This window comes from Carcharodon carcharias, chromosome 31 (genome assembly GCF_017639515.1).
Source record: "Carcharodon carcharias isolate sCarCar2 chromosome 31, sCarCar2.pri, whole genome shotgun sequence".
Taxonomy (NCBI): Eukaryota; Metazoa; Chordata; class Chondrichthyes; order Lamniformes; family Lamnidae; genus Carcharodon; species Carcharodon carcharias.
Genome location: NC_054497.1, coordinates 16,490,780 through 16,608,785, shown reverse-complemented (window position 1 = coordinate 16,608,785; position 118,006 = coordinate 16,490,780). Strand labels below are relative to the sequence as shown.

The following is a 118,006-nucleotide window of genomic DNA, read 5'->3' as shown; positions in this document are numbered from 1 at the left end:
ATTGTCTTCAGGGAAGCTACGTTCATAAACATAAACGTTGGTAAACCTCTTTCTAACATATACTGATGTGGGAAGAGAAAGTGGGTTGAACAAATCTGGCTCAAATTTCTGAAATTAAAGTATCTGCTGAAAACTGCAAGGATCCAATGATTAATGAGTAGGAGCAATGTCAATCCAGTTCCTGATGAGGATAGTCTCATATTATCAAACTGACCCCAATATAAAAACAAAAAACCTTAATCAAAGTAGCCCCAGGATAGGTGATATGCAAGTAAAACAGGGAACATTGGAGGAGTTCTTTTACACACCTTTTTGTAAATGATAATAGAATTGTGTAGATAGACACATGGCCACAGGTCATTAGCCTGCCCTCTTAGCAATGAGATATTAGCAAAAGAAACCAAGGGGAGATGAGGATTTTTTATTTTTATACAGCGAGTTGTCATTTGGAATTCACTGCTTGAAAGGGCAGAGGAAACAGATTCAATAGTAACTTTCAAAAGAGAACTGGATAAATACTTGGAAGGGGGAAACTTGCGGGCTGCAAGGAAAGAACAGGGAAGTGAGGCTAAAGGGATCTCTCTTTCAAAGAGCAGGCACAGGCATGATGGGCCAAATGGCTGCCTTCTGTGCTGTATCATTCTATGAGAAGAGGAAAGGGGATAATATGAATAATTTTAAAAGCAAAAACTTGGAGAAATGTTAACAGATATGTTAATCCTTTAATATAGATGTCACCAGAGCCAATGATTCGAAGCACACAGGGCCATCACCATCTAGCCTAACAGCACCTGCCAGCAAAATGAAAAAAAATTCTCAAAAGATTACAAAGTTATCTTCTTATATAATGTAAGGGGATAGGTGTCATATGACAGAAAATCTGTAGTTGTTAATGGCATTCACAATTTACAATAACCAAGTAAAAGTTTTTTCATATTCTTTCACAGGATGTGGGTGTCATTGGCAAAACCAGTATTTATTGCCCATCCTTAATTGCCACAACTGAGAGGCTTGCTAGGCCATTTCAGAGGGCAGTTAATAATCAACCACATTGCTGTGGATCTGGAGTCACATGTAGGACAGACCAGGTAAGGATGGAAGATTTCCTTCCCTAAAGGACATTGGTGAACCAGAGGGGTTTTCACAATAATTAATGATTGGCTCATGGTCAATATTACTGACACTAAGCTTTCAATTTCTGATTTATTGTTTGGATTTAAATTCTACCAGTTTCGGTGGGATTTGAACCCATGTCTCCAGAGCTTTAGCTCTACCATTACTCATATTACCAATATGCCACTGCCTCCCCTAAAAGAGTAAGATTATTCTCCATAGATTGGCTTTAATTTTTCAAAAATGAGAATAGAGTGACAGTTAACATAAAAAAACCCCAAAAAGAGTAAGCAAATAGTAAGGGCAGAGTGGTCCTATTAGGGACAAAGAGGATAATATATGCTTAGAGGCACAGGATAAGGCTAGAATACTTAATAAGTCCTTTGTACTGGTACACACTAAGGAGGAGGATGCTGACAAAATAAATCAGTAGAAGGAGACCAGAAAGGTAATGGATGAGGTGAAAATTGATAGGAAGGATGAACTGGAAAGGCTGGCTATACTCAGAGTAAATAAGTCACGTTGTCTTAATGGCTTAGATCCCAGGTTCCTAAAAGAAGTGGATGTGGAGATAATGGTAGGTCTCTTCATAATCTTTAAATGTTCCCTAGATACAGGGTAGGTGCTAGATGATTGGAGAATGGCAAGTGTGACGGCCCTATTCAAGAAGGGGTTTAAGGACATTCCTAGGCTGGTCAGTTTAACATCAGTGGTAAGAGAGGTTTTAGAAACAATAATCGGGAAAAAAATCAACAAGGACTTGGAGAGGTTTGAGTTAATTAAGTAGAGCCAGTATGGATTTGAAAAAGGCAGATTGTGCTTCACTAATCTAATTGAATTTTTTTGGTTGAGAAGGTTGAAGGGGAGGAAAGCAACGGACATTGTCTGTGTCCCCAGTCCATATGCTATTAGCTAATGAGAACAGCTTTTCTTTGTCTACTGTATCGAAGCATGTTGTGATCTTGCACACCTCAATCTCCTTTGTTTCAAGGAGAACAACCCAGCTTCTCCAACCCAATTTTTAGTTATAATCCTTCATGCCAGGAACATTTTGGTAAATCTCCCTTGCACCCTCTCAAGGATCCTCACATCTTTTCCTAAAGCGTAGAGATGAACCGGACACAATATTCTAATTGTGGCGTAATGAGAGCTAAAGGTCCGGCATAACTTACCTGCTTTTGTATTCAATATCTCAACTGATGAAGCCCAAGGTCCCATATGCTTTGCTAACTACTTTCTTAATGTGTCCTGCCATCTTCAAAGATCTATGCATGAGTGCGGAGGGACAGAAGGACCTGGAGGCTCTTTGGAACTGTGCTATTCCTCACCTCACTGCCCTAGCACTGACTCTTGGGGAACATACAAACATATGAAATAGGAACAGATCATACGAACATACAAACAAGGAGCAGGAGTAGGCCATTCGGCCCCTCTAGCCTGCTCAGATTTAATAAGATCACGGTTGATCTGACAGTAAGCTCAAATCTGCATCCCATCTACCCCTGATAACCTATCATCCCCTTGCTTACCAAGAACCTATCCACCTCTGCCTAAAAAAAATTCAACGATTCTGCTTTCACTGCCTTTTCAGGAAGAGAGTTCCAAAGACTCTCAAACCTCAGAAAAAATTTCACCTCATCTCCGTTTTAAATGGGCGACCCCTTATTTTTAAACAGTGACCCCTACTGCTAAATTCTCCCACTAGAGGAAACATGCTGTCCACATCCACCCTGTCAAGACCCCTCAGGATCTTATATGTTTCAATCAAGTCACCTTTTACTCTTCTAAACTCCAGCAGATACAAGCCTAACCTGTCCAACCTTTCCTCATAAGACAACCTGCCCATTCCAGGTATTAGTCTGGTAAACCTTCACTGTTTCCAACGCATTTACATCCTTCCTTAAATAAGGTGACTAATGCTGCACACAGTACTCCAGATGTGGTCTCACTAATGCTCTGTATAACTGTAGCATAACTTTCCTACTTTAGTATTCAATTCCCCTCACAATAAATAACATAGCTTTCCTTATTACTAGCTGTACCTGCATACTAGCCCTTTGTGATTCATGCACTAAGACACCGAGATCCCTTTGCATCTCAGGGCTCTGCAATCTCTTACCATTTAGATGATATGCTTCTCTTTTATTCTTCCTGTTAAAATGGACGATTTCACATTTTCCCCAAGAGAACCAGAGGCAATATGAGGAAACATTTTCTTCTGCACAGCAAGTTGATTTGATCTAGAATTCAGTGCCTGAAAGGGTGACAGAAACGATTCAATAGTAACATTCATTTTCTCAAAGGAGAAAAAAAAATAGGGCTTATTAGGAAGAACAGAGGAATTTAATTCATTGGATAGCTCTACCAAAGAGCTGGCATAGACATGAGGATCAAATGAATTCCTTCTGTGCAGTACCATTCTATGATTGTAGACAAGGTTTCTGCACAAGGCAGGTCCTCCACGACAGGAAATACTCATCTGAAACATGTGAAAGGCCTTTCATCAATTTGGTTTACATAACCATTGTCACATGCCTACTTGTGTATTATTCACTATTCGTAAGTCCAGGGCTGGAAAATAACAAGGAAATAGGCCATTCGGCACTCCCGAGCCTGCTCCACCATTCAATAAGATCATGGCTGATCAGTTTGTGTTTCGAGTTCCACATTCCCATCTACTCCCAATAACCTTTGATTCCTTTGCCTAACAAGAATCTATCCACCTCTGGCTTAAAAATATTCAGTGATCCACCTCCACCGCCTTCTGAGGCAGAGGGTTCCAAAGTCACACACCCCTCTGAAAAAATTTCTCATCTCTGTCCTAAAATGGCGACCCCTAATTTTAAAATAGTGCCCCCGAGTTTTGGACTCACCCTCAAAAGGAAATGTCCTTTCCAGTCCAGCATGTCAAGACCATTCAGGATCTTATATACTTCAATCAAGTCACATCTCACTCTTCTAAACTCCAACGGAAACAAGCCCGTCCTGTCCAACCTTTCCTCATAAGACAACCCACTCATTCCAGGTATCAATCTAGTAAATCTCCTCTGAACTGCCTCCAACACATTTACATCCTTCCTTAAATAAGGAGACCAAAACTGCACACAGTATTTGAGATGTGGTCTCACCAATGCCCTGTATAACTGAAGCATAACATCCTTGCTTTTATGTTCAATTCCTCTTGTCTACCATCTTCAGTCTGAAACATAATCATTCACCATTTCTGTCCTTAAGTCAATTTTTATCCAAGTTGACACCTTTCTATTCCATGAGCTTCAGTTTTGTTAACTCAGCCATTGTGATACTTCGTCAAGCACTTTCTTAAAATCCATATAGACAACACCCACACCTGGTTCTTTTGCATCGCTTTACTATCAAGTATCCTGGATTGGAAATCCTGAAGGTCACCATAAGCAACAAGGTCAGTTCCCAGAACCTGACTATAATGGTTCAGGCCCACAGTGTGATTCGGGAGCTCTGGATCATGTGCAGCATCCCCAGGCGCATGCTGTTGGATGTCTGTGTTTTCTGCAGAGGTTATCCATGGTACCTCTGTCACTTACATCTGGGTGATTGACAACCTTGTAGTCTTTGCCTACATTGGACAAACAAATTCAAGGCTTTGGGCAAGAAATTCAGAGGGGTTGTGAAGAAGAACTTTTTTTAACTACAGCAAGTGATAATGACCTGGAATTCTCTGCCTACGAGGATGGTGGGAGCCAGGATGATCAATGATTTGAAATGGAAACTGGATGAGAACTTGATAGAAATAAAGTTACAGGGCTTTGGGGCTGGAGCAGAAGCATAGAAAATGGGAGCAGGTGTAGGCCATTCAGCCCTTTGAACCTGCTCTGCCATTCATTATGGTCATGGCTGATCATCCAACTCAATAGCCTGTTCCTGCTTTCTCCCCATATCCTTTGATCCCTTTCACCCCAAGAGTTATATCTAAGTCCTTCTTGAAAACATACAATGTTTTGACCTCAACTAGTTTCTGTGGTAGCGAATTCCACAGGCTCACCATTCTGGGTGAAGAAAAATTTCTCCTCATCTCATCTCAGTCCTAAATGGTCTACCCCATATCCTCAGACTGTGACCCCTGGTTCTGGACTCCCCCAACATTGGGAACATCCTTTCTGCATCTACCCTGTCTAGTGCTTTTAGAATTTTATAGGTTTCAATGAGATCCCCCCTCATTCTTCCGAACTCCAGCGAATATAATCCTAACCAACTCAATCTCTCCTCATATGTCAGTCCCGCCATCTCAGGAATCAGTCTGGTAAACTTCGCTGCACTCCCTCTATAGCAAGAACATCCTTCCTCAGATAAGGAGACCAAAACTGCACACAATATTCCAGGTGTGGTCTCACCAAGGCCTGTATAATTGCAGCAAGACAACACTGCTCCAATCCGCTCCAATCCTCTTGCTCTGAAGGCCAACATACCATTTGCCTTCTTTACCGCCTGCTGCACCTGCATGCTTACCTTCAGTGACTGGTGTACGAGGATACCCAGGTCTCATTGCACGTTCCCCTCTCTCAATTTATAGCCATTCAGATAATAATCTGCCTTCCTGTTTTTGTTACCAAAGTAGATAACCTCACATTTATCCACATTATACTGCATCTGCCATGCATATGCCCACTCACTCAGCTTGTCTTGAAACATCTCTGCATCCTCCTCACAGCTCACCCTCCCACCCAGCTTTGCGTCATCTGCAAATTTGGAGATGTTACATTTAGTTCCCTCAACTAAATCATTAATATATATTGTGAACAGCTGGGGTCCCAGCACCGATCCCTGCAGTACCCCACTAGTCACTGCCTGCCATTCAGAAAAAGACCTATTTATTCCTACTCTGTTTCCTGTCTGCCAACCAGTTTTCTATCCATCTCAATACACTACCCCCAATCCCATGTGCTTTAATTTTACATGCTAATCTCTTATGTGGGACTTTGTCGAAAGCTTTCTGAAAGTCCAAATAAAGCACATACACTGGCTCCCCCTCATCAACTCTACTAGTTACATCCTCGAAAAATTCCAGTAGATTTGTCAAGCATGATTTCTCTTTCGTAAATCCATGCTAACTCTGTCCGATTCTGCCACTGTTTTCCAAGTGCTCAGCTACTAAATCTTTTATAATGGACTCTAGAATTTTCCCCACCACCAACGTCAGGTTGACTGGTCTATAATTCCCTGTTTTCTCTCTACCTCCCTTTTTAAATAGTGGGGTTACATTAGCTACCCTCCAATCTGTAGGAACTGTTCCAGAGTCTATAGAATCTTGGCAGACCACCAATGCATCCACTATTTCCAGGGCCACTTCCTTAAGCACTCTGGGATGTACATTATCAGACCCTGGGGATTTATCGGCCTTCAATCCCATTAATTTCCCCAACACCATTTCCTTACTAATACTGATTTCTTTCAGTTTCTCCCTTTCACTAAACCCTGTGTTCCCCAACATTTCTGGTACGTTATTTGTGTCCTCCTTTGTGAAGACAGAACCAAAGTAAGACTTTACAGCCTTCCGGACTGAATATTGAATTCAACAACTTTAGGTCGTGAGCTCCCTCCCCCATCCCCACCCCCTTTCTGTTTCCCCCTTCTCTTTTTTTTTCCCAATAAATTATAAAGATTTTCCTTTTCCCACCTATTTCCATTATTAAAAGAAAACCCACTAGAGCTATACCTTGAGTGCCCTACCATCCATTCTTAATTAGCACATTCGTTTAGATAATATCACCAACTTTAACTTTAACACCTATGTGTTCTATTGTACTATTGTCGTTGACATCTTTTGATGATCTGCTTCTATCACTGCTTGTTTGTCCCTACAACCACACCAACCCCCTCCACCTCTCTGTCTCTCTATCTCTCCGCCCCCAACACACACACCTTAAACCAGCTTATATTTCAGCTCTTTCCTGGACTCGAACTCAAGTTCTGTCGAAGGGTCATGAGGACTCGAAACGTCAACTCTTTTCTTCTCCGCCGATGCTGCCAGACCTGCTGAGTTTTTCCAGGTAATTCTGTTTTTGTTATGTATTTAGTTGGTCAGCCATTTCTTTGCTCCCCATTATAAATTCCCCTGTTTCTGACTGTGAGGGACCTACATTTGTCTTCACCAATCTTTTTCTCTTCACATACCTATAGAAACTTTTACAGTCAGTTTTATGTTCTCTGCAAGCTTACTCATACTCTATTTTCCCCTTCTTAATCAATCAAAATAGCACTGATTGGATTTCTCTACAGAGAACTGGCACAGATTTGATGGACTGAATGATCGTTTACCGTGCCATAATGACTCTATGACCAACTCTTCCATTGGTCAACTGAATGGTATTCAGTAATTTTTAGACTGTTTTATTGATGATAGAAATATCAAATTGTAACTTGACATATTTTTAGTTTGTTAGAGCAGTTAATTTAGTAATGCTCTCCACACAGGGCATGCATTGGAAATGGATCATTTTGTGCCATTGTAGCACTGAATTCCACCACTGCTTCAGCCAAAATAGATTCTGTTAGTTATACAGATATTCTTTGTTACATTATTAACTGTCATCTGGAGCTGCAGTTGGGGCGCTAATATAGCCTCAGTGCCTGACTTCATATGTCTGCTCATTATCCAGTGACCCCTGTAACAAATGGCCCTTGAACAGACAGCTGTTGAGAATAGTTTTGGGCTCGACTATTATGCCTCCCTGGTCAAATAACCTACCAACAGTTGATGTCACTTGGGTAAAAGGTGCTAGATGATGCCCAGTGCCTGTGGGCATGTATCCAGCAAGGCATCAGTGCCTTTAGGAGGGGAGGGGAGGGGAAAAAATTGGCAAGTTCCAAATCAGGATAATGTGTGGATTGGAAGGGAACTCGCAGGTGCTGGTGTTTCGATGTCTGCTGCCCCCCTCCTTCCAGGTGGTAGAGGTCAAGAGTTTGGAAGGTGTTGTTGAAGACTTGGCGAGTTGCTGCAGTCCATCTTGTAGATGGTACAGAGTGCAGCCATTATGCGCAGGTGATGGAGGGAGTGAATGTTTAAGTTGGTGGACGGGGTGCCAAGCAAGCGGCTGCTTTTTTTTTAGATGGTGTCGTGCTTCTTGAGTATTGTTAGAATTGTACTCATCCAGAAACTGGGAAGAATTTCATCACAATCCTGATGTGTGCCTTGTAGATGGTGAATTACTTGCTGCAGAATTCCCAGTCTCAGACCTGCTCTTTTAGCCATATTTATCTGGCTAGTCCAAATATGTCAATTGTGAACCCCCCAGGATGTTGACAGAGGGAGATTCATGATGGTAATTACATTGAGTATCAAGGGGAGATGGTTAGATTCTCTATTGTTGGAATGGTAATTGCTTGACACTTTTGTGGCACAAATATTACTTGCCACTTATCAGCCCAAGCCTGAATGTTGACCAGGTCTTACTGCATTGGCCATGGACTAGTACATTGCCGTCAGTAACGCTACCTCACAATTCCAATAGATGTATGGGATGATTTTGATCATAGAAATTTATGACTCAGAAGAAGGCCATTCAGCCTATCATTCTGTGTCAGCTGTAAAAGAGCCATCCATATTAATCTCACTTTTCAGATCTTAGTTTGTAGCCTGTAGGTTAAAGCACCTCTAGTGCGCATGCAAGTGATTTTTTAAAAACTTAATGAGGACTTCTGCCTCTACCACCCTTTAAGGCAGTGAGTTTCCTATCCATACCACTTACTGGATAAAAGTTGTTCTCCTCTTCTCCCCTCTAATTTTTCAAATTTAAATCTACATTATTATTGATCTCTCTGCAAAGAGAAATAGTTCCTTCCTTTCCACTCTATCTCAGCCCCTCATAATTTTATACATTTCAATTAAATCTCCCCTCAGCCTCCTTTATTCCAAAGAAAACAGTCCCAGCTTATACATTCTTTCCTCATAGCTAAAATATTCCATTTCTGACAAATCTCCCTTGTAGCTTCCCTTGTGCAATCACATCCTTCCTATAATCATAGAACTTTATAGGTCAGGAGGGCACCAATTGGCCCACTTTGTCTATGCTGGCTGAGAAACAGTCACCAGTCTAATCCCACTTTCCAGCTCTTGGTCCATAGCATTGTAGATTATAGTATTTCAAGTGCATATCCAAGTGGTGATCAGATCTGTTACAACATTATCAGTCACCCGACGTCACACCTATAGCCAAAGATGATAATCAGATCCTTTGCTATTTCCTCCCTGTCTTTTCTTAACAGCCCTTAATTTGCATCATTCCCCTCTTTTGTGAATACAGAACCAGTCCAACATCTTCTACATCCACATACAGGTTACCTTTCTGGTCTCTAATAGGCCCTACTCCTTTCTTAGTTAGCCTCTTGCACTTTTTGTATTTATAAAACATCTTTGGGTTTTCCCCGATTTAACTTACCAATATTTTTTCATACCCTCCCTTTGCTTTCCCAATTTCTCTTTTAATTTCTCCCCTGCACTTTCTATACTTCTCCAGGTTTTCTGAAGTTTTGAGCTCTCAGTATCTGACATAAGCTTCCCTTTTTTGCCTTATCCTACCCTATATGTTCTTTGATATCCAAGGTGCTCTAGATTTAGGAGTCCCATCACTTCTTCATGGCCACAGGGAAAAGACAGGGGAGTGGGACTAGCGGAGTCGCTCTGTGATCCAGCACAGACAGGACAGGCCAAATGGCTTCCTTCTGTGCTATAACCATTCTATGATTCTAAGTAGCTGTTTCCAGTCCACTCTTGCTGAATCATCTCTCATCTTAGTAAAACTGGCTTTTCCAAATTCATAACTTTTATTACTGGATTATCTTTATCACTAAATCTACCACCAAAATGTTCTCCTGCTGATATCCTTGCACCAAACCAGCTTCACTTCATAAACTAGGGGTAGAATTTTATGGTCCCATTGTGGTGGGGGCACAGCGGGTTCTAAAGTCCATTGACTTCAGTGGGACGAGCCGTAAAATTCCACCGAGTTTTGTTTGTACACGTTTATTGAAACTTTTTTCCTCTTGACAGGCAATGGATGCCTGGGAAATGTTACCAACCAAAAGGTAAAACTCAAAGATAAACAATTAATTGTATGATTATCAAACTTGCACATTGGAACTGATTAATTAGTTTTACATTTTGTCTTTACATTCAGCGAAATATTAATACAGGCCCAGGAATAGCATGAGTCTGATATTCATTTTATAATGTTCCAATGTAAAGAGAAATCCCAAAGGTTTTACAACTATGTTAATAATAGAAGGAAGGTCAAAGAAGAAATGTGTCCATTAAAAGAGGACTTGTTGAAAAATACTGCAAATGATCAGGCAATAGCAGCTATACTGAATGGATTGTTTTAATCAGTTTGCACAAAGAACAACCGAAGATAAATTCCAGTCACATAAGAGGGCCAAGAAATCCACACAGGAGTGAATGAAGTGTATTTTATGCAGATTCTGGTAGGACTAAATATCCACAAGGCTCCTCGAATAGATGGAATACTAGAACAATATTAAGGAGAATTTGGATGATATTTTATCACTTCTTCAGAAATAGAGGATTAAAGAGTGAGTTAATGTGGTAGAAATGTTTAAAAGAACAAGTAAAACATAAATTAAGTGACTATATGCTGGTTCATATAGCATACTTAATAGGAAAATTCTGAGCGTGATCTACAGAACATTGCATATGAATATATAAAGAGCTCAGCAACCACAGGGAACAGCCAAGTGCTAAGTAATTACTCACATCTATTGGAAATTTTAAAAAATTCATTCATGGGATGTGAGCGTCACTGGCTAGGCCAGCATTTATTGCCCATCCCTACTTGCTCTTGTTCAGGGGGCATTTAAGAGTCAACCACATTGCTGTGGGTCTGTAGGCCTGACCAGGTAAGGACGGCAGGTTCCCTTCCCCAAAGGACATTAGTGAACCAGATGGATTTTTACAACAAACAACAATGGTTTCATTGTCGGTTTCATGGTCAGCATTAGATTTTTAACTCCAGATTTTTATTGAATTCAAATTCTACCATCTGCCATGGTGGGATCCGAAACCAGCGAATCACTGGATTACAAATCCAGCGACAATACCACGACGCCATTACCTCCCCTGTTATAAGAGGATAACTGAGCTAGTTGATGAAGGTGATCCAGTCATGTGGATTTTCAAAAAAGGACTCAGTAAAGTTCCTTAAATGAGGTTAGCAAACAAAGTGAAGGCTCACAAAGAGTTGTTAAATGGTTTAAATGATTTGAGAATTGACTCACCATTAGAAAATAAATGGAAAATACTCTGCCTGGAGAAAGTAGCTTGTGATGTTTTCTGGATCTCTGATTTGTGAAATAATATAGAACAGAATGTTTGTAAAGTTGCTGATTACATGAAGTTCTGTGGGTGCGCAGTGAATGGGAAAGAAATGGGCTGAGGAATTTTGGCAGACTTTCTGTTGCTATGCTGCTGTAACTTTAACACAGCCTGCTCAAAGGGCTGAATGACCTACGACTGCTCATAAGTCCTATGTTCCTATACTTGGTTTACTAATGTCCCTTAGGGAAGGAAATCCACCATCCTTACCTGGTCTAGTCTGCATGAGACTCTAAACTCACAGCAATGTCCTCATGAGCCACTTGTTGTATGAAACCACTACAGAAAAGCTAAATAAGAATAAAACTGGATGGACCACCTGGAACTGACCTAGGCATTGGAAACATCAAAGGCACACCAACCCCAGTCGATCCCCTAAAGTCCTCCTCACTAACATCTGGGGACTTGTGTCAAAATTGGGGGAACTGTCCCACAGCCAGTGTTCCAGGCTCCTCCAACACCACCACTTGGTATGTGCCATTGGCAGGCCAGATCCAGCAGAAGTGGCAGCAAAGTGGTATATAGTCAGGAGGGAGTGGCACTGGGATCTTCAACACTGACTCCAGACCCCAGGAAATCTCATTGCATCAAGTCAACCATGGGTGAAGAAATCTCCTACTGATTACAACCTACCACCCTCCTTCAACAGATGAATCAGGACTTTTACATGTTGAACACTTGGATAAGCATTGACTGTAGCAAGGACAAAGAATTCACTCTGGGTGGGGGACTTCAATGTCAATCACCAAGAATGGGTCAGTAGCACTATTAGTAACCTAGCTGGCCAAGTCCTGAAGAACATATCTGCCAGGCTGGGCTTGTAGTAGATGGTGAAAGAACCAAGAGGGAAAATTCTGCTTGACCTCGTCCACACCAATCTACCTGTCATAGATGTGTCTTTCCATGACAATATTGGTAGGAGTGACCACCATACGGTCCTTGTGGAGGCAAAGTCTCACTTCACACCAAGGGCACTCTCCATGTTGTGTGGCAATACCACCATGCTAAACTGGAGAACAGAACTGGCAACTTAAAACTGGGAATCCATGAGACGCTGTGGGCCATCACTAGCAGCAGCAGAATTGGATTCGGCCACAATACGTAACCGCTTGACCTGGCGTATCCCTCACTCTACCACTACATCAAGCCAGGAGACCAATCCTGGTTCAATGAGGAGTGTATGAGAATGAGTGTATGCCAGGACAACACCAGGCAAAGCTGAAAATGAGATGCTAACCCAATGAAGCTACATTTTAGTAAGAACGGAAGCAGCATGCTCTAGACAGTACTAAGTAATCCCGGAAACAGAGGGCAACCAAAGGGCTCGTTTCAGAAACAGTGGACAACCAAAGTGCAAATAAGAGTGAGGAACTTAATGTAATTAATATCAGCAGAGAACAGGTATTGGAAAGATTTAAGGGACTAAAAGCCACCAAACCCCAGGACCTGATCCCACATCCAAGAATTTGAAAAGAGATAGCAGTGGTGATACTGGATGCACTGGTTATGGTTTTCCAAAATTCCCCAAATTCTAGAACAGTTCTAGCTGATTGGAAGTTAGAAAATGTAACAGCATTATTCAAAAAAGGAGAGGGAGAGAAAACAGGGAGCTACAGGGCAGTTGGTCTGACTTCACCAGGAAAGTGCTGGAATCTATTATTAAGGAAATCTTACCATGACTTTCTCAGTACATTGTTATGATCAGACAAAGACAGCAACACTCTCATCCCAGGAGTGATTTTCTTCCCCTAAACCAGGTCGCTGGCACAATCTGCTGTTGTAATTACATAATCAACAGAAAGTCGGGGGGGAAGTTTTAGGGCCATTATCTTCAGAGAGACTTGGACCAGCTTGTGAATGGGTTGAGTTATGTCATGTGGAGTTTAATGTGGATATAAATGTTGGGTAATGCCTATAGGAAGAGGCAACAGCAAACATCAACATAACTTGAAAGGGTTTCATTTCAAACGGGCCAGGGGAATTCCCATAGCATACAGGGCTACGCGCCAAGTGCTGGAAAATGGGATTAGAATAGATAGATGCTTGATGGCTGGCATGGATATGATGGGCCAAAGGGCCTATTTCTGCGCTGTATAACTCAATGACTTTAATTGTGAGATTGAGCTTGACTGGAATTCAACAGGTGCCTCCCAAGGAATAACAGAGATTCCCACTCCAGGTAGTTCTAATCAAAAGAAATTAGCAAAATTAACCATATCAAATTCAAATAATAAATGGAGGAAATCAAACAAGAATTTTACTTCACATCTGGTAGTCATGAAGTAATCAGCAAGGCATAGGCATCGCATATTGGTGTATGCATGTTAATTGCCCAACCTGTAAAACAGGTGCCACAAATGTAAAAGTAATTCTTTCAAATAAAGAAAGAGGGCATTTCTCAGTACCAAAAACACCAAATACTGGACTCACTAAGTCAATCAACGTCCATGGATAGAACAGACAAGTTAACAATTTGAGCGTAACCCTTGGTCAGATCTTAAAAAAAAAAGAAGAAACAGCGAAAATGAACCTTCCCCATCCAATTAAAGCCCTGAAGCCACTTTGGGGTTCCCGATCACTACATTGTACGTTGCAAATAAAGGCTTGTTTCCAAAAAAATAGAATTCCTCTTCCTTTACCTGTTAACATTACGCAAACTTCCCTCCCTCACTAACCGTTGGGCCCAGTAGATTTAACACAGATGGTACTTTGTGATGTAACAGGAGGGTGATTTAACACAGATGGTACTTTGTGATGTAACAGGAGGGTGATTTAACACAGATGGTACTTTGTGATGTAACAGGAGGGTGATTTAACACAGATGGTACTTTGTGATGTAACAGGAGGGTGATTTAACACAGATGGTACTTTGTGATGTAACAGGAGGGTGATTTAACACAGATGGTACTTTGTGATGTAACAGGAGGGTGATTTAACACAGATGGTACTTTGTGATGTAACAGGAGGGTGATTTAACACAGATGGTACTTTGTGATGTAACAGGAGGGTGATTTAACACAGATGGTACTTTGTGATGTAACAGGAGGGTGATTTAACACAGATGGTACTTTGTGATGTAACAGGAGGGTGATTTAACACAGATGGTACTTTGTGATGTAACAGGAGGGTGATTTAACACAGATGGTACTTTGTGATGTAACAGGAGGGTGATTTAACACAGATGGTACTTTGTGATGTAACAGGAGGGTGATTTAACACAGATGGTACTTTGTGATGTAACAGGAGGGTGATTTAACACAGATGGTACTTTGTGATGTAACAGGAGGGTGATTTAACACAGATGGTACTTTGTGATGTAACAGGAGGGTGATTTAACACAGATGGTACTTTGTGATGTAACAGGAGGGTGATTTAACACAGATGGTACTTTGTGATGTAACAGGAGGGTGATTTAACACAGATGGTACTTTGTGATGTAACAGGAGGGTGATTTAACACAGATGGTACTTTGTGATGTAACAGGAGGGTGATTTAACACAGATGGTACTTTGTGATGTAACAGGAGGGTGATTTAACACAGATGGTACTTTGTGATGTAACAGGAGGGTGATTTAACACAGATGGTACTTTGTGATGTAACAGGAGGGTGATTTAACACAGATGGTACTTTGTGATGTAACAGGAGGGTGATTTAACACAGATGGTACTTTGTGATGTAACAGGAGGGTGATTCTAAAACAAATCTTCTGTTCCATGCTGCATCCATCCAACAATTTGGAGCTTACAGCCCAGGAGCAAGGAGTGGGAGTGAAACCCTACGTGAGTTAACAGTTTCCTCCCTACTGTTGGTTGGAGATGTGAGACATTTTGGTAGAGCAGAACTCTCTCTTTATAATCTACCAACCGAGGATATTTACAGTATTATACCACTAATTCACAGAGCAGAAATTTGGAAATGAAGTTCCATAAGTGCATTGGACACAGTTATCAGTTGCACCCACCATAGACCAGCCTGTACCCAGCCGGTGATCCAAGAGGATTTCCCTCATACTCCAGGGCAGGAGCCTGTGGCAGGAAGGAATTCCAGCCATGAAGGATGCAATTCCTCTTCTGGTGGGTCAAGGCCTAATTTTTCTCAGAATTGGGGGAAGCACGAGGGTTGCCTTCTTCATCCTAGCGGGAGATTTTGCGGGAGAGTGCGCGCAGCCTGGGAGCCACCATCACAATCTGGATGCTCGTGGTCCTGAGGCAAACCTCATAAGACAGGCGCACTACCCCCCTCCCCACCCCGGGAAGATCAGTGCAATAAAAGTTAGAATAACAGCTGAGACGGGTTCCGGAAGGTTAAAACAAAAATCTTTGGTGAAACTGTGCCTGATAAATTTACCTCCGAGTTAACCACCCCCTCCCCTGTGGGGCCGGCTCGGCATCTCCAAGGGACGATGGACAATGCGCAATTCAAATACTAACTGACAGCGCGCGGGGGGCGGGGCTTGCAGAGGGCGTGGGCCATATGGGCGGGGTTTTCGGCTGTTCCCCCGCCCCCTTTCACGCTACTTCAAATGATAACGGTCGGCGCGGGTGATTGCGTGGGGGGGGGGGGGGGGGCGGCTGCTGGCGCGCGTTCGCAACCTGGCGGCAAACGGTCGCTGGTTGCGGACTTTCCGAGTTGTAGCCATGATCCCCAATAAAAGGTAAAACAGTGTGAACAACACTCATAAACATTGAATGTCACAATGATCGAAATACTAAATCAGGCCAGCGAACTACCCTCAGCATCCGTCCGGTTTATGCAAGACACTGAGGTAAAAGTTAACTATAGGAGAGGGGTGGGGAGAGAGAGGGGGGACTGGGGGTGAGAGAGGATGTTTTGGGGGTGGGGGGGAGAGGGGGAGAGTGGGGGTGGAGAGAGGGGGGAGAGGGGGAAAGTGGGGGTGGGGAGAGGGGGGAGAGGGGGTGGAGAGAGTGGGGGTGGAGAGAGGGGGGAGAGGGGGAGTGGGGGTGGGGAGAGGGGGGAGAGGAGGTGGAGAGAGTGGGGGTGGAGAGAGGGGGGAGAGGGGGTGGAGAGAGTGGGGGTGGAGAGAGGGGGGAGAGGGGGTGGAGAGAGTGGGGGTGGAGAGAGGGGGGAGAGGGGGTGGAGAGAGTGGGGGTGGAGAGAGGGGGGAGAGGGGGAGAGTGGGGGTGGAGAGAGGGGGGAGAGGGGGAAAGTGGGGGTGGGGAGAGGGGGGAGAGGGGGTGGAGAGAGTGGGGGTGGAGAGAGGGGGGAGAGGGGGAGTGGGGGTGGGGAGAGGGGGGAGAGGAGGTGGAGAGAGTGGGGGTGGAGAGAGGGGGGGAGAGGGGGTGGAGAGAGTGGGGGTGGAGAGAGGGGGGAGAGGGGGTGGAGAGAGTGGGGGTGGAGAGAGGGGGGAGAGGGGGAGAGTGGGGGTGGAGAGAGGGGGGAGAGGGGGAGTGGGGGTGGGGAGAGGGGGAGAGAGGGGGAAAGTGGGGGTGGGGAGAGGGGGGAGAGGGGGTGGAGAGAGGGGGTGGAGAGAGTGGGGGTGGAGAGAGGGGGGAGAGGGGGAGTGGGGGTGGGGAGAGGGGGGAGAGGAGGTGGAGAGAGTGGGGGTGGAGAGAGGGGGGAGAGGGGGTGGAGAGAGGGGGGAGAGTGGGGGTGGAGAGAGGGGGGTTTTGGGGTGGGGGTGGAGAGAGAGGTGGGTTTTGGGGGGTGGGGGAGAGAGAGGGGGTTTTGGGGGGGTGGGGGAGAGAGAGGGGGTTTTGGGGGGGTGGGGGAGAGAGAGAGGGGGTTTTGGGGGGGGAGAGAGGGGGTTTTGGGGGGGTGGGGGAGAGAGAGGGGGTTTTGGGGGGGTGGGGGAGAGAGAGGGGGTTTTGGGGGGGGGAGAGAGGGGGGTTTTGGGGTGGGGGAGAGGGGGGTTTGGGGGGAGAGAGGGTGGTTTTGGGGAGGTGGGGGGAGAGGGGGGTTTGGGGGGAGAGAGAGGAGGGGGGTTTGGGGGGGAGAGAGGGGGGGTTTGGGGGGAGAGAGAGAGGAGGGGGATTTGGGGAGAGAGATAGAGAGGAGAGGGGTTTGGGGGGGGAAGAGAGGAGAGGGGTTTGGGGGGGAAGAGAGGAGGGGGGTTTGGCGGGGGGAAGAGAGGGGGGGGTTTGGGGGGGGAAGAGAGGAGGGGGGGTTTGGGGGGGAAGAGAGGAGGGGGGGTTTGGGGGGGCGAAAGAGAGGAGGGGGGTTTGGAGGGTGGGGAAGAGAGGAGGGGGGTTTGGGAGGGGGCGGAAGAGAGGATGGGGGTTTTGGGGGAGGGAGGGGGGTTTGGGAGAGGGGGGTTTGGGAGAGGGGGAGGGGGGTTTGGGAGTGGGGGAGGGGGGTTTGGGAGTGGGGGGAGGGGGAGAGGGGGGTTTGGGAGTGGGGGGGAGGGGGAGAGGGGGCTTTGGGAGTGGAGGGGGAGAGGGGGTTTGGGAGTGGGGGAGAGGGGGGTTTGGGAGTGGGGGGAGGGGGAGAGGGGGTTTGGGAGTGAGGGGGGTTTGGGGAGGGGGAGGTTTGTTGGGAGGGGAGAGAGGGGGGTTTGTTGGGAGGGGAGAGATGGGGTGTGTGTTGGGGGGAGGGGGCGTGTGTTGGGAGGGGGGAGGGCGGGCGTGTGTTGGGAGGGGGTGGGGGGGTGTTGGGAGGGGGGTGTTGGGAGGGGGAGGTGAGGGGCGTGGGTGTGGCAGGGGGAAAGTGGTGGGTGTTGGGGAGGGGGAGGGAGGTGTGGGTAGTGTGGGGGGAGGGGGGGGTCTGGTGGGGATGCGGTGGGGGGAGGGGGGGTCTGGCGGGGGTGTGGTGGGGGGAGGGGGGATGTGGTGGGGGGAGGGGGGTCTGGCGGGGTGGGGGTGATGTGGGGAGGGTGGGTCTGGCGGGGCGGTGGTGTGGGGACAGTGGGTGTTGAAAGGGGGAGGGGTGTGGGAGCGATTGTGGGGGGGTTGTTGGGAGGGTGGTGTTGGGAGGGGAGGGGGGAGAGGGTGAGGGAGGGTTGGAGGGGAGAGGGTGAGGGAGGGTTGGGGGCGAGGGAGGAGGGGAGGGGGCGGGAGTGAGGGAGGGTTGGGGGGCAAGGGAGGAGGAGAGGTGAGGGGCGGGGGTGAGGGAGGGAGGGAATGAGGGGCAGGGGAGGTTTGGAGATATGGGGGTGGAGTAGTGTAGGTGTGGGGAGTCTGGTGTGAGTAGAGTGGGAAAGAAGAGGAGAGTTGTGGGGGATATAGGGACAAGCAAGGTGAAGGGGTGGGACGTTGGAGTAATGGTTGTTGTGCCCAGAACACTAGTTGAGGGGGATAGTTTATCATCAAATATTTACTGTTTTTCCACATCGATGAGCAACCTAATTGAGACTGGAAGATGATTATTTTAAGCTAAATACGGGGTCACTCATTTCAGACAGATGAAGAAAATATTTTTCTCTCAGTGGGTGAGTCTTTGGAACTCCCTCAAATGGCAGTGGACGCAGAATCTTTGAATATTTTTAAAGCACAACTAGATAGATTCTTGGTAAAGCAAGGGGGTGAAAGGCTATTTTCAATCAGATCAGCCATGATCTTATTGAATGGCAGAGCAGCCTACTCCTGCCCCTAATTTGTGTATTCGCATGACAACAGAGTATACTGAGAGATAGGTCTATGAAGCCTTGTGTCAAGTCTGGAACTATACATAGTTAGAATGTTTAAAAGCGGTAAATTCCATCCTGCTCTCATGCCCACATGTCCGTCCTTGGCCTGCTGCGTTGTTCCAGTGAAGCTCAACGCAAACTGGAGGATCAGCACCTCATCTTCCGACTAGGCACTTTTTACAGCCTTCTGGACTGAATATTGAGTTCAGCAATTTTAGATCATGAACTCTCTCCTCCATCCCCACCCCCTTTTTTTCCAATAATTTATATAGATTTTTCTTTTCCCATCTGTTTCCATTATTTTAAAATGTATTTCCATCCATTGTTTTATCTCTGCGTTTTAGCCTATTTCGATCCCTCTCCCGCCCCCCACCAACTAGGGCTATCTGTACCTTTATTATTGCATTCCTTAGATAATATCACCAGTTTCAACACCTTTTTGTCCTTTTGTCTATGACATCTTTTGGTTATCTCCACCTATCACTGGCCCTCTATCCAGCTCTACCTGTCCCACCTCCCCCTCCTTAAACCAGCTTATATTTCACCCCTTTTCTAATTTTCCTTAGTTCTGTTGAAGAGTCATTTGGACTCGAAACGTTAACTGTGTTCCTCTCTGCAGATGCTGTCAGACCTGCTGAGTTCTTCCAGGTATTTTTGTTTTTGTTTTGGATTTCCAGCATCCACAGTTTTTTGCTTTTATCTTAATGGATGGACAAACCTGAGCAAGGAAAACAACAAACAGCAACGTCATTGTCATGAATTACTGCTGAAAAGCCTGAACAAGGGGACATAAAGTTTGAATAAGTAGAGTCCTATATCTCATTGACCACAAGATTTCTTGCAACAACAACACAGGCTAAATGAAATTCAAAAGGCACAAAAAGCAGATGAAAAATGTGCTACAATTAGGGAATACTGCAAAAATTGGTCAGAATATTAAAAATAATCTCACCCTGAAGTAATACTTCAAGCAACAAAGACATCTGTTTTGTGGATGACCTGCTGATTTATGATGGGTCATACCGAGAATCTTCAGATTCATCCTCCTTCAGGGACATCCAGGCATTACAAAGTGTCATCTTTTTTTATTGTTTATTCTTTCATGGGATGTGGGTGTTGTTGGCAAGGCCAGCATTTGTTGCCCATTCCCAACTGCCCTTGAACCAAGTGGCTTTACACACCATTTCAGGGGCCATTAAGGATCAACCATGTTCCTGTGGGTCTGGAGTCACTTACATGTAGGTCAGACCAGGTAAGGACAGAAAATTTCCTTCCCTAAAGGACATCAGTGAACCAGATGGGTTTTTACACCAATCCATAATGGGTTCATTGTTACCATTACAGAAACTAGCTTTCAATTCCAGATTTATTAATTGAATTTAAATTCCACCAGCTGCTGTGGTTGTATTTGAACTCATGTCCCCAGAACGTTAGCCTGACTTTTTGGTTACTAGTGACATAACCACTACAACAGAGTGATATTCATTTTGTGGCCAGGGATCTCAAAACTATTAGAGGAAAGGATTTCAAGCTGCATCACCGATGTAATCCACCGCCAGGAGCAAAGGGAGCCACTGATGGTATCCTTATTTCCATCCAGACCATGGGGAATATCATAAAACAATCTTTGAGCTTAAGGGGAATACATTCCTCAGTTGTTGATTGTTACTCCAGTTGGATTGAGGTTAAATGCCTTCATGGTCCAACCTCAGAAGCAGTCATTAAACTACTGAGAAATTTTTGCAAGATATGGCATTCCAGATGATGGCCACAGTTTGCAAACAAATGTTTTAAGCAGTTCACAGAAGCCTATGGATTTGTCCACATGACTAGTTCACCCAGATACCCACAAGCTAATGGAGAGGCTGAAAAGAGAACTAAGAACAGTAAAGGCTTTGTTGAATAAAAGGTGATGATATCAACTTGGCACTGTTGAGCTACTGTTCCACACCACTCCAGAATGGTTTGCCTCCATCATAGCTTCTGATGGAAAGAGGATTACAGACTCAACTTCCTGTTCTTCCACACACACTTATGCCATGTCTCAAAACAGCAGATATAGGAAGAGTAAGGGAGAACGAGGATGAGTACGATGCAAATCAAACCAGAAACTACAATCAACGCTATTGAGCACATGATTTACCAGAACTTGAGCCAGGTGAATTGGTCTGGATTCATGACTAGAATTATGAAGGCCAAGTATTGGGAAAAACACTACATCTGCGATCTTGTCTTATAGAGACTGAAATGGAATAGTGAGAAGAAACAGAAGCGTACATGTATCTACAAGAAGACTACCATCAATGGAATAGACCAACTATCCAGACGATCAGGAAGACAACCTGAAGAGAGAGCCAGTAGTCTCTGAAGATTCACATACTAATGCTACAGAGTTCGAGAGAGAAGCTGGAGAACTTGGAACTTGTACATTTCTCCCAGAGAGCTGAGAACACGGTTGGGCAGATTGGTGAAACCATCACCACGCTTGCCTCTGAATCAGGAATAAAAGAAGAGACTGCACGGAGTGAGGTGGGGGGGCAGGGGTAGGGGGTGCAATGTAGCATGATGTAACTAATGTATTAGAGTCAGAGACTTAGGAGATGTAGTATAAAAGGTTAATGTTAAATATGTAAATAGTCTACATTGTCAGTGATGCAAGATCACATGAACGCTAAGAAAGAGCTATGTGAAGCCTTGTGCTAAGCCTGGTACTGGACACGGTTAGTTGAATATTCAATAAATTTACCAACAGTCTAGTCTCCAGCAGTCTATCAATCCTGACCAAGGACAACCGCATCTAAGACACATAATGATAACAGAAACTTCACTAGTTAGCCACAAATGGTTCATCCTTCTTGTAAGAGTCTTTCTCAATGTAATGTACATTTGTTGAGTATTATGAAATATCCCTTCAATGTTTGCTATTGCTTATCTAGTGTCTTACTTTTTAATTTGTTTTTCCAGTCTACTTTAACCATCTGTCTTCAAACCTATAATTTCCTTTATTTAAGTTTAAGACTTGTGTCAGACCTAAGTTTCTCACCAAACTGAATGTGAAATTCCTCATATTATGAACACTCTTCTCAGAAGAATCTTTACTAACAGATTATGGATTAATCTTGTCTCATTACACAGCCAAAATAAACATGTTATTGTTATACACATTAATTAATTGGTAATTAAGGTGTCTGCAGAATAAGCAAAAATAAATAAGTACGATCTGATAGCCATCATAGAGACAAGGCTGAAGGATTACATAGATTGGAACTTGAATATTGAAGGGTACTTGGCATTTAGGAAGGACAAGAAGCTAGGAAAAGGTGGAGGGTTAGCTCCGGAAATGAATGATGATATTAGCACAGGTGTTACAGACAGGAGAGGGTTTAATTTAGAACAGCCCTAATTTCTCCACTCACCAATTGTAAACAGAAAGACATTTTTGATTTCCCCCTTTATAAGTGGTGGCATATTTTCCCCAAATCCTCAGTTTGGAGTGGTCCAATCCTCTATTAATAACCCTACAGCAAACTCGAGATAAGATAAATATAAGAGGGGTAGTTTATTTTACACATACGCAACAGGGGAAGGGGCTTTGCAACCTCTGCCCTCTTTTGCATTCATATCATAAAAGAGGGATAAGGGAAAGAAAAGTGTTCAGGGCAAAAACCATGATAAAAATGAGAACTATGGTTTCATGTGAGTCCAGAATCAAAGTCCAATGAGAAATTCTTTTGCAGAGTTTGGCTGGCTGAAAACTGATGGATCAAGATATGCTTTTCTGGTGATGTTGATGTCCCAAGATGAAGTAGGCACACAGAGGTTGAATCAGTTCTGTAGGCGATAGTATAAAATCTACCCAACCAAGTCGGGTTAGATAAGGGCCAGTTGTCGGACCTGGCCAGAGTTTGCTTCTGTATGGCCTGCCATCAGATGTTAAACAACGAAGGTTATTGTGGAAAATAAAAGCTCATGGCATAGGGGATAACATATTGGCATGGATAGAAGATTGGCTAGCTAAAAGGAAACAGGCATAAATGGGTCTTTTTTGATTGGTAAGATGTAACGAGTGGTATGCCACAGGGATTAGTGCTGGGGCCTCAATCTTTTACAATTTATATAAATGACTTGGATAAAGGGATCAAAGATATGGTTGCTAAATTTGCTGATGACAAAGATAAGTAAGAAAATAAGTTTTGAAGAGGACATAAGGGGGCTTCAAATGGATATAGATAGGTTAAGTGAGTGGGCAAAGATCTGGCAAATGGAGTATAATGTGGGAAAATGTGAAATTGTCCATTTTGGCAGGAAGAATACAAGAGAAGAGAAGTGTATTATATAATGGTGAGAGATTGCAGAGTGCTGAGATACAGACAAATCTGCATGTCTTAGTGCATGAATCACAAAAGTTTAGTATGCAGATACAGCAAATAATTAGGAAAGTTAATAGAATGTTATCATTTATTGCGAGGGGAATTGGATACAAAAGTGGGGAGGTTCTGCTTCAGTTATACAGAGCACTAGTGAGACCACATCTGGAGTACTGTGTACAGTATTGGTCTCCTTATTTAAGGAAGGATGTAAATACATTGGAAGCAGTTCAGGGAAGGTTTATCAGACTAATAACTGGAATGGGAGGGTTGTCTTATGAGGAAAGGTTGAACAGGCTAGGCTTGTATCCACTGGAGTTTAGAGTAAGAGGCAACTTGATTGAACCTTGAAGATCATGAGGGGTCTTGACAGGGTGGATGTGGAAAGGATGCTTCCTCTTGTGGGAGAATCTATAACTAGGGGTCACTGTTTAAAAATAAGGGGTCACCCATTTAAGACAGATGAGGAGAAATTCTCTCAAAGGTAGTGAGTCTTTGGCGCTCTCCCTCAAAGGGCAGTGGAAGCAGTCTTTGAATATTTTGAGTAAGTATATTCTTAATAAGCAAGGGCATGAAAGGTCATTGGGGGTAGGTGGGAATGTGGAGTTGAGATTACAATCAGATCAGCCAGAATCTTATTGAATGGCAGAGCAGGTTCGAGGGTCCAAGTGGCCTACTCCTGCTCCTAATTCGTATGTTCATATGACAACACCTTCAGATTTGATCTCCAGGAAAAGGGTTTAAAAAAAAAACCTGCCAGTGTTTGTCAAAGCATGCCACTTATGAATGCGTCTGCTATGTGATCAGGTTTTTGAAGATTTTTTAAAAATGTTCCATGAAGTACATGAGTTAAACATGTGTTGATGTGGTCTTACTTCAGGTGACAAGAATTATGGGGGGGATGGTGGCAAAAATCAGGTGGAGCACCAAGTAAATATTCTTTCACCTCTGATAATTGGTTATTGGGGATGTACGTCCAAGAAAATGAATATATTTTTGACTAGAATCTTCCATGGGCATTAGTGACTGACTTATTTTACTTTTACTTAGGTATGCAGCAGCATCTCTTATGATGGCTTCTTTGCTGCATCGTGAAAATCAAGCAGGTGGCAGTTTCAGCAGCAGTAACAGGATGATGAGGTATGATGTAGAAAGAGCTGGTAATGTTTTTTTAAAACTCATTCGTGGGATGTGGGTGTCACGGGCCAGGCCATCATTTATTGCCCATCCCTAACTGTCCTTGAGAAGGTGTCTTCTTGAATTGCTGCAGTCCATGTGGTGTAGGTACACCCATGGTGCTGTTAGGGAGGGAGTTCCAGGATTTTGACCCAGCGACAGTGAAGAAATAGCGATATGGTGAGTTGCTTGGAGGGGAACTTACAGGTGGTTTTCTCCATGTGTCTGTCCTTCTAGGTGGTAGAGGTTGTGGGTTTGGAAGGTGCTATTGAAGGAAGGAGGACTGCAAGGGTGGCTTGGCAAAGTATTCTTTTGTCATTTCCAGTGCTGTGGTCAGTCTTAATTTTTAATTCTCAATTGACTTTACTGTAGTGATAAGATACAACTGTGTGACTTGCTCGGCCATTTCAGAGGGCAGTTAAGAGTCATTTTTGTGTATCTGGAGCCACATAGGGCAGACCAGGTAAAGACGGCAGATTTCCTTCCCAAAAGGACAACAGTGAATCGGTCGTTTTTTAAAAATGACAATTCACTAGTTTCATGATCATCATAACAGAGACAAGCTTTTTGTTTAGGATTTATTGATTAATTGAATTTAATTTCCTTCAGCTGCCATGGTGAGATTTGAACTTGTGTCTCTAGAACATTAGTTCATCACCACCCAAACTGATTTTCCATCTTGATCTTCAGAGCCAAGATCATTTTCACTACAATAGTGATCTCACCTTTTATTAATAATGCTACCCCACTTCTTCCCATTCTTGGCTATCCTTCTGCAATGGCAGGTATCCATCACCCCCACCTCACCTCCACCTCCACCTAACATTCAGTTCCCAGCCTTGTTCACCTTGTAATCTCATCTCTCCAATGGAGGCCATAGCCCATTTATTTCTTTTTGTTTCATCATGACCATAGTCATGTACAAGCACCTCATACTTGTGGGATAAAGTTAGGGGCTGAGGTTCCTCCATCACAACATGCTGGTTTCCCCATACCTGCCTGACTCAGTCACATCCTACTGTTCCTGACCTTTGACAAACTCTAAGGTTCTGCCTATCCTAAGGGGTGTGACTACCTCCTGGAACAAAGTATGTAGGTAACTCTCCCCACAACTCAGACTCCCGCTCAGCAACTCTGAGCCGAAGTTGTCCAAGCTGCAGCCGCTTACTGCAAATATGGTTGTCCAGGATTACAGTACATTCTACAGATTCCCACATGCTGCAGTCATTGCACATCACCAGCCCTAATAATTCTGTGCAACCTTATTAAAGTTAGTCAATTAGTTAATTACACAGACAGTGATAGAAAGTTGCACTCGCTTAGCTTGGAGGTGAGGAAGAAAACACACCAACTACTGGAGGCTGAAAAAAAAAGTAGAAAAGGAGCACCTCTTTGCCCCTCTGCACCAAATTCCCACCTGAACCAAATACCCAACTACACACTTTCTATACTAAGATAAAAGCAAAGTACTGTGGATGCTGGAAACCTGAAAGAAAAACAGAAAATGCTGGAAAAACTCAGGTCTGACAGCATTTGAGGGGAGAAGAACAAAGCTGACGTTTCACGTCCTTATGACCTTTCTTCAGAGCTAAAGAAAAGTAGAACTATGATGAAAGTTATATTGTTTAAGGTGGAGGGAGCAGCTGAAGCTGGATAAAAGGCTAGCAATAGGTGGGGGCAAAGGAGAGATTGACAAAGATGTAATGAACAAAAGGACAAAGGGAGTGTTAATGGTGGTGGTAAGGGCTAAAAAAGGTGCTGATAGTGGCATAGAGGTAAAAAGCAGAACGTGATAATAGCAGAACGGGGTAAGCACTCTGAAAAGAACAACATGAACAAGTAACAGATGGTCCTTGTGGGGGTGGGGTGGGGGAGGGGGCAGTGGTGGGGAAAAAGGGATCGCAAATGGGATGAAAAGGAGGGGGGGGAATAAAACAATGAGTAAATAGATCAAAATAAAAATAAGTGGATTTAAAAAAATGAACTTTGAAAAAAGGGATTAAAAAAGGGGGTGAAGATGGAGGAGAGAGTTCATGGGCTGAAGTTGTTGAACTATGTTAAATCCGGAAGGCTGTAAAGTGACTAATTGGAATATGAGGTGCTGTTCCTCCAATTTGCATTGGGCTTCACTGAAACATTACAGCAGGCCAAGGATGGACATGTGGGCATGAGAGCAGGATGGCGTGTTGGAATGGCTAACAACAGGAAGGTCTGGGTTGTGCTTGCGTACAGACCGAAGGTGTTCCTCAAAGCGGTCACCCAGTCTACGTTTGGTCTCTCCAATATAGAGGAGAGACCAAACTCCCCTCCCAATGCGGTCAACTCTGTTTTTCTCTCCACAGATGCTGTCAGTCCTGCTGAGTTTTCCCAGCATTTTCTGTTTTTCTTACAGTTTATACATCTCACTCCAACATAGTCTCCTCTATTCCATGCAGTCTGAAGAACTTGTCTGTAGAGCTTCTGATGAGTCACTAGCTGGCTTAGCTTCCTGCTACAGTAATTAACACCTATTGAAACAACTAATTTCAGCTGATTACCAGGTAGCTCCCTGTTTAAAGGCTATTTAACTCACTTGAAAGTTGAAAGTTCTATGTCAGAGCCTGACTCTTAATCTAAATTTAAACTTGAGGAAAAGTCTTACCAGAACTTATCAGCTGAACCAAATTCCCAACTACACACACTGTGTGCCTCAGTCCAGTGTAGTCTTCTTTCCATGCATCCCCTTACTCCAACAATACTGTTCCAATCTTGTTTAACAATCATATAGTTCTTTCCATTCTCCTGTTCTTCAACTCTATCATGCATTTCATCAAATTCCTCGTCTAGATGTTTGCTTACAGGCATATATACTCGAATGCTGGTAATGTCTGCTGGTTGCCCCTTTAGTTTCACTAGCATCTGTGTGTCTGGCTCGCATTTTACTTTACTCACACGGTTAGCAGCTTCCTTGTCTAGCACTACTGCTGCACTTCATTCATTTTCTTCTCCTGGGTCTGTCATTCCCATTTCGTTACTCATTAAGTCACATTCTCCCATCCAGCATAATGCACATAACCCGAGAATGTTTAATTTCTCCTTTTCCCATTTATTGCTTCAGGTTCTCTAGCTTTCCTTTCCTGTTCATTGTGCACATATTCCACCTTTCTATTCTTTTGATACTGACAAGCTTGTAAATATGAAGACTTTGCTAGATGGCAAACTGAGAGGTCTCATCCCCTACCTTGCTGAGCACGACAGCACCTGTCTTTTAACAGGAGCTCCCGTCTACTCTGTTAGTGTTTATTGGTGCCTTCCTGGGCCATTTTCTTGGCTGTTTTCAGTGATGGTTCACTATTCCCTTCCACTGTAATGCCAGTTTAGTGGCCGACAACTTGGCTATTGTGACAGGTAGTTCTGGGTTACAAAGATACCAGTAGCAGACCTCATACAGCTGACCTGACTGGCATGACTAGTTACAGTTAGCATGAATTTTGGAGAAAGTGAACATCAGCAAAACCAAAGTGATGCATATCTTAAAATCATGAAGAGCTATTAATATATTTGGAGAAGAAAAAGAATTAGAACAGATGCAAGAATTCAAGTATTTAAGAAGCATAATATCTGCAGGTGGAAGGTGGAATAAAGAAATAAAACAAGGATAGCAATGAGAAAGGCTATATTTACTAAGAAGAGATAGTTGCTAATCGGGAAGCTGAATAAACAACTCGAGGTGACTTGAAAGAGCTTGATTTGGACTGCTACAGAAAGAGGAGACCAGCTTGCTTAAATAGCTTTGAAATGTGGATTTGGAGGAGAATGGAAAGGATCAGCTGGACAGAAAAAGTAACAAATGAAACAGTGCTGAGGAGAGTGAACGAACAAATAAATGTGTTGAACATAATTAGAAAAAGGCAGAGAGACTGGACAGGACACATTTTTAAGAGGAAATGGATTAGTAAGAGGGAAGATTTCAAGGTAAAAGAGGAAGGAAGAGTAGTATCAATGCTGAAAGAAGGAAATTATTGGAAAATGAAAAGACTGGCACAGGACAGAATCATGGAAAAGACTGAACCAAGTACCTCCCTTTGGTAAGATCACACATGACGATCGTGATCGCTATCCTATTGCCTTGTTCTTTCTCTTTGGTATTCTAAACATCCTTTTATCTGAGCCCTCACCTCCACTATTTAATTTAAAGTCTTATCTACAAGCCCTAGTTATTCAGTTTGCCAGGAATCCCATCACCGTTAAAAGTGAAGCTCATTCCAACGAAACAGCTCCCAATTTACCCAGTACTGATACCATTGCCATATGAATTGAAGCCCATTTCTGTCACATCAATCTTGCATCCATACATTCAACTCTCTGATCTTATTTGCTTGTGGCTTAGGTAGTAATCCAGAGAATACCTTTCTGGTTCTGCTTTTTGATGTAGCCCCTAGCTGCTCATGCTCATCTTCAATAGAAACTCTATCTTAGGTACAAGCAATATAGGTAGGACTATGTGGATATGACAACTGGATTCCTCCTCCTCTTCCTCTCTCCTCCACCACCACCAACTCAGAGTTCTTCTCCAGCACCAGGAGATGCCCTTAATCCTGGTAGCATTGAGCAAGCAACACAGCCTTGGGGACTCAATCTTGGCTGCAAAGAACAGTATCTATCTCTGTAACTATACTGCCCCCTACCACTACTACTCGACTACCTTGAATGGTCCCCTGTACAATGGTGCTGTGGTAAGTTTTCTCAACACCTTTGCATCCCCTGTTCTCGTCCACGCAGGATATAAGACTTTGCACCTGTTGGGCAAATGCAAGGGCTAAGGCTTCTCCACTACTACCTTCTGAATCCCCATACCTGCCTCACTTGTAGTCATACCTTCTTTCTCTGATCATGGACCAAATCTGAAGTACTTAACCTAACAAGTGTGACTGCCTCCTGGAACAAAATGTACAGATAACTTTCTCCCTTCCTGATGCTTTGCAGAGTCCAAAGCTGGCATTCCAGCTCATCATCTCAGAGCTTCCTCACACTGCAGACAGCAGATGTTATAGTTGCAGGTCACATTGGTGCCTACCAGTTGCCCAATTCTACAGCTGCTACCTGTCGTACCATCCTTATTGTGTTTTATTTAACTAATTTGGGTTTTCAAGTTTTGAAATATCACTCAACTGTCTATTTACAGTTTTTAATCTAGGTAATAACCTTGTTTAATTTATTAAATCTAGTTATATACTTTAGGTCTTTACTCAAGATGGCCCACAGTCTAAACTTAGTCCACAGTCCAAACTTAACCCTGTTTGTTTATATTTATTATCAAGCTGTACCTCATGCCCCACCTCACCAGAATCCCCCACACTCCTAATTCCCTTGCACACTGGTGAAATCTGGTGAACCTGCTATGTGCTATCACTCATTATTAATTAATTTACTGTTTTACTTACCCTGATTGAAATTTTGGTTGAAATGACTGAACAAGTTGCTGCACTTAGTGAAGCTTCTGAAACTTTATCCCAGATTGCTTTACACAGTCTCCTTCTGAAATTACATCTACCAATGACCAGTTCTGATCCGTTTATCAGTAGGGCTAATTAATATCCAACATGTACTTTGTACGCTAGAACATAAGAAAATTCAAGGATGAAAGGAGGCTGGTTGGCCCTTTAAAGTATATTCTGCTGGCACTCTGACCTTCTGATTTTGATATCCAGTTGCATTCTCAGTGCCTCTACTGGTTCTAGCTCCACTAATCAGCCTGGAAAGGGGCCAGCTAGCTAGACTGTGGTGTTTAATAACACCGACAGCCAGTACAGGAACTGAACCCAAACTAAGGTCATTCATGGGGCCTGTGTCTTCTCCTTGACAAATGTGATATCATGGCACAGAGATGGGTGGATAACCATGATTAGCAGCCTTCAGACAACTAGGCCTACATGAAGGGAGAAAGACTCAACCTGGCAGATAATTCCACATAGATAAAAACAAAAAACTGCGGATGCTGGAAATCCAAAACAAAAACAGAATTACCTGGAAAAACTCAGCAGGTCTGGCAGCATCGGCAGAGAAGAAAAGAGTTGACCTTTCGAGTCCTCATGACCTTCGACAGAACTAGGTGAATCCCAGGAAGGGGTGAAATATAAGCTGGTTTAAGGTGGTGGTGGAGGGGGTGGGGGGTGGTAGTGGAGGGGGGTGGTGTGGTTGTAGGCAAAAGCAGTGATAGAAGCAGATCATCAAAAGATGTCACAGACAGCAGAACAAAAGAACACGTAGATGTCAAAGTTGGTGATATTATCTAAACGAATGTGCTAATTAAGAATGGATGGTAGGGTACTCAAGGTATAGCTCTAGTGGGGGTGGGGGGAGCATAAAAGATTCAAAAATATTTAAAAATAATGGAAATAGGTGGGAAAAATAAAAATCTATATAATTTATTGGAAAAAAAACAAAAGGAATGGGGAAGAAACGGAAAGGGAGTGGGGATGGAGGAGAGAGGTCAAGACCTAAAGTTGTTGAATTCAACATTCAGTCCGGAAGGCTGTAAAGTGCCTAGTCGGAAGATGAGGTGTTGTTCCTCCAGTTTGCGTTGGGCTTCACTGGAACAATGCAGCAAGCCAAGGACAGACATGTGGGCAAGAGAACAGGGTGGAGTGTTGAAATGGCAAGCGACAGGGAGGTTTGGGTCATTCTTGCGGACAGACCGCAGGTGTTCTGCAAAGCGGTCGCCCAGTTTACGTTTGGTCTCTCCAGTGTAGAGGAGACCGCATTGGGAGCAACGAATGCAGTAGACTAAGTTGGGGGAAATGCAAGTGAAATGTTGCTTCACTTGAAAGGAGTGTTTGGGTCCTTGGACGGTGAGGAGAGAGGAAGTGAAGGGGCAGGTATTACATCTTTTGCGTGGGCATGGGGTGGTGCCATAGGTGGGGGTTGGGGAATAGGGGGTGATGGAGGAGTGGACCAGGGTGTCCCGGAGGGCACGATCCCTACAGAATGCCGACAGTGGGGGTGAAGGGAAGTTTGGTAGTGGCATCATGCTGGAGTTGACGGAAATGGCGGAGGATGATCCTTTGAATGCGGAGGCTGGTGGGGTGATAAGTGAGGACAAGGGGGACCCTATCATGTTTCTGGGAGGGAGGAGAAGGCGTGAGGGCGGATGCACGGGAGATGGGCCGGACACGGTTGAGGGCCCTGTCAATGACCGTGGGTGGAAAACCTCGGTTAAGGAAGAAGGAGGACATGTCAGGGGAACTGTTTTTGAAGGTAGCATCATTGGAACAGATGCGACGGAGGTGAAGGAATTGAGAGAATGGGATGGAGTCCTTACAGGAAGTGGGGTGTGAGGAGCTGTAGTCAAGGTAGCTGTGGGAGTCGGTAGGCTTGCAATGGATATTGGTGGACAGTCTATCACCAGAGATTGAGACAGCGAGGTCAAGGAAGGGAAGGGAAGTGTCAGAGATGGACCACGTGAAAATGATGGAGGGGTGGAGATTGGAAGCAAAATTAATAAATTTTTCCAAGTCCCGACGAGAGCACGAAGCAGCACCGAAGTAATCATCGATATACCGGAGAAAGAGTTGTGGAAGGGGGCCGGAGTAAGACTGGAACAAGGAATGTTCCACATACTCCATAAAGAGACAGGCATAGCTGGGGCCCATGCAGGTACCCATAGCTACACCTTTTATTTGGAGGAAGTGAGAGGAGTTGAAGGAGAAATTGTTCAGTGTGAGAACAAGTTCAGCCAGACGGAGGAGAGTAGTGGTGGATAGGGATTGTTCTCTGTGTTTAATTGACTGCCACTGCTCTTCAAGAAATGCCTACCTCCTTGAAGAAGTTCTGTTCGTCTCTGCGACAAGATTTCCGTATCTCTCTTTTGCCTTGTTCACCTTCATTGCTTTCCATTTCTCTCCTGGTGCTTGGCAACGTGTTTACTATAACCCGCTTTCACAGCCATATCTCCTTTCTCAGTGACTGTCTCCGTCTCTGAATTACCCCATGTGGATTTCAACTGAAATTCCACCCCTCTTGTTTTGAACCCACCCGGGATTACAGGTATTTCCGGGACATAAAACGTTTCTCGGACTGCTGTTCCCGTCGCATCCTGAGATCCACACTCAGTGCCATGTGCCGCCATATGAAAACACTCGACCTCTCTCTCCAGCAGCACTGCCGTACCCTTTTTCAAAGCTGCGCGTGCCCCCAGTTTCATTTTATTCTTCGTCTCATCCGACGCCTCAACAAGAAACTTTTTCTCTTTCTCTCAAGTGCTAAGGAGCGCAAGCTCCAACAACTCACTGACACCAACACCCACCTAGGACCCTCCACCCCTGCCTGTCCCTCCGTCCCAACCCCATCTTCCAATCCCAGCCCCAGCCGTGTATTCACTATATCCCCTGACCTTCCTCTCTCCGATGCTGAACGTTCAGTGCTCAGCAAAGCACTTAGTTTCATACCCCTACGCCCTCACCTTAATGAATTTCGGGCTCGGCACGATGCTGAACTCTTCTTCCGTCGTCTTCCTCTCCGGGCTCACTTCTTTGGGCAGGAGTCCTCTCCCCATTCAACGGATCCTTTCACCCACCTCCAATATTCTCCCTCAACCTGGACCCCTCCCTCTGGATTCTTACCTTCTCTTGATCTTTTCATTGAGAACTGTCGGCGCGACATTAGTCATCTCAATTTCTCTGCTCCTCTCACCCATTCTAATCTCTCTCTCTCACTGAACTTACTGCACTCCATTCTCTCAGGTCCAACCCTGACATCGTCGTCAAACCCGCTGACAAGGGTGGTGCTGTTGTTGTCTGGCGCACTGACCTCTACCTCGCGGAGGCTGAGCGCCAACTCACAGGCACTTCCTCCTACCTCTCCCTGGACCATGACCCCACCACTGAACATCAAGCCATTGTTTCCAGGACTGTCACTGACCTCATCTCCTCTGGGGATCTTCCTCCCACAGCTTCCAACCTGATAGTCGCCCAACCTCGGACGGCCCGCTTCTACCTCCTACCCAAAATCCATAAACAGAACTGTCCCGGTAGACCGATCGTGTCAGCTTGTTCCTGCCCCACAGAACTCGTTTCTCGTTATCTTGACTCCCTTCTCTCTCCCCTTGTCCAGTCCCTCCCCACCTACATCCATGATTCCTCTGACATCTTACGTCACATCAACAATTTCCAGTTCCCTGGCCCCACCGCTTCCTCTTCACCATGGATGTCCAATCACTCTACACCTCCATCCCCCACCAGGATGGTCTGAGGGCCCTTAGCTTCTTTCTCCGGTACATCGATGATTACTTCGGTGCTGCTTCGTGCTCTTGTTGGGACTTGGAAAAATTTATTAATTTTGCTTCCAATCTCCACCCCTCCATCATTTTCACGTGGTCCATCTCTGACACTTCCCTTCCTTGACCTCGCTGTCTCAATCTCTGGTGATAGACAGTCCACCAATATCCATTACAAGCCTACCGACTCCCTTAGCTACCTTGAGTACAGCTCCTCACACCCCACTTCCTGTAAGGACTCCATCCCATTCTCTCAGTTCCTTTGCCTCCGTCGCATCTGTTCCGATGATGCTACCTTCAAAAACAGTTCCTCTGACATGTCCTCCTTCTTCCTTAACCGAGGTTTTCCACCCACGGTCGTTGACAGGGCCCTCAACCGTGTCCGGCCCATCTCCCGTGCATCCGCCCTCACGCCTTCTCCTCCCTCCCAGAAACATGATAGGGTCCCCCTTGTCCTCACTTATCACCCCACCAGCCTCCGCATTCAAAGGATCATCCTCCGCCATTTCTGCCAACTCCAGCATGATGCCACTACCAAACACATCTTCCCTTCACCCCCACTGTCGGCATTCCGTAGGGATCGTTCCCTCCGGAACACCCTGGTCCACTCCTCCATCACCCCCTATTCCCCAACCCCCACCTATGGCACCACCCCATGCCCACGCAAAAGATGTAACACCTGCCCCTTCACTTCCTCTCTTCTCACCATCCAAGGGCCCAAACACTCCTTTCAAGTGAAGCAACATTTCACTTGCATTTCCCCCAACTTAGTCTACTGCATTCGTTGCTCCCAATGCGGTGTCCTCTACATTGGAGAGACCAAACGTAAACTGGGCGACCGCTTTGCAGAACACCTGTGGTCTGTCCGCAAGAATGACCCAATCCTCCCTGTCGCTTGCCATTTCAACACTCCACCCTGCTCTCTTGCCCACATGTCTGTCCTTGGCTTGCTGCATTGTTCCAGTGAAGCCCAACGCAAGCTGGAGGAACAACACCTCATCTTCCGAGGCACTTTACAGCCTTCCGGACTGAATTTGAATTCAACAACTTTAGGTCTTGACCTCCCTCCTCCATCCCCACTCCCTTTCTGTTTCTTCCCCCTTCCTTTTGTTTTTTTCCAATAAATTATATAGATTTTTCTTTTTCCCACCTATTTCCATTATTTTTAAGTATTTTTGAATCTTTTATGCTCCCCCCACCCCCACTAGAGCTATACCTTGAGTACCTACCATCCATTCTTAATTAGCACATTCGTTTAGATAATATCACCAACTTTGACACCTACGTGTTCTTTTGTTCTGCTGTCTGTGACATCTTTTGATGATCTGCTTCTATCACTGCTTTTGCCTACAACCACACCACCCCCCTCCACTTCTCTCCCCCCACCCACCCAAGCCCCCACCCCCCACCCCCCTCCCCTCCACCACCACCTTAAACCAGCTTATATTTCACCCCTTCCTGGGATTCACCTAGTTCTGTCGAAGGGTCATGAGGACTCGAAAGGTCAACTCTTTTCTTCTCCGCCGATGCTGCCAGACCTGCTGAGTTTTTCCAGGTAATTCTGTTTTTGTTTTAGATAATTCCACATGTTTACTTCTATAATTAAATCCATCTTAATACCTTTTTTAAATTTCATTTTCAGTGAATTTATGCCGCCTGGCCCTCCTTCCCAACTTGGAGATCTTTCTAATACTGGCCCACCTTTAATTTTGTCTCTATTTTCCTTGACCATATTTGTTTTTTGTCTCCCATTTCCATTTCTTGTGCATGAACCTGAACTGAACAGGGTCAAAAAAAGGTGGTTTAGAAAATGAAATTGATCAAAGTTGAAGCTGGTCCATTTCAAGTTATGCTTCTCAAGGAATTCTTCTGTATGGTCTTGATTCCATGGTTGACAAAGTACTGTGTATTTTCTTGAATTAATAGATCATTGTCTGATCATGTTCAGATGATCTTGCTTGCCAGGTTTGGCCTGGTGTTTGTATGTTGTACAACTTTGGACTAAGCAGGTTGTGGAACATCGTGGCATCCAGAGACAAAATAATTGGGTGCAGCAATGACAGAATGAAACAATGATACAATTTTAACTTAGAAATTAAATTTCAATTCACAGATTATCTTTCATTTATGTAGGAAGAAATTCGGTGCAACTACTCCACCATTTATTGACTACCTAAAAGAGATACTGCGTAGATACCCTGATGGGGGCCAAATTCTGAAGGTAAATTCTCTACATGGAATATTACTGAGTAGAACAATATGTTGTCAACTCTTGGGGAATTTTCATCTTTCAGTTGGAATCATTCCCTTGAAATCATTTTTGTTAAATTTGCCTCCTAGTTTCAATTTCATTAATGTTATCAGGCATTGTAAATTAATTGAAAACTGGAGCAGTATTGAATAATGGAATCATAGAATGGTTACAACAAAGAAGGAGGCTATTTGGTTCATCATGTCTGTGTTGTCTCTCTATAAGAGCTACTCTACTAGTGCCATGCCCCTGCCTTTTTTCCGTAGCCCTGCAAGTTTTTTCTGTTTAGATAATTATCCAATTCTCTTTCGAAAACCACAGTTGAATCTGCCTGCATCGCAATCTCAAACATGCATTTCAGATCCTAACCACTCATTGCATCCATCTCGCCTCTGGTTTTTTTACCAGTCACCTTAAATCAATGTCCTCTGGTTCTTGACCCTTCCGCTAATCATACCTGCTACTAATGATAATGGTCTGCAGTGGTTCAAGAAGGCAGCTCACTAACACCTTCTCAAGGGCAATTAAGGATGGGCAACAAATACTGGCCTAGCCAGCAAAGCCCACATCCCTTGAATGAATAAAAAAAAAAGTTTCTCTGTATCTAACATTCCTTAGATTCTAGAACGGTCTCAGCGGATTGGAAGTTAGCAAATATAACACCGCTGCTCAAGAAAGGAGGAAGAGAAAAAGCAGGGACCAAGGTCAGTTAGACTGACATCAGTCATTGGGAAAATGCTGGAAACTATTTATTTTGAAGGAAGTCTTCATAATGCACTAAGAAAATCAGAGTATGGTCAGACAAAGTCAACACGGTTTTCTGAAAGGGAAATTGTGTTTGACAAATTTATTAGTTTTTTGATGATGTAATTAATAGAGTAGATAAAGAGGAATCAATAGATGTAGTGCACTTGGATTTCCAAAAAGCATTCAATCAGCAGCAATACCAAAAGGGCATAATGTATCAGTATTACTGTTGGGTCTGCTCAGGGAAAAGGCAACAATCCCTCAGATGCAGGACAAGTTGGTTCTTGAACATTTTTGTGCCCTTCTCTAAAAGAACTTGATCATATCTGATGAATGGAGTTGATGAATGGATGATGATGTGCACGCACGATGGAACTAATTTCCACCCTCCCCAACTTTCTGCATTTTCCCATTCCTTATTCCTTGTTTTGTAGCTTTACTGCCTCATTGATTATTTTAATATTCTGGAAGAGTTTTTAACATATATTTAATCAAGTTAGACTTTGTGATGGGGTATTTTTTTCTTTTCATTTATACAATATTTTTTTAATAACGAGCAATTTACCCAAAATGAATTTCCAAAGGACAATAAATTGAAGTTGAGTTGAATTGAAAAGGATAATATGAAAGAAAAGGTCTAAGTTATTAATATATTATATTTGGAAGCGCAGGGATCCTATCACCACCCCCTAGGGAACTACTATAAACCTTAATCTGGTCAGAAAAATATCCATTAACCACTAATCTCTGTTTCCTGTCACTCAGCCAATTCCATATCCACGTTGCTACTATCCCTTTTATTCCATGATCTCAAACTTTGCTCACAAATCTGTTGTGTGGCACTTTATCAACTGCCTTTTGGAAGTCCATGTATACCTATCAACAGCATTACCTCATCAACCCCCTCTGTTACCTCATCAAAAAACTCCAAGTTAGTTAAATGTGATTTGCTCTTAACAAATCTTTTCTGGCTTTCCTTGATTAATCCACATTTGTCCAAATGACTATTAATTTTATTTCTCGAAGCTTCTCCACCACCAAGGTTAAACTGACTGGCCTGTAGTTTCTGAGCTTATCCTTATACCCTTTTCTGAACAAAGCTATAATACTTGGAATTCTCCATCCTCTGGCACCACCCCTGAGCCTAAGAAAGACTGGAAAATTATGGCCAGTGCCTCTGCAATTCCCACACTCACTTCTCTCAGTATTTGTGGGTACATCTCACACAGCCTGGGGTCATATTAACTTTAAGCACAGACATCCTATTCAATACCACCACCTTATTAAACACTTCAAGTGTCTGAATTAAATTCTCTTTCACCATGACCTGCACAGCATCTTGTTCCTTGGTAAAGACAGATGAAAAGTAACCATTTAGTACCACAGCCATGACTGTCTCCATGCATAAATCTCCTTTTTTGGTCCCTAATCAGCCCTGCTCCACCTTTTCCCAACTTTTTACTATTCATATAGAAAACTTAGAAGACTTTTGGTTCCCTTTTATGTTGATTGCCAGTCTTTTCCCATACTCTTGTTTTGCTGCTCATTTTCTTTTTCACTTCCTCTCTGTACTTCCTATGTCTAGTCTGGTTCTTACTTGTATTAGCAACCTGATATCTGTCATACGCACCCTTTTTCTGCTTCATCTTACTCTCTGTCTCTTTCGCATTCTAGGAGCTCTGGCTTTGTTTGTCCTACCTTTCCCCTTCCTGGGAATGTACATCAACTGTACCTGACCTATCTCTTCTTTAAATGCAGTCATTCTTCAATTATAGATTTACCCTGCAAATTTTTGATTCCATTTTAGCTGGGCCAGATCTGTTCTCACCCCATTGAATTCAACCCTCCTTTAATTAGTTATTTTTATTCTGGATTGCTCCTTGTCTTTTTCATAGCTAACCTTATTATACCATGATCACTGTCCTCCATATGTTCCCCTATTAATACTTGATCTACTTGTTCCATTTCATTTCCCAGACCAAGATCCAGCATTGTCTCCTTCCTAATTGGAATGGAAATATAACAATTGTAGAAAATTCTCCTGAACACACTAGAAATTCTTCTCCCTCTCTTCCCTTTATCCCCAGTCCATATTATGCTATTTAAAGTCCTTCATTAAAAGTGCTCAATAATTAATGCACCTCTTTGTAATTTCCTTGCAAGTTTGTTCCTATATCACTTTTCCACTAGTTGGACACCTATAAAATACATCCAGTTTCTTACCTCTAACCAAAAAAATTTTGTTCTAGACTCCTCGAGCATATCCTTTCCTTCTAACACTATTATTCTCCTTAATCAATACTGCCACCCCTCCTCCTTTCGTTCCTTCCCTATCTTTCTTGAACATTATGTATGCAGGAATATTTAGTATCCATCCTTTCCCTTTTTAAGGTCTTCCTTATCACAAATTTCCATGTGTTCACATATATGCATTGTAGACCTAATGTAGACCTTATTGCATTTCCTCTTACCCTGACACCACTTAATGTCTCACTATTTCTTACTGTAGCGCTGTCTGTCTCTCCCAGTTCTTTGGGCATTGTTTTTCCTCTATGATGTTGCCTCCAAGTTACAATCCCCCTGCCAAAATAGTTTAAAACCTCTCAATACCACAAGCAAATCACTCCAAAAGCACATCAATCCTGGCTCAGTTCAGCTGTAACCTGTCCAGCCTATACAAGTCCCATCTCTGCCCATAAGCGGCCCAAGTGTCCGAGGAATCTAAAGCCCTCCCACTAGCCACGCAATCATCTGCTCTATCCTTCTATTTCTATACTCACTCATCTCAGCTCCAGGACATCACTGCAGGAGTTCCTCAGGATAGTGTCCTTGGCCCAACCATCTTCAGCTGCTCCATCAATGACCTTCCTTCCATCATAAGGTCAGAAGTGGGGATGTTCGCTGATGATTGCACAATGTTTAGCACCATTCGCGACTCCTCAGATACTGAAGCAGTCCATGTACAAATGCAGCAAGACCTGAACAATATCCAGGTTTGGGCTGACAAGTGGCAAGTAACATTCACGCCACACAAGTACCAGACAATGACCATCTCCAATAAGAGAGAATCCAATATCGCTCCTTGATGTTCAATGGCATTATTATCACTGAATCTCTCACTATCAACATCCTGGGGGGTTACCATTGACCAGAAACTGAATTGGACTAGCCATATAAATAAATATAATATACAAGAGCAGGTCAGAGACTAGGAATCGTGCAATGAATAACCCACCTCCTAACTCCCCAAAGCCTGTCCACCATTTACAAGGCACAAGTTGGGAGTGTGATGGAATACTCCCCACTTGCATGGATGAGTGCAGGTCCCACAGCATTCAAGAAGCTTGACACCTACCAGGACAAAACAGCCACTTGATTGGCACCACATCACAAACATTCACTCCCTCCACCATTGGTGCACAGTAACAGCTGTGTGTACCATCTACAAGATGCATTACAGGAATTCACCAAGGCTCCTTTGACAGCACCTTCCAACCCACGACCACTACCATCTAGAAGGACAAGGGCAACAGATAAATGGGAACACCACCACCTGGAAGTTCCCCTCCAAGTCACTCACCATTCTGACTTGGAAATATTTCGCTATTCCTTCACTGTCACTTGGTCAAAATCCTGGAACTCCCTTCCTAACAGCACTGTGGGTGTACCTACACCCTTGAACTGCAGCGGTTCAAGAAGGCATCTCACCACCACCATCTCAAGGGCAACTAGCGATGGGCAATAAATGGTGAGCCAGCCAGTGAAGCCCACATCCCATGAATGAATAAAAGAAAAACTCAGTGGTGAGTGGCACTGGGAGTAATGCAGAGATTACTACCTTCGAGGTCCTGCTTCCTAATCCCTTTCCCAGTTCCCTAAAATCTTGCTGCAAGACCTTATATCTTTTTCTGACTATGTCACTGGTATCCATATGGACCACGACTACAGGCTGTTTACCTCCCTATGCTCTGTAGTTGCTCAGTGACCTTAATCCAGGCACCAGGGAGGCAACATACCATTCTGGATTTACATCTGTGGCTGCAGAAACACCTTTCTGTTCCTCTATCACCTATCGCTATTGCTCATAGCTGAGGCAGCTGTGGGCCACAAAACTTTGCACAGGTAGTGGCACCGCTCCCCTCCCCAGCTGAAAGGCAAGGCTAAGCTCACCATAGGGCCCTGCAGCTTCAATCTGATTTTGGTTGTCTGTTAATTGGATCAGGTTGAGATTGGGATTAATGGGAGCTGTGGCCACTCTTGGAACTGCAGTCAGTTCCCCCTCAAGGATCATCGCTGGAGCTGGACATCTAGGGTCCAGTGGGGCCAGTGAGGCAGGCACCCCTGTCCCCCCACCCCGAGCAGGTGTGAAGCTGCAATCAACAGGCAGAAGGATAGTTAGAGTGAGCAGGGGTGTGGCGGGGGAGGATCCTCCATTATCCCCAACCTGCTGCCCATGGAGCAGGCAACCCGGTCGCTAGTAAAATACCATTAATTGGCCACTTAAAGGTTTCAGTTGATCCAAAGGCATGTCGGTCACCTGTAGCCTCTCTCACAGCTGGTAAAATGCTGGCAGAGGCAGGTGGGCAACAGACATGATGTCCTCCCCTCTATCCCACCCAATTTTATGCAAGCCCACTCTCTGGGGCATGGGAGGGGGGGCACGGGTGCATAAAATTCCAGCCATGGTCCCTTGGATTTTGCTCTGGCTGCACTCCTTAGAGGTACCATCACTCTCAGTGGTATTCAGAACTGAATACCAGTTGGAAAACAAAATGCACTCTGGGGACTCCTGCACTATATGCCTGGTCCTCCCTGACTGCCTGGCAGTCACCCAATTACTATCTGCCTGCATAACAAGCTGCATGATGACTACATCCAGAAACATGCTATCCACAAAACTCTGCACCTTGCTGATTAACAAGGTGTTGCCAACTGCTTCTGAAGCTCTAAAACACTGAGCTCGAGCTGCCCCAGATAATGACTCTTCCTGCACTTGTTGTCAAGGACACAAGAAGCACACTGGACTACTCACGCAGAATAGGATGTGCTCTCCATGGGGCTGAGATGCACTGCCATACATCGATTTATTGACTGACTTAACTATTGACTGACTTAACTATTGACTGACTTAACAGAATAAAGTTAAGACTTAAATAAATAAAAGCTTCACCAGCTAATCACCAGTCAGCTTTGTCCCTTGTACTGAAGTTGCATTATTTTATAGGGAGGTTAGCTTAAGTGTTTTACTTAGCTCTCATTACTCATATACCTCATGTCTTAATTTACTGAAAAATTCAGAATCCTTTAGTGTTGTTATTTCAACACTATAGGCCAAACAAATCCAGTGCTCCCTGGATGAAAAAGGAGAAGAAAAATGTGCTTATGACAGGTGTCGGATAGAAAATACAATTGAGAATCAAGCAGGACATAGAAGTTTCAGAGGAGAGGTGAAGGAGCAAATAAGAGAAGTGAAGAGGGATTATGAGAAAAGACTGGCAGCTAACATAAAGGGGAATCCCAAATTCTACTATTAACACATAAATAGTAAAAGGGTGGTAAAAAGGTGGAGTGAGGCTGATTAAGGACCAAAAGGTGGAGGCAGGGTGCATGACTGAGGTGTTAAATGAATACTTTGCATCTGTCGTTACCATGGAAGCTCCCCAGGCCTTGGTGACAGAGGAGGAAATTCTGTCACTAGAAGGGTTCAACATTGTTAAGGAGGAGCTTTTGGATAAACTTTTGGTACTTTAAGTTGACAAGGCACTGGGACCAGATGAGATGCATCCAAGGATATTGAAGGAAGTGAGAGTAGAAATTGCAAGGGCACTGGCCATAATCTTTCAGTCTTCCCTAAACTCAGGGGAGGTGCGAGAGGACTGGAGAATTGCAAACGTTATGCCCTTGTTTAAAGAAAGGTTGTAAGGATAAGCACAGCAATTACAGACCAGTCAGTTTAACATCGGTGGTGGGGAAGCTTCTAATTTATTCGGGATAGAATTAATAGTCACATGGAAATACGTGGGTTGATTAGCCGGCATGGATTTCGTAAGGGAAAATTGTGTTTCACTATCTTGCTGGAGTTTTTTGAAGAGGTAACAGAGAGGATTGAAGAGGGTAATGCTGTTGATGAGGTGTACATGGACTTCCAAAAGGCATTTGATACTGCACAACAGACAGTGAGAGAAGTTATAGCTTATGGAATAAAAGGGACAGTAGCAATGTGGATACAAAATTGGCTGAGTAATAGGAAACAGCGAGTAATGGTTAATAGATATTTTTCTGGCTGGAGGAAGATTGTAGTGGAGTTCCCCAGGTGTCAGTATTGGGACCCTTCCTTTCCCCAATATATATTGATGATCTCGATCTTGGTATGTAGGGAACAATTTCATAGTTTGCGGATGATACAAAACGTGGAAGCATTGTAAACCATGAAGAGGGTAGTGTACAATTTGAATAGGACATAGACAAGTTGGTGGAGTGGATAGATAGGTGACAGATTAAGTTCAATGCAGAGAAGTGTGAGGTGATTCCTTTTGGCAGGAAGAACATGAGGAGACAACATAAAATAAGGGGTACAACTCTAAAGGGTGTGCAGGAGCAGAGGAACCTTGGTGCATGTATACATATATCATTAAAGGTGGCAGGACAGGTGGAGAGAGCAGTTAATAAAGCAGACAGTATCCTAGGCTTTATTAATAGGGGCATAGAGTACACGAGCAAGGAGGCTGTACTGAACTTGTATAGGACACTAGCTGGACCTCAGCTGGAGTATTGTGTACAGTTTTGGGTGCCACACTTTAGGAAGGATGTGAATGCATTGGAACGAGTGCAGAAGATGTATATGAGAATGGTTCCAGGGATGAGAAACTTCAGTTATGAAGATAGATTGGAGATGTCGGACTGTTCTTGGAGAGAAGGCTGAGAGAATTGATAGAGGTGTTCAAAATCATGAACAGGCTGGACAGAGTAGATAGTGAGAAACTGTACCCACTCGTAAAAGGATCAAGAACGAGAGGGCGCAGATTTAAAGTAATTTGCAAAAGAAGCAAATGCGATGTGAGAAGAACTTTTTCACACAACGAGTGGTTCAGGTCTGGAATGCACTGCCTGGAAGTGTGGTGGAGGCAGGTTCAATCGAGGCATTCAAGAGGGCATTTGATCATTATTTGAGGAGAAACAATGTGCAAGGGTAAGGGGAAAAGAATGGTGCTGAGTCATAGCACTCATTCGGAGAGCCAGTGCAGACATGATAGGCTGAATAGCTGCAACAATTCTGTGATTCTATTTAATTTAACTTTATCTCTAGATTTGATTAATCAATTGAGCACTGATTGTAATTATATGATAAATTATCATAGTTGGCTTTGATCTAGTGTTACTTTATCGTTGATTAATCTTATTAATTATGATAAAAGTTAAAAGCTTACCAGATCACTTAACTCCTTGTCCTGTGACATCACTTCACAATATATCCTGCCTCTTGTTGTTACTGCTTTCTCCTGCTGTGCTTTGCCGCTGCCCCTGTTCCTCACCTTGTAGTTAAATGCTCCTCTTTCGCACTTGTGCTTTCTTGCTCTGAAAGAGATGGAACCGCTTCATGACACAGTGCATGTTAACAATGTTCTTTCATTTTTTTTCTCTACAGGAACTAATTCAAAATGCAGATGACGCTGAGGCCAAGGAGGTGGTGTTTATATTTGATGAACGACCTTATGGGACGACAACTGTGTTTATGAAGGATCTTAAAAAGTTTCAAGGTATTTCAGTTCAGGATGTAAAACTGATAAAAAGACAAAGATTATAAAAGGATTTTGAAATTCAGATTTGCTTTTCTCAATGTAACTGACAAGTTCCAAGCGAATCTTAATTAAAAGATATAGTGCTACTTAATTATGTGGGCATAATGAGAACCATTCTAATTTTGTCAACATAAGTAAGACAATTCGATAGGTTTCTGTTTCTGTCCTACTGCACCCCCTCCTTTTCAGTGATACTCCAATTTTCTTACCTGAATTTCTAGGCCCAGTCAATCAGTTATTTGTGACCTTTCTCGTGATCTGTGTCTCTTAATAAGAGGAAAAGCACTAATGTTGCTAGAAGTGAAAAGTCTACAATCCCAAAAGGCAAAGTAACAATGGGCTAGATTTTATGGAGCCCGCTGGAGGGCTGGTGTGGAGGATTGCACGGGAGGCTGCTCATCAGGAATCAGAAACTCAACCGTTAGCGGCAGGCACCTCGTTTTCATGCATAATGGCCAAATTGCATATAATTAAAAGCCTTGCGTTCTTTTGAATTGCCGGGAGCTTGGGGAGCCTAAAGTTCCCCATTGTTTTCTCCATCGCGATGTCTCGGCCAATCAGTGCCAACCAATCAGCTGCCTTTTCTCCTGCAATATAAATTGTTGTGATGATTTAAAATTTGGCATTCTTGTGTGTTTGTCCTGATGGGTACAAGACACAAAGCTTCAGCAACATGTGTCTCTTTTCAGCAATATTCAAGTTTTGTACTACCAAGCAACTGTTTATAATTTAAATGTTAATCGCTGGGATTTAACGCAACCTCCCCAATTTAGTGAAACTGACACAAGTATCTTGAGCCTTGAGTAAGCCCCCATTGAAAACTGGAGACTTAAATGTAATTCTGGGAGAGTCATTTTGACTTGCAGGAGAGTGAGTCATAGGGCACTGGATTGATATTAGAGAAGTTTTCTCTGTGTAAAAACTTGTTTATCAGACATTCCATCTGAGGGTGGAACCTCAGGCAGAAAGTGTTGGATCCAAAGGTTTTGCATCCAAAATTTAAAGGGACAGCACACAACTGAGGTGCAGAGGGGTCACTCCTCGAAGTGGCATCACAGATCTGAGTCTAGGTGGAGGAGACTGCCTGTAAAGAAAGGGAGAGGTTGTGGCAACATGGGAATCATTCACCCTGTATTCCTTTATCCTTAAGCGCTGGCAGGGATGCGTGATGCTGATAGGAAGTAGGAGCGTGAGTAAACCATTCAGCCCTTTGAGTCTGCTCCACCATTCAACTAGATCGTGGCTGATCATCAATCTCAATGCCATTTTCCTATCCCCATATCCCTTGATATCTTTAATGTCTAGAAATCTATCTTGAATATACTCAATGACTGAACCCCTACAGCCCACTGGGGTAGAGAAGTCCAAAGATTCACCACCCTCTAAGTGAAGAACTTCCTCCTCGTTTCAGTCCAAACTAGCCTACCTATTATTCTGAGACTGTGTCCCTGGTTCTAGACTTCCCTAGCCAGGAGAAACATCTTTCCTGTATCTACCCTGTTCAGCCCTGTAAGATCTTTGTATGCTTCAATGCGATCACCTTCTAAACTCTAAAGAATATAGGCCCAGTCTCCTCAATCTTTCTTCACAGGACAATCCCGCCATCCCAGGAGTTAGACTGGTAAACCTTCGGTGTACTCCCTCGATGGCAAGTATATCCTTCCTTGGGTAAGGAGGCCAAAATGTACACAATACTCCAGGTGCTGTCTCACCAAGGTTCTAAACAATTGCAGCAAGACTTCTTTACTTCTGTACTCAAATTCCCTTGCAATGAAGGCCAACATACCATTTGCCTTCAGAATTGCTTGCTGCACCTGCATATTAGCTTTCACTGACTTATGAACAAGAACACCCATGTTCCTTTGGACATCAGCACCTCCCAAACTCTCACCATTTAAGAAGTATTCTGCATTTCTGTTTTTCCTACCAAAATGGATAAATACATTTTTTCACATTATTTTCCATGTTCTTGCCCACTCGCTTAACCTGCCTAAATCCCCTTGAAGCCTCTTTGCATCTTCCTTACAACTCACATCCCCACCTAGTTTTGTGACTTCAGCAAACTTGGAAATATTACATTTAATCCCCACATCCAAATCATTGATATAGATTGTGAATAGCTGGGGCCCAAGCACTGACCCTTGCAGTACCCCATTAGTCACAACCTGCCAACCTGAGAATGACCTGCTTATTCCTTACTCTGTGTTTCCTGTCCGTTAACTAATTCCCAATCCATGCTAGTATTTTACCCCAATCCCAAGTGTTCTAATTTTGTTCACTAACCCCTTGTGTGGGACCTCATCAAAAGCCTCCTGAAAATCCAGTGCAGTAAAGTCTTGCTGCTTGTGATTTCCTAGTTCGCGTTTTCACTTACCTGCACTTTGTACACAGAATCGCGCATCACATGAGCAATGTTCGCTCATCTGCAATTTCTTTGCCCTCTCTGTCTTCTTTCTGAGGAGACAACAGCCATAATGGAGCATAGACCAGAATGGTTGCAACTGAAGTGCAGGGACTAACACGGAAATGTCTGAATCTCGCTGCAATAATGGCTGTGTTCGTTTTGGAATCTTCAATGTGTTGCTCAGAGGCCCCCGCACCTGTCAGATACAGGTACTGCACCACAATTTAGAGTCGAGTAACTGCCCAAACCAATGCTCCCCTCTCGTGGCTGGAACCTATCTAATTCAGCCCCATGGAAAAGCATGTTTGTTGTTCAAGATTTCATCGTTTGTGAAGTTTCATAGGAACATAACCCCCACAAATGGTGGGATTTTACTATATACCACATCCACTAGTTTCCCCATATCTATTCTGCCAGTTACATCTTCAAAAAATCTCAAACAGGGTTTGTCAAACATGACAAAAACAAAAATACCTGGAAAAACTCAGCAGGTCTGGCAGCATCTGTGGAGAGGAACACAGATAACGTTTCAAGTCCGCATGACTCTTCAACAGTACTAAGGCAAAATAGAAAAGGGGTGAAATATAAGCTGGTTTAAGGGTGGGGGGGGGGTTTTGGGACAAGAAGAGCTGGATAGAGGCCCAGTGATAGGTGGAGATAACTAAAAGATGTCACAGACAAAAGGACAAAGAGGTGTTGAAGATGGTGATATTATCTAAAGGAATGTGCTAATTAAGGGTAGAAAGCAGGACAAGCAAGGTACAGATAATCCTACTGGAGGTGGGGTGGGGTGAAGGAATCGAAAAAGGCTAAAAGGTAGAGATAAAACAATGGATGGAAGTACATTTAAAAATAATGGAAATAGGTGGGAAAAGAAAAATCTATATAAATTATTGGGAAAAAAAGGGGGGGGGTAGGAAAGGGGGTGGGGATGGAGGAGAGAGTTCATGATCTAAAGTTGTTGAACTCAATATTCAGTCTGGAAGGCTGTAAAGTGCCTAGTCGGAAGATGAGGTGCTGTTCCTCCAGTTTGCGTTGAGCTTCACTGGAACAATGCAGCAGGCCAAGGACAGATATGTGGGCATGAGAGCAGGGTGGAGTGTTGAAATGGCAAGCGACAGGGAGGTCTGGGTGATGTGGAAATGCTTGCTGTCAAAAGTAGAATGGTTCTGCTTCAGTTATACAGGGCATTGGTGAGACCACATCTGGAATGCTCTGTACGGAAGGATGTAAATGCGTTGGAAGAAGTTCAGAGGCAGTTTACTAGACAAATACCTGGAATGGGTGGGTTGTCTTATGAGATAGGTTGGACAGACTAGGCTTGTATCTGCTGGAGTTTACAAAAGTAAGGGTGACTAGATTGAAACATATAGGATCCTGAGGGGCCTTGACAGGATGGAGTGGAAAGGATGTATCCTCTTGTGGGAGAATCTGTAACTAAGGGTCACGGTTTAAAAATAACGGTTCACCCATTTAAGACACATGAGAAATTTTTTCTCTGAGGGTCATGAGTCTTTGGAACTGTCTTCCTCAAAAGGCAGTGGAAGCAGAGTCTTTGAATATTTTTAACTAGATAGATTCTTGATAAGCAAGGGGATGAAATGTAAACGGGGATAGGTGGGAATGTGGAGTTGAGGTTGCATTCAGATCACCCTTGATCTCATTGAATGGTGGAGCAGGTTCAATGGGCCAAGTGGCCTACTCCTGCTCCTAATTCATGTTTGTATATCTCTTTGCAGCCTCTGTGTCCTCTCCACAGCTTACCTTTCCACCTCGTTTGCTATCATCAGCAAACATAGATACAGTATTCTCTGTCTGTTCATCTAAGTCAATAATGTCGATTGTAAATAGTTGAGGCCCCAGCGTTGATCCTTGCAGCACTCCACTATTCACTGCCTGCCAACTTGAAAAGTCCCTATTTACCATTCTGTTTACCAATTAACCAATCCCTTAACCAATTCTCTGTCCGTGCTAATATATTACCCCCAACTCCATGAGCCCTTATTTTGCCTATTAACCTTTTGTGTGGCACCTTATCAAATGCCTTTTGGAAATCCAGGTATACTACAGTACTGGTTCCCCTTTATCTTCCCTGCTGGTTATGTCCTCAAAAACTCTAATAAATTTGTCAAACAGAATTTCCCTTCAGTAAAACCATGTCGACTATTCTAATCACAGTATGCTTTTCTAAGTGCATTGTTAAGACTTCCTTAATAATAAATTCCAGCATTTTCCCAACAACAGATAATAGGTTAACTGGCCTATTTTTTCTCTCCCTCCTTTCTTGAAAAATGATGCAACAGTTGCCAACTTCCAAGCTAGTGGAATCGTTCCTGAACCTAAGGAATTTTAGAAAATAGCACAACCACTGTCTCTGCATATCTCTTTTAGAACCCTAGGGCGTAGGTCATCAGGTCCTCGGGATTTATTGGATTTTAGTCCCTTAAGTTTCTCCAATACTTTATCTCTGCTGACATTAATTTCTTCACTCTTTTTAGCCCCTATTTCTGGTATGGAACTTGCGTTTTCTACTGTGAAGACAGACACAAAATATTTGCTCAATGCCTCTGCTATTTCCTCGTTCTTCCATGATAATTTCTCCAGTCTCTGCTTCTAAGGGATTAATGTTTACTTTAGCTACTCTATTCTTTTTTATTTACTTAGAAAAGCTCTTACAATCTTTTTATATTTTTAGCTGGTTAACTCATTCTATTTTTTTCCCTTTTTATCAACTTTTTGTTGGCTGTGTGTTGGTTTCTAAAACACTCCCAATCTTCAGACTTGCTACTGTTTTTTGCAACATTATAAGCCCCTTCTTTTAATCTAATACTACCCTTAACTCCCTGAGTAAGCCACAGATGGACCCTGATGTCTGAGTTTTTGTTTTTCAATGGAATGCATTTTTGTTGTTTGAATTGTTTATTTAAATGTTTCCCACTGTTTGTTTACCTCCATATCTTTTAGTTTATTTACCCAATTAACCTTAGCTAGTTCACCCCTCATACCTATGTAATTGGTTTTGTTTAAGTTTTAGATTTTCCCTAAAGGCTCCTTTACACTTACAAAAGATTGTTAATTAGCCCTTTATCATTGCACAACACAAAGTAGCTGATCTCTAGTTGGTTCCTCAACATTCTAGAAAACCACCTCATATACATTCTAGAAATTTGTCTTCCAAGGCATTAGTGCTAATTAGGTTTACCCAGTCAATATGTAAATTGAAGCCCCCCCATGATTACTGCATTACCTTTGTTACATGCACCTCTAATTTGCTAATTTCTCCTGTGCCCTATTTGGTTTGGTGGCCTATAAACAATTCCTACCAATCTTTGCTGCTTCTTGCTGTTTCTCAGCTCCACCCAAATATTCTACATCTTGATCTCCTGATCTAAGATCCTCTCTCACTAATGTATGATCTCATCCATTATTATCAGTGCTACCTGATCTTCTTTTCCTTTTTGCCTATCCTTCCAAAATGTTGAACACCCCTGAACATTCAGTTCCCAGACTTGGTCACCCTGCAGTCACATGTCTGTAATGGCATTTACAACATACCTGTTTATTTCTATTTGTGCTGTCAATTCACCTACCTTGTTGTGAATGTTATGTACATTCAGAGTGTCTTTAATTCTGTCTTTTTTATTTTCACAGCCTCTAGCCTTATCTTTTTTTTATTCATTCACGGGATGTGGTCTTTGCTGTCTGGGCCAGCATTTATTGCCCATCCCTAGTTGCCCTTGAGAAGATGGTGGTGAGCTGCCTTTTTGAACTGCTGCAGTCCATGTGGTGTAGATACACCCACAGTGCTGTTAGGGAGAGGGTTCCAGGATTTTGACGCTACTGCACTCTTAAGTTTGTATGCTCCCTCCCCCCACCCTATCACACTCTGGTTATCATTTCCATTACTGCTACCTTGCACTCTTGTCTTGTCCTGTCTCTTTAATTTATCACATCTTCTACCACTTGATCCCTCGCCCTCTCTACCTCCCTAAATATACAACTCACCAGAACAGCGCACCCAGCATGGTTCAGGTGAAGACTGATCCAAAGGTACAGCACCCTCTTTCCCCAGTACTGGTGCCAGTGCCCCATAAATGGAAACCCATTTCTCCCACACCAATCTTTGAGCTACACATTTAACTCTCTAATCTTATTTGTCCTACTCCAATTTACTGTTGACTCAGGTAATAATCCAGAGTTTATTGCCTTTGAGGTTCTGGTTTTAAATTTGGCTTCTCACTGCTCATATTCTCTGAGCAGAACTCCTTTCCTGATGCTATGTCATTGGTACTTACAGGGATTACATCAACAGGACCCTCCCCTTCCCACTGCAAGTTCATTTTGTTATGGCACAGCTGACGGTAAATGCCGAGCTGCCCAAATCCCAAAGGAAAACTTGAAACAGCTGCCAAAATGGTTTTTGCAATTTGCATAGTATGAAGAAAGATTCTGAAATCAGGAAATGATATCCCCCAACTACTTGTGATGATCTTATTGTACAGTAAACATTTATTAAAAGAATAAAACAAAACACAATTACACAAGAATGGCTTCACATAGTAAACAGTATTTTAAAACAGTTCCACAAGATCTTAACTGAACTACCCACAGAGCTAACGTTCCTCTTTTCTGTTCAGCAAGTACCCTTAAAGATTTTCAGAATCTATTAAAACCCTGTAATTTTTAACTGCACAGTGCCTTTTGTACTTTGGGGTGTCCACTGAGGCTGACAGCAACTGGATCTTCAGGTCTGGTCTTGTTCACACTGTCCTCTGGGTGTTCTGACCAGCTATCCTGCTGTCTTCTGGGAGATCTAAACAGCTATCCCCCATCACATAGGCTTAAGTATTACCTTAAAAGCATTCATTCCCTTTGATCTCTCTATTGTCTCAACCAGTCTCTTTAGAAATGCTTTCTTCCCAGACTTGATTAGACTCTGAGTTCTGTTGAAAGGTCATGAGGACTCGAAACGTCAATTCTTTTCTTCTCCGCCGATGCTGCCAGACCTGCTGAGTTTTTCCAGGTAATTCTGTTTTTGTTTTGATTAGACTCTTCTTTACTTTAGCTCTTAGGTTTTTAAAAAAAGTAAACTTACCCTTTCTTTACTTATTTATTTACACTTTTTACAACTGCATATAAGCCCCTTTGAACTAAAACAACTCAATTCAAAACAACTCCTGTTATTGTTTTGTGTAAAACTCTGATTGAAGTTCCACTTGGTTCATTAACATTTCAAAACCACTTCTTACTGTTGGCTTTAGAAGCTTGCAGTCACTCTGGCTCTTACTCCAGTTACCATATTTACACCCCCTGTCTTTCAGTATATTACAAGTATGACAGGGTGACTTCATTTGCACCTTCGTCACATTCGCTTTCTGAACCAGGCACTAGCGCAGATACCAGTGCCTCAGTGGGCAATAGATCAGTGGCTAGAATGTCTGTGCACATTGATGAGGGCATTTCACCCTCACTTGAGGTGTAGACAGAGGCAGAGAGTGCCGAGGGCGCCAGCAGTTGGAGGACTGCTGGGGAACCAGGACGATGCTCAGTCGAAGGCAGATGATGAGTCCCTGGAGTTGTCCATTAGGCGGCAGAAGCTGAATGTCCATGAAGGTCCTCGTGCCATGGTCTCTGTTGTGAAGGAGTCCATGTGGAGCATGAGCACTGTGTTGACCCTCATGGCTGAGAGCACTGCCCCCATTGAGAGAGTGGCGATTCATGGAGAGGCAGCTCCAGGGACAGAATGAGGAGTTCTTGGGGTTGCGCTCGGACCTGCAAGCCCTCACACAGGCAATGACCTCAGGTAGTCAGTGCCAGTGTGGGAGATGGATGAGGCACCCAATATCCCAGCTCGATGCCCGTCCATCAGTGATGAGCAGGAAGATCCAGAGCAATCTCACATTGGTGCACAATCTGCTTGTAACCTCTGCAAACTCCTCTCAGAGCGCTCTAGATGACAGCAGCAGCTCCTCCACCCCTCCACGTGGCATTTGATGAGGCTGTGATGACTGGAGAGATGCCAGCCAAGGCACTGGCTGCTTCCTCCTGGGTGGAGCCAGCACAGGCTCCATTGGCCAGAGGATGACCGCCAAGGTCATCAAGGCCAACAAGACAGCAGAGTCAGCAGGCTGTCTCCAATACCGCTGCCAGCGAGGTGGGGGCACCAAGACGTAGAACTTGGAAACGTAAGTTAAAGGCACCATGAGCACAAGAGGGTGATTTTCTGTTCATTTATGTTTGGTTTATATGTCTGCTGGTGTGGACATCAACACCAGTAATGGTAATGTCATTATGCTTTCATTGTGACAATAGCATTAAATATGCTTTGGTTCTGACGGCCTGAATATGCTTCACCTTTTTTCTTTCTGGTGCAGGGTATGCCAGTTTATAATGCTGAATGTGAATGGCTCGATACTTTTTTGCACAGGCATTGAGTGGACTTTGGGTCCAAGTGAAAGGGTCATTTCAGACATCCAGGATGGAGTTGGCAGCCCCGGCAAGAGGTGGAAACAGATCTTTGGTAGCTTATTCGAAGGAGTGTTGGATCAAGGTGCACCTGGTGTCCCTGCCTCTCTGGAGGCTACCAAGTCTGCCTTCACACCCTCAGCATTCTCCTCTTCTGACTCACCACTGGGTTCATCATCTGTGGCCTGTGCAGCTGCGTCAAGTTCCTCTTCCTCCAGTGGGTACCCCCCTTGCAAGTGCCAGATTATGGAGGGGACAGCATGCAACCTTTATCAGTGATTCCTGCTCTGTGGGGGGATATTGTAGTGCAGTCCCTGTACGGTCCAGGCATCAGAAGCACCTCTTGAGAAAACCTATGGTCCTCTCTACCACCACCCTTGTGGAGGCATGATTCCTGTTGTAACACTGCTCTGACTGTTCTTGGCTGGCAGAGAGGTGTCATGAGCCACTTCTTCAACAGATAGCCCTTGTCACCCAGCAGCCATCCATCCAATTGGGCTGGAGCATTGAAGAGCCTCACACCTGGAAGTGTCTCAGGATGTACACGTCATGGGAGCTGCCAGGATACCTTGCACAGACTTGCAGAATATGCAACCTGTGGTCACACACTATCTGCACGTTCATGGAGTGGAATCCCTTCCTGTTAATGAAGGTACCCGGCTGATCTGCTGGCGCCTTGATGGCCAGATGTGTGCAGTCAATGGCACCTTGGATGCAGGGGAACCCAGCAATCACTGCAAAGCCTCTGGTTCGCTCAGCCAGTCTGGCCTCGGCCCTAAGGTAAAGAATAAAGGTCAGTACCCACCTGAACAGAGCTTCTGTCACCAGTTTGATGCACTGTGGACAGCTGACTGGAGACTCTACACAGATCCCCCACTGACCCCTGGAAAGAGCTGGAGGTATAAAGGTTGAGGGCCACTGTGACCTTCAGAGCCACAGTCAGAGCTGACCTCAGGCCCAATCATCTGACAAATGGAGGTCATGGTCTCCCCTAAGAGGCAGAGCCTCCTTCAGCATTGCACCTCGGACATATTGAGGTAGCTGCAACACCGCCTGTAAACCCTGGCAGCAGGATAGTGGCATCTTCTGCGGTCCCTTCCACATTGGGCTACCTGCTGGCCCTGCGCCCCTTGTGCCTGCGCTTCTTCTCCCACAGGTCCCTCCCCTGGAAGCTGCATTGGGGCACCTGACCCCCTCTCCCTTCTGCCCCTTTCTTCCATCTCCGAGGAGGTGCCACCAGCGGAGACCACGATCCCCATTACCAGGGTAACGGAAGGCTGTCTTATACCTGGAAGGGTCTATGTGGTCTGAATTGTCCAGGGGCCTTGCAGACACTAAAGTGCTGAAACAAAGCCTGGAAATGCTAAGAATGAAGCCCCGAATAAAGATGAAGCTGCCAAGTCCCAATAAGCAACCAGTAGCAAACTATCTCCAAAACTGCTCACTACTCACACTAGCAATGCTGCTGACCTTATTTATCCTACCTTTGGATAAGGTTTTTGAAATTGTCGGCTGGCCACCTGCCCGTTTTGTCCGTACGACGAGCGTGAAATCGCACGGTAATGTAAAATACAGCTTAATTGTCTTTTTAATGGCCAGAACTGTTGTCTTAATTAATGGCGGGCGCGGCTCCAGCACCTGCATGCGCCCGCTGAACAACGTAATGTGCGAGTGCGTGATGATGTTGAGACACTTACCTGATGTCATCGCGTACTACTTTACGCTCGAGCATGTCAGGCGTGCACCCGCATGTGGAGCAAGAATTCCTGGTTATACAAATTAAAGTAAAACAACAGTTTAATTGTGACACCAATACTCCTTCATTAACACAATTTTATAAACACCAGTGCTACCTTACTGTATGAAAATGAACTTCTTGAAACATTACCGAGTGCTGCAGATTTGGTGGGGGCAGGTTGCTGCTCTGTGCCCTGTGGCCTTTGATGACAGTGATGGCGTCCTCTGGCAGCCCCAGGCCTGGATAGTCCATGGCATATAAGGCTGTCCTGCACCAGTGCCAGAGACTCATCTGTGGCCAGTAGAGGAGTTTGGGTCACTGACAGAGGGGCAAGGGAGTTCCTGACAGCACTCTGAGTACCTTGAGAAGAACCCTCAAGTGTGTCAGGCTCCCCCAACCTCTTGGTGAAAGGTGACACTTCCTTTCTTCAACCATTTTTTGGCAACCTATCACTCAAATGCACCCTTGCAGTACGGAGGAGGTTATTCATCCTTTTCTGCACTGGATCCAGCCTCTTGGATCTGCTCATCTCTGTAGAAACCTCTGTCCAGGCCACCTTGGTCATTCATGAGGGTCTTTTACAGCCATTAGTAGGAAACAGTATCTCTGCACTCATGGACTGTCTGGAGGAGGTCATGCAGCAAGCCTTCACTGAACTGTGGGGTGGTGCACTGGCTGGACTCATGGACATAGAGTCATAGAGATCTACAGCACAGAAAAAGGCCTTTCGGCCCATCGAATCTGCGCTGGTCAAACAAGTACCTAATTATTCTAATCCCATTTTCCAGCACTAGGCCCATAGCCTTGTATGCCATGGCATCGCAAATGCACATCCAAATACTTCTTAAATATTATGAAGGTTTCTGCCTCTACCACTCTTTCATGCAGTGAGTTCCAGATTCCAACCACCCTCTGCGTGAAAAAATTCTTCCTCACACCCCCTCTGAACCTGCCCCTTACCTTAAACCTATGCCCCCTAGTTATTGATCCCTCCACCAAGGGGAAAATTTCCTTCTTGCCTACCCCTCATAATTTTATACACCTCAATCATGTACCCCCTCAATCTCCTCTGCTTCAGGGAAGATAACCCCAGGCTATCCAATCTCTCCTCATAACTAAAACTCTCTAGCCCAGGCAACATCCTGGTAAATCTCCTCTACGTTCTCTCTAGTGCAATCACATCCTTCCTATAATGAGGATTCCAGAACTGCACGCAATACTCTAGCTGTGACCTAACCAGTGTTTTATAAAGTTCCAGGGTTACCTCCCTGCTCTTATATTCTATGCCTCAGCTAATAAAGGCAAGTATCCCATACGCCGCCTTAACCACCTTATCTACTTGTTCCGTTACCTTAAGGTATCGGTGGACATGCACATCCTTGGTATTTCCCAGGGTCCTACCATTCATTGTGCATTCCTGTGCCTTGTTTGTCCTGTTAAAGTGCATCACCTCACGCTTATCCAGATTAAATTCTATTTGCCACTGATCAATCTATCTGACCAGCCCACCTATATCCTCCTGTAATCTAAGGCTATCCTCACTATTTACCACCCCACCAATTTTCGTGTCATTACTGTGACATCTCAGGCCTCAGTTGAACCTGTTGATGCCAATGACTGAATTTGTGTGATGCCTGATGATTCTTCTCTCCAGATCTTGAAAAGTTGTTTGTTTCTACAGCAGAAATTCAAATGCTGGATAATTCAATTTCAAAGCTCCTTTAGAAATGCTGCATGCTGAATTCCAAAAACAACATAGGGCTGTCTGCCCTTTAAAACAGCACCTGATCCTGCACAAGGATCAGGTGATGCAGGCTTCCTGGCGTCAGAGTCACTTTTGCCATGTTATCTGGTGGCATACCCACGTCACCTGCATTCATGAGCTTCCCACCACTTGATTCTTTGCTAAAGAGACTACTTCCGGGCCTGCCGGTGGGGGTAGAGTGTCAGGAAGATATAATAATTGTCATAATGTTATTGGAATTTAATGTTAAGTAGAGTAATAGCAGGGTCAGTGTCTGTGTCTGTGTGATTTAATTGAATTAAAGGCAGCTGGTCTGAAGACTTTGATGTATCAGAAGATGAGCTAGGTTTGAAATGTTAAATAGGTAGACATAGGTGTAAAGGGAGCATTTGATTTTTAAATAAACCAGACTAGATTGTTTTCAAAGGAGAGGTGAACTGTGTCACCTAGCAAGGTGAAGTTCAGCAACAGTGGGCAGAATTTTGCCCTCATCAGGTGGGTGGGCCCAGGAGCAGTCCCGAAATCGACCGCCACCTGCGATCAGTTCCCAACATGGATTTCACACTGGCTGGCCAATTAACGGCCAACCAGCGTGAAACGCATGCTGCAGCGCTGCCGGGGTGAGGATGGCAGGAGTGCGAGCGCTGAAGTTTGCAAATGCTTGTGGGTGCATGTAGTAAAAGCTCTCTGAGCACAGAGCTGCCTCAGGGAGCTGAAGATTTTTATCCATATAAATAAAGAATTTTAAAATAAGTGATTCTGTCACATGAGCAGGGGCATATAAAATATGAGTGCAAAAAGTTTTTTTAAATCTCTGGACGAAACCTCATCCTGCCCACGGTTGGGCAGGCAGCGAAAAATTCCAAATCATTAGTTGATTAAGTGCCTTAATAGGCCACTTAATTGTCAGTGGGCATGCGCCTGCTGACTGAAATATCGCCCAAGTGCACGATGATGTTAGGACGCTTGCCTGCATCATCGCACATCATTTAATGCTCGTTCGGGTTCGACGTGCACCCACCCGAGTGCAATATTCTGCCCAGTGTGTTTATTTTTCCCAAAGATTACTGGTAAAATTAGTACTATGAGAAATTTTTATTATTAAAGGGGTAAAGTCCAAAGACATAGTGAAACAATGGGAATTTGCATTCAAAGAGGAAAATATGTATAAAGGGGCAAAGGCTGTATGTAATGGCAGGAATTCTAAGATCTAACAAGTGTGAAATGCCTTTGGCATCTAAGCCTCAAGCTGCTGTCTACAAAGAACTGAAGTTAAGGAAACTCACTTTAAATTGGATTGTTCAGGGTCATGTTTCTTTGCCTGGGTCTTTTAAAATCTGTGTGTCTTACTGTTGCTTTAACGAAAGTGTATCTGGGCGTTAAATTAATTAGGGGATTTAGAAGTTATCACAGTAGTAATATGTAGATCTATGTATGTATTTAAAACTATTTCTTCTATTAATGAAGGTTTAATTTAGTTTTGTAAGAAACCTATAAGACTTGGTGGTCTCATTACTACTGAATTCAAGGTACGTATCTCAAAATTTATACAAGTTGCAAAACAAGTTGTGGCAGTTGTTTCAAGTTTCCCTTTGGGATTTGAGCAGCTCAGCGTTTACCATCGGCTGTGCCATAACAAGCGACAGCAGGAATAAAATCCAACCCAATAGCTCTACATGTTTCTTACTCTCCCTGTTTTGGTTGATTTACTCCCACTGCAATGTGACGATGAAGTCCTGTTGACATAAATGGTAATAAAGTAAGGCTTTTAATATTGCTGAGACTTGAACTCAGGCAATTTAAAAAAAATTTGGTATCAACACACTTTCTGGGAAACACTGGGCTGCAGTGTTTCCAGAAGATGATTCACCACCATCTTCTTGAGGGTAATTAGGGATGGACAATAAAATGCTGGCATTGCCAATAATACTCACATCCCATGAAAAAAATTGAAAAAAGGGATTAAAGTTCCTTTTCTTTGAAAGGGAATCAGTATGACTTACTGTTTTACAAACATCATCAGCACCAACTCTGCAACCCTGTTTTATGTTCTCTTCCTTTAGGTCCAGCTCTCATAGTGTATAATGATTCTGTATTCTCGGAAGAGGATTGGCATAGCATTCAAACTACAGGAATCAGTAAAAAGCGTAATGACCCCAGCAAAGTTGGCCAATTTGGCCTTGGATTCAATACCGTTTATCACATCACAGGTGAAAGAATTATTTAAGTATGACATTGTATTATATATAACTGTATAATAATGCCATTTACATGTTTTATTTTTAGTAAGTTACCCATTTGTGTACATAACAGCATCGAAGAAGTATTGTGAGAATTATAGTCACTTTTGTTAAAGAGAAGGACAATAGTACAAAATAAAACAAAGGTAATAAAACATTGAGATGGTGTTATTTGTTAGTGTACGGTCAAGATAGATTATTTCACAGATTAGTCCGTTAAAATTAAAATCTGTTTATTTTTACTTTTGGAACTTGAAGGTTAAATTGATGTTGGTGAGCTTATACAGGTAGCATTGTGATCTCTTGAAACTATTTTTAAACTTTTTTTTCTGTAGACTTGCCAAGCATATTCAGTGGAAAATATATTGGTATATTTGACCCACAGGAAAAGCTGTTTGGAGAACAGGAAGCAGGGTATATATGGTCTCTTGATGACCCAGAGGACAGGAAAGCTCTTGAACACTCCAGAGATCAGTTCAAGCCATTCAGATATGCTATGGAAGCGATTGGGACAATAACCTGGACAAATGCATTAAAAGAGCATTATTTCAAGGGAACTTTATTTAGGTTTCCATTGAGAACTGAACCTTCAGAAATATTAGACAACCTATATGACAAAGCTAAGATCTTTGACCTTTTTGATTCCTTCCAAGCAGATAAAGATATGAGTCTCTTGTTTCTCAGAAATGTTACTACAGTCTGTATTAAGCATATTGATACCAGTGGAAACGTAAAGGTCCTTTTAGAAATAACTGCTTTGCAGCCTGAGTACATTCCTTCTTTTAATCATAACTTCAATGTTGAAAGGCAGGAATTGGTCTCCAATGTTAAATCTTCTACCTACATCAGAGCCATTTCACATCGCATTGCAATGGAAGAACACCACAATCACTGGTTAATAACAAATTGCACAGGCAACAGAGGCAAATGGGCTAAGTTAGATGACCTGGCTGAGAGGTTAAGTTATACTCCATATGTTGGACTGGCTTTTCCATTGAGTAAAGCAGAAACTACTGAAGCTGACTCAAGAACAGACTTTGAAGGGCGTCTTAGTTTCTTTCTACCACTCCCAAATAATGAGGCCAACAAGACTGGATTGCCTGTCCATATAAATGCCTTCTTTGGACTTTCAGACAACCGTAGGCATATCAAGTGGGTTGAATCAGACCAAAGATATGATGAAGCAGCCAAGTGGAATGAGCTCCTGATAGAGAAAATCTTTCCGTGTGCATACTGCCAACTTATCCTGGATGCCATTACTCTGGCTCAAACTTCAGTGCTAAAACCCTCATCAGTATATCGTTTATGGCCAGACTATGAAAAAATGAATCATAAAGAGCGTTGGGTTAAGATAACTAAGGAAACCATCAAACATTTGCTGGAACTCAATGTTCTATGCTTGGCTACCTGTGAAGAAAAGTGGATAAGAGCTGACAAAGCTATCTTTTTACAGTGCTATGACCGGCTTGACATAAGACAGACAATAGAGAATCTTTTGATAAAAGAGGCCCAACCTTTGGTTAGAGTGCCAAGTCATGTATTTAAGACCATACTATTCACTTTAGAAAATCAAAGTTACTTAAATGTGGTTACTCCAGCATCTTTACGAAACATTCTTCAGCATTGCAATTTGAACATTATCCCACGTGAAGAAAAATTAATGCTTCTGGAATATGTTCTAAGTGATGAGCAATACAGTTCCCTTAACAACCTTCAACTGCTCCCAGTCAGCAGTGAATCCTTTGTAAAGTTCCAAATCAGTCCATCTGATGACCTTGTATTTACTGACTCAGCAAAATTTCCACGGTAAGCATTTAAAAACAATAATATAAAATAGTTCATTCGGTTTTGGTTATACTATTGCAATAAAATTATTCAATACCCTGACAGCAAATTTAAATATGGTAATATAATCTGTAATGAAGATGTGGTTCATCTCCTTGTGCCACTGTGCCATAAATATGGGAGTTCCCATATTTCTTACCTGATCTTATTCACTAGTCTTTGCTGGAGTAGTATTGGGACAGTTCAAATGGGTTAGTGAAGATAAAGCAGCCAGAATCCCTTCTCCTGTTGTTCAGCAACTTTCACTGGAAATCCAAGGATGCTAAGGGAGGTAAGGGTCGAAATTGCAGAGGTACTGGTCATTATTACTAATCCTCCTTAGACAACTTGAGTTGTGTCAGAAGACTAGAGAATTGCAAATGTTGTACCCTTATATAAAAAAAAAAGGGTGCAAGGATAAACCCAGAAACTAAAGGCCAATCAGATGGTATTAAAGCTTTTAGAAACAATAATCCTGGACAAAATTAGTCACTTGGGCCAGAATATTGCCATCGGCGTGCAGAGGTGGGCCCGACACACCGATTCATAAAATGACGCACGATGACATCAGCTGTACGTCCCGATGTCATTTTGATATTTTGTTCAGCGGGCATGCACCAGAGACGGCTGCGCACCCGCCGAACTGTCAGTGGCCTATTAAAGCCAGTAAAAAAGCAATTGAAGTAGTTAACCATGCTGCCCATAATGGCATCCAACCTTAAGGCTGGTGGCAGGTGAAGAGCCCAAGCAGCCTTCACATTTTTCAGGAAAACTCATCCACGGGCAGGATGAGGTTTCCCGAAAGTTTTATAAAATTATTAATTAAACTTGTAAAATTTACAAACATGTCCCAACTCATGTGACACTGTCACATGATGGGACATGTTTAAATAATTTTTAACTTCCTTTATTCAAAAGTTTTATTATGAACTTAATCTTCCTGAGGCAGCTCAATTGGCCCGCCTACGCAAAAAGGTGCCGCGCAGCCGATTGCAGGCGGCGATCGGCTCCGCGCCTGTTCCTGCCCAGCCTGCCCGACATAGGTAAGGTTCAGCCCTTGGATTAATTAAGGAAAGCCAGCATAGATTTGTTATGGCCAAATCATATTTAACTTGATTGAATTTTTGGGTGAAGTAACAGAAAGGCTTGATGAGGGTAATGCGATTGATGTATATGTTGTTCTAAATGTCATTTGATAAAGTGCCACAAGCTTGCCAGCAAAGTTGAAGCACATGGAATAAAAGGTCAGTGGCAACATGGATACAAAATGACTGAGTGATAGGAAACAGAGTAGTGGTAAATGGCTGTTTTTCAGACTGGAAGAAAATATTCAGTGGGGTTCCCCAGGAGTTGGTACAAGGACCACTGTTTTTCTTCATATATGCTTCAGGTCAGATTTTCAGGAGTTATGGAGGAAGTTAAAAAGTAGGACATCAAAGGTAGTAATCTCTGGATTACTTCCAGTTCCACACACTAATGAGAATAAAAACAGGAAGATAAGGATGACCAGTGCCTGGCTTGAGGCATGGGGGTGCAGGAGATTCTTTGGGCATTGGGACCAATCCTGGGCAGGAAGCATTTATTCAAAAAGGGACAGGTTGCACCTCAACAGGTAATCCAGGGAAAAATTAGCACTTAGACAAATAAAGATTCATGAAGGAAAGCTAGCATACATTTAAGGGCAAATTGTGTTTAAATAACTTGATTGAATGTCCTTGTGGGGAGGTTCACTGCATTATATGGGAAGGATTTAAACTAAATTGGCAGGGGGACAGACAGCATATAAGAAGTAGAAAACAGGAATAAAGTGAGGGTGTTGGACAGTACTAGAGAAGGGTATAGTTCGATAGAAATGGACTAAGAAGGCCTACAAGGAAGACAAAGACAGGTTTACAATGCATGTATGCAAAGGCAGAAAGTGTGGTGAACTACAAGCACAAAAGGCCATGTGGGAATATGATGTAGTGACAATAACAGAAACATGGCTTAAAAATGGTGAGGACTGTGCACTTAAATTGGCTGGCAGCTCTAACGGCCCCAGCAGCGCCAGAACTGAGTAGAGGGCCCTGCTGGGACAGCAAGCAAGCCCCTGAGGAAGCCAGCCATGGCTTCCAGACCCAGGTAAATCAGGGATCTTGGACTGGGAGGGATTGGGCAGCCCGAGGGGTGGGGTGGCGAGAGGGCATGTTTTGGAGTTTAGGTGGGGAGGAACAATGTTGGTAACATGTTGGGGCGGCCCCTCCCCAAATGATGGTCCCCCCACCCTTCCTGCCTTTACAAACATTTTTTTTTAAATGCTGTGCCCAATCCTGCCTAGAATTTTATGGCATGGGCAGCTTATTATATGGGTCATTTGGCTTGTTAATTTCAATTGACCTTTAATTATTAATTTGAACATGGTGGGCAGGCTGCTGATTTCACTGCCCACCTACCTACTGTGTTATGGATCAGCCTGGGGTTGGTAGGCTTGCCAACCCTTGTATTTTACGTGCACCCCTGCTGGAAATGCACCCAGTGGGGGCTGTAAAATCCAGCACAATGTTTAGACATTCAAAAAAAAGATAGGGAAGGAGAGAAACTGGAGTTGGAGTTGCAGCATTGATTAGGAAAGACATTGCAATGTTGGAAAGAAAAAACGTCCTTGAGAGAGAAAGGACAAAATCCATTTGGTTAGAGTTGAGAAGAAAGAAAGGGTATGATCAAGTTACTGAGGGTATTCTATAAGTCTCCAAATAGTGAAAGAAAGAGAGATAGTGGAGCAAATCTGCATGAAAATTACGGAGATATGTGGGAACTTTAGGTTGTTGATAATATTCCAATTGATATTTAGATAATTGAGTAAAGGGTAATCAGGGGGAGAAATTTCTGAAATGTGCTCAGCAGCATTTTCTTCATCAGCATCTTCATGGACCTAGAAAGGTGCTGAGGAATGAGGTGGACAAAGTGTATGAAGGGGAAAGATTGATCATCATATCATAAGGACTAGTAAAGTTGAAGACCAAGGAACAATCTAAAGTAGAACATTTCAATGGGAAGAGAGCTAACTTCAGTGGGATGAGAAGGGATCTATCTAGCCAGGGTAAATTGGAACCTAAGTAAGTAATTAACCATAGTCCACAAAGGACCATAGGCATCTCTCTCCATTAGGGAGAGACAGTTTGGTTATTGTATACTTATAAAGGGGTGTCTTGATAAATTTAGACTTGATTTAACTTAGTTGCAGGCAGCCTAATTACCGTATTTCAAATTATCCCTTTAAACTTTTTAGTTCGACAGAGATTTAACCATCAGGCAAAGACTCAGGCATTGAATTAGAAAATAATATCAAAGTTTATAGAACATAAGTTATTGTTTTATTTTGCTTATCAATTAAATAATAAAAGAAAATAAAAGTATACTTTATCAATTAAATACTACAGACTCGATCCCTGCACTGATAGGAAACTGTCTCTGTCCCTGACAATTACCTGAACCCTTACGCCAACTGGTATTCACCTCTGCTGAAGGAAACTGCACTACCCGGGGTCAACAGGAATTCTGCTTCTGACCCTGAGCCTATTGCTACATTCCTGATCCTTGTAATGACAGGAAAAGTCCTCTGTCCCCAGCGAACAAACTGGTTTCTCTTCACATGGTGCGCACAAAAGAACGGTTCCCAAAACCTTTTATACCTAAAAATGGCATCACGCCACCTTAGCCCAGGTTTGTTGTTGATTGCTAATTGATCAACAAAATGTTGTAAGGGTTAATTTCATTGGTTCTATTTGCACACATTGCCTTAAACTTAAGACGATGGATTTCTTCAAGATGCTTTCTTTTCTTAATACCATGTAAGTGTCCCATTCATTAGGCCCAGCTTTGGGCCGGTCAAGATCAGTGTGTTCTTGATGGGGGCCAATACCGGATAGTTCAAGCTCCTTTCTCACTGCTTCTGTTACAGCACTTTTAAGTTTCAAATTTAAATCCTAACATAGGAATATTAGTAAGAAATGTAGAAATAAATATCATCTGACTCTTATTAACTTTGATTATTAATTACTTAGTTTTCAATTGCAGGGTAATTGAGGTACTTTCTTCCAATACAATCACCTGTTGCTAGTCGGTGTCTACTTCACAGTTTTATATTAAATTAGCTTGTTGTAAAAGTTATCAACATCAACATGGCTCCTTTTCTGATCACATGTTATAGTAGTAAATGGCGACTTGACCGAGTTAGTTTGTTCCAGAATACATATTTGTAAAAAGCCTCTAAAATAGGTCAAGTTAAACTTACTAAATCCTACTAAAATAAAATCTAAAATTTAGATCAGCCTACAACGACCGACAGGAAAAGCACATGATCTTTAGGGAGCAGATGCAGCAGGTATAGGCTAGATAAGTTCCAACTAGGGTGAAAGGTAGGGTAACCAAAACCAGGGCCCCTTGGATGACACAGGAGGTAGGGTATATGATGAAATGAAAACAAAAAGTGGATTCTTCAAGTGAGAACTGGGCCAAATACAATAGATTGAGGGGAACTGAAGAGGGAAAGAAGATTGGGAAAGAGAGAATATGAAAATAGAATGGCAGGCATGTAGTAGGAAGTGGAGTGGGTCCTAATAGGGACAAAGAGGGTGATTTATGCTTCGAGGTGCAGGAAGGGCTTGTTATAATCTTCCAATCTTCTCTAGATATGAGAGAGGTGCCAGAGGATTGTGGAGTGGCAAATGTGATACCCTTATTCAAGAAGGGGCGTAGGGTCAGTTCTAGAAACCACAGGCCAGTTAGATTAAAATCTTTAGAGGATAAAGCTTTTGAAACAACACTTGGAGAGGTTTGAATGAAATAAGGAAAATCAGCACAAATTTGTGGAAAGTAACAGAAGGTTGATGAAGGGAATGCAACGAATGTTGTCTATGTTTATTTTAAACGTTTGACAAAGTACCACAAAGGTTAACAAAATTGTAACTTGTAGAATAGGAGGGTCATTGTTAACGGATAAGAAATTGCCTTAAGGACAGAAATCAGTGAGTCATGGTAAATGGTTATTTTTCAGACTGAAGGATCTTCGGAGTCAGTGGTTTTATATATTTCATATATTTAAATGTATAATATATATTCAAAATTTGCCAACAATAACAGACTTAGTAGTGGCAAAAAGTGGGGATGATACTAATTGACTGCAACAGGACATAGAGGCTAGCAGATTGGGCAGACAAGTGGCAGATGGAATTTAATACAGAAAAATCTGAGGTGATGCATTTTGGCAGAAGGGAGACGCAATGTAAATGAGCATATAGGAACAGAGCTACCTGGGGGTGCATGTGCATAGATCTTTGAAGATAGCAGGACATATTGAGAGAGTAGTTAGTAAAGCAGAATGATCTTGGGCTTCATAAATAGAGATATTGAATACAAGAGCAGGGAAGGTATGCTGAACTGAGGAGAGATTGGGCCGACTAGGTTTGTATTCACTGGAGTTCAGAAGAATGAGAGGGGATCTCATTGAGCTGTTTAAAATTCTCTTGGGGGATGGTCAGATTGGATGCAGGGATGATGTTCCTCTGGCCGTGGGGTAAGAACAGGAGTCACTGTCTCAGAATATGGGGTAGACCATTTAGGACTGAGATGAGGAGAAATTTTTCATTCAGATGATGAACGTGTGGAATTGTCTACCACAGAAGGCTGTGGAGGCCAAATCATTGAATCTGTTTAAGAAGGAAATAGATTTCTGGACTCTAAAGGTGTCAAGGGGTATAGGGAGCCCGGGGGAGTATGTGGTTGAGATAGAGAATCAGACTGGTCATATTGAATGGCAGAACAGCTCAAAGGGTCGAATGACTTACCCCAGCTCCTATTTTCAATGTTTCTATGAACTACGGCTCAGTATTAATGACTTTGATTTGGGTGCACAGCACAATATCAAAATTTGCAGATGATATAAAACTTGGAAGTATTGTTAACAGTGAAGAGGATTGTGATAGACTCCAAGAGAATATAGACAGGCTGATGGAATGGATGGATGAAATTTAAAGCAGAGGAGTGTGAAGTGATACAGTTTTGGTAGGAAGAACAAGAAGAGGCAATATTATATAATGGGTACAATTCGAAAGTGGTTGCAGAAACAGAGACCTGGTTGTATATGTGCACAAATTGTTGAAGGAGGCAGGACAGGTTAAGAAAGTGGTTAAAAAGGCTTATGAGATCCTGTGCTTTATAAATAGAGGCATGGAGTACAGAAGCAAGGACGTTTTGAACCTTTATAAAACTCTTGTTTGGCCTCAACTAGAGTATTGTGTCCAGTTCTAAGCACTGCACTTTAGAAAGGATGTGAAGGCTTTAGAAAGGGTGTAGAAACGTTTGAGAATGGTTCCATTACAAGGACAGATTGGAGAAGCTGAACTGTTCACTTTTGGGAAGAGAAGGTTGAGATGAGTTTTGATAGGGTTATTCAAAATCGTGATGGGTCAGACAGGAGTAGATCAGGAGGAACTGTTCTCATTTGCAGAAGGATTGAAAAACCAATGGACACCAATTTAAAGGTGATTGACAAAACAAACAACGGCGACATGAGGGAAAACTTTTTTATTCAGCGAGTGGTTAGGATCTGGATGTGGTGGAGGCATTTTTAATTGTGGCTTTCAAAAGGGAATTGGATAAGCAACTTAAAAGGGAAAAATTGCTGGGCTGCAGGAAAAGGGCAGGGAGCGGGACTAGCTGAGTTACTCTTGCAGAGAGCTGGCACAGACATGATGGGCTAAATGGCTTCTTTCTGTGCTGTAACCATTCCATGATTGTATAAACATGCAAATGTCAGATGAAGGCAGATTTGAGTTGAGCTACAATACTTATCATGTTACTTATTCTCTCCAGGCTTAGGTGTGAAAAATGGCCTTGGATGAGTTATCCATGGAAAAATATCTTTTAGGAGAAAAGACAAAAAAGCATATTGCCTGGGGGAAGAAAAGATGTTTTTCAGAATCAGTGTCTAAAATTAAAGCTGTTGAAATCTCTGCTCTTTGGATCACTGGGAGTAACAATTTGTTAGGAAAAGTGGTCAGAATCGGGCAAAAACTAGGTCGTCTTGAAGGTGACACAAGGCCATGAGAGTTGCTTTGAATTAATAAAGCTTTGATGTCGTAATAAGTATGACTACACCAGCCTGTAAAAAGCAAGGAACTTCAGGTTCACAGAATTATGGAACAATAGAACAGTATACTATAAAAACATGTTTTAGTTTCATTCTTCCCTAGAAACTTTTCTCCCCTTCAATTCTACACTTCTTTTAAAAAGATAAAAGACATGCATTTCACAACCTCAGGATAGTTTAAAGCCAATAAAGTACTGTTGAAGTGCAGTCACTGTTGTAATGTAGGAAATGCAGCAGTTAATTTGCACACAGCAAGCTCCCACAAACATTAATGTCCAGAAAATCTTTCTTTTATTGATTTTGGTCTGGCCTGAATGGTATGATGGTTGGTTCAATAATCTTGTTCAAGACTCTATTAATGCTGTTCTATAATAACCTAGCTTGGTGTGGTGAGCCTTGTTTTCTAAATTAACTTATTTTTAATAGTTTTCCCAAAGTTAAAAGGAGCTCAGTACTTCTCTGACAAAGGCCAAGATTTTCCAGTCGCGCCAAATGCGGCAGGCCATTTAAATGCTCATTCACTTCGGTGGGACCGAAAGATCCTGCTGGCAGTAGGGGCTGGGAAATTCTGGCCAAAGTGTTTGTGTATGATCAAATGCCATCAGTGAATCAGGAGGATTTATGTGAAGGAGTGATTAACTTCATGTCTTCGCAAAATCCTCAGCACAAAATCACTTTCGATTTTAAGAACTTGCTGGGAGAGCCTGAAAATAAATCTCAAACTACTCAATTGTAGCAGAACTAAAACCTCCTGCAATTAAAAACATTTTGTGTCCTCAGATTGGCTCTGTAAATAAATATGCCACACAATGTGACAATTAACTATGCTGCCCAAGAGAGTGCCAGACTCAACCCTAGTCTGCTGATTTGAGCCCCAGCAGCAATAAAGTGCTCTCAACCCAGGATATAGAGAAAAAATCAGTTGGGGCTCCTGCTCCTGAGCCCCGCCCAGAGACATTTGCTGGAAAGTGTGTATCAGTAGTGACTGTCAATTAAGAAAGTTTTGCTGTATATGTAATACAAGTGTTGAATTATTGAAGTAAAACTGTTTTAATATTCACTATGGCTGTAATAAAAAGTAAAGATTAAATAGAATATTTGTAGTGATTAAACATATAGTAGTAAGAAGATAGAAACAATGTGTGAAATTGACACTTTTTAAAAAATATATATGTAGAATTTTACTTCCAGGTCTTGAGAGAAGCTTTCTGCCTGAAGATCTCAGTGATACATTGCAACAACACCTAAAGAAGATTGCTTATTATCGTAAGAAACTTGCTTCTGTTTTGGTTTTCATTATGAAACTTATAGAAAATGATCTTTGGCAGTGCAATGGAGCCTTAGAATTTTGTTTTTCCTGGATTCAGTGACAAAGTGGGAAGAAACTGGATCTTTGGGGGTGAAATTGATCTTCAGTGATGGCACAAAACAGGCAATAGTGAATCATGGGGCAGAATTTTCCCATTGGCATGTGGGGGCGGACCCGCACGCCGACACATAAAATGACACCCCGTGATGTTGGGTGAGTGTCTCGACGTCACCACGCACCATTGTGATATTTCGTTGGGCGGGCGATGTGCGCCCGCCATTAACTAACGGGCCACTTAAGGCCCTTGAGGCACCAATTGACGGCGATTTTTCAGCGCCTGTGCGAACTTCAGGTCGGTGCGATAGGCAGACAGGTAGGACATATTTGTATAAACCTCATCCATGGGTGGGATAAGAGGGCTCAGTGGGGTCGCGAGTGTTCTCTGTCAAATATTGAATTTTTAAGGTTACTGATACTTGCCTATGTGATCTGCAACACTTCAAAATGCATACCAGCTGCTTGGACTGGACTCATAACCTTCAGTTCAGCACTCTGCAGTGAAGAATTTTTTTTGGGGCTGCAGGTTTCAGGAAGCCTTCCCTTAGCTTGGGAATGGGAGTTGAATTCTCCACTGGAGACACCTCCTCTGAGGAGGAAAGGAGGACTAGAAGGGGGAGGAGGCCAGGAGTGCACATTTCAGCCTCCAGGGGAGCCACCTTTTGGAGGACAGGTACTGGCACAAGGGGTGCAGGGCCAAGAGGTAGTCCAAGGTGGAAGGGGCCGCAGAAGATGCCACTATCCTGCTGCCAGGGTATACAGGCGGCGAAGCAGCTACCTCAATATGTCTGAGGTGCAGTGCCAATGGAGGCTCTGTCTCTCAAGGGAGACAGTCAACTATTTCTGTCAGATGATTGGACCTGAGATCTCCACTAACTGTGTGGGTGGACGTTCCATGCCAGTGGCTCTAAAGGTCACAGCTGCCCTCAACTTCTATGCCTCTGGCTCCTTCTGGGGGCCAGTGAGTGATCTTTGCTGTGTCTCCCAATCAGCTGTCCACACTTGTCAAGCAGGTTACAGACGCTCTGTCCAGGCGTACATTGACCTTCATCCACGACTGTTGGGACCAGGCAAGCCGGAGTGAACCAGAGGCTTCGCGGTGATTTTTGGCCTCCCCTGCTTCCAGGGTACAATAGACTGTACACATCTGGCCATCAAGGCCCCAGCAGGTGAGCCTTCATCAACAGGAAGGGATTCCACTCCATGAACATGCAGATAGTGTGTGATCACAGGATGCTGATTCTACAAGTCTGTGCAAGGTACCCAGGCACCTCCCATGACGCCTACATCCTCAGACACTCCCAGGTGCCGGGGCTGTTCAGTGTTCCAGCTCAGCTGGATGGATGGCTGCCGGGTGACCAGGGCTATCTCCTCAGAAGGTGGCTCATGATGCCTCTCCACCATCCAAGAACAGAAGCTGAGCAGCGGTATAATAGGAGCCAGGGCACCACAAGGGCTGAGGTGGAGAGAGCCCATCGGTCTTCTCAAAATGTGTTTCCAATGCCTGTACCACTCAGGAGGCGCACTCCAGTACCCCCCAGATCATGTGTTGCTGGTAGTGGTTGCATGCTGCGCTCTCCACAATCTTGCGCTGGAAATGGGGGAACGCTGTGGACAACGAAGATGTCGACACAGTGGCTATGGCTGCACACGATGAGTCCGAGGATGAGCACACACAGGGAAATGCACAGGGTAGACGCTAACCCGGGCTTACTCCAGGGAGGCAGGGACATCCGCTTTAATCCGACAAACCTTCAGCTAGCACATATGGACCTTCAGGACAAGCCTGGGCTGCAGGCTCCATACTCCCGATACCTGAATGCAAAATCTGCCTAGATAGGAACATTAGCTACAGGCCTTGTTAATAAAGCTGAGTGTCCCACAAATCACTCAACGTTATTGGTAACCATCCACTTGCAGAAGAAAAGAGGCACCCTCAGCCATGATGACATGTCTGAATTTAATATTATAACAAAAAGAACTTAAAACAAAATGACCAAAGGTGTTAAACATCACACCAACTCAAAGACCTCATTGCGGACCAATACAAAAGCACCAGTGATAAACCCGTTGTCTGCCTAAGGTACCTTATGTTTATGTTTTCGTGTGCTATGTCTTGGTGCTGCCCCCTTGCTGGGAGTGGCATCTGAGACAGCCTACTCACTCTGCTGTCCTGTTGGCCTCGATGAGCTTGGCAGCCGTCCTCTGGCCCATGAAGCCTGTGCTGGCCCCGCCTGGGAGGGAGCTGCCAGTTCCTTACAGCTGGCATCTCCCCTGTCATCGGAGCCTCATTGGATGCAATGATTACTGGCAGAGGGACGGAGGAGCTGCCGCTGTCATCCAGAGCACCCTGAGAGGGGCCTGCAGAGACGACGGGCAGCTGCTATACTGACCTACAGTTGCTTCAGACCTCCCTGCTCACCGTGGATGGCTGGGCACCGAGCTGGGAAACTTGGTGCCCAGACCATCTCCCAAACTGGCACTGACCAGCTGAGGTCAATGATGATGTGAGGTCTTGCTGGTCCAAGCACATCCCCAGGAAGCCCTGGAGGAGCGTCTCCACGAGAGCCACTACTTTCTCCATGGAGGACGCATGGTGCTCGGCCATGAGGCTCATTGCATTGGCGATGGTTCACACAGACTCCTCCACCACTGACACCAAGCCAAACATAGCCTTATGTATCTCCACCAGATGCTCTCGCACACCCTGCCGCATTTCCTACTTCACGGACGACTCCAGAGGCACATCAGCCACTGACTGAGCATATGCCTGGTCCACTGCAGTCTCCAACTGCTGGCCCCATGTGCACTCTCTTGTCTCTGCCAGCTCCTCCAGCGACTGTGAAGTGCCCTCACCGCTGTGCCCCAGGATACTAGCTGATGTGCTAATTCCTACTGAAATGCTAGTATCTGAGCTGGTGCCTGCCTGGCAGAGATGGAGTGATGCTGGTGAGTCCGAGATTCAGGGCCCTCACGTGTGAAGGGGCCCCTGCTGCTCCTCTTCCCGGCCCTGCTCCGCTAATGCTGAAAGGAAGAACAAGGACATCGTCTCCACGTTAACTGATCCAATGTCAATGTGCAACCCTGTATCCCAGATCATGTGCTCATCCTTCCATAAGTAATGATCAAGCCATGTTGCAAACTTCAATCACTGAACGTTCAGCACTGCCATGGCTGTTGGGAGAACAATGGTAACCTCACTGCTGGGCAAACATACCTGCCCCTGCCACCCCAGCCTCATTGACACCAGTGGACCTGGGCGTATGGCGCCTCTCCAGATCTAGGGCCTCCTGCTCGAAGCGGCTGAGAATCGCCACCTGGGCTGGCCCTCCACCAGTCCTCACCCACTCGGCGGCATTATGTGCATTCTTCTGGAAAGGAGAGAAGAGCATTGATTAGTGCTAATTGTACTTGGATTCTCTTCGCGGACAGCCCACCCCAACCAGAGTGGGACATTGCAAGGCTGCAGTGCCTCCTCACCCCACTGCTGCCGAACACTCGCAAAGATACTAGGCCTGTACCCCCACCCCACCCCTTGGCCAAATGCCGCTTACATCACATTTGGCACCACGTGGTCTAACCTTCCATAGCAAGGAGGCGCAAGCACATGGAGCACAGAGGGCAGCAGATCAATCAGTGCCACATCACCCAGACTTTGACATGTCCTGGAGTTCCTGCACTGTGCCTAAGTGCAGCTCCTCCAGGTTGCCCCCAAAACAGTTATGTGGGTCTCAGTGTGCCAATGCTGCGGGTGCAGAACCCATCTCTTCACCACCCTCTCAGGGTAACCTAGGCATGGGCAATATCTACTGGCCCACCTAGTGAAGGACATATGCCTTAAATGGGTATAGACCCAACCTGCTCCACCTTTCCTCATAAGACAACCCCTTCAACCAGGAATCGACCTTGTGAACCATTTCTGAACTGCCTTCAGTGCTAACATGTCCCTCCTTTAAGTAAGGAGATCAAAACTGTATGCAGTACTTTAGGTATGGTTCCACCAACAGTTGTAGCAAGACTTCCCAAATTTGATACTCCATCCTCCTTGCAATAAAAGCCAACATTCCACATAAATACTATAAGAGAAGGTCAGTGGTTGGGAATTCTGCGTTGAGCAACTCGCCTCCTGATTGCCCAAAGCTTTTCCACCATCTACTAGGCACAGGTCAGAAATGTGATGGAATACTCTCTACTTGCAAGAATGAGTGGAGCTCCAGCAATACTCAAGAAGCTCTACACATCATCCAGAACAAAGTAACCCACTTGATTAACACCCGATGTACCACATTAAACATTCACTCCCTCTGCCACTGATGTACAGTGGTGGCAGTGTGTACCATATGCAAGATACCCAGTAGTAACTTGCCAAGGCCTCTTCCACAGCATCTTCCAATCCCATGAAGACTACTGTCTGGAAGGTCAAGGGTAGCTAGCACATGGCAACACCACCACCTACAAGTTCCTTCCAAGTCACACGCCACCCTGACTTCAAAAGATATCGCTGTTCCTTCATAATTATTGGATCAAAATCCTGGGGATCTGCATACTTAACAATATCTTGGGTGGATCTACAGCAAATGGAGTACAGTGGTTCAAGAAGGTGGCCAACCATCACCACCTTGAGGGCAATCAGGATGGGCGATAAATGCTGGCTTTGCCAGTAATGGCCAGATCTTATGAATAAATATTAAAAAGACAAGGAAGGACTGGAGTGGCGATGTAGTACTTATAAGAGACCAAGACAAAGCAGAGAGTTGCAAGAGTCCCAGCTTAGTGAGGGGAAGGTAGAATGGGACAGCAACAAAAGGAGATATTAGACCAGATGGCTAAAAGCTTGACCAAAAAGGTAGGACTTGAAGAGGAAAGAGAAGTAGAGGCAGAGAGTTATAGGGAGGAAAGCGTGAAGTGATACATTTTGGGAGGAAGAACAAGGAAAGACAATATAAACCAAAAGGTGCAATTCTTAAGGCGGCTTCAGGAGCAGAGAGACCTGAGGGTATATGTGCACAAATCATTGAAGGTGGCAAAGCAGGTTGAAAAAGCGTACAGGATTCTAGGCTTTGTGAAATAGATGCTTAGAATACAAAAGCAAGGAAGTTCTGATGAACCTTTATAAAACAATGTTTCAGCCACAACTGGATTATTGTGTCCATTTCTGGGCAGCTCACTTTATGAAGAATGTGAAGGCTTTAGAGAGCATGCAGAAAAGATTTATGGGAATTGTTCCAGGAATGAGGGACTTCAGCTACAGAGATGGATTGGCGAAGTTGGAGCTATTCTCTTTAACGAAGAGAAGATTGAGAGAAGTTTTGACAGGGGTGCTGAAAATCATGAGTGTCTGGACAGAATAGATAGAAACTGTTCCCATAGGCTGAAAAGTTGAGAACCAGAGATCAGCAATATAAGATGAATGGCAAAAGAACCAACAGTGACATGAGAAAAATCCTTTTTTATTCAACATGCGGTTAAGATCGGGAATGCATTACTAGAGTGTGTGGTGGAGACAGATCTAATCATAGCTTACTGAAGGAAATTGGATATGCATCTGAAGAGAGAAAAATTCAGGGCTGGGAAGTAGGACTAGTAGATTTGTTCTTTTGAGAGTCAGCATAGACATGTCAAACCAAATGGCTACCTCCTGTGCTGTAACCATTCAATAATTCAATGATTCAGAAAGACATAAAGGCTGAAAGATATTCCAGTGATTTAATTCATCCTTTTGGCCTCATAGATAGCATGATTAACTAGCAACTTTTGAAGCTCACTAGGTTAATATAACGCTACTGGAAATATAAAATATTTCTATTACAGTAAGCAAAGCTACCTATAACTAAATAATTTTAATAGCTTGCAAAATCTTTAGCTATGTTTGCCTTGCATTATAAACATTATAAATACTTATAAAGCATTAAGTTTAATGATGTTGGAAAAATTGCAATGGAAATTCTCTCTCTTCTGTTCTTCCAGAAATATTTTCAAATCTCATCTGCTTGGATGTTGGTGCTGTAAAGCAGCAAATTAGAAAAGCTCTACCAGATAATTGGACTAAAAAGCTTGGTCACGTGACATGGGACATCACAAATAACCAGCACCCTCCAGTACACTGGCTTGCACAATTTTGGGACTTTCTGAATCAGAATTGTAAATCTCTAGATAAATTTGAAGGATTGCCACTTATACCACTCAGCTCTCTAAAGGATTCCATGAACAGCCTCCAGTTAGCACATTTGTCCAAGAATATAACAACCATATTTCAAATGCAAAATGGTTACAAGTTACCAGATACAATTGCCAGTATAATCACAAGAGCTGGAGGTAATGTAGTTCAAAACAGTGATGAATTTCTAAAACATCAGCAATTAGCTGAGTATGTGTTTGTACCAAACCCAAATAATGTTTTGAAATTGTTTTTGAACCTGGGTTGTGATCAAGTAGTAAAAGAGATTGGTTCTATGTCGATTGAAGACAGAAGATCATTGAGAGGTTTTCTTGCTGAAGCATCCATATTTGATGCTGATGAGATAGATATGTTATTCAAGTTACCAATCTTTCAACAAATGATGTCTCTTAGGCCTACAAATAAAGGGCTTATTACAGCTGGAACACATGGAGCCCTGAGTAATGATGTTTACCCTGAGATCCCAGATGACATGCCTTTACCAGAAACTGTACTTAAGTGTGTTGATGAGAAGGACAGGAAACTCATGTTGATGAAGGGAAAATTGCTGACAGCGGCAGATGTAGCATTACTCATGTTGAAGGGAGTGGAGACCCAAAAATATGAGCCTGAACAAATCGAAAAGGTGATGCTCTGGATTCTAAAAAATAGTGAGATACTTTTTAAACAAAAGCCAGAGTTATTCGACAAGTGCAAAAATCTTAGGTTTTTGACATCAAAGGACAGAGTTGTGCAAGCATCTTCCTTATTTGATCCAAACAATGAGACCTTTCAGCATTTCTTTCAGCCAGAATATCAGCACTTCTTCCCCCCTCCGCTTTATTGTAAGGATGAGAAAATCTTGCTGACATTGCAAAAGCTTGGGCTAAAATCAAAAGAAGATAGTATTTCACCTGATGACCTTTTAAAGGTAGCACAATTGATAGACAGACAACACAGCCAGGCTAGTGATATTGGCAATATTTGTAAAAAAGCCGAAGCTTTAATTAAAGTATGCAATACAACCTCGGTTTTGGCCATTTGTTCTTATCAAATTGTGGAACAATTATTGTCTTTACATTGGGTGCCCTGTAGTAGTCTTTCAAAAATATCGACAGAAAACAAAAAAATAAATATTGATTTTAATAAACCTGAAAATGTAAGAGATTCTAAGTTTGCCAACATTGTTGGGCTGGTTATGCCACTTACTGACAAGTTTACTGAGAAAGCAAGCAAAATCCTGGGACTACTAAACCTACCACCAACCCAGAAGGTGATTGAAAATCTTCTATTCATAATTGACCAGGTATGCACCAACAGTAACTCTCAATCCAACTTCCTAATGGATTTGCAAAATATCTATGAATATATGCAGAAGCACTTCAATCAATTTAAGGATCTCTTATTGGCTATAGAACAGCCATGGGTGTGGGATGGGACTGGGTTTGCATACCCTCAACATATTGTTTTCTCTTATCCTGAAAATTTAGATCTCAGCTATTATGTAAAGAGAGTCCCACGGGAAATATCCCAGTACAGAGAATTACTGACTGAGTGTGGAGTTAAAGCGGGCTACAGTGATGATGAAGTCATTCAAATACTTTATCGCATAAGAGATAGCACAGTTAAACTGAACTCTGGCTATGGTAGCCCAAGTGAATTAAAGACTATCATTTTCATACTTGATTGGATGCGCAGAAATAATCTTTCATATAATAATGACCTTCCAGTCCCTGTATGGAAAGGCACCCAAGGTGGATTTTGCTTGAAACCATGTTCCAAGGCTGTTTTGTGCGATTTAGACAAGGGAACACTGGAGGATATTAACAAAAATGAAAACTTTTATGTTGTTCATAAAGAAGTAAATCTGGCAATAGTTGAATGGCTGAATGTGCCTGCCTTAAGTAGCAAAGTTCTGCATCCTGAATTAATTGGAATAGAGCAATATGGACAAGTGGAACCCATTGTTCTGAGAATTAAGAACATTCTGAAAGAATATGATCAAGAATATGATCTCTTCAAAGAGCTGCTTCAAAATGCTGAAGATGCTGGTTCAACAGTTTGCAGTTTCCTAGTAGACATGAGACAAAATAAAGATGCACCTGAAAGCCTTATTGATCCTGGCATGGCCTCATGCCATGGACCGGCACTTTGGTCATACAACAATGAGTGTTTCACTGATGATGATTTTCATAATATAACAAGAATTGGGACAGGTTCCAAGGAAAACCAAGTTGAAAAGATTGGTAAATTTGGACTTGGATTTAATTCTGTTTATCACATTACTGATGTCCCATCAATCCTCAGCGGAAAATACTTGCTTATTTTTGATCCAAATGTTACTCATCTGAGGAAACATATCCATTCTGTAACCAACCCTGGAATAAAGCTTAATCTTTATGAGCATAAGCAGCTAATTCAAAGATTTCCTGGACAGTTTAACCCTTTCAATGGAATATTTGGATGTAATTTTAAAATTGGCACTGGAGAAAATTTCTATTATGAAGGAACTCTCATTAAGTTGCCCTTCAGGACACCAGAGGAGGCTGCAGTATCAGGGCTTTCCAACAAGTATTATAACCAGAAACACATCATGTCCTTGGTGGATAGTTTCAAGCAAATGTCAAAAGATCTTGTCATATTCCTAAAGAATGTGAGAAAAGTTTCACTGAAATTTATCAGCGAGCATTCAACTCATGAAAATCAGATAATCTCTGTATTCAAAATGGAAAGACAAATACTTAATATAATTGAGATGGCAGATAATTTCCCAATTAAAAAAATGCAACAAAATGCACTGAATATATTGGAAAGCACGAATAAATTCTCTAGAAAAATTAGAACTTTGAGCATGTCAACTATTATACAGTTTACAGAAGAAACTATAGATAATCCTAATCATATAAAATATTGGTTGGTTCATTCATGTTTTGGAATGGCAAAAGCCTTACAGATTGCTTGTAGTAAAACAACATATGCTTATTTTGCACCCCCTCTTGGAAGTGTGGCCATACCCCTCAAAAAGAAGAAGGAAACTGGACATTGGATGCCAAACACTGAAGCACATGTGGGACAAGTATTCTGTTTTCTACCTCTTTCTCTTCAATGTGGTCTTCCTGTTCATATTAATGGATCTTTTGCAGTCACCTCAAACAGGAAGAATCTTTGGAACTCTGGGCCAAAGGGAGATTGGAATCAAGCCCTTTTGGAAGATGCAGTTTCTGCAGCTTACATCACATCTATTTCACTCATGCAGCAAATGTCACAGAAGGGAGAATTTGAAAATTATGACTATTACACGTTTTGGCCTAATGTGAAAAATGTAGATAATCAGTTTAGAGTAATTGTGGAAAATTTCTACAGAGCAGTTGCACATGGTATCAACGGTGTTACAGTTAAAGCATTCAGCAACGGAAAAGACTGGTGCCCAATAAACCAGGCTCGTTTTTTGGATTCACCAATTCTCAAAAACAAAAGAGTTGGAGAGTCTGCTGTTACTGAATTTTCCAAATTTCTTTCAAAACCCTTTATTTCAGTTCACTTGCCAGAGTGGGTTAAACAAAGCTTCATTGCCAGTGGATGCGGGCATTCCATTGAGCAAAACACATATAATTGGGAATTGTTTTACAAAGAAATTATATTTCAGAACTTAAATGTTATAGATCCCAAAACTAGGAATAATTTTATTATTTATGCAATTGACATGAGGAATTCATCTATTGATGAAATGTTGAAGATAAATCCATGTATGCCAGCTAGTGCAAAGAAAGATCTCCAGTATATCAAAAATCTTGTACATCCAGAAGGCAAGATTGCCTGTCTTTATGATGAAGAAGATGGACGGTTCCTTGTAGGAACTTCTGAAGATTTTCTCCATCCTGAGAGATTGTTAAGGCTAGAAATGCTGGGGATGGTAAAGGACAAAATTGTTTTTCCTGAATTACTTGAAAGAGCAGAGGCAAATAAACAAATATGGGAACTTGATAGGAACAAAGCATATCAAAGAGTTCGTCATATCTTGGATTTGCTTAAAGACCTAAAGGAACTCAGTGATGATGACCAGCAAAACTTACAGAATGTGCCATTTCTTCCTGCTTTGCTTCCACATTGTCAGGAAAAAAATGGTCCTGTAAGTACTCTTGTTTTGACAAAAGCAAAAGATTTGTACAGTTGCAAATGCCAATCACTAGTGAATATGACAGAAATGGTTTTAGACAAAGAACTGCTGAAAGGAACCAAACTATCTACAGAAGCTATTTCCTTTCTAGGTTTGAACAGACAACCACCTATTGAGATAGTGTTGGAACAACTGAAACGTACATATGCATGCAATAATCTAGCAACTAGTGATCTGAAAAGAATAACTAAAGAATGTTACATCTACTTGACTAAACAGTTAAAGGGAGATCCAGAATCAAAAAAGGAAATATACAGTGCTGCACAAGAATTTCCCTTTATTTTAGTTCATGGACAGTTTGTGCCTGTCACACTGGTTGCTCGTAAGGTTTCATTTGATGCTGTTCCATACCTTTACGAACTTCCCAAAGAATATATAGAATGTGAGGAATTGTGGAAATGCTTAGAGATTAAGGAGCTATTCAAACTCCAAGATTATATCTCCGTGCTGAAAAGAATGTCAGAAAAGTACCATGGATCAAGGCTCTCCGATAGCGATCTTGCTGTGTGTCTTAGAATTGTAACAACTGGATTCATCGAAGCATCAGAACAGGAAGACATCTTGCAGAGTGTTCTCCTGCCCAATCAGCACTGTATCCTTCACTCTGCTCAAACGTTACAATACAATGACACACCATGGCTTGTTGTAGGGGATGATGTAAATCTCTGCCATAATCAGATAGCTAGAGAAACAGCTGTCCGCTTTCATGTTCAGACAACAAAACACAGAGCCATGAAAAATCTACAGGTCAAAGATATGTCCCTTTGGGCACAGGAATTCGGCCAGCAGGAAAAACTAACAGTACGTTTAAAAAATATCATCAAAGCCTATCCATCCAAGAAAGATATACTAAAGGAGTTGATTCAGAATGCAGATGATGCTGAAGCCACAGAAATTCATTTTATTTGGGATCCCAGAAAACATAGCAACACAAAGACCTTTGGCGAGGAATGGAATACACTTCAAGGACCTGCACTATGTGTTTACAATAACAAGAAGTTTACCGACAAAGATATTGAAGGTATACAACAACTTGGAGAAGGTGGCAAGCGCAACAGTCCAGAGAAAACTGGAAAATATGGTCTTGGTTTTAATTCAGTGTACCATCTGACAGATTGTCCCTCTTTTATGTCAGGTGACAGTATGTTGTGTATCTTTGACCCTCATTTGGTTGTGCTTGCCACAGCAAAGCCACATTCTCCAGGTGGTATGTTTATAGTCAACCAGAAGTTTAAAAACACATTTGAGGATGTTTATACGACCTTTCTCCCATCTTTCTTCAATCTTGAATTGGGTACCATGTTCCGGTTGCCATTGAGAACAGCAGAAATGGCAGAAAAATCAGATATCTCAAAGCAGGCAGTCACTAAGGATGTAATTTTAGAATTGCTAGAGGTATTGAAAGAAGATTCTGATAGTCTCCTTTTGTTTTTGAATAATATCAAGAAAATTAGTTTTCATAAAATAGACAAAAAAACAAGCGAATTGCAGGAAATATTTACTGCAGTAGTAGAAATGTCACAGGAAAGCACCAGGGAACAAGAACACTTAAAGCATTATATCCAAAAGTGTTCAAGTTCTAAGACTGTAATTACCAAAATAGGATCTCATCAAGTAATATATGAAATGGAGATTCGATCTTCTATCAAACATCCAACCAAATGGATTTTGGCAAATAAGGTGGGTGTCACAAGTGTAGAAGTAACTGAATCAGTGCACAACTTTTGTTCTAACTTAGGTCAAGTACTTTTGCCCCGGAGTTCCGTTGCAGCTTGTATTAACTGCAACAGTTTTCAAGGTAAAGTCTTTTGCTTCTTGCCTCTACCTATAGAGACTGGTCTCCCTGTACACATCAATGGAAACTTTGCTGTTGACTTTGCCAGGCGAGACCTTTGGAAACAGGATGGACAAAGTGGAAAGATGAAATGGAACAACTTTTTAAAATTACATCTGATTGCACCTTTATATGCAGATTTACTTGATTACATTCGGAAAAGTTTATCTGGCAGCAAAGTCAGTCCTCTAAAATTTGACAGTTTGGAATTATGCAGAAACGATATTGAACCTCATTACCTATGGTTCTTCCCTCATATTTCTGAAGAAGTTCCTCAGGAATGGCAATTAATGATAAATCAAGTTTATAGATGCATATGTCAGAAGTGCCTTTGTCTGATTCCTATAGTCAGACATGAAAATAATCAATTTCATTGTGAGAAGAAGATCGTTAATATTTCATGGTCCAGTTTGACTAAAGAAAAGAGAGCTGAAGTTCCTCACTTTGTAACTGTTCACATAACTGGAAAACTGATTGAAATTTTAGAAGACATTGGTATGAATTTAGTATTGCAGTCTGACTACATGACCAAAATTTTGAAAGGTCTAGAAAGGGCTTGTATGGATGCCTTTGTTTTAAACCCAGGCACAGTCAGAAAGTTTCTTCAGATCCATCCACTTAACAACCCAGAGCTAACAAAGAGCAGCTATCCTTTCCTACTCAGTGAATCCCTGATTAAAGATGGGACCAGATGTGTGGCACTTTTGGACTACTGTCTCTCCGATGTCAAGGAAGGAAATTGTAATAGTATAAATAGTTTACCTCTATTGGTCACACAAGATAACATGTTGGGAAAATTTAAACGTGCCTCTCCAAAATATATTTCTAAATTTTATGATTTATTTCCGGAGTCCCAGGTGTGTTTTGCAAACTATGATGTCAACAAGAAATATAAGGACTTCTTAATTGCAGCTGGCTTTTTAGAAGACTTCACAATTTCAAGGGCTGAGCAATTCATCCGAATCAAACTTGGGTACAAATTTCACATTAACTCCACTGATCCACACCAATGGCTGAACTGGACTGAAAATGAGCAGTTCATGGATTGGCTGAAGAAATTGTGGAAGTATTTTGAGAGTCAGATGAAGTGTGATGATGATAAGGAGAACACAGTTGATAAGCTTAAGTTATTATTCTCAGACCTTGCAATATTACCTGTGTTATGTTCAAGTTATAATGATGACCAGCACCTCCTTGCACCTCTGGGATCATTAAATAGTGTTATCTGTGAAATGACTCAAACTAATATAGCACGAATTCTGCTAAAGCTTGGATTTGCTAAAATTGCTGTGGATTACTTTTCGTTGAGGGTAATGTTTAATTTTATTAGACCTAATTCACTCAAAACTGATGATAAAAACTCAATCCTACAACATCTGCGTCTGACAAAATTAAACTGGAATAACTTAAGTGAGTGGGAAATGGAAACCATTTTAAGGTTCCTTCATTCTGGAATGGAAGCAAGTGATGATAAACATAAGTATCAGGAACAGCTGAAAACACTCCCACTTTTTGAAAATATGGAAGAGACTTTTGAAAGTATTGAAATGTACAATGTGATTTACATTCTGAATACTCAATTCAGCAATACTTTTCCACATTTGTATAAATTAGACAGCTCGTGTATGTTTTTGAAAAAAACAAGGATAAACACTGAGGTGTCAGAAGATCTGGGGATTCAAGTTATTGATGATTTTCAGTTCTTTATGGATTACATCCTTCCTAATGTTGAACAAATATTTAATGATCAAAAACTGGACGTCATACGCCTGTTGTATAATATAATCTGTTGTTATCTCACAGCCTATGAAAAGAAGAAAGAACAAATTATGTCTAGTCTCAAAAATGTAAAACTGATCAAAGCTAAGAATGGGATATTTCAAAAGGTTTCTTATTTCTACGAAAACAGTGGACGGTTATTTAAAATCATGATTCCTACAGAAAATTTTGTTCCTGAGAATTTTTTTAAAGATATGGGATGCCACCTTGATGATTCTAATTTGAACAAATTGCTAAAGGATCTGGGATTGAAGTGCTCTGTATCTTCAGATGATTTTATTGCTTTTGCATCACAAGTTTCAGAAGAAGTAAAACTGCATGCTCCTTTGAAAGAATTAATTGAGAAAAGTGATGCTTTAGTCACACACTTGTGTAACATAGATGAGGAAAACCTTCATAAGAATTTTTATGAAAAAGTAGCAAATATTAAATTTATTTATCCACACAAAGTTCGGGAGAGTTTACGTAGCTTGCATTCTCCTTATGCAGAAGGAAGGAATTTTGTTGCTTTAAAAGATTCGTTGGTGAAACAACGCGATGAAGATGAAGAACTGGTTTGGACCTCTATGCCCATACTACCAAATAAATGTAGCCAGTCAAGAAATAATATAAATAAATTAAAAGCTGTTGGTGCTATTTATAATCCTCCAGAAACTGTAGTCATTGCAAACCTTAGGAAAATTTGTTTAGCACCCTGCAAAAATCAGAGTGTTTTAAAAACCAGATCAAAAGTGCTTCAGACTGCTTATGGTTTTCTTCAAAACCATTCATTTGATGTCCAGGCCCTGACAGACCTTCCAATTGTTCTTGTAGAAGAGGACTCTAAGCTGGTAAAAATCAACCAGGTGGTGTTCGCTTTACAAAATTATCTTGAGTTTCGTCCTTATTTATATCGGCTTCCCCCACTTCTCGCTCCATACCGTGAGTTTTTCCAGAAGTTGGATGTTGCTTTGGAGCCATCAGCTTCCCACCTCACCCAAGTGCTTAGATCTCTTCATGAAGATTCCAGCAAAATGATTAGTTTAAATCAAAACCAAATGACGACTGTAAAACGAACCCTTTATTACCTATTTACACTTCTGGAATCCAAGGTAGAGGAACGAGTACTTGAAAAGCTAAAGCCCTTGTATCTCCCAGCAAATGATGGCTTTCTGTATGCATCAGACACATTATGTTTTAATGACAGGATTACCACTGGTTCTAGAAGAGATGCCAAGGCTTTAAAAGGAAAGTTTAATTTTCTTCTAGATCTGGGTGAATGCTACCTAAACCCTGATCCTTACAAGCAGATAAATCTTTTACAATTTCTACCAGAAGAAGTTCGCCCCAAGATGCTTTCACAGTTAACAGAGGAAATACTTAATGAATCAGTTCTACGCATATGTCCATATGGAGATAATTGCACATTCAGAAATGATTTTCACAAACTTCTTGTGTCCTCTAGTTTTAGAGTTGGGTTAGTGAGTTTGTTAAAGGGTCAGTGCAGCGGAGAGTTATCTGTGAGTGACGTTGAGCGTGGCTGTGAAAATGTCTTTTCCAAAATACAAATTATTTGCTGTGAGAAGCTGGAAACAATCCTTTGTTTAGGGTCAAAACAACTGAGTAATACCAGCGTTGAAAAACAAGTGTACACTAGGATGAACAACATGGGGAGTGGTGTGGTTTATCTGGAGCACAGAGATAATGTACCATTCAGCATGAAAACTGTCATAATACATTCTTTGGCAACAGAAATTAATTTACTATTGAAGAATGCCTTAAACAAAGATTCACTATTAATCCTGGTGTTGATGCTCAGCTGTGAAAATCCACAAGACATCCAGAACGTATTAGAAGGGAAAGGCATCCACACTGGTAACTTAAAAATTGAGGTTTGTCTGGACCTGCCTAATCCTGGAGAACCAATTCCTGAAGAACTGATTCATACACTGGAAATGGATATTATGCATAATTTCAGAGTTGGTGAATATGTAGCTTATAAAGGCCCCTCTTCCAATGACTATCTGTATGCCATTTTTATTGAACGATTAAGCACAGACATGTTTATCAAAGATATTAGGATGCAAAAATATAAAATAAAAATAGGTCCAGACTCATTCATTGTAGTCAACCATCTTGATCTCTATAAATTCACTCAACAAAAAGTGCCTGAGGAAGCGTGCCAGAATCTTGTTGTATTAGATATACCAAAGGACAAACAACAAACATTTGGCCAGAAATATGAGTCTTTTGACAACATTAAGAAAGAAATTCAAGAATATCTGAAAGAAATAAGGAATCTCCCAAAGGATGAGAGGCAGAAGGCAATTCGCCGCCTTTACCTGAAGTGGCATCCAGACAAAAATCCAAACAACATTGAAGTGACAACCAAGCTGTGTCACTTCATCCAAGAAAAGGTTAAGCAGCTAGATATAATCCAAGCTGAGAACGGAAGCAGCTCGTCAGCTTACAAAAGCTCCTTTTCTAGTAAAGAGGATGATTTTTCTTCTTTTTTTAACCAATGGAATAGTGAAGCGTCAAGGCATAAGCAAAGCCAATCACAGCAGAAAAAAAATCAGTCTGCTAATGAATTCTGGTCATTCCCAAAGAAAAGTCAGTCCAATCCAGAAGAAGCTCGAAGATGGTTTAGACAAGCAAAATGTGATCTTAGAGCAGCATCCAATGACCTGGGATGCACTAGTCTAGACTGTACTGCCACTGAATGGCTTTATTTTAAAATCCATCAAGCAGTGGAAAAGGCTTTAATAGCTGCAGAATACATAAATAGTGGAAAATGGGTTAGTGACCATAGCATTACTTTCCTTGCTAGCCAGGTATCGAGATACAGCACAAAACTGTCAGACCTGGAGAACATAGTGAACAAACTTAAAGAACATGGGGTAGACAGCAAGAAGACCCAGTATCCCAACTACCACTCACAGCCCCATGTCCCAAATGACCATTTCAAGGCAGGGCATGAACATGAGGTTCTGAATTTAGCACAAATGGTATTGGACAATATAGAAGGATACATCATGAGTAACTCATAGAAAAAAAAATCGCCTGTTCAGTGATCAATACTATTTCAATGTCATTAAAAATCAATACCTGACTTTAGACTAGAAACATTGCTTGTTCAAAGAAATTGCAGGATACAACAAACTTCGTTTAATATGGTTAAGCACGTTAAATCTGTCACCTACAAGTACTGATATCCAATTAACTGTTCTTTAACATTGTACTCACAAGTTTTTGACACTGAGGTGACTGCCAGTCAAACAATTGACTGGATTAGAATGCTGACAAATGGTTAATGATTTCACTGTAATTTACTTAAGTCAGTTTCTCTTCTGTATATATCTAATAATGAATCTAATGTCAAATAAATGTTTCTGTTCAGCAAATATGAACTGTGAATCTAAAACCATTTTCTTCCTGCAGTCATTATATTCAGTTTTGTAAACAGCAATTTACAAATAAAACAAATAAGTTTACTGAAAATACTTTTATTTTGTCCGAACAAAACATTTTAAGGTGTGTGTTTTAAATTATGCAATTGTTCTGTGGATAACCTAACAGTGCTAATACTGCTACAGTTCCAAGTTAAAATGTAGTATACCTGAAATTATACAGTGGAAAACTGCTAATATTTCCCTGGAATCTGGACAAGTGAATGGATTGTCAAAGCAAGCACTTTATTCACTTTACAGAAACTGTATTGTTTACTTGGGCACTTCTGTCTCTATTTTGGTTAAAATAGAGACAGAAGTGCCCAAATATCTAACTTAATGTAAAATATTGTATTCAAATGTTTTATTCAAGTTTTGTAATGGCCATTGTTAAACTCTTAAAGGTGTAATTATGTTCCATAGAAAATAAGTCTCTCACTATAATCTTGTGCTGAGCTCAACGTGGGTGCCATGAGGAATACAATTGGCATCAGTGGTTCTAAGCTAGGAAGAGCAAAATCAGTCAACCCAGAATACTATTCAGTGATTCCCATGATTAAGTCTAAATCAGTTTTAAATAAGAACATAAAATGCTGTAAATACTCAGCAGATCTGGAAACATCTGTGACCTGCTGAGTATTTCCAGCATTTTTTTTTCCAGATTTCCAGCATCCACCATAATTTGCTTTTGTATTAGTGAGTAAATCAATTTTGGTGTGATGCTCCTGTAGTCAACCCATTTAGTAACATCTACTATCTGCACTCACATGAAAAATGGCCACTTGGGCAAGCTAATGGAGGTTGTGTTAGCAATGTATGTTTATCATGTTGACAGACATTCCTTAGTCCGTGATTTAAAGCAAATATCAATTTATCTTAATTGGGATAATGGCTCTGCTAAAATAGATGGAGGAATTTGATATGTTTGTTTAACGTTCAGTTGTGTTTATCGCAGCAGTAATTTCTAAACTCATATGTTTAAAGCAAATATTGAGAATTAAAACTACTAAAAGATTTAGTGTAAAAATGTAAAAGATTGAGCATTGTTATAGATGGGAGTGGGGGGGTTAATTTAAACAGTTCTGACTCCTTTCACCACCTGCCCATAAACAAAAAGGTGTTTTTGATTTTGATTTCCCTCTTTATAAGTGGTGGCGTATTTCCCAACCCCTCGGTTTTGGTATGATCCAATTTCTATTAATAACCCCACAGCAAACTTGAGATAGGGTAAACTCAGAGGGCTAGTTTACTTCCACACACTCAAACGCAAAAGGAGATTCACAGCGTAGCCTCCTTTTCACTAATACAATAAAAAAGGGGGATAGTGAAAAAGATTTACAGGGCAAAGATCACAAAATAAAGAATCATTGTTTCATGTGAGTTCCTTCATAGAGATCAGCAGGTTGAAAACTGATGCTGGATAATTCACTTTTCCAGTAGAGAAGACTTTCACAATGAGGTAGGCACACAGGGGTGAATTAGTCTTGTAGGTGATGGTATGGAAGTTCCAGTAGAAACAGTGTCAATGGGGGGGACAGGCATTCAAACCAGAGCAGAGCCCTTTTTCAGTGGTGATGCTCGGTAGATGGAAAGAAGACAGTAGTGGGCAAAAAATTGGCATTTTTCCTGCCGCTGCAATGGCGGATTTTCACGCCGTATCGTTCACTTCCCATCTTATTAATTATGCAGGCATGGGAAATACGCTGTATCACTGGCAGGCAGCCTCTGAATTTTCCACAATGCAGTGACCTCACCTCTTCATCATTCTGGATGCCATATTTAAACTGCAGCTGCACATACAGTTCTCAATGTCTGTAGCCCAGGACTGCTTCACTCAAGACAAGCCCCTAAAGCCAAGAAGATGGCAACAACAAAGTTCAGTGATGCCTCAGTAGAATGCCCTTTGGGCACCATGAAGGCCTACCACAATGTCTTCTGCACCCATTTGACTGCAAGAAGTCCACCAACCTCATCACAAACACTTGGGAGGCAGCGGAGGTCAGTGCCAACACTGCACAGAAGAGATCAGCCACCCAGTGTAGGAAGAGGATGAATGATCTCAGCCATGGCGCCTGGGTAAGTCAACCATCTCATCACTCTCAGCTCATACATTCACAAACCCATCTGACATTCAAAGGGATCTCACTCACTGCCAGCTCAATGGACATCACCATTCACACACACACGCCTTCATTTCCTCTGCAGATCACGTCCTCATCCTGTTCATGGCACCACTCACCATCCACACATGCCAGGCATCCTTCTCACCTGCCCTGGCATATGTCTTGTTCACACTCTCCATCTGTCTTTATGCAGGAGAAGATCGTGCACAATTGCAGGGAGTGGAGTACCGGAACTCAAATGTCCTAACAGGTTTCGAGAATAGAGCTAGTCGGATAGAACGTGAACCGTGCCTATGGCAAGAGGTCGGCGGCAAACACCCACATGAGCATCCGGCTCCAGATCATGAATCAGACCACACTACTGTGAGTGCACTCTCCAGTTTTTTACTCGGCTGCCATGCACTAATTATTTCTACTTTCTGTCATAGGCACCTCTGCCAAGCGCTCAACGCCTTCAGCCAGCCAGGCCCTCAGCTTCAGCCCCAAGGACACCTCGGATAAGGAACCAGAACACAGTAGCCTTGAAGATCTGTAACAGCATTCACCCACATTCTCCACCAGTGCAGAGATTCCGGGTTACGATCTGGTTCACGCACTACACGGTCTGGTCCACAGTAGGCAGAGGCAGGGACACCCGAGGTCGCCAGCACTCAGAGGACTGCTGGAGGTCACGATTCAGCTGAATGTGAGCCAGATGATGAGCCTTGGATTCGGTCCTAAATCAGTTGCTGGAGCCACAAAGACAAGCACATGAATATCAGGAAGGGATGTCCGCTGTTTTCCTCAGATTGCAATGGACCATGGAAGAGTCCATCCGGCTTCAATCTGAGATGATTGCACCATTATGCCAATGCACCGAGGTCAACACTGATTGGATGGCGGTCACTTTGGAGACCTTGGTCTAGGACATCAGTCCTGCACTGCTGCAGGAGCTGCACTTCATTGATGCAGGCATTGGTGACATCCATCAGTGTCAACGGGAGAGGGGTGCGGGGCACCTCAATCGCACTCCAGCTGCCACTTCCCCTCAAGGAGTTAGCCAGGGGCCCTCAGGCACCCGTAGGGAGAAGGACCAGCAGCTGGGCATACTGGGGCCATTCACTCAGGTGACTGCAGAAGTGTCCGGCCGATCCCAGTCAGCCCTTCCTGTGACTCCATCATCTCCAGTTCCACAGACTGAGGAGGTTGCACCTGCCCCACAGCAGGAGACCCAAAACAAGTCTGGGGCCTCCAGGTCTCGGTCCTCCAGAGGACTCCAGCCGAAGTCATCACATTCAACAAGATGTAGCAGTCGGCCAGTCTGCCTCCAACTCCACAGATGTAGCAATAGTATTAGGGAGTCAAGAAAATAATAGGAGCACAACAGTGGTTTATGTGTTCACAACATATATGTAATGTTCACAATTGTGAATAGATCATACCATTCCACATCTCTTGTGCATGCTCCCTTGTTCTGATGAGCTATGTTGCACTCACTCAGGTGACACACCATGGCCCCTCCCACCACTTTTAAAAAAAAATATTCGTCCATGTGATGTGGGTGTCGCTGGCCAGGCCAGCATTTATTCAGTGGGCAGAGGGCACATTGCTATGGGTCTGGAGTCACATGGAGGCCAGACCAGCAGATTTCCTTCCCTAAAAGGACATTAGTGAATCAGATGGGTTTTTAGAACGATCGACAATGATTTCGTGGTCATCAGACTTTTAATTCCAGATTTTTTATTGAATTCAAATTTCACCATCTGCTGATATAAGCCCGTACTCAGAGCTCGTGTGTGCTGCTGTCAGCCAACCACTTTTCTGACTTTAAGAGTGTACATCTGCTAAGCTCACCAAGTGGGAGCATCTTGCCACCTCAAGCTGACGAAACTCGGTCCCTCACAGCCACATTGCCCTGGCACTGGAACATCCGACCTTGTGCATCTCTCACGCTGTAGTCGTGTGTCTTGCGGGGACAAGGCTCTCGTCACAAACTTGGGATGCAGTGCTGTGTGTCCCCTCACCTAAGCACTCGACGAGGTCAGTGATGCTAATTCCAAAGGTCATTTCTGGTGGGCAATAGAGGTTTTGAACAGGCTCTGGAGCTACACAGTTTCTTTAGACAATGTGGAGGGGAGTGTTACTCAGAAGAGTTTGTGGTGGAAGAATTAATCCAGGCAGGACTCTTGGTTAAAGCTGGTTTATTTCCAAGACAACTCCTCAGTGCTACTAATTTCCACCCAAAGTTTTCCAGCTGTACCTTTTCATTCTATTCAGTTGGGATAATTAATGCTCATCATCTGTTTAACTACCAATTAGTTTTAACAAGACAGATTGTCATATTAACAGGTTCCCTCTTTCCTTTTTTTTTAAATTAAAATTAAAACTAAAAAAAACTTGAACACTTTTTTAAACAAACAGAAGGAAATAATGTCACGTATTTCCACATCTACAATTCCCAAATTTGCATCATTATAAGACACCCCTCTTCCAACACATTTAATCATTTTTTATAGCAGGCGCTTCTTTTTGTAACACAGTCTGATGGTTGACACAAGTCACTAATTCATTTTATCTTAGAGATCTCTTTTCTTTCTAATATCTCCTTTATGCAGGCTAGGTTTATTCGTAGTCTTTTTTTTTGTGACACTTTATGGAATGAACGTTGTCCCAAAGAGATAAAAGCAAAATACTGCAGATGCTGGAAATCTAGAACAAAAATAAAAATACCTGGAAAAACTCAGCGGATCTGACAGCATCTGCGGAGAGGAATACAGTTGACACTTTGAGTCCGTATGACCCTTCATCAGGTAAAGGAAGAAGGAAGACATGTCAGAGGAACTATTGTGGAAAGTGGCATCATCAGAACAGATGCGACAGAGGCAAAGGAACTGAGAGAATGGGATGGAGTCCTTACAGGAAGCGGGGTGTGAGGAGCTGTAGTCCCAAAGAGACTGGTTATCAACATAACATTCTATGGGCAAACTTTTCCCACATTGCCCCTTATTTAATATTTCTGTCAATATATTGAATAAGTAAACCCCCATATCTAATGCCTCTAGTAAGGCTAATGTTTCAGCAGCTAAGGTACTTTTCACTACCCTTTTTATTTTCTTGGCCTCCCAAGCCAGTGGGCAACATTTATCATTCTTTCCCACCAAGAAAGAATATGATGAACCCTGCTGTGCTAAAGTACGCATCTGGAAGATTGGCATGTGAAGCATCATTAAAAATGACCAACCTCATATCCTCTGGATCACCAAAGGCTGTTTTAAGTGTTTTATTTGCTCTCAGAACTTGTTCCACTGTCACGTTTCATCATGGTACTCAGCTCCTACACATCATAACTAGCGTCAGGCCTAGTCTGAGTGCACAACTGACTGCCCAATCAAACTTCTCAACTGTTCCATTTCTTTCTTGGTAGCAGGATCCTCTGTGAGGTTCTACCATGAGTTATTGGAATATAATTAACATTTTCTAGATAAGATTGTTGATTCAATGTCAATCCTAACTTGCTCTGCTTAATGTCTAAACCTATGTATTTAAAGGCCCCAGAAGCCTGACTTCTGGCCTGGAATTCCTTCTTTATCTTCTCAATTACCCATTGTTCAAATTCTACAGATCCTCCCCACAAGAAATCATTAACATGCATGATAAAGATCCCAGCTAGTTTCTCCTTATGGTACCAGTAGAACATCGCGGGGTCTTCTTTTCACTGAATGCAACCTATTTTCAACACGACAGGCCTCACAGAAAAATACTATACTCTTGATGCATCTGTCAACCCATAAACACACTTACTCAATTTCCAAAACTTTCCTTCCACATCCCTGGCTTCTTTGGGTGGTTTCAAAAAAAACTTCCCTTTGAAACTTCTCCCCCTGTAAAAATACAGCTTTTATATCAATCGATTTGCACTCCCAGGAATAGGATGCCAAAATAGCTAAAAAATATTTGCACTCACTTTCCCTGCAGTAGACAAGTACTCTCTGACATCCTGATCTCCTAGTCTCTCTTCAAAGCCTCAAGTTTCTAATCTCACTTTGGCTTTATATGTGCCATCTGGGAGTACCTTTTCTGTACAGATCCATCTGTGAGATAAAGCTGGCTGACCTCTGTCAGGTATTTCAGAATATACCCAGATTCCTTCCAACTTTCTAACTCTTTCCGTTTGGCTTCCTTTATCAGCTTACTTTCCAATTTATTAGCAGCTACTAGAATCTCTGTCATAAGGACTTCTACTTCTATTGAAATTGCTAGCTTGGTCTCTAGTCTTCCTTGTTAAGCTACAGCCTCTACTCACATTCCTCTCCCTTTCTGGACTGCTACTATATGATTGTCCTCCCATGCGAGCAGAACTCTGTTCGCAAGTCCATGATTTTTTTCTAGGGTCACGACCACTTTCTGGTCCACTGCCAGAACTCACGCTTCCTGGGTTTCCACATCTTTACCTCGGTTTGCCAGTCGATAGGTCTTGTCGCCTATCTTTCATCCTGCACATTTAGCCAATGTTTGTACTTGCCAGTGGTTTTTCCTGTTTTCCCTATGATGGTGGCATTCCCTCACACGCTGGTCCCTCTGGCATGCATGTTACTTTTGTTCCTATTTTGGGTAGTTGCCCTTTTGGATGAATAGCGTTGTCCTGTACCTCAGTGTTACTTTGTTCATAGTCCAGTCAACCCTATATCTGGCGTCGTCTGCTCCTCATAACTACCCAGTGTATGTGTATGTGAAGTGCATGTTGCCTCGTTGCGTTCTATGTCCTGTTCAGAACCTGTAGAGGTGTAGTCACTACCAATTAACCGTGAAGAATGCACCCTAACAGTTTGATTACCGTGTTGCACAATTACTACTTTCCCATCACTCCCTATAGCCTTGCCAGGTCCTTTCCACTCTTTCTGGCCTTCCCTTTTATAATATACCATGTCTCCTTGTCTAAACTGTATTCCTGATGGTCTTGTGGTGCTGTAGGGCCCGCTGAATTTTCTCCAAAACCTCAGCTTTAATGAAAGCTTTTCTGCCCGCATGCAAAAGTGTTCAGATGAGCAGAAAATGTGGAACTAATGCTAGTCCCTTCCAGAGCAGGGGGAGCATCTGACAACACCAAAGGTAACTTCGGATTTCTTCCATACACCAGCTGTTATGGACTGTACTCCCCAACCATTTGCAGAGAGTTCTTTGCGTGCGCCACCCATGCTAGCACCGTTTGCAGTTTACAACCTGGTTGATCAGCTAATATTTTATGTAACATGTCATCTATTACTTCACAAAGACCATTACTAAACAGGCTTTCAACTGCAGTGTGCATAACTATGATGTTTAAATTTTCGCACGTATCGTGAAATTCCTCATTAGCAAATTCTCCAGCATTATCTGTGAGGAACTTTGTTGGTGTTCCTAATCTCGTTCCTACCCACTTCTCCATGACCTTATTGACAATGGTCTTTTTGTCTTTAATATGTATCACAGTGGATAGGCTAAATCTGGTTGCCATATCTATAAAATGTAGTAAAAAAATACCCCTATTCTTGTCCCAAACTTTCAAGTTCATTGCCACTGCATCGTTAAGCTCCCTGGCTAGTGGCAGCTCACAACAGGTCACAGTGGTGTCTTGCGATGTTGAAGGCAAATTTCACACTGAGCAGTGACTCGTTCAATAAGATCATCATATCCCTTATCGACCACACTTGCATCTTGAAGCAGAGTCTTCAGTTTCTGCAGCGCCGGATATGCAAACTGTCGATGTAATTTCAAAATTATCTTTTTGTCCACCAAATTCTCATTCTCAGCAGTTAACAAAACTTCATGAACTTTTTGATGAGAAATCTCTGGCTTCCTTAGTGGCAAGCAGTTAATGGCCTGACCGAGTAAAATGGAGATCCACATTTTCCCCCAAACATGACTGCTCTATCATCCTTCATACCTAGTGTCATCTGAGCCTTCTTTATCGCAGATCGACTCAATAGCGGTATCTTGCTAGAAACCACATCAGTACTGATAAACAGATTGATTCCTGCTATCTTACAAGGGAGGACCACCCATTTGGAGGATGTTAATGTATTGTCATCTCCGAACCTAAAGCAGGGTGGAGCTTTCATTCTCCTTGACCTTCCGCCGGTCTGCCTCATCGTGAGACTTCAGATAGCAGTCAAGCCAGTCCATGCCACACACTATAGATGTGCAACCACTGTCCAGAACTGCACAGTTGAAGAAATCTACCATTTAAGACACTCATCATCAGATTCAAACTCTGATCAATACAATTCTATCATGGCAGTCACCATCATCATTTTCAGATGAATCTGTCTCGTGGGTCACTTCAAAAGCACAATTCCTTCACTGTGGGCAGTTCATTGCGTAATGGTACTGGGAATCACACCGAAAACACCGATTAACCATTCCCGTGCATTTTTTGGGTTTAAGTGTCTACGGTCGCCATCCCAGACACGCTTTTTGTCCCGACTCTCAAATCGGTTAGGGTTACAACCTTTTTCAGACCTCTTGTCATTAACCCCATCTTTGTATTGGAATCTTCATCTAATAGTTGGTCGACTGTGAAATTCAGCCACCATTGAATCCTCTATCCTTTGTTTTACAGCATAGTTGTTCGCATTTGCTAAAAATGTGGCAGGGAACGACTGTTTCCCAGAAACATTTTTAGGGCAGCAGCCATTTGCTCTAAGAGAGGTTCTTTACCCCAGAACTGAACCCCTGTTAGTACTAAAAAACTATCAACATGAGAAATGCGAGCACAGTCCAGTAATTTAAATGCCAATACCGATTCTGGAATTTCAAGTTCAAATCTCTGTAGTCTCCTGTACCATTTATCAAAATTCATGATATATTCTTCCATAGACTGATCATCTGATTTCCTAAACCTATCAAACGTCATCCAAGCTTCATACACATCCAATAACTCATCATTTTTGTAGAACTTATCCAAAAATTGTACAGACGGTTTAATCCCTCTTCATGATCCAAATCATCCACTTTCCACTCTGAAAATACCTTACTCCTTATCTTACTTTTGGCTGGTAATAACACCAAAGCCAAACCTTGCTTCACCCTGGGTATAGAATTAACCCAGGTCCACATTTCAACTTCAGCCTTCCATTGCTGATAAGGTTCAGAGTCAGAAAAATTGTTGGATAGTCAAAGCTTGCGATTCTGCACTGTCCTTCCGCCAATGTGTAACTTAAATTGTCAGCAACAGTGCACTTCTTTTCCCTCAGAGGACTGAGGCAGAAAGGTTCATGTACAGCAGTCAATCTGCAAACCTTAAAGTTCATCCTCTGCTACCATGTTACTCACAATAAGAGGTTGTGGTGGAAAAATTAATCCAGGCAGGACTCTTAGTTAAAGCTGATTTATTTCCAAGACAACTCCTCAGTGCTATGACCTTCCTCATAGCTTCCACCCAAAGTGCTCCAGCTGTACCTTTTTATTCTATTCAGTTGGGATAATTAATGCCCATCACCTGTTTAACTACCAGTTGGTTTTAACAAGATGATTGCCATATTAACAGGGAGCAATGAGCTAGGAGCGAGGCTGAAGCTGAAGCGTGCTCTTCATTCACAATGACGTGTGTCCTTGAGGGCTTCATGGTGTGTGTGCATTTTGAACTTGGCAAGGGCCAGGGCTGGCCATGAGGGCAGATTGTCTGTGTTAAGGAGAGGGTATTTTAATGCCTGTCAGGCAAGTATCTGACGTCGGCATGCTCAAGTGGTCCACATCCATTTCAGGCTGAGGATAAATGCAGCCCAGGATCTCTAACTGAGGGTGCTGGATATCAGCGTGATTTGGAAGAATATACCACAGACGACTGAGTCATCTCTAAATGGATTCACAGCAGCGGAATGTCAGCGGCTGCCTTGCCCGAGTGTGAATTATCTGATTCACCATCAATGTTACATAGACTGATATTTCCTTTGCTTCAGATGGAAGGAGCATTGTCATATTGAAGGCATACAGCTATGAGACCACTGAAGATCAACTCTTGCAGGGTGCTGTTGCAGCTGGGATGCTGGAGAGACACTTAAAGAGGCAGCACCTTCTGACAGCTGATGCCGGGATGCCTTCCTCTAGTTAGCACCTCATCTCAGCAAGGCCACATGCTGCCGAGGGTTCAGCATCCTTCAAGGGATTAGGGTAGCCTGATGTGTAACCACTCACTCTCATATTGAGGTGTGTGGGCGATATGAGAGGAATTGCAATGCTGCTGCTCATGCTGGCCCATGATGGAGGGATCATGTCCAGTAGGGTATTCACTCATCATCCTCCTGGTGGAATCTGGTGGCTATCAGGGCTTCACGTGCTCACCAGCCTTGTCTGACCCATGCTTTGGTGCCTTCCCCTGCAGCCATATCTTCCTCAAATTCATTACTCTCATCACCCTTTGAGGTCCTCCTCATCGGAGAAGACGTGCAGCTCCTCCATCTTGTCATCTGGTAAGTCCTGCCCCCTTTGCAGCGCCAGGTTGTGAAGCATGAAGCAAGTCACGGTGATCCATGAGACCCTCTTGGGACTGTATTAGAATGCTCCACTGGATCTGTCCAGGCATCGGAATTGCATCTTCAGGATGTCTATGGTGTGCTCCACCAATGCTCAGCTGGTGCCATGAGCCTCGTCGTAGTTTATTTTTGCAGGAGTCTGAGGCAGCAAGTGGGCATCATCAGCCACATCCTTTTCAGGTATTCCTTTTCACTGAGGAGCACTGGATCCTGTTTGGTCGCTTGAAGACATCTGGGATCTGTGATCTACTCAAGATGTATGAGTCGTGGATGCTTCCTGAGTATCTGGTGCAAACCTGTATGATCAGTTTCTTGTGATCAGAGACCAGCTGTACATTGAGCGAGTGGTAGCCTTTCCAGTTAATCCACTGCAGTGCTATTGCCAGGTAGCTTTTATAGCCACATGAGTGGAGCTGATGGCGCCCTGCACCTGTGGGAATCCGGAAATCTCAGTGCTCTGGCGTCCTGGTTTGCTTGATCTCTGTCCAAGTAATTGTGGACCAAGGCAAAAAAGGCGTCTTTCATCTCATGAATTCATTTGTGTGAGGACGCTTGAGAAATCCCACTGAGGTCCCCAGTGGAGCCCTGGAAGGAACCACTGACGTAGAAGTTGAGTGTGGATGTCACTTTCAGGGCCACTGGCAATGGATACCCTCCCAGTTCCCGTGGTGCCAATTCCTGTAGAATGTGGCAAATGTGAGATCTCTGGAAAAAAGGAGGCAACATTGGTTCTCGATCATCTGCAGATAAGACATGTGAGTTCTCTACACCCTCGGTGTTGCGAGCCGCCTATGTGAGCCTCATCCCCTGTGTCCAGAGGAAACTCTGTTGGTTCTTGCTCTTGCCCTTGAGGGTTTTGCTCGTCCCTTTGGCAATCCAGGTGCCTCCGTCGCAATCTTCTCCATCTTCTCTCCTACCTATAAGTGATACTGCAGGCAATGATAAATCCAGCCTCCACCTTCCTGATGGTCTCCACTCTTCAGTATCAATGAGAAACAGACAAGTGTCAGCATTAATCTCGAAGGGTCCTCTTTCTGTCAATGGCTCATCAGTGAATGTGGGTTCAAGAACTTTGTTCCCATGCCGAGAGCACTTGCCCCTGAAGTGATGGCCAATGCAGCATGCCCCCCCTCCACACCTCCTCCCCACCCACCCTAATATGACCAACTTGCTATGACATTGCTTTGACCAGGCGCTTGGATGTGCTGCTTTTAGCCCAGATGCTGGGATCCTCATTCACTGCACTTTAATACTCATTGGAATAAACATGAGGGTAAATGTCCATTTCAGAAATTAAATTATTTGAAAGGAGACTGAGGCTTCTCTTCAACGAACTGTCCTGCACCAACTTTCTAACAGGCTTCTGCAGCTTGTCCATTCACACAATTGCTATGGAGTTTTTATTACTCTGGGGAACTTCCACAATGTGTAACTCTTTCGAGTACAAACCTGTTTCCATCTGTTTCAGATGAAGTTACATTGTTTCATAGTTTGCCATTGTGAGATTTGAACTCTTGATCTTGGGGTTACAAACCCAGTACCATAACCACTTGGCTATTTAGGCCAAGCCCCATTCCACAATGTGTACAAAGGGTTAAAACAAGGAGATCAATTAGTGCCACTTTGTGGGATTGGTTTTGCTTTCCTGATGCCCTGCACCGTCATTGAAAGGTTCCTAACATGTCTCAGCTGTGCCTCTCTCCTCATCTGGAAATGCACAGTTCAGTTTTGTGCCAAGGTAATTGACCCCCCCCCCGCAACACCCCCCCACCCAGTGCATGTAGCTGCCCCTCCAAACCACCCACAGAGCCCTCACCAGCAGAGCTTCTCCCCATTTTAATTTTGCATTGCGCCATTGCTACAGGTTGGAAGATGGTGGTCCTGAACTGTCACTGCCAGATCAGCTTGGACCCTCTCTGTGTGAGTGTGGAAACATGGAAGCCCCTCCCATTGTCCTGAAGGAGCTTCATGTTTAGGTTTCCCTTCCTCACAGACCTCCCCATCGACCTGTATTCCTCACTCCTGTCACCCTTCTGCTGCATGCCTGTTTGTTAGCCCCTGAATGTTTTGAAGAGGTTGTACCTATGGCCCATGTAGGCCTCACCCATCCGCATCTTAAGGCCACTTACACTGTTCAATATATACCTTCTCCCCCCCACTCACCCTCCCCCAGTGTCTCAATGCAACCTTCCCCACTCATAACCCCCAGTTCAGGCCTAACCGTACAGCCCCTTCCCATGCTTCGGGTCAGATCCCTCCCACCCCATCCCCTTCCCCAGTGCAGCACTAACCCTGCAGCCCATTAAAATCCACCCCCATCTTACCGCTGGTCTGGTAGGTAGAGACCTGCCTGTGACAACCCCCTCAACGTGATGTGGTGCTGCCTGCCAAGCCTGGCGATGATTCCTGCAAGCTCTGCACAATGCCAGGTAGGCAAATTAACTTCAAAGTGATGAGCGAAGTGCAGGTCGCCAGGTGCTTATATCCTGTTGTGAAACCTGTCATTCTAATTGCACTTCAGCATGGCCTGATGACCCATCGTGGGGTGGGAGGGGTGATTCTGGTGAACGCGGCTTATAATAAGCTGCAAATGTGTTAAAAAGACATTCCCGACATGCCAAAGCGGAAAACACAGGCCACCATTGATGGTGGAGCAGCCGATTGCAAACTGGTTTCATGATGACATCAAACTGATTTTGGGTCCCCTCACCATATTTTCCACTCCTGCCATGACACCTGCTGTGAATAAGCGTGGAAAATCCCAGCCTAAGTTATCACATCTGAACAAAAAGGACAGGAAAGGACCAAGCGATCCAATCAGATATCCCTCTTCCCTGAGATACAATGCACCATCAACCAACCTCCAAGTCACACAATTCTACAGGATGGGCGACTTAGAAACTAAAATTAGAAGCAAACTTCAGGCCAATTTAGAGGGGAAAAAAAACTCTGGGAAATTCTCCCTAATCTTCAAGGCAATTAAGCAAAATCCAGGAAGCTGCAGCAATTGATGCCACTAGTCACAGCTATCTTCTCTAACTTTATATGTCTTCCATTTGGGGGGACTAGTCCAGCTCCATTTTGAAGGCCTATACTGATTCCATCTTCACTGCAGGCCAAGACATTTCAAAGGTCAGTAACTCCTTGTGAAATGAAGTGCTCCTGTCAGGTAACCTACCTCCATGTTTTCTTATCTGGTACTGGCCCTTCCTAGTCCTGCCCTTCCTAGCTTGCTTAAATAACCTGTCTACCTGAATAGAGTATAACCTCGATCATGTTAAAAATCTTAATGATATCCCCTTAGCTCATACAGAAACAAAATACATTCTAGATGCAGTTTTACCAAGACTATTTTAGGATAAAATGGATTGCTACTTATCCTAGCTTAACATCCTGTTTATTTTTCCTACATCCTCACAGCAGATGCAGTTTAAAGTGTCATCTGAAAGCCTTTGATTCAATTGTTTGAACCATTGGGGATCTGGATATGTTTAGACATGGGGTAATATAGATGGGGTTGCTGTTGAAAACTATCGCAACAAGTACATTTAGCGGATTAACAACATGGCTTGCTGCCTTGAAGCACTGTGGGGTGATGTCATTATGCACCAGGATGGACATATTGCGCAGATGTAGAATGATTTAGATGAACATATTAGGAATACAATGTCTAATAAAGAATGAGATGAGTACTGTAGTGAAAAATGATTTTGGTTCAGATGGTCAAGAGATAGAATCAGTTGGGCGAAGATAAGAAATAGCAAATGAGTTGGTATTCCAATGGTGGAATACTGGTAATAGTGACACTGTAGGGTAGAATATTAATCAAGAAATAATGGGGGTTTGTAAGAAAGGTACTGCAATAATCATTGGGGATTTTAATCTTCATATAGATTGGAATAATCAAATTGGTAAAGGTAGCCTGGAGGATGAGTTCATAGAGTGCATTTGGAAAATTTTTTTGAAAAAAAACCTTCTGGAACCAACCAGGTCACAGGCAATTTTTACCTGGTAATATGCAATGAAAAAGGATTAATTAATGATCTTGTAGTAAAGGATCTCTTAGATAAGAGTGATCATAACATGATGGACTTTCATATTCATCTTGAGGGTGAGAAATGTGGGTCTGAGACTAGAGTCTTAAACTTAAATAAAAACAATTATAAGGGTATAAACAAGTTGGCTAAAGTGGGTGGGAAAAAAGATTAAAGGTTAAGATGGTAGAAATGTAAAACCACAAATGTAACACTGCGCTTCAAGAAGAGGGAGACAGAAAGCAGGAAACCATAGGCCAGTTAGCCTAACATCTGTCATTGAGGAAAATGCTATAATCTATTATTAAGGAGGTGGTAGCAGGACATTTAGAAAATCAAAATACAATCAGGCAGAGTCAACACGGTTTTTTGTGAAAGGGAAATCATGTTTAACAAATTTATTAGAGTTCTTTGAGGATGTAACAAGCAGGGCAGATATGTGGTGTATTTTGATTTCCATAAGGCATTCAATAAGGTGCCACATCAAAGGTCATTACACAAGATAAGAGCTCATGTTGTTGGGAGTGATGTATTAGCCAGGATAGAAGATTGTCTAACTAATAGTTAACAGAGAGTGGGGATAATTTGGTGATTTTCAGATTGGCAAACTAGTGGAGTGTCACATGGATCAGTGCTTCAACCATTTACAATCTATATTAATGACTTGAAGGGACCAACTGTATTGTAGCCAAACAAAATTTGCTAATGAATAGAAAACAATGTTATTTAAATGGAGAAAGATTGCAGAATGCTGCGGTACAGAGGGATCTGGGTGTCCTTGTACGAATCACAAAAAAAAGCATGTGGGTATAGCAAGTAATTAGGAAGGCAAATTGAATGTTGGCAAAGGGAATGGAGTATAAAGGTAAGGGAAATCTTGCTACAACTGTCCAGAGAGTTCGTGAGACCACACCTAGAGTACTGGGTAAAGTTTTGGTATCCTTACTTAAGAAGGAATATACTTGCACTGAAAACAGTTCAAAGAAGGTTCAGAAGGCTGGTTCCAGGAATAAAGGGTTTGTTTTATGAGGAAAGTTTGAGCAGGTTGGGCCTATACTCAATGGAGTTTAGAAGAATGAAAGGTGATCATATTGAAACATAAGACGCTGTGGGGGCTTGACAGGGTAGATGCTGAGAGGCTGCTTCCCCTCATGAGGAAACCTAGAACTAGGGGCACAGTTTAAAAATACGAGGTTTCACATTTAAGATGGAGATGAGGAGAAATTTATTTTCTCTGTGGAATTCTTTTCCGGACCATTGAAAATATTCTAGATTGAGTTAGACAGATTTTTTGATCGACAAGGGAATTAAGGGTTATGGGGTGCAAAGGGGGGGCAGACAGGAAAGTGGAGCTAAGGCACAATCAGATTGTCCATGAACTTATTGAGTGGTGGAGCAGGCTCAATGGGCCAAATGGCCTACTCCTGTTCCTATTTCTTATGTTTGACCTCTCAGCTGGATGTAAAATGGTGCTATTTCAATATTCTCCCCAGTGTCCTGAGTCAATATTTATCCCTCAGTAAATATCACAAAAACGGACTAACCAGTCGTTATGATATTGTTGTCGGTGAGAGCTTCCTGAATGTAAATTGGCTTCTGTGTTTCCTAAATTACAACAGTGACAACACTTCAAAAGTACTTCATTGGCTGTAAAGTGCTTTGAGACATCCAGTGGATGTGAAAGGTGCTATATTAATGCATGTCTTTAGTGTTTCTTGGAAATACATCTGTTCAATTTTAACCCTTTTGCTTGCCTGTAATCAGAACCCCACAACTCAGTTACTTCCTTATCTTTCTCCCATAATCATTCTTAGTCCTCACTTTAGTGGCATCAAATAAATACTGTGAGGTTCTACCCCTAGTGTAGACCTTCACAAGATGGAAAATCGCAGACCCAGCGCTGTAGAGTTAACTGTGCAGCCAACTAGCAAGGCTCCACAGAGAACTGAGCCTCATCAAATTGGTTCTGATGTGTAATTAATTCCCTTTTTCAAAGTGTTGCTTTTATAATAATGGAGCAACCTTTGAGTATGAATGGACAGTGGCTAACCTGTAGTTAAGAACTCGGTCTCAGAATTGCACTGTACTTTCAAATCTGGATTGAATGTAAAACAGCTAGATGTTGCACAGAGAAAATACTATTTAATATAGCTCAGTTGCTATTTTTTATATCATGTAATAGATGTGGCAAAGGCATGACACAGGCATGGCATTGATTAGGTAAAACCAGCACTTTCACCCCTTCAACTTTCCAAAATAAAAAGGCATTCTACTTCAACACAATTCATAATGGATGTTTTTCAAGGTTATCTTATTCATACCCTTTTACAAAATTGACAGTGCTTTGATGTGTGCTACACAGTGAGTACATCTTGGATCTTGTGTTTCCCCAAGACTTCTGCACTCTTTCTTCCTAACCCCAAAGGAATCAAGCATTACCCTGAATTCCCTTTCTCAACAGGAATTGATCCAGTTTCTTTTAAATGTATCAACTGACTCAATGAATGTTACTGATGGGTATGATGCTCTGTTATCCTGTGAGAAAAACTCTGCTAATCTCGAAATCCTGCTGGAGGCTTGTGAATTACAAAGTGGTTTCTGACAGTAAAGTGAAGGAGAGAGGGTAAAGTCAACAAGCAATGTAAACCTTGCTGTGGACTGTAGAGCTAAAAACACTGCCCTGTGAGTATCAATTCAAGATAAGGGTGTTCAAAAGACAAACAACTACCAAACATACGAAATAGGAACAGGAGTAGGCCACTCAGCCCCTCGAGCCTGCTCCACCATTCAATAAGATCATGGCTGATTTGATTGTAACCTCAACCCACATTCCTGCCTACCCCTGATAACCTTTCACTTCCTTGTTAATCAAGAATCTATCTAGCTTTGCCTTAAAAATATTCAAAGATTCTGCTTCCACTGCATTTTGAGGAAGGGACTTACAAGGATTCACAACCCTGTGAGAGAAAAAAATTCTCCTCATCTCTGTATTAAATGAGCAACTCCTTATTTTTAAACAGTGACCCCTAGTTCTAAATTCTCCTGCCAGAGGAAAAATCCTCTCCACATCCACCCTGTCAAGACCCCTCAGGATCTTAATGGTTTCAATTAAATCACCTCTTACTATTCTAAACTCCAATGGATACAAGTCTAATCTGTCCACCCTTTCCTCATAAGACAACCCGCCCATCCCTGACATTAGTCTAGTAAATCTTCTCTGAATTGCTTCTAGCACATTTCCATCTTTCTTTAAATAAGGAGACCAGTACTGTACACAATACTCCAGATGTGGTCTCACCAATGCCCTGTACAACTGAAGCATAGCCTCCCTACTTTTGTAATCATTTCCCCTCACAATATGTGTTAACATTCTATTAGCTTTCCTAATTACTTGCTGTACCTGCATACTAAACTTTTATGATTCATGCACTAGGACACCCAGATCCCTCTACATCTCAGAGCCCTGCAATCTCTCACCATTTAGATAATAAGCTTCTTTTTAATTCTTCCTGCCAAAATGGACAATTTCACATTTGCCCACATTATACTCCATTTGCCAGATCTTTGCCCACTCACTTAACCTATCTATGTCACTTTGTAGCCTCCTTACATCCTCTTCACAATTTACTTTCCTACCTATCTTTGTGTTGTCAGCAAATTTAGCCACCAGTCCTTCGATCCCTTCATCCAAGTCATTTATATAAATTGTAAAAAGTTGAGGCCCAGCATTGATCTTTGTGTCACACTACTCATCATATCCTGCCAACCAGAAAAAGACCCATTTATGCCAACCCTCTGCTTCCTGTTAACTAGCCAATCTTCTATCCATGCCAGGAATTGCAAAGAGAGTTCAGAAAGGATATAGAGCTGGTGTGGAATTCAGAAGGTATTCATGCATCTCAAATTTTAACAATTATTCAGAGACCCATCAGAGAAAAAGGCAATACTTGGATGAAAATGCTAAATAAGTCAAAGGTTTCCTATGCAGAATATTATTATCTTACAACGGGGAAGATTTTCTCCCATTATGATTGCTGGTAATGTTGCACTTGGATGAAGCACCATGATGCAATGTCGGTGTTTATCCCTCTCGGGTGTTTATCCCATTCCAGGTGTTTGTCCTCCTCGGATATTTGCTGCTTGTTGGATATATTAATAATTTGGACTTAAATGTGGGAGGCATGATTGGGAAATTTGTGGATGACACAAAATTTGGCCATATAGTTGATGGTGAAGAGGATGGCTGTTGCCTCCAGAATGATTTCAATGGTTTGGTTGAGTGGGCACAAAAGTGGCAAATGGAATTCAATCCAGAGAAGTGTGAGGGAATGCATTTGGGGAGGGCAAACAAAGCAAGAGAATACTCAATAAACAGAAGGGTATTGAGAGGGGTAAAGAAAGTGAGAGGCCTTGGAGCGCATATCCACAGGTCCTTGAAGGTGGAAGGACAGGTGGATAAAGTGGTAAAGAAAGCTTACAGCATGCTTTCCTTTATTGGATGAGGTATTGAATACAAAAGCAGGGATGTAATGTTGGAACTGTATAAAATGCTGGTTAGGCCACAGCTGGAATTTTGTATACAGTCCTGATCACCACATCACAGGAAGGATATAATTGCTCTGGAGAGAGTGCAGAGGAGGTTTACAAGAATGTTACTAGGGCTTGAAAATTGCAACTATGAGGAAAGACTGGATAGGTTAGGGTTGTTTTCCTTAGAACAGAGAAGGCTGAGGGGCACAAGATTATGAAGGGCCTAGATAGGGTAGACAGAAAAGGCTTGTTTCTCCTAGCTGAGAGGTCAATTACCAGGGGCCATAGATTTAAGGTGATCAGTAGAAGGATTAGAGGAGATATGAGGAAAAGCTTTTTCACCCAGAGGGTGATGGGCATCGGAAATTCACTGTCTGAATTGGTGGTTGAGGCCAAAACACTCAACTCATTTAAAAGGTACCTGGATCTGCATGTGAAGCACTGTAACCTGCAAGGCTACAGACCAGGGGCTGGAAAGGATTAAAATGAGCGGCTAGTTTATTTTTTCTTCTTTTTTTGGCCGCAGCAGACATGATGGGCTGAATGGCGTCTTTCTGTGCCTTAACCTTTTCTATGTTCTATGTGTGAGGTGACACACTTTGGTAAAAGGGACAAGGGAAGACAGTTTAAAATAAAGGATGCTATTCTAAAGGATGTGCAGGGGCAGAGAGACAAGGGTGTACATGTACATAAGTCATTAAAGGTGGCAGGACAGTTAGAGAGAGCTGTTTCTAAAGCATACAGGGGCATGGAGTACAAGAGCAGGGAGGTTATGATGAACTTATACAAGACACTGGTTAGACCTCAGCTGGAGTATTGTGTACAGTTCTGGACACCACACTACAGGAGAGATGTGAACACATTGGAGAGAGTGCAGAAGAGGTTTACGAGAATCGTTCCAGGGATGAGACACTTCGGTTATGAGGAAAGATTGGAGAAGTTGGGACTGTTTTCCTTGGAGAGGAGAAGGCTGAGAGGACACTGGGTAGAAGTTTTCAAGATCATGAGAGGCCTGGACAGAGTAGATAGACAGAAACTGTTCCTGCTCGTAAATGGATCGAGAACCAGAGGGCACAGTTTTAAATTGTTTTGCAAAAGAAGCAAATGTGAGGTGAGAAAAAACTTTTTCACACAGCGAGTAGTTAGGGTTTGGAATTCACTGCCTGAAAGTGTGGTGGAGGCAGGTTCAATTGAAGCATTCAAGAGGGCATTGGATGATTATTTAAATAGAAACAATGTGCAGGGTTATGGGGGGAAAGCAGGAGATTGGCACTAAGTTTAAAATGCTCAGAGAGCTGGTGCAGACAAGATGGGCCAAATGGCCTCCTTCTACACCGTAATAATTCTATGATTCTGTAGGTGTACATCCAATTTTGGGTGTTTATTCTACTTGGGTGTATATTCCACTCAGATGTTATCCCAGTCCGGGTGTTTATCCCATTCCGAGGGTTTATTCCACTTGGATGTTTATCCAATTTTGTGTATTTATTCCCATTCTGGGGGTTTATACCATTCTGGGGTTCATCTCATTCCGGGTGTTTATCCCCTTTCAGGGATTTACCCCAATCCCGGTGTTTATCCCGTTCCGGGTGTTTATCCCAGCTCGATGTCCCCACTCGGCCGGTAGCGGCTGCAGTGACGGCTCCTTGTTACTCTACCGGTGTCTTTGTTCGCGAACAGACATCATTGAAATCATCGCTGACATCAGCCGCCCTGAGAAAAGATTCCCAATAATGAGGGCCTCCAGCAGAAACGTTTCCGGTTACATCTGACCATAATTTTAATGCCCAATCCGCTCCCAGCAGAGTCCAAATACAGAGAGCCGCGGACCTGGTAAGAGACACGGGGCTGGAGATTTATCTGGGGCCCATGTTAGTTTGGGTGGATTATGCTCTGACTCTCTGGTTAGTTTAGGGTGGATTATGCTCTGACTCTCTGGTTAGTTTAGGGTGGATTATGCTCTGGCTCTCTGGTTAGTTTAGGGTGAGTTTAGGGTTAATTTTGGATCTGAAGGTTTGGGTCCTGTCAGCTTTTGAGAGACACATGGTTTATATTGTAACTTCGGATTATCTCGAATTGGATCAAAGATACTCACAACGACAAACGAGGGTTAGTTTGGGAAAATGTCATGTTCCTGTCCTACATTAAACATACATTTACAGCAATTAATACAGGATATTCTTTATATTAATTTCCTTTTTTGTCAAGTTCTGAAAAGGTCACCCTCGATATCAGATCCTATTTGTTTTATAATCTTCTGGAGGATATTGGCGCCGTGCCCACCTCGTGTGCGGGAGAAATGCAGCAACACCTGTATAATGGAGATTACTCACTCTTTAAAACTGCGCCTGTCTTTGAAAGTAATTTTATACAGGTGAAGTAAAAAAAAATCAATGTTACTCAAAGAATGCGGTCTAACGGGAGCTGACCCCCCTCTTTCTCCACAGCTGCTGCCTCACAGACTGTGTATTTTCTGTACTTTCTGTTTTTATTTCACACCTTTGTTCTGAGGGTTCCTTTTCCATTTCAATAAGTAGTTTTTTTTTCATTGGGAATCACTGGTGAAGAATCAAACCCCAGAATACCGGCCACCTGCCAAGTTTGAAGGCAGAGAGCAGGTAATTCGGGAAGCTGCACACTCAATGTTGCTCATATCTGTAGCGTGTCAGTATCGGCTTAGATGGTAACACTCTCCTCACTGAGTCAGGCGTTTATGGGTTCAAACCCTACTCCAGAGACTTGAGTGTATCAATCATGTTGACATTACCCAGTGCAGAACTGAGGGAGTGTCGCCGGGGCCGTCTGACTTAAGAGGTGGATGTAGTAGATCCCGTAACTCTTATTCCCAGCAGAGCAGGGGCGTGTGCTTCGTGTTCTGGAAATTTGCTGTGCGTCTCGGGCATTAGAACAGGATCTACATGTATCAAATGCTTCAGTCAGCAGACTGAGTTTCCGAATTCCTCTGTTTATAATCTGTGAGAATATGTTCAAATTACTAGATTACTATTTATTAGAATGACAGATGTAACAGGACACAAATAGATTCACACACGGCTGACATCTTTTGTCTTTAATTCCTTTTTATATTTTTCAACAATCTCCTTCCTCCTTCTAAAGTCATTGTCGTCCCATCCATTACAAATTCAAACTGATTGTGGGATTTGACTTTTTAAAAATTAAATAACAAGCCGCAATTAGATTCAAGGTATTTATCTGATGTGACGCGTTTTGAAATTTTTCTGAATATTTATCAATGCAAATCTCTCTTTAATGGCAGGTTAGTAAGAAGGGACATGTGAGTGACATCCATCATCGAGTTACCATGGTAACGATAGGTGTTTCCTCCACCGACCCCACACTTTATATCCCAGATGTTTTACTCATTGCCCAACCCAGCGACAGACAAAAACAGCTGCAGCTGCAGATATTCAACAGAAACCCGCGGGAAACCATCAGCCCCGAGTCCCGCTTCCACTCTGGCACCTTTACCCCTTTGCAGCTCCTCAGGTAAGACGCTCGAAGCTGATTGGTCAGTTTGACCAGTCAATTTACTTTTATATTGTCTTTTGCAACAAAAGTTTCCAGTCATAAAATGTTTTCGAAAATTCAATTTATAATAAATATAATTTATGTAAGTAAGGCCTCACTTTAAGATTTTAATCAGCAAAACAGTTTGTTCTCGTTTTAGGTCATTGAAGGGTTCCTGTTCCTATTGGCTAGGTGTAATTATAATATAGTATATCATTATAATATATTATAATATATCATTACAATATATCATAAATATTATAATATATCATAGTATATCATCATAATATATTATAATATATCATTATAATATATCATGTATACTCATATGCATTGACGATCTCATTTCGAAAGTGCAAGGAATGGAAATATCACCGGGACACTAATGGTTAAAAAGGCAGGGCCAATTTGCCTGAGCTTTTGCAACTAGCTCAGTGGCAATGAGGCTGAAGGCCATGGGGAATGGTCCCAGTCTTTCACTGGATTTCGTTAAACTCATCCTTTGTTCTCAGTTATCACGGCTTGGCCTGGTACTGAGGATGCTCACAGGATTGAGTTTGCTGAATTCAGTGGGGGGAGCCTGAGAGAGAATTAAATCACTCAGGGTTCCTGATTCCCGAGATCTGTTCTCCAATCCTGTTGGAGACAAGGATTAGAATCATAGACGCCATTTGGAAAACTTTTTTTTTATTCAGCGAGTGGTTAGGATCTGGATGTGGTGGAGGCATTTTCAATTGTGGCTTTCAAAAGGGAATTGGATAAGCAGCTGAAGAGGGAAAAATTGCTGGGCTGCAGGAAAAGGGCAGGGAGCGGGACTAGCTGAGTTACTCTTGCAGAGAGCTGGCACAGACATGATGGGCTAAATGGCTTCCTTCTATGCTGTAACCATTCGAGCTGATACACTCTTGCAGAAAGCGGACATGACCTATCAGTGATGTCACCAGAAAGCAAATACTTGACTCATATAAATTGTTTAATTGCACAGATCAGAGAGGACTGAGATTAAATACTGAAGACAAGTCAGTGACTAAGAAATTGTGCCCAGCAACTTCAGTGCAGGAGAGGAGAATAGTATAGAATAAAATAATATAGTATAGAATAAAATAGTACAGAATAAAATAGAGCATAGAATAATATAGTACAGAATATAGTATAGCATAGAATAATATAGAATAGAATAGTACAGTATAGAATAATATATAAAATAGAATAGTATATAATATAGTACAGAATAGTATAGTAAAGAATAACATAGAACAGTATAGCATTGTATAGAATAATATAGTATGTTATAGTATAGAATAGAATGGTATAGTAGAATAGTATAGTATAGAACAGTATAGTATAGAATATTATAGAATAGTATAGATGTATCAGAGTAACACAGGGCTCAGGATGGAGATTATATTTCTTCATAAAATCACAGGGATACAGTTTCCTAACAATCATTAAATCCCTGTGTGTTTTGTCTTTGGTTCTCAGGCTCTTTCCTCTAAAGTTAACAAAAATTTCAATCTACGATGAGAAGAATCACAGACTGCGGCTCAAGCTGGCAACACATCAATCATTTTACCTCCAACTGATCGGTGTGGACCCGAGGTTTGAGGATGAAATGTTTCAGCACTGGGTAAAGCTGGTGAAACACATTTCCTCACACAGTGGAGATGTTGATACTTTACCACATGTCTCTTGAAACTGGTTTAAATCTGCCCCACCCCTCACTAATTGTACAGCACCGCAAGCAGCCCTGGCCACTTGCTTATATTTCACATATATTTATCCAGAGAACTTCTGTCTGTCCGACTCTGCTGATGCACCTCACTCACACCCAGCTCAACAGATCGAAGAGAAAAATCAAAACTGAAAATCAAACATAACAAAACAGGGAAAAAAAATAAAATGAATTATTTTCAATGTGTGATTCTCAGTGTGAAATCTGTGACTGTTGGTGGTCACAGAGCCTGTGTCCTTGCGGTAGAGCCGACACTGCAGCCAAGGCTTTAGACAGGTTACGAGAATGGGCAAAGAAGTGGCAGATGAAATACAACGTGGGGAAGTGTGAGGTCATGCACTTTGGTAGGAAGAATAGAGCCATAGACTATTTTCTAGGTGGGGAGAGAATTCAGAAATCTGGAGTGCCAAGGGACTTGGGAGTCATAGTCCAGGATTCTCTTAAGGTTAACTTGCAGGTTGAGTCGGTAGTTAGGAAGGCAAATGCAATGTTGGCATTTATTTCGAGAGGACTAGAATATAAAAGCAGGGATGTGCTGCTGAGGCTTTATAAGGCTCTGGTCAGATCACATTGAGAATATTGCACGCAATTTTGGGCCCCGTATCTCAGGAAGGATGTGCTGGCCCTGGCGAGGCTCCAGAGAAGGATCACGAGACTGATCCCAGGAATGAAAGGTTTAACATATGAGGAACGTTTGAGGACTCTGGGTCTATACTCGAAGGAGTTTAGAAGGATGAGGGGGGATCTGATTGAAACTTACAGAATACTGAAAGGCCTGGATAGAGTGGACGTGGGGAAGATGTTTCCATTAGTAGGAGAGGCTTGGACCCGAGGGCACAGCCTCAGAGTAAAGGGAAGTCCTTTTAGAACAGAGTTGAGGAGAAACTTCTTTAGCCAGAGAATGGTGAATCTATGGAATTCATTGCCACAGAAGGCTGTGGAGGCCAGGTCATTGAGTGTATTTAAGACCGAGATAGATAGGTTCTTGATTGGTAAGGGGATCAAAGGTTACGGGGAGAAGGTGGGAGAATAGAATTGAGAAACTTATCAGCCATGATTGAATGGCGGAGCAGACTCGATGGGCTGAATGACCTAATTTCTGCTCCTATGTCTTATGGCTTTATAAGGCTTATCTCCTCCAGCTGCCAAATAACCCCGCCTAAGGGTGGGATTTTCACACAAGGGGGGCGGGGGGAGGATTATAAACACTGACATTCACTCAACTTAATGGGAATGTTGGGATGAGTGGGTTTTTTGGGGTTTGGGGATGGGGTCGGGGGTGGGGGTTTGGGTCGGGGGAGCCTTCTTGATCCTTTCGAGTCTTGGCACTTCCCGGTTGTTTTTTGCAAACTCTCTTGGTTACTTTATAACAACAATCTAATATGTAATTAGAAATGTTTCTGCTTGTGTCACGTGGTAATTGGTTTTTATAAACGATGAGACCCCCAACCCCTTAAATAAACTCACCCCCAGAACCCTGAACCCCCTTCACCCCAGCCCATAGAGAACATCCCCGCTTCCCCCTAACCCAGCTCAACTCTCCCTCGCCCTGAATAAACTCTCCCTTAACACCCCCAACCCCTGACCAATCCACCCTAATCCACCCCCACCCCCTGACCACCCTCCCTGACCACACCCCCTCCCCCCGACCACCCCCCCTCCACCCTAACCAAACCCCCCCCTCCCCCCACCAGCCCCTGACTCCCCGCCCCGCCGCCGGTGACGTTACTTTGGGTAAAGTTTAACAATAATGAATATTTGTTACAAACCCTGGGGGGGGGGGGCGGGTGTTGGACTCAACGCCGGAGCGGCCGGAGAGAGGGAGACTGAGGGGGGTGGGGGTAGAAAGACTGAGGGAGGTGCTGAGCACCGGGCAGGTGAGTGGAGCTTTGCTCTCTTCCTCCAACTCTCGCTCTCCCTCCGCCCTGATCCCTTCATCTCTCTCCCCGAATTTCACAAATGGTGATTTGCTCAGTAACTAGCCGCAGTTTAGTTACTTTGACCCTTTGCTACAATGGCTACATTTGAATGAGTTTATGCTGATGGTAAACACCGAGAGAATGTTTCCTCTTGGGGGGCGGGGGGCATCAGTGCAAGTACAAGTGGGGACCTCAGAAGTATCTTTACCCAGAGAGTGGGGAGAATGTGGAATTCGTTAGGACCGGACCTTGGTTGAAGTGAGTAGTATAGATACACTTAGGGGCGGAAACTAGAAAAGTATATGAGGGAGAAGGGAATAGAAGCTCATGATGATAGACTTAGATGAGGAAAGATGGGAGGAGTCTCGTTTGGAGAATAAACACCAGCATGGGCTGGTTGGGCCAAATGGCTTGTTTCTGTGCTGTATGCCCTGTGCATCCTATATTCAATGTCATTAGTACTGCCAACCTGAACATGTGACCCACACTTCCAGTTTTCAATGGGATTAAAGCACAGGAAAATATTCAGCTAATAATTGATGTGCTGACACTGCACGAGAGTAATCCCACTGCCCAACTCCCCATATCCCTGTATCAATATTAAACTAATCCCACAACTCTACATAGCCCTGTATTAATCCCAAAGTGATCCCAGTCCACTCACTCCCCATAGCCTTGTATCAAATCCCACCCTTCTCTCCATCATAAGGTCAGAAACCAATGACAAGAAACTGAACTGGACTAGCCATATAAATATCCCACCTATTTCCATTACTTTTAAATTTATTTCCATCCATTGTTTTATCTCCACTTTTTAGCCTATATCGATCCCTTCCTGCCACCCCACCCCTACTAGGGCCATCTGTCACTTGCTTTCTACCCTTAATGTCATAATTAGCACATTCCTTAGCTAATATCACCACTGTCAACACCCCTTTGTCCTTTTGTCTATGACATCTTTGGCAATCTCTTCTTTGCCTCCACCTATCACTGGCTCTCTATCCAGCTCTACCTGTCCCAACCTCCTCAACCAGCTTATATTTCACCTCATTTCTATATTTCCTTCGTCCTGATGAAGAGTCATATGGACTCGAAACGTTAACTGTGTTCCTCTCCGCAGATGCTCTAAGACCTGCTGAGTTTTTCCAGCATTTTTTGTTTTTGTTAGCCATATAAATACTGTGGCTGCAAGAGCAGGTCAGAGGCTAGGAATCCTGCAGCAAGTAACTCACCTGACTCCCCAAAGCCTTTCCATCATCTACAAGGCACAAGTCAGTGCTTTGGTGAGACTGCATCTCGAATACTGTATGCAATTTTGGTCTCCTTATTTAAGGAAGGATGTAAATGCATTGGAGGTGGTTCAGAGGAGGTTTACTAGATTGATACCTGGAATGAATAGATTATCTTATAAGGAAAGGTTGGACAGACTGGGCTTGTTTCCACTGGAGTTTAGAAGAATGAGGGGTGATTTGATTGAAGTTTACAAGATCCTGAACGGCATTGACAAGGTTGACATGAAAAGGATGTTTCCTCTTGTGGGTGAGTCCAGAACTAGGGGGCACTGTTTTAAAATTAGGGGCCACCCTTTTAGAACAGAGATGAGGAGAAGTTTTTTCTCTCAGAGGGTTGCGTGACTTTGGAACTCAGAAGGTGGTCAAGATGAGGTCATTAAATATTTTTTAAGGCAGAGGTAGATAGATTCTTGTTAGGCAAGGGAATCAAAGGCTATCAGGGTTAGATGGGAATGTGGAACTCGAAACATAAACAGATCAGCCATGATCTTATTGAATGGCGGAGCAGGCTCGAGGGGCCGATGGTATACTCCTGTTCCTATTTCTTATGATCTTATGTAAGCCAGGAGTGTGATGGAATACTCTCCACTTGCCTGGATGAGTGTAGCTGCAACAACACTCAAGAAGCTCAACATCATCTGGACAAAGTAGCTCATTTGATTGGCACCCCATCTATCACCTTAAACATTCACTTCCTCTATCACCGATGCACAATAGCAGCAGTGTGTATCATCTACAGGATGCACTGCAGGAACTCGCCAAGGATCCTTAGCAGCTTCCAAATCCACAACCACTGCCATCTAGAAGGACAAGGGCAGCAGATAGATGGAAACACCATCCATTTGGAAGTTCCCCTCCAAGCCACTCACCATCCTGACTTGGAAATATATCACCGTTCCTTCACTGCCACTGGGTCAAAATCCTGGAACTCCCTCGCTAACAGCACTGTGGGTGTACCTACACCACATGGACTGCAGTGGTTTGAGAGGGCAGCTCACCACCACCTTCCCAAGGGCAATTAGGGATGGGTCTTCCTAGCGATGGTCACATCCTGTGATCAAATAAAAAGTTAGTTTACCTGTTAGAGATGTAGAAAACTGTGACACATTTTGTGAATATTAGTCAGAGGAAGCTTGAACTGTTCTTTGACTGTACTGTGCATTGTTTAACATTGAACTTTAAAGCACTCAGCGCAGGAATTTCTCCATGGATACCAGGAGGTCCTATATCTGTCACACGGTGCTGGAAGATCAGATTGGTGTAATACCAGATTCTCTGATGGGAGAGCTGCAGAAACATCTCTACAATGGTGAATATCTACTCTTTAAAAGAGCTCCAGTCTTTGAGAGTGACTTCATACAAGTAAGGATAAATATTCAAACTATTCATTGGAATTATAAACCATCAAAACCTCAGCTTGTTCATTGTCAGCTTGAGTATTCAGATTCTTTATTGATTTCTACCTGTGTTGCTTTTGTGCTCACTTCACACTGTTTTGTACTGAAGTCTGGATATCTAGGTTATGTTTGGCAGAACCAGCTGATTTGATGGCATTCCTTCAACCAGAGAGTCTGGTGGTTTTTCAGTGATACCCTCTCCAGCCATAGCTGATTGACTCTCAGTCCTTTCCTTAAATGGTGATAGATTGGGAAATATTGATGTACAAAGGGACCTGGGTGTCCTTGTACACCAATCAATAAAAGCAAGCATGCAGGTGCAGCAAGCAGTTAAGAAGGCAAATGTTATGTTGGCCTTCATTGCGAGAGGACTTGAGTATAGGAGCAAGGATGTCTTACTGCAGCTGTACAGGGCCTAGGTGAGACCACACCTGGAGTATTGTGTGCAGTTTTGGTCTCCTTACCGAACGAAGGATATACTTGCCATAGAGGGAGTGCAGCGAAGGTTCACCAGACTGATTCCTGGGATGACAGGATTGTCGTATGAGGAGATTTTGGGCCGAATAGGCCTGTACTCACTGGGGCTTAGAAAAATGAGAGGAGATCTCATTGAAACGTCTAAGATTCTGATAGGCATGACAGACTGGATGCAGGGATGGTATTTCCTCTGGCTGGGGGGGTCTAGAACAGGGGTTACAGTCTCAGGATATGGGTAGACCATTTAGGACTGAGGCAAGGAGAAACTTCTTCATTCAGAACCTATGGAATTATCTACCACAGAGGCTGTGGAAGCCAAGTCACTGAATGTATTTAAGAAGGAAATAGATAGATTTCTGGACTCTAAAGGCATCAAGGGGTATGGGGAGAGTGCGGGAGTACGGTGTTGAGATAGAGGATCAGCCATGATCATATTGAATGGCAGAGCAGGCTTGAAGGGCCGAAAGGCCTACTCTGACTTCTATTTTCTGGGTTTTTATGTTTCTACTCATGTGGCCCCATTTCCTTTCATCTGTCTCAAATTTACCAATTAGCCACCTATGCAGCTCTTCATCAAATGTCTTTCGAATCCATCTACATAAAATCAATTGAATTTCTCCTATCAATACTTTCCACTGTTTCCCCAAAGCGGTTCTATTATTCAAACACAATTTGCTTTATTGAAAAATCACAGCAATCAAAATTCCACAGATGCTCAAAATCTATAACTAAAAACACAGAAATATCTGAAGCACACAGCAGATCCATTCATTACACAGCAGATCCATTCATCACACAGCAAATCCATTCATCACACAGCAGATCCATTCATCACACAGCAGATCCATTCATCACACAGCAAATCCATTCATCACACAGCAAATCCATTCATCACACAGCAGATCAATGGATCACACAGCAGATCAATGGATCACACAGCAGATCAGTTGATCACACATCAAATCCATTCATCACACAGCAGATCCAGTGATCACACATCAAATCCATTGATCACATGTTAAATCCATTGATCACACATCAAATCCATTGATCACACGTTAAATCCATTGATCACACATCAAATCCATTGATCACACAGCAGATCCATTGATTTCGACAAACCCAAAGTGTTGTCTCTCAGCTCCATGAAAACAGATTGGCTGCCATTTGCTTTTAGCTTTTTCTTTCCCTTTTGTTTTATAATCCCAGGTGTTTGTCCTTAACAGGGTTTTTAAGTGAGTATTCATTTGTTCAGATTTTCTCTTCCCAGCTCTATTTTCTGTACACCTTTGGATTTTCCAGCCTAGTTTTGTAGTTTAATTTTTTAAGTCCCTTTTTATTTTAATTTCTCTGCTCATTGGAGAATTTCCAGCATCTCCTTTTTCACCTGTTAGTTCTTGTGAGAATCTGACTGAAATATTTATCATAACACAGAACACAGCAAAGGGCAGGCCCAATGATGTGGGGCAAAGAGTGTTTTATTTATATTTGCAGTGAATTACAGAACAATAACCAATTCGACAAAACACCTCAGACGAATTTAAGATC

The 118,006-nt window shown here is 42.9% G+C and overlaps 2 protein-coding genes across 2 annotated transcripts; both read left to right on the top strand.

Annotated features, from left to right (window-relative positions):
• The first annotated feature begins 16,044 nt into the window (after nucleotides 1-16,044).
• On the top strand, nucleotides 16,045-89,595 carry si:dkeyp-118h9.7 (sacsin). Its single transcript, XM_041177628.1, has 10 exons — nucleotides 16,045-16,131; nucleotides 24,477-24,566; nucleotides 35,989-36,076; nucleotides 44,499-44,610; nucleotides 59,067-59,213; nucleotides 59,579-61,049; nucleotides 69,374-69,462; nucleotides 75,530-86,527; nucleotides 89,254-89,370; nucleotides 89,489-89,595. The coding sequence occupies exons 1-10, from the start codon at nucleotides 16,115-16,117 to the stop codon at nucleotides 89,593-89,595; spliced, it is 13,236 nt and encodes a 4,411-aa protein (XP_041033562.1). The 5' UTR covers nucleotides 16,045-16,114.
• Nucleotides 89,596-108,419: 18,824 nt separating this feature from the next.
• On the top strand, nucleotides 108,420-111,463 carry LOC121271534 (protein FAM71B-like). The gene is made up of 3 exons (XM_041177516.1): nucleotides 108,420-108,487; nucleotides 109,391-109,620; nucleotides 111,124-111,463. The coding sequence occupies exons 2-3, from the start codon at nucleotides 109,436-109,438 to the stop codon at nucleotides 111,332-111,334; spliced, it is 396 nt and encodes a 131-aa protein (XP_041033450.1). The 5' UTR covers nucleotides 108,420-108,487; nucleotides 109,391-109,435; the 3' UTR covers nucleotides 111,335-111,463.
• Nucleotides 111,464-118,006: the final 6,543 nt, after the last annotated feature.

What these genes read in the sequence shown, in the direction of transcription:
- si:dkeyp-118h9.7 (XM_041177628.1), top strand. An exon ending in ATGGGGGCCAAATTCTGAAG is followed by an intron (nt 36,077 to 44,498) that starts GTAAATTCTCTA and finishes TTTTCTCTACAG; the next exon opens with GAACTAATTCAAAATGCAGA. An exon ending in GACTCAGCAAAATTTCCACG is followed by an intron (nt 61,050 to 69,373) that starts GTAAGCATTTAA and finishes ATATATATGTAG; the next exon opens with AATTTTACTTCCAGGTCTTG.
- LOC121271534 (XM_041177516.1), top strand. Translation starts at nt 109,436, where the DNA reads ATGGTAACGATAGGTGTTTCCTCCACCGACCCCACACTTTATATCCCA. An exon ending in ACCCCTTTGCAGCTCCTCAG is followed by an intron (nt 109,621 to 111,123) that starts GTAAGACGCTCG and finishes TTTGGTTCTCAG; the next exon opens with GCTCTTTCCTCTAAAGTTAA.